Here is a 144,179-nt window from a genome sequence, read left to right as displayed (position 1 = left end):
CATCTTCAAAGGTTTTTACACTTTTGTATTTTTTTGCGCAGCTCACATGGAAACTACTATCACACTTCATACATTTAATATCGTTGATTTCTTTTGATCTGCACTTTTTACAGTGGAGAGCACTCGGAACCACGTCCATACTGGCTGACTGTAGACTGTGACATGTGATTCTGTCATGCTACCCTCAATTGTCCCAACTGATGTGGCTCAGCACAAAATGCTAGGTTGAATCATCCTTACTACATTCTTGGATGAAGAACGGACTATTTATCTTGGTAAATGTTTGATAGGACAATTTGTGACAGCAGAGATGGCTTTTTAACCTCTTAGGACAACACATTTTGGTATTAATTGAAGCATTTAAGATATTGCAAAAATATAGATAAAATGTTTACGATTACTAAGGGCCATGAATCTCAATTCACCGAATTTTGCAGATAAGACATTTCTTGTTAGCAGTAGGAATAGCGAAACGCGTCACATCATATTACAAGTTGTTATATTATAAATATTACTGGAGTTTTTTTCCCCAACACCAAATCGTTATTTTTAACACCTCGACACGTGTTTTGATCACCAAGTGATCATCTTCAAAGAGGAAGATTAAAACTGAAGTTTCAATTCACGTGTCGAGGTGTTAAAAATAACGATTTGGTGTTGGGGGAAAAACTCCAGTAATATTCATTACTACACCAAAGGTTCCAAACAGTGCACCATTTGTTATATTATATATATTTTAAAAACAAGTATTTTTTCATTCAATTACCAATAATTTTGGATATCTATCAAGCATCGATTAAAGTTAAACCAATCAAGATGTGCACCGGAAATGAAGTGGGGAGAGAAAGTGACCTAAGGATATTCTTGAAGGATGAGATTAGTTGTTATCTGAAACCGACTATGAATACCAATTTTCATCTATTATTACATTTCTCTTTGAGTTGTCAGCATGATACTGATATTGCACTTACCCGTTTATTAATTAATTTTCATATCGGATAACAAAAGAGCAAAATCATTTTTTCACATTTTCATAACCATTTTTTTTTCAATATTTGGGTCCTACTGGCCTTTTGATATAATATGTCACAACTTCCGAAAGTCATTCTGAAAAATTGATTGTCTGTTTAAAATCACTAACAAATGAACTGAAAATATCGGTTCTGAAAACGAATCTATTTCAACAAATAAATTTCCTCATTCGAACGCTTGTGACAACAAGGCTTTCAATGAAATTGGATGGTTGAATGGCACAATAAACTCTCTGAACCTACGTCCTATGCTGATCTCCCGTTTGAGTCGATTCCTAAGAAATTCATTTATACACAATTTTCCTTTCGGCCTAGAATTTTGCCTGAAATCTTCTAGAAATATTTTTGAAATAAGTCGTTTTCAGGATGATTTGGAAGATTGTTATTTGAGTACCTATTTGATTATGTTTGCTCTATTCATATCCGAGGATCGTAGAATCAGTTGCGAACTGTGACAGTCGATCTATTTCAAAATTTTTAGAGCAACGGAAATGGAATTTCATCATGACAGAGTTTCAAATACTTTTCAAAAATACGACATTGATTAATTTCCAAAACGCTATCACGTTCCATTCACTAACCGATCATATGCAAATATAGTTTGATATACTGCCAACCTGTTCAAAAATTATGGTTAAAAAGGTTGTCAACAAAGTAAATAGGAAATTATCGAAGGCTTATTAGATTTTTTATGATATGGCAGTTTATATTAAGTTCTCAATATATCCTATAGATGGCGTCTTTGTGAGCTGGGATGTCATCGACTTCACTACTTCTGACCTTGCCAATTGAATCAAGCAACTCATTTGTGGTTTAGCCTAGCACTACTGACCTATCGAGACAGCGCTGTCTGGTGTTAAATTATGAATGCGTTGTGTTTGGGCTCTGGATTTCAACTAGTTATTACGCAGTAAAAGTCGCAGTGCAGAGGTCGAATCTCGTCGGCAGTCGAAGTCGAAGCTTGACCACTTCGAAGCAACTGACCAAGTCGAAGCAACTGACCACTTCCCAGAGCCTCGTTCATCTTTGATATTCGAACATTGACTTCTCTGTCGTAGTCTGTCGTAGTCAATTTAGACATTCGAAGCTACATAAATTCCCACCAAGCTGAAAATCAGTAAGATTGTTTAAAATATGATTAAAAACAGAATCTGAAAGTTCCCCATCTTTCCCCTCTATGGAAAAAATTATATTCAAGGTCAAAGGTCAAAAAATTGAGTTTTTCACGATTTTCAGCAAAACGATAAGTTTTATCATAAAAATACTTTCAACAAAAATTGTAGAACATGAAATCATCTACAAAAAATGTATCAATACTTATTTTCCTCCGAGCCACCGTTTTTGAGATATAACGATTCAAAAAGTTGTAAAAGTTGTAATCGTCATAATATGCACACGTTTTCACGCCACCTATGAGTTAGTGTACTTAGCGCGTTTTTTCAACGTGGTTTTTCCAGTAGGCCCATTCCACGGGTCAGTTGTGATTCTGTTTCATTTGAAACTATTGCAAAATAATGGATATTAGCGAAGATTGAAAAGATGAAAGCAATTCAAGTTAAAGAAAGTAGTGAAATTCAATTGTCCGAGTCGATACTTTCAAATTCTTCTTCTTGTTCCTCTTCTTCTTGATGTTTCTGTTCTTCTTGTTCTTCTTCTTGTTCTGGTTCATCTTGTTCTTCTTCAGCTTCATCCTGAGTACAGGTAAACTGCGTTGATAACGATGTATCGCATGTCGCCTCGTTGGAATCAAACGGATCCTCCACTGTTGGTGATTCAATATTAGAGCACGACCGGCCATGACAACGTGTACATGCCAGAGAACAAAACACTCCGGCTTTTTTGCAACCACATTTAGCACTGCACCCCTTTTTGCAGTTGCAAAAAGTTGTGATCAGCAGTTTTTCCGGCGCAGGTGGAAGTAAAGTTTGGACTGGTTCTAATGAATTGTTGACCAACTTCTAACCCCAGTCTGTAGGGCCTTGTTAATAAACAAGCCACACTTGAACTTGGTAATTTACCCGAAAAAGATGTTGATGAGTAGCATGAGGTTGGAGGAAGACAGAGTAATTGTACTTGTTTTTAACTTTTGGTATTTTTAACGAAACATGCATATCTATACTTATCTAATCAGGTAGTTTTTTTAGGAGCTCCGTACATAGAAAGGATAAAGCGAATGCCATTAGTGATAATTTCTTGTCGAGTTGAATTACTATTTTTGAAAACTTCAGCACATTGAACTAAATTTTGTTTTTCAAACATTTTGAAAACTGTTATTTTACCCCAGATGTCATTTCACCTGATATTCTTATAGTTATAACTTATGTTTGTTTTATCTTATAAGTGTAAGTCACAATGACCGATAGGAAACTAATTTAACATATATTACAACTACAGAGATGTATATACATGGCGTACTAATGCATATCATGACGATTACGAATTTAACAACAATTTGAATCGTTAAGTATATCTCAAAAACGGTGTCTCGTAGGAAAAAAGTATTGATACAATTTTTGTAGATAATTTTATGATCCACAATTATTGTCTGAAGTATTTTTCTGATAGAAGGTATCGTTTTGCTAAAAATCGCGAAAAACTCATTTTTTGACCTTTGACTTTGAATAAATTTTTTCCATACAGGAAAAAGATGGGGAATTTCCAAATTTTATTTTCAATCATATTTTAAATAATCTTACTGATTTTTAGCTTGGAGGGAATTTAGGTAGCTTTACTCTTATTTTTTGATCTAATTTGACCGAACTAGTCGGTCACATAGATGGCATACTTGTGAAAGAAGATATACAGGGTGTTCCTGGACTTCCTCTTTTCCTCTCGGGAATGTATAGATGGGGTCAAAATATCACCAGTATTTCATATAACTTTTTTTCCTAAAATCCTTCGTTACCAAGTAACGGGCCCTCGAAGTTACAAAATGAAAAATGTTTTTCTTTGATAACTTTTCAAGTGAATATTCAAAATCATCCAAATTTTCGTAATTGACTAAACAAATGAATTCCTTCGATGAGCTTTCATGCAGGAGTCAGTTGTTTTGCTACAAAGTCAGGAACGGACTACCCCCGATGGTCCACACCCCAAAACTTTGAAATGACAGATATTTTTCAATATTTTTCAACAAATTAAGGTTACTTGGACAATTTTATGAACAAAAGTACTCGTGTGGTAAGTCGATCGGAGCAACGAGTCTTGATAAAAATGTAGTTTCACTCGACGACATCAAACCCGCTCGTCCACCATTATTTGAAATGAATAATTATCAAAGCAGAAATAATACTGATAACGTTAATTCAACAACATTTATCCTGAGATGTCTACCATTATTCGAAAATATTAGTTTTTAAGGAAAATGGAAATGATAGATAAAATGTTCATAACGAATTTTTATAATGCAAACACGTTTAACTAACGAAACTCAAGAGCCTCAAGAGCAAACAGAAATGAAAAATCCGCTACAGAAACTGCTCGATATGACCACCTTCTCTCTCTATACATTTTCTTAGTCTGCGAAGACACCCTCTCTGTACTTGAAATAGCATTCCAGGGTCGTTTCGTATGGCTTCACAATGTAATGTTATTCTATTCAACAATGCATCTCTTGTGTGAATAGGTGTAGCGTAAACAAGGCTTTTTAGATGCCCCCACAGAAAGAAATCCAATGAATTTAAATCCGGAGACCGCGATGGCCATGAATATGGCCCACCTCTACCAATCCTATTGTGGAAAATATGGTTCAGATGGTCACGCACAATCAAACTAAAATGAGGAGGAGCGCCATCATGCATAAACCACATATCTCTTCGGGTTTGCAATGGAACATGTTCCAAAAGTCCATTCAAATCGTTCTGAATGAACTCCAAATAACGTTCTCCATTCAGTCGGTCCTGTAGAACGAATGGTCCTATAAGATGGTTTCCTATGATACCAGCCCAAACATTCACGTTGAATTTCCGTTGGTGTTTGGTTTGCAATATCCCATGGGGATTTTCTTCGGCCCATATATGGAGATTATGAGAGTTGATAACTCCATCTCTACTGAAACCTGCTTCATCAGTGAATAAAACTCGATCAATAAAAGTCATATCCTCTCTTTGCCTATACAGTCGTGCTGGAAAATCTTGAGGTGTCATGACATGTACCTTCTGGATGTGAAATGGGTGGAGCAGTTGTTCCCTAATTATTCTATGAATAGTGGACTTGGATGTATGGAACTGTTCTGATAGATTTCTGATGCTCATTGAAGGATCATCAGCGACGGCTTCCAAAATATTTTCCTCCAATACAACGGTACGTACAGTCCTAGGAGCGCCCTCACCACCTCGTTTTGGCAAAACTGTACCTACAATAATATCGAAATAAAACAACGTGCTCAAATTAATTATCAATTATCACATACCTGTCTCCCTCAAGCTGCGATCGACACGCTCGAATGTTTCTCTTGACGGTACCGTTCGATTGGGAAAATGCTCGGAATACAGACGACGAGCTTCTGCAGCATTACAAAATGCTCGTCCATAAAATACATGCATATCTGCATATTCATTGAATGTAAACTGTTCGGCCATATCAAAAAAATTCAAAATATCCTATAGAATATTGACAATACAATGATAGTCATATGACAACGCACCACTCAACAAAACAAAATCGCATTCCAGTTTCTCATTTTTTATCAAAACTTTCTAAAAGGTTTTTTTGTCAACATCTGTGAAAGAAATGGAACATAATTATTCCCTGGATATTTTTCACCTGATCATGTGCAGCCGTTTTTGTAGTTCATTCGTTTGCTTTTTATTAGTATTAGTATTTTTTCCGATGTGCGTTTTTTCAGCTAAATTTAGATTCGTGTTAAAGAATTTCTCCCATAAAATTATAATTATCAGTGAAACTCCTCAACAGTTTAGCTGTGAAGAAGAATTTGAAACATTCGAATGTTGAGTTTCATGAGATTCAGATAACTGATCAACACGAAACGTGATTATTCCACACGTATTATGTACATACAAAATATGGAATGAATTCGATATTTCATAGTAGAGTAGCTTGTTAGTTTAAAAACACCACGAATCTACAGAACTTGATATTTCTTTTGAAAAAATATCTGCTATCACAATTGTGACTTAAACTTCCATATAGGTACTGTACTTTTTGTTTACGACTTCATTTTAGCATACTTTGTATTATTCCTGTTATAAATGTTGTTGAATTAACGTTATCATTATTATTTCTGCTTTGATAATTATTCATTTCAAATAATGGTGGACGAGCGGGTTTGATGTCGTCGAGTAGAACTACATTTTTATCAAGACTCGTTGCTCGGATCGACTTTCCACACGAGTACTTTTATTCATAAAATTGTTCAAGTAACCTTATTTTGTTGAAAAATATTGAAAAATATCTGTCATTTCAAAGTTTTGGGGTGTGGACCATCGGGGGTAGTCCGTTCCTGACTTTGTAGCAAAACAACTGACTCCTGCATGAGAGCTCATCGACGGAATTCATTTGTTTAGTCAATTACCAAAATTTGGATGATTTTGAATATTCACTTGAAAACTTATCAAAGAAAAACATTTTTCATTTTGTAACTTCGAGGGCCCGTAACTTGGTTACGAAGACTTTTAGGAAAAAAAGTTATATGAAGTACTGGTGATATTTTGACCCCATCTATACATTCCCGAGAGGAAAAGAGGAAGTCCAGGGACACCCTGTATTCGACCTCACTCACTCAGACTTGTCCTTGAGGGACAGTTGATTCCAGCATGGCATTTGTGGTTCAGCCTAGTACCATCGGTTAAGCCTATGACGGTCGAAACAGCACTCTCTGGGGTTGAATCATAAATGCATCGTGTTTGCGCTCTGGTTTTCAATCAAACTATATAACAAGCAATTCGGGAGTTTTATGAAAGAAAATTGGCCAAAAGCTGAACTATTCAACCGTCTCTATTTTCAATGAGAAGTTAGTACAAAAAGTCTGCTCCATTCGGGAAATATTAACATGACATAGATTATCATTATCGAATAATAATTTGACCTAGTACTTCTTTCACATACAAGGTAATTCGAAACTCTAAAACATAATTTTTCGATTTCCTCAAATGGAACACTATATTTTCTCTTGAAGAATACTTTGTGTCAACATTGGTTATCAACATTGGTTATTTTATTAACATTGAACTCCTCCAGCAACTACAAATATTTCTGGGTGATGTAAATTCGACTCAAACTATTAGATCTACAAGGGACCAACTCCACTGGGAATGAGAGAAAGATATATTCACGTGATAGAAATGTTCTCGTTGAAAACTGTTATCAGTGTCTCACATGCATTCTGAAAATAATGTCGCCAAATACCAAAAATATTTATACTGTTGAACAAATGAAAAAATCATAAAAATATTGAATACGCTCATGGAAAATATTTTACATAGTACTGAAAAATTTCCGGCTCGGGTTAGTTCATTTCTTATAAAAATATAACGGCTGTGAATAAACAGCTCCATTCAAAAACAAAAATGATTTTCAATCTCAATATCCTACGATATCTTTATCGAATCACTATTCAATAGTTAAGAAGCTTCATTAAAAGATGGTTGAATGAATCAATTTCTTAACATTATTTTCAATATAGTTTCAGGGTTGTAGTATATAGGTTAGGTTAGGTAAGGTCTGAAGTGAGTGGGTCTATTCGACTCTCCACCGCAACCCGCAAGGGTTTATTGTGGCTCACACCTGTTCACACTCGGCCAAATAAACTCAGTTTCTTAACGAAGCCGATTTAGTATGTATGGTGAGTGGTCTTTCAGGTCAAATGGTAAGAGTACGGATCTGTCGAACTCTACGAACCTAATTCGGTCCCCAGCGGGGCAAGCACAAAGTATATGATCTGCTATTTTATCATTTTCCAAACAGAGTCTGTCTGTCTGTCTTCCGACAGTCCAAGTCGCTGCATATGATGATTCAAATGACAGTGACCAGTAAGAAGGCCTGTTAGAAATTGAAGTTCATCCCTACTGTAGTCCAATAACTGTTTGGTATCGAGCTTCGAAGGGTGGATAAACGCCTTGGAGTGAGCCAATCCTGGAAGATTCTGCCAGAAGTCCATAAATCTTCTTGCCATGCAGGTGTTTAATGTTTGTTTGGCAAAGCCCAAAGTTATGCCAATGACAGGTTCTGGTCCGATGAAGCCGCTTGCAGCACCCCACCAGAGAGTCAGCAGCTTCATTACCTTCCAGGCCAGTATAGCCAAGAATCCAGACCAGAGATAATCTGTTAAGTCTTCCTATCGAGGAGAGTCGTTTTTGACAATTTGCTACCAATTTAGACGTTGCTCGGTAGGAGCCAAGAGCTTCCAACGCTAATTGACTATCTGATAATATTTTTATTGACTTGTGTGTGAGGTTGGATTTATCCAAATTCTCCGCACACAATTCAATAGCGTAAATTCCCACTTGAAATACAGTCGCATAAGTTCCTAGGCAGGTAGATATCTCTGTCCTCGATCTGCGAGTAAAAAGACCTGCACCAGAACCGGTGTTTTTGATCCATCTGTGAACCAACAACTATCTGCTCTTAACATTTCCTTCTCCTGGAGGATCCAGTCTTCTCTACTCGGGAATAGTACTTTATAAGGCCGTTTCTTAGTTGACAGTTAGAAGCATGAAGTCGGAGGTCATTTCCAGGATGCTGTGACTTCCAGTGTCAACCAACAGTATGTTGCACTCTGACTGATACCTTACTACCAAGTCGTCGTCTTGATTTCTTTCAGGTTGGAGCCTGACTCCCTTACCCTTTCAACTGATGTTTGTCAGAGGAGCAAACGGGTCATGACTGATGGTGGGATGGCGATATGAATGTCCTCAGACATCAGTGCCGCCCTTCACAAACGGGCGGGGGGCGGGGGTGAGATGGATGAAGATATTGTTCATCTTTTAACGGGGGACATGAGGGCCTTACGCGATAGAGTGTCTGGGCCTTCAATATCGGGAGGGGCCGTCTACAGTATCCATAGAATAGAATGGAATGGAATGGAATGGAATGGAATGGAATGGAGTGGAGTGGAGTGGAGTGGAATGGAGTGGAATGGAATGGAGTGGAGTGGAGTGGAGTGGAGTGGAGTGGAGTGGAGTGGAGTGGAGTGGAGTGGAGTGGAGTGGAGTGGAGTGGAGTGGAGTGGAGTGGAGTGGAGTGGAGTGGAGTGGAGTGGAGTGGAGTGGAGTGGAATGGAATGGAGTGGAGTGGAGTGGAGTGAAGTGGAGTGGAGGGGAGTGGAGTGGAGTGGAGCGGAGCGGAGCGGAGCGGAGCGGAGTAGAGTGGAGTGGAGTGGAGTGGAGTGGAGTGGAGTGGAGTGGAGTGGAGTGGGGTGGGGTGGAGTGGAGTGGAGTGGAGTGGAGTGGAGTGGAATGGAATGGAATGGAATGGAAAGGAATGGAATGGAATGGAATAGAATAGAATAGAATAGTATAGAATAGTTCATTAACTACGTTACATTTTCATGTTTGTAGTAAGTCAAGTGTATAGGCTTTCTTAAATAAACACATAAAACAAGTAAGTAAATTGTAAAAATATAAAAATATTGTGCAACACAGAGGTTACCTACGTACATATATAACCAAATAAATAATCACCTATGATAATAGAGAAATTTAAAAACTACCACAGTAGAATCGATACCGGTGAGTATGTTTCACCTCGAGTAAATATGGCTGACGTGAACTGTCCTTAAATAATCGTAGTATTCTGATACTGACTAAAAACATTGGCTGAGTAGCACTTCCTTGATGGCTCTTTTGAATTTGGTGATACTAAGCTCTTTGAAGTTATTAGTTAGCTTCCCTAACTAACGGAGCTTCCCTAAATAACGGTAGATTGACTTAATTTTGTTTTATTTGATCTTTGGATAGAAAGGTACTCATAGTCAAATCATAAAACTGGATACCTGGCGTAGAATACATATATCCAAAACAAGTACTTACTCTTTTCGACCCAAGTTTCACCCACAAAATTGACTTTAAGAGATGAAAAGTACTGATAAGGTACATTATTCATAGGAAAGGAAAGAGGAAGAGGGATAGGAGAAAGCGTTCGAATGACCTATAAATAGTCATCGCTCGGAGGAATAGTCCAGTCATCACCCGAAGACGTTTGTAAGTACTAACATTCGAAACATCGTGAAGTAACTTGGTTTAAAATACTTCAATTTTTGTTTTTTTTTTCAATTCATTTTTTAATTTTGCTCATTTTTGAAGTGAAAACTTCTTATAGGAGAGTAAACCGCTTCGTTACCTAACGCGTTACAGCGCCAGTATTTTTGACTTCCCATTCTCTCACGCATACATCAGTGGAAGGCAGGATCCTCGTCTCTTGTCGAACAGACTCTCAGTGTTCAGTTTGCGATCATATATCGTTGACAATTTTATTAAACTCTAACCAGCAAGCACGTAATATTTTTTTGTTATGTGAAATGTGATTCAGAAATAGAATGTTGTGTATGTACATTTTACACAATTACATGATACATATTAGTATCATTATTTAATCCTACAAAAATAACGATTGGCTTATGGTAGCTACAATATATGTACAAACATAAAATAATCAATAAAATATTTTTTTGATAATAACCTTTCCTTACATAATTATATCAAGGTACTAGATTTGATTCATAACCTGAAAAACACGTATTCATGTGGGCATGATGGGATATCTAATAATATTATCAAGAAATGTAGTCATTTACTAAGTTTTCCCCTGGCTTATTTGATAAATTTGTCAGTAGAAAAAAGGATTTTCCCAAACAAACTCAAGTCTGGGCTTATAAACTCAGTATATAAAAAAGGTGACTCGCACTCCACTGAAAACTATAGAAGAATAAGTCTTTTATCAAGCTTTAGCAAGATTCATGAGTTGAATATAAGAGAAAACTGTTTTCATTTTCAACTTTGAATAAGCTGCTATCTTCAAGTCAGCATGGTTTTACAAATGGCAGAAGTACTGAAACTGCTTTATATAATTTTCAAGAAAATGTAATAACAGCCTTGGATGGAAAAGCCCAGATTTGTGGTCTATTCATTGACTTTTCTCGGGCTTTTGATTGTGTTAATCATGACCTCATATTAATTGAGCTTGAGCGATATGGCAAAAGGGGTGTAGCCTTGAATTTGATGAAATCATACTCAACTGATCGATCCCAGAGTGTAATTAACAACACAACTCAGATCCAATCTCTCATTGTCAAACAGGGAGTTCCCCAAGGCTCAATTCTTGAACCTTTGTAATTTTTATCTATGCTAATGATCTCATCAATTTTCTTCTTGACATCTCTAAAGTCCAAGTGATATCATATGCTGATGATACAAATCTACTCATAACTGGTGAAGATACTACTGAACTTGTGATAACATCAGAAATAATATACAATAAAGTAATGGAGTGGTCTGAAATGAATCTTCTAACGGTAAATGTATCTAAAACCTCTTTAATGAAATTTACTTTGAAGGGAGCTATGGAACAGTTTCACATTTTCAAGGCAATTACATGAAAGTATATGCTAGTGAAACGACTAAGTCGCTTGAACTTATAATCGACTGTAAATTGTGCTGGGAACCACATGTCGATATACTTTGAAAAAATTTAAGGAAAATTTGTTGTGCGTTAAAGTTCTTATCAAATCATTATCACGAAAACATACTATTAATCGTTTATTATGCAAACATCAACTGTCATCTGCGATATGGCATTCTTGACTGGCGTACATGTACCTCTTGGTCACGTGTTTTCGCTCTACAAAAATTTGCTGTGAGAATTGTTGCAGGACCGAATTGAAGGCAGTCATGTAGAGAGGCTTTTAAACGACTAAATATCTTAACTGTGACAGACTTGTATCTGTATAAACTGTGAATATATGTATACAAACATAAAAAAAATCAATAGAACAAATCAATAATATTACACTAGATCCAAAAATCTTCTGATGCCTGTTTTGCACAGAACTAACCTACGCCAAAAAAGTCATTCATATTTGGGATGCAAAGTATTTATTCACCTCGATATTTCTATCCCACCACCAGACTTAAAGCATTACTTATCGAAAAAAACTGCTACAGTATTAGTGAATTTATGACAATACTATACATAGAGGTGTTTTTTTTTGACAATCAAATGTTATATTTGTGCTTTTTCTAATAGGTTCTTGTTGTTTCTTTTTTAATTGAGGCGGTAGGTTCTATGAATTTTTTATATTTCTATATAATTGTATATCTTACTTCTTTTATATTAATAACTCATGACTGTGTTCATATTATTAAAATTTTTTTCTATATCAATTATGACGTTTTTGTCAGTTACTGCTTGGATGTATTCATACATTTATGCTTTTCAACTGAAAAATAAAGATTTATTATTATTGTCATTATTATTAATATACATGAAATTTTAGTGATAACTTGAGCTTTCCTCAAGTTAAATAATTTCAATATTAGAAAGTTCAACTTAGATTAATTTAAGTTATCACATCTGTCAGGCATCCCGGGACGCACAAGTTTTTTTATTTATATTCTTTCGATTTTTCAGTCCTATCTCACTCTGTGGTCATTTTCATTTCGTATTTTGATTACTTTAGTTGTTTTATTGTATTTTCATTTCACACATTTATTGTTGAACATAATTGATATTTCAGATATTCATGATTAGGTACATATGTTCCGCTATATAAACTGTGAAACACTCAAGAAATACGTTTTTTATTGATCAACGTAACGTAACCTTCAACTTAAATTTATATTGAAATCTCCTTCACACTCTTTGTGTCTGCCACGTGCACTAACTACTAAACAGAAAAGAAACTGATTTTTCATTCATTTCGTACCCCCCACTCACTTGAATATAGCGTAGTCCAAGTATATACTGGATTTTATTCATATCGCGAGGACTAGGTGCTACGTGATATCAAAGAGACATTAAATGTGATTGTACGAGTATTTCCATACGCGATAAACATCAAATCACACGAGAGAATAAATTCTCATGAAGGATTTTAACAAGAGAGGATTTCTTAAAGTTGAAACCAGTTGTATTGTTCTAGTTTATATCCCTAGTGGGTCTAGTGATTCAGTTTTCCTTCTGGAGATGTATTCATCTTGAATAATATTTTTTAGAGAATGATACTGATTTCAGTTTATGTCAAAAAAATGGGCTTTATGTGCATTTGATAAAAGTAATTCCTGAATGCATCCTGAAAAATTGCTACAAGTTTTTTTAATTTTTACTTCTCCATAAAATGATAAATAAATATGCAGAGCGACCTATCCTCGACTTTCGGAGTCACCTTATCAGTAGATTCCAATAATGTATCTATCACAAGTTGCTTGCAATTTATCGAAGGTACAAGTTAATTGCGAATTGATGAATGAATAAACGTATCCCTTGTATGAAATGAAATTACAAATTGTATTTAAATTTACTTCAATCACTAGATGTTATGAAAAAATACAACGGATGAAAAGTTGCAACTGAGTTGGCTTTGTTGTACTCAGTGGATCACTTTGAAGGTTGAATTCGATTTTTTGGTTCATGTTTTCCATAGGTGAAACGACATATTTGACAAACAATTCAGTGGATTCTAGCAACTTCATATTACTGGAAAAAAAGTCAAACCAAAACAAGTACTGTCAAATATTACAAGAAAAGCACCTTTTCTCATTCAGTTTATATTTTCATTCATCACCTGAAAGAATTTTCTGTGCATGTTCTACAAATCTTTGTTAATATTTTTTATCGATTTATCACTCTTTTCCTTTTCCTGGTAAAATTTTCACTTTCTATCTAGTGATAAAAAAGCCTGGAGGTTTTTTTCAAGAAATAATACTGCCTAAATATTTCTATTTCAGGTTAACGAAACGGCAGAATATCTTTTACGGGGACCTGAAGTTGTAATCTTTTGCAACGATTGAGTTAATCGTCTTTCAACATTATTCAACAAAATACCGATGAGAAGTGAAAATTGAGCTGTTTCTACTTGGAATTTTGAGGTTCAACTTTAGAATGAAATATTTTCTGTCAGTGAAACATTCTTTCATGTTACGTTTTGTAGCGTTTCTATGTACGATATTTATTCCAATCCCATTACGAATGGAGAATAAACCAAAATGGAAAATAGTAATTTCCGTCATTTTCAATGTTTTTGTACCTAAAAGTACTTGTTACGGGTGGAATTTTTTGAACAGTTCTCATCTGGCAGAAACTCCTACCCATCTTGGTGAATAGTATTTTCGATGTATTCAGTTCCTTTTCTTTTTCCAAAAGTCGTTCACTTTTTAAATAATGATGGAGAAGTAGAAAGCAAAACATTGTTATTTTCAAAAACTAATTTCCTGAAGTGAAATGTCATCTTTGTAACAAAGATGACAGAACATTAAAATATGTCTTGAAGGCCAGCAACTAAAAATTCATGCGGAAATTAAGAAAATCAAATGAACTGACATTTGCAGTATTATTCATATTCTACTTAAATTATTGAAAGCCTGTTCAAAATCATCCCAACAAAATTTCCCAATGTACAGTAATGAACGTATTCAAAGATGATAAGTACCAGATGTAACCAGGAACTTTCTAAAAAAAAATTATCGGCAGTTGATTTTACTAATCAGACGAATCAAAGGTATCTCAATGGTTCCAGAAGTTCTATCTTGTGTGCGGTACAGCTTCAATAAGTTGTGTTATCTTCAGAAGAATACACACTCTCGGTAATTGAACTTGTTTTATTGATGCACTGTAACAATAGCCAATAGCTGCTGTATAACCAACCAACTCGTGAAAATGCACTCTATCCAAGGTTTGTCTTTTCAAAACTATAAGGCCTAATGGCACACTAAAGGAGGTTTTTGAAAATGTATATATCCAATTCGAATAGTAATACTAGTGGTAGAAAATCGAGAAGGGATTCGGTAGTCTGTCAGGTTCAGCAAAGGAACGACTTACCGCTTTCTCAAAAGCAGGATATCATATTCTTGAGCAGCAATAACATAATTTGCATCAGGAAAGAGAAAAACAGAAAGTTATTATGGCTACGGTAGATAACTTTACAGAAATTGTCGACTTCACAGCTGCATATTCTGTCTTGGATAGCTACAGATTACCTGTGAGGATCACTCTCCTGGCTTTGAGTATATACTCTGTAGCGATAGGAAGGCGTCTATCTGTTATGCTTCGCAAGAGACACACATTTGTTGCTCACTCACCTGTCGAAAGTAGTCGCAGACTGACCACCGATCAGGTTTTCACTAAATTTCCTACCTCGCTGAGGACCGCATCAGGTTTCAGCGTTTGACAGAATCCCACTCTTGCCGGCTCACCTAATGAAGTGATCGGCTTTGTAAAGAAGCCTGATTTTTTGGTGGAGTTTCATAAGGTGTGAGGCACAATGACCTCTCACGGGTTGCATTTGATGGTCTAATAGACCCACTCACTTTGAATCTAACTACCTACCTGCCTTCAGATATTTGCCATTTGTTTCTGGATATAATTTGAGTTGTCTATAAATTGCTTGTCTCCAATGTTCCACGGTTTCACATTTGCATGAAATATGACCGACTGTGTCTGTACCTCCATTATTGTTGAATCTGAGTATGTATCCATGCATGAAATATGACCGGCTGTGTCTCTATCTCCATTATTATTGAATCTGAATATTATCCATATACAATTATAAATCATAGTATGATTTATTGTTTTTATCAATTTACAATTCCATCATTCACCAGAGTAAATCGGTGATTATTGTTGTAGTGCAACTGAAATGCAAAGTCGTTTTCTCCGTCGACTTCATTTCATATTTCTGTTTTTTTATCATGCAGTGGAAAACCATACCGACTTGAGTTCTGTAAGCGAAATAATAATTTTATGAAATTTTACATGCTTCTTGGTAGTTTCAAGTTCCTAGAAGCCCATTATTTAAGAAATAAAAAAAACCTAAATGAATATAAAATGTACTTGAATGCATTTCAACGAGAATTGAAAAGTTAAGTGGAGAAAACATTTTGCGTGATAGGAGTCTTTTTTATAAAAGCTTTCATAATTTCCACGCTGACCTCTATGATATGGGTATGAAAGAGCGGAACGCGGCCTTATTCCCAATTCAATATGACGGACACGCAAAATGGGGATTCATAATTTTTATAGCTATGGATATCAAATGAAAGTTTTTGATAACTATAATAGGATGAGCAGAGTGACTCAATACTGGAAGAAAAAACCCAATGTAATAGTGCTGCTTCAGTAGATATTAATAGATTGAGATGTATAAAGTAAAAGTCATAAAATTGAATTATAGTCAAAAAGTTATGAATAAACATATCTAGCAAATAAACTGAGAAAATTAAATTGAAAATTGAAATAAATTTCAAATTTTATACCATCTGAACATAGATTTGTGGCCATCAATTTGGTATTGATAGAAATACTATCTAACCAAACATAACATTTTTCTAGGAATACTTACTGAATCAGGAAGCCGTTTGTGATCCAGTGGCGTGTCATTGGGTTATCCAGAAATGGAAACCTGTAGCTGTTGTAACAAAGCGGTGCAACCTCATTTGTTACTGAAATGTTGTGTTTGTCACAAATTTTTTTATCACACGTGCGCTAATATCACTTCATCAGAAACTAGACTGAATAATTCTAAAAAATCGGTAACTTGGACATGCCAAAAATGCGACCAGATTGGTAATGATATCAACTCATTGAAGGCGGCTATAGTTGCTCTTCAAGATGAGATTAAAAACATCAAGCCCGTTGATAATACAACACTTAATAATACTCAGTTCGAGGAAGTCATCCAAAAGGTTTTTGAAAGACAAAACCGACAACGCAATTTGATTATTTTTGGCATGGAAGAAGAATCATCGGCTGTCTCCAAAGAAGAACGAGTCTCCTCTGAAAAAAGTGAGGTATCAAAATTACTATCGTACCTTTCTCCTGGGGGAAAAAAGTGAGGTATCAAAATCACTATCATACCTTCCTCCTGGGACCGACTTACCTATCACATATATGCATAGGCTGGGTAAATTTGATAAGGACCGGACTTCCCCTCGTCCAGTGAAAAACACTTTAACTAATAGCAAGGATGTTCTAGAATTGATTATGAAGGCACCAAACCTAAAAAATTCGACATTCAAGCACATTTTACTTTTTTCGACAAAACACCCAAACAGCAACAATTCTATAAACAGCTCAAACAAGAAGTGGAACAAAGAAAAAATAACGGTGAAACTAATATCAGAATCAAACACTTCAACGGCTCTCCAAAAATAGTGAATTTTTAAGCACTACACCCAGTTACAACTTCAAATGTTATTACCAAAACGTGCGAGGGCTAAACACGAAAACTAATGACTTCTTCAACGCAGTGAGTTCTAGAGAATTAGATGTTATATGTTTGAGTGAAACTTGGCTTTCCAGTAATGTTTTTGATGCAAAGCTTTTCCCAAGCAACTACAATATCCCAAGATGTGACAGAAATTTCAGCCAAACAATCCTCGCTCTTCAAAATCATTTGAAATTCAAACCCATAGACTTGACGTGTTTGATCTCCGCAACACCTTTTATAGATATAGTTGGTTGCAAATTGCTTATTAATTCGAATTTGATTTGATTTGTTATTTATATTCCACCATCTGTGTCTATTGAAGGGTTCGGAGAGTTTTTCAATAATTTCATGTTGCTCGACTACCTCCATGATAATGATGTTTTGCTTATTGGAGATTTCAAAGTTCCTTTTTTGAACACAAATGCGAGTGATAGTAAAGGAAAAATTCTGAAAAATTTCATGGAAATTGCTGAGCTACTACAATATGATAATATAAATAATACCAAAAACCGTACTTTAGATCTTGTTCTATCAACAATCACTTGTGATATAAATAGGGATTTAGAACCTCTGGTAAAAGAAGATTGTCATCACCCTTCTTTGTTGTTTGAAAATTTTTCAAAAACCAATGACATCTCAAAGAATTATAACTTCAGAAAAGCAAATTTTTCTCTGATGCATCAACTCATTTCTTATATAAACTGGTCTCATATCTTAGAACAAACAAATGTTAATAACGCATGCTACTATCTAAACAGTAGGCTCTATGATGTTTTCGATGTAACCATTCCCCTGAAAATTAATCGAACCTGTAGATACCCGCCCTGGTTCACACCAAATATAATTGAAAATATTCATAAGAAAGAACGGGCCCACAAAAACCTGAAAAAATATAAAACATATTTTTATCAGCAGCAATTTATCACGTTGAGAAGTAAAGTAAAAGAATAAATAAACAATGCTTATAAAAACTTCCTTAATGAAAGTGAACGCAAAATTAACGAAGACCCAAGTGCATTTTGGAATTTCATGCAGAACAAAAAAGGTAACTCGAAAATTCCCGGAGTTATGAAGGATGAAACTAAAACTTACACCAAACCGCAGGAAATTATGGATGCATTTGCAAACTTGTTTAAAAGTGTTTATATTATATCTGATGTCTCTTCATGTAACATGTCTCTTCATGATAGCTGCACAAATAATTTACCAACAATAATTATCAATCAGGTTAATGAAGTAGTTCAGTTTTCTCGCAGAAGTAGCTGCGAGAAAACTGAAAAATAAACTAATTGTTGATCCTGATCAAATACCAAGTTTCGTAGTTAAAGATTGTATTTACTTACACTTTACTGAGTCCCCTACTTCATATATAAAATCTTTGTTTGGAAACTTGTGAGTTCCCTGACCTTTGGAAAAAAGTTCGAGTATGCCCAATTTTTAAAAAGGGTGATATTACATCAATAAAAAACTATAGAGGCATTTCAATATTGAGCAATTTCTCCAAATTATTTGAAATATTATTATACTCTAATATTTACAATCCAATACGAAATATCATATCATGATGATCAGCATGGGTTTGTAGAAAACAAGTCGTACATAACCAATCTTGCATGTCTTTCACAATGTGTCTCTGAAGCCTTGGATAGGAAACTGCAGGTTGACGTCATTTATACAGACATGCAAAAAGCTTTTGATCAGATGGATTTCTTTATTCTTCTCAAGCGTCTCTCAGAATTTGGTTTTTCAGCAAAATTAGTGAAACTCATGTCAAACTATCTACTCGATAGAAAACAGTATGTAGAGTATCAAAACTTCGATTCTGCTTTATATACTCCCAGTTCCGGGGTGCCCCAAAGCTCGAATTTAGGACCTCTTTTGTTCTTGATTTTCATTAATGATTTATCTGAAATAATAAATAATTCAAAACTGCTCTACGATGATGACCTTGAAATATTCAAGGCAATAAAAATTATTGAGACTGCTTAGACTCACAGAATGAATTAGATCTGATATATGATTGATGTTCCAATAATCGTTTGAAACTTAACATTGCTAAATGTCATGTATTGTCTTTTTCCAGAAAAGAAAGTATAATACAATTTACTCACAAAATTAATAACAATACCATGTCGAGTTGATGAAATGAAAGACCTTTGCACTAATTTTGATCAGAAATTCACTTTTGTTTCACATATAGACCAAGCTGTTTCGTCCGCTAGTCGGATGGTGGGCTGCATAATGAGGAACACCAGAGAATTTAGATCTCTAAATGGGGCGATGATCTGGTATCCCATTTATAATTCTCACATAGAGCAAATTGAAGCTGTCCAAAGAAAATTCTTGAAATTCTTGTCTTTTCGCACTACAGGTATTTACTTCCAAAGGGGAATTGACTATTCCATCGTTTTGAACCAATTAAATATTATATCACTGAATACACGTAGACTTCTCATTACGGTCACATTTCTATATAATTTAATGAATAATAACATCTCCTGTACTCCGCTCCTACAAAAAATTAATTTGTATGTACCACGCCTCAACTCAATATACGAGAAAACATTTCATTGTCAGAGTAGTAGAACAAATGTGAATCTCAAAGCACCAGTAAATTCAATGTGTTATAATTTCAATTTGGTATGTAACATGTGTGACTTTAATAGATATTCTTTGAACTTTATCAAGGACTGTATCTTACATAGAACCTTTCAATTATAGTTTTTTATATAACTTTCATTTGTTTTATGTCAACCTTGTGAAGGCTAATTCATTTATAATATGTCAATTGAATCTAATTATATCATTTCATTTATATTATTAATGTAATTTGTAATTTGCCAATTTAATATGTAATATGTGAATTTACTTGAATTGAATGTTATTTTTTTTACTATATTTTCTTTAAAATTTCCTGTAATTGGGTGTACACCTGTTGGAAATAAAGTGATATCGATCTATCTATCTAAAATGAATTATATCCAGTAGCACTTTGTATCCATATCATTGATTATAATTTATTATTTTGTTGGTAATCGTTTTAAAGTTTTATCCGGATAACAACTTCAATCATAAATAATTTAAACGAAAATTCTTATTCAAGTTCTACTTACACCCTACTTTGAAGTCTATTCTGTACCAGGGGTTTCTTTCATTTTAAGGATAGATGTCATGTCTTCTCGGGTGGATAAGCAATATTCCACTGACGAATAGGTTTTTTTCTACGAGGGTGATCTGAAATGTTTCCGACCTCAACATGAAGATTGCAGTACTCGTAAATAAAAGCCAGTTAATTTCGTAGTTCATCTGTTGGCAGTTACTCTCCAAAGTTTCAGCTATTTTGGATGCGTAGTTGTTTGAGTGAGTTGACGTGAAAGTTTTTATGAAAGTGGGCAACATCGAGTATACAGCTGTCATTGAAATTGTGTTTTTGGACGGCAATATGCCTACGCTTATAGAAACTTTATGGACTGGAAAATGGAAACCAAAGTAAATTTTTGTTGGTTTATTCTGAAGAGTTGACAAGAAGATCAAAATCATCAACATTATGGTCTCAGTTCTTAATGCTGAGGAGTACCTTAATTATCAAAAACTATGTTGATATATCAAAATACGTAACACTACGTGCATTTTTAAAACGCAAATCTGAAAAATATGCGCCAAAACAGTCAAAAACAATAACTTCTGAAGAAATTCAACAATTTTTAGAAGATTCACCTGATGAAAAGTATTTGCTGATAAAGGAATGAATTGAAAATTTTTGAATTGCTACCAAAAAATGAATGTTTGGTTTTGATTTCAGGCTGCTTCAGCAGGGGCAGCAACGGCATGCCCCTTAACAGGGGCATGCCGTTGTGATGAACTTCGAAAATTAAAAAATGATGACATGGAAGATCTTAATTCGGCCCTTTCAATAAAAACTCCCGATACTTAAACCAAGGTTTCAAGGTTCCTAGAAAATTTCACAGTCACAGGAGAATTCTACCAAATTCACAAAAAATATGTGAAGCTTCGACCATGTACTAATGAAACACTTTTTTTTTGATTATAAAAATAGCAAATGTACGAAACAGGCTGTGGGGATAAATAAATTTGGCATCATGGCGAAAGAAATAGCAAAATTTTTGCAATAACCGAACCCTGAATTATATACTGGCCACTGTTTCCGAAGGTCATCTGCGACTATTTTAGTTAATGCAGGGGCAGATCTTTCAACATTGAAACGCCATGGGGGTTGGAAATCCAGTAAATCGTGAGGTGTAGTTTTTGAAAATCCAGCGATGTTGCTGAATCTTATATCGACAACTCCATAGCTAACAAAATGAACATTTCAAAAAATATTGTAGAAACCATTCAGCCTCCAGCGCCATTAGAACCTGAACACAACAATGATGTGGAAGCTCAGTACGTTTCCCCATCAACTTCAACTTCGACCGCAGCTAATATTCAATTACCGAAAACATGTTGAAACAAAATGACCTACCAGGAATTACTTTACAAAATTGTTCAAATATAACTGTTGATTATTATTTTAAATAAAATATAAAATGACTTAATGACATACAAGTATTATTATATATGTATTTTGTTTTTTAATACCGTAGTAAAAGTACAGTGTACAAAGCGTGAGAAATATGTCGTTTTTCTCACTGGTTGAACAATATACTAGTCTTTCATAGTACTTTTAAAGAAAATTGATAGTCTATTTTTAATTTCAGCATTGATGAATGCACAGCAAAGCTTTATTTTGCGTATCATCATTCATTATTGAGTTATTCCAAAAAAATACAATTTTGTGAGATTACAAAAACGTTATTTTCACTTCAAAATCTTTTTTTGTGACCGATCATCATCAGATTACAAGTATGAAAATGAAGTAGATTGTGGAATAATGGTAATCAGGAGGCGATCTTCACATGTGGCTACGGAAATAAGGATCATTACTCTCTCAGTTTTTGATGAATGTATCGTTTTTCGGTTACTTCTGGCATTTACTGAATGAAAACCAACTTTCTGCACGCTATAACTGCACGTTCGTATTCAGTCTACAAATACTGTTAGTCCACAGTTTTTCGTTATTCATTCGCTACATTTTCGCAAAAAAATATGTTTTTGATAAAATACTTACTTTTTGAGTATTTATCGAAAAACTGTGTGGAAACGAGGGTTTTTTGGTTAAAAGATAGACACTTTCACTCGAGAATGATTTGAGACGTGTTAACTCCAATGTAGAGGGTAAGTGAACATCGGTGCTATTTGGCTGAATTATATTGAAAAAAGTCATTAACTGCACTGAAAAGTTTATCACACGAATTTTTAACATGTAGATACACAAGTTGAATGAATTTAACCATGCAGAATCTGATTCTATACAGCGTGACATGTTTTTAGCAGAACTTTAGATTGAATACAAGTGAAATATCAACAAAATCATTGAAATAATCAGTTGTAGTTTATTCGTAGGATAAATGATTCTTTATCGTGAGCTGAACTTATCTTATTCAAATCAATGAAGGCTTATTATCCATATAATATTAATTAGGGAGTTCAGAGCAGATTATATTTGGAACTGAGGACCAATTATTATAAAAATTGTAACTGATGAACAGAATACTTGCTTTTGATGTATTTCAACTCGATTCGTAGAATTTTATTTCATTTCTGTGCTACGTAGAATAGCTATTTATGATATGAGTGTTAAAAGTAAGGCTTTATTTTGTGAGTGAAAAATTTTACGAAACGAGCGTAGCGAGTCGAGCAATTTCACGAACAAAATGAAACTGACTTATAACACAAATATCAAACAAAGTTTTTTGTACAACTGTCCTGTTTTCATAACAAAATAGATAAATTTGATATTTCTATGAAAACACATTTTGACATCCCTTGTCAGTTAACTATTTTCATGTTATCGCATTCTCTTATACCTTTGAACACGTCTAGAGGTTTATTAATGAGGCGCCATATAAAAAATATTTGACGGTAGAAGTTGCTACTATTTTCGAAATATATATGGAGCGTGCCGGCGTGAAGAGCCATGCTATTTATTAATAGAAGACATTAAATAAATGGATGAATCATTGATTGTTCAAATTCCAAATACAAAAACGAAAATAGGTCGTTTTTTTGCATTGTTGGAAAAAACTTCGACTATTTTAATAAATACGTTCCATTACGCCCTTCTGTTATAAATCATCAACGTTTTTTTCTGAAATACTCAAATTATAAATGCAGTGTTTTTCCCAGTTGGTATGAATACGTTTGTCATGAAAAATCTATAGCTGAAAGAATGATTCCAACAGCTAGCTCCAGAGTTACAGCATCCTCCTCTTTACTTCAAGAATTAAATGTTAACGCCCATGAAATTGTCAACTCAGATAGTTCAAATATATTACTCTTCAACTCTTCAACATCGCAATGTATTGATATCAGCAGTTATTTTAATTGTACTTTTCATAATAATATCCATAAATAATAATAATAATAATAATGTAATTAATGTATATAATACATCTATAATAGAATTTAATTGTATCTATACCTATTTTTAATGATAAAACTTACTTGAAAATTTAATAATTGTGTTTTGTTTATTGCTACTTGGTCAAAAAAAATCGTGTCAAAATTACTTTTAACGTTAGTGTTAAAAATATTTTTGAAACGCTAATTTCTGAACAGCATCTTTCAACACTCTTGAGAACCATTAAAAATATCACTTTTGATGACAATTGTACAAAAAAAGAATTTTCAATACCAAGAGTTCAATGAAACAATATGAGTATATGGGTGGTGTCATTTTTACTTTGTGTATTGAAGTTTTTATCAAAACTGATGTAAGTTAGTGAACTGATATGTACTTCTCATTCAAACTTTCCAGTCAAAATATTTGCTTCGAAAATATTTTCAGTCTAAAAATAATTTATCACAATTGCAATTTAAAATCGTTTATTATTACTATTATTGTAATCAACCTAATTTTTTTTTCAGATTCCTACTGATATTTTTCAAAATGGATATAATATATATTCGTCGCTATTTTGAGAGCAAAGCCGTCATTTGAGATGCCATTGATCAATAACGACTACAGCTACAATATCACTGCTTTCAGAATTATTCTTCAAGCAATTTTACCATCAAATTTCTCACTCAACGTGTCAAACGAAGAACTTCAATGCTTGATTGAGCAAAAAAGAAAAAGGTTTGTATATAGTTATGGGTCATTTTTGCATATTACTTGTAAGAGATAAATATATTAACAACCTTCGAGTAAAGCGTAAGAAATCACAAAATTCATCTACCTCTATATGTACCTATTGGAAGAAATGGTGCAAAGGGTCTATTCTTTGGGGAAAAGTGGTTGAAACTGTCTTGTTGCATCTAGGATTTACAAAGAGAAGTTTACCGAAAGAAGACAACCAGATTGATGGAAATTTCAGGCTCTAATAACAAGATTTGAAAGAGCTGGTGATGTCAATCACGATAAGTTCGAACGTGTCTGCGCTGTAACAAAAGAAGAGAATACATTTCAAATTGCTCTTCATCTTTTTGAAAATCCCCATGTGAGTACCCGAGACCTGAGCAGGGAAGTAGGATTTTCTTAAACCAGCGAGTCTCGAATGATACGAGCAATCAAATTTCATCCTTACCACATGCAATTGATGCATGAGTTAAGAGATTTTGAAAAATGTGTTCAATTTGGGGCTTAGAAAAGATCAACCAGGAAAATGATATTATTCGATTTCGGCATAACATGCATTATTATGCAACGGAAAACTCCAATTTTGTTCGTTGTCTGAACCATTAACAGCGTTGGTCACTGAATGTTCGGGGTGGAATTCTCGGTAAAAGAGTTATCGGTCCGTATTTTTTGGATGGGCATCTCACTGGAAAAAAATATGTAAGAGTTCTTCAACATGAGTTTTCGAATTTATTGGACGGAGTTCCATATGGAACGAGACTTAGAATGTAGCTACAACAAGATTGTGCACCATCACATGTTAAAACTGTGTTACGATCATTTCAATCAAAAATGGATAGGTAGGGGTTGGCATGTGGCGTGGCCAACCAGATCACCTGATGTGACCAAAATGGATTTTTTATGGGGGTATATCAAATGTATTGTCTACCAAACTCCTCCAACATCTATAGAAGACATGAAACGAAGAATCACTACAGCTTTCAGGGAAATCCTTGAGAATATGCTGGAACGCGTAGAGAATTAGTTTTGGACGTTTAGGCGTTATTCATATTGAACAAATTTTGAATAAGTGAACGTAAATAAATGATTATTTTGTGGTTACAATAATTAGGAAAACTAGGTATAATTAGTAAAATATTTGTTTTTCGTATAGTATACCTCTGATAAAAAATGTAGTGAAATGTTGAAGTTCCTATAAATTTCTTTAGACCATTGTACTGTTTTCCAGAATAATTACCTTTTTTCCCATTCAATCGTCTTTATATCTGTTACGGTTTAGTAGAATATAGCAATGTTACCACACGATTGAAGAAACGGCCTATATATTAGGATGTATCATCAGCAGACATTTTCTTCTTTCTTGACAAATTTCGGTTGAATAAGGGATTGATATGATTAAAAAAATTACTGGACCAAGAATAGATCTTTGAGGAATATCACGTATAATAGTTTTGCCAATACTCAAATGATGCCTTTTATCTCAGTAAAATTTTGCGATTAACGGTCTCTTTCAAATCTACGGTAATACATGTAGTATAACATACATTCGTTTTCTATTGCATTATAGAATGGAGATAACTTCTGATTAGAGAAAACATTTTTTTTAAACTTCCGCTTACAGTATGAACATTGATTCTCGTTTCTTCTTCAGTATCAAAATGATCGCCCCTCCTGACAACTACACATCGGACTGTGGAGGAGAAGCCCTAATGGATTTGGTGAAGAACTACTCTGACAACTATCACTTTTACTGTTCAGTGTTAGTGTGTGTATTCGGAAGTGTTGCTAACGTCCTGAACATTGTGGTCCTCACGCGGAAGGACATGGCTTCCGCCCCGATAAATAGAATTCTTACCGCTCTAGCCATCGCTGACATGCTGCTAATGATTGAATACATTCCGTTTGCATACTACTATCACTTGGAGTTATTCAAGAATAGGGATTTTCCCTACTACGGGGCTGTGTTTATGCTATTCCACAATCACTTCGTGCAGATTCTTCATTCCATATCAATATGTCTCACGCTGACTCTGGCGATTTGGAGGTTCATGGCCATCGGGTGAGTTTTACCAATACATTTTTAGTATACTCATGACGGAAGCTGATTCTTGATGAGAGACGCATTTCAGAATGTATAGCAATTTGAAACCCGAAAAAGTAACTGATTCATTTGAAATATCATCAAGTTTTTCTGTGACCTAAAGTACTTTCCTGGGGACTACAGATATCGAATAATAGATTTTCATGCTGATTTTCAACTAGAGGTGTTATTAAATGAGTTGGATACAATTTGAAAATTTTGTGAAATAAATGAAACATGAGGAACAATGAGTAGGTACTTCATTTTAGGTCAATAGCCAGCGAGCAAGTTTGAACAATACATTTTTCTCAGTATAGCATGATACAAAGCGATTTTTGAATGGAGCTAGTTGGACCGATTTCATAATGTAGAAATTCCAGAAAAGAATAAATGAATAGCGATTAGCGATTATAGTCTATCCATTCCCAATTGGAACGGCAATAAGAGCACTACGAGGGGTGTTCATAATCACTGCCCGGCAAATGGAAAATGTATATACTATTAGTGCTTTAATGTTCAAAGCATCCCTAGTACAGTCATGAATATTTCTTGCCTGTGGCCCCTAGTCGCCCAGATAGTCAGTAAACGTGCTATCAAATGTAGTTGAGGAATAAAAGCTCGGCTAGCTGGACTGGCTGAATACTAATTTTTTGTCCGTTTCACAATATTTCTTCATCAGTGCTGTGTGCTCGTGGGGCTAGGTGAGGTAGTAAGTGGTTTTGCAAACCAATTTTTGAAATCTTTTTCTAGAGATCAATTACCCTAACACCAAACTGATATTTTTGCACTCGACGCGCGTTTCGCTAACAAGGTAAGCATCTTCAGGAGAAGCAAATTGATGCTGAATCTAAAGACAAGGGTGTTATATATTATAATCATGTGAGGTAAGCTGAAAAGTACCAAACCTTCAGTATTTAGAAAACATTAGAATACGGGTTTGGAGAACTGTCGGTTTACTGTCAAATAGGAATGAAGTTGTAATGTCAGATAATTCTTTGTAATGAAGTTTGATCTAAAAGTAGTTGGTCTGTATCCGAAAATACATAACATAATTGGCGACGAGGATAAACTGGTCAATAGTCTGAAGCTGAGTCAAGTTGAACTATAAAAATGTCTTTGGTGGGATCAATTGAACCTTTCAAACCTGGAGAGTCGGAAATATCTAGCTATATCGAGAGAATGGAGCAGTTATTTTTGTGTAATAATATGGAAGAAGAGAAGAAAGTACCTCTATTTCTCACTTTGGTTGGTGGAGAGGCTTACAGTGTTATCAAAGATCAAATTTCACCAGAATTACCCAGTTCTAGGACATATGTGCAGCTCAAAAATGTCCTCTTAGCACATTATTGCCCAAAAAAGCTGATTATTGCTGAACGGTACCAGTTCTATATATGTACTCAAGAGTCTTCTGAAGATATGAATGCGTTCATAATCAAATTGAAAAAATTATCTAAACATTGTCAGTTTGGACAATTCTTAGATGATGCGCTTCGGGATAAGTTAGTCTGCGGCCTCAAATCAGAAAACGTCAAGAAAAAATTATTATCTGAGGAAAATTTGACATTCAGTAAAGCCTGTCAGATAGCTCAAAGTATGGAACTCGCTGAAAACAAAGCCAAAATCATGGGAATTGATTTGGTGAATAAAGTTGAAACTCAAAGTCATTTTAGGTCAAGATTCAAACAGTCAACTTCAAGTCTAGTCAGTAGTGGTTCATCGCAGTCAATGAATATGAAGTGTAAACGATGTTTGCGATTACATATGAATAATTCAAAATATCCTGCAACGCAATGGAAATGTTTTTCTTGTAATACCATAGGATATACGTCAAAATCCCCCATGTGCAAGAATCGTGTCCATTTTGTAGAAGAATTCGAGGGTGATTTTGAAGATCAAAACCTGGCAAAGCAAGAAAACTCAGATAACGCAGAGGAAGAAGTATTTTATTCCATAATCAAAGGCATTGAAGAAGTTCATCAGTCGAGTTCAATTGAAGGAAAAATTATTGAATTTGAATTAGATACAGGTTCTGATAGTTCTATTGTTTCTATGAATTTGTTCAAAAAGTTTTTTCCTACAGTTGAATTAGTTAAAGACAATGTGAATCTTAAAACATTATTTGGTCAAGTGAATGATTTGGTTTTTAAAGCTACCGTTGATGTCAAATGTATGAAAAATGGGTGCAGTAAGAGTCTAGAATTGAAAGTGATTGATTTTGAGTCTGGTGTTTCGTTGTTAGGAAGATCATGGTTGAATGTTCTGATGCCTAACTGGCGACAAAAGTTTGAATGTTATGATACAATGATGGTAAATAATAATGTCTGTAGCAATGAAGTGGAAGATTTTATAAAGGTATTGAAGAATGAGTATGAGAATGTGTTCAATCAAAATGAATGTTTAAAAGGATTCATAGCGAATGTAAAGGTGAGAGATAACGTGACGCCAAAATTCTGTAAACCATACAGAATACCGTATGCCCTGAAAGATAGAGTACGAGAGGAAATTGAAAATTTAGTCAAAGAAGGAATTTTACAACCAGTTGAAATGTCTGAATGGGCCAGTCCGATAGTGGTGGTTCCTAAACCTAATGGCAAAATCAGGATTTGTGGAGATTTTAAATCTACCATCAATCCAGTCATCGAAAACCAGTATTATCCTTTACCCACAGCTGAAGAAATATTTGCTTCATTGTCTGGGGGAAAATTGTTCTCAGTTGTGGATTTGAAAAATGCATATTTCCAAATTGAGGTTAGCGATGAAAGCAAAAGTTTGTTAACGATAAATACTCCTTCTGGTTTATTCTCATATACACGACTTGCATTTGGTGTTAAATCTGCACCGCATATATTTCAATCGGTAATAGAACAAATTCTGAAGAATATATCTGGGGTGCATTGTTATTTAGATGATTGTCTTATAACCGCAGAAAATCATCAGGAAATGGAGAATAGATTAAAACTTGTGTTCGATAGGTTCAAAAAATATAATGTTCGTATCAATTTAGATAAAAGTAATTTCTTTCTGAAAAAGGTTACATTTTTAGGTCACATGATTTCAGAAAAGGGAATTGAACCTACTGATCAAACAATTAAAGCTATTTTGGAAGCTCCTTAACCAGAAAATGTTCAACAGTTACAATCATATTTAGGGTTGTTGCATTATTATTCAAATTTTATACCAAAGTTATCAGAGAATTTATTACCTCTTTATAAACTACTGCAGAAAGGCGTTTCATGGTATTGGAATCGGGAAACTAATACATGTTTCGAGACCAGTAAAAAATTCTTATTGGGCTCGAACATTTTAATGGCTTTCAATCTTATATATCCAATTACATTGACTTGTGATGCGTCCCCATATGGAATAGGCTCTATATTAGCTCATGTACTACCTGATGGGAGTGAAAGACCAGTAATGTATGTTTCTGCTACACTTTCGTCGGCAGAGAAAAATTATAGTCAGTTAGAAAAAGAAGCACTTAGTATAATCCATGGTGTAAAAAAGTTTCATAATTATTTATATGGTAGAAAATTCACATTAATCAATGATCATAAACCTTTACAGTATTTACTCTCACCTTCCAAACCATTACCCCCTTTGGCTGCTGCCAGAGTACAACGCTGGGCAGTTATACTTTCGGGGTATGATTATGAAATCAAACATAAGGAAGGTGAAAAATTGCCGCATGTAGATGCACTTTCTAGGCTCCCACTCAAATCTGAGAGTAGTGGAGAGACTATAAAATATTTTTCAATAGTAAAAGAGTTGCCAATATCATTCAGAGATATTGCTAAAGAAACTCTGAAAGACAATACAGTCAGATCAGTTAAAGATTTCATTTTATATGGTTGGCCAATATCAAATAAAAATACAGATTTATTACCTTATTTCAGAATACGAGAATACCTCAATTTAGATCAAGTATGTATCACCTACAATAATAGAGTTTTAATACCAAAACATTTACAACAAAGAGTTTTGTATTTACTCCATGATCAACACCCTGGAGTTGTTAAAATGAAAATGTTAGCTCGACAATATGTTTATTGGAACAACTTGAACAGAGATATTGAAGATTTAGTAAAACAGTGTGAATGTTGTCAATTGAATGCAACAAATGTTCCTGAAGCTCCCCTTACTTCTTGGTCATGGTGTACATGTAAATGGCAAAGATTACATTTGGATTTGGCAAAAAAGAATGACATTAATTTTCTTATTCTCATAGATGCACACAGTAAATGGATAGATGCTTGGATACTCAGATCTACTAATGCATCAAATATAATATCATGTTTAAGGCAATCTTTTGCTGTTTTCGGTCTACCCGATGAAATTTATACAGACAATGGACCTCCATTCAGCTCGGAAGATTTTATTTTATTCTGTACATCTAATGGAGTCAAAGTTTTGAAATCTTCTCCTTTGCATCCATCTTCAAATGGTATAACTGAAAGATGTATTCAGACTTTCAAGAATAATTTTTTGAAACAACTCTATGATGATAAAACTAATTGTCTGACAAATCAAGAAAAAGTTGACAATTTTCTTTTCTTCTATAGGAATATTTCACACAGTGTTACTCATTTATCACCTGCTGGATTGATGCTTAAACAAAAACCCAAAACAAAATTATCTTTACTAAAACCGAATTTGAATGAATACATTAAAGATAAACAGACATATATCATAGAGAAAAGAAATAAAAATATTCAACCCAATAGATTTAAAGAATTCCAAGAGGATGATGAAGTTTATGTTAAAAATGTACGTGGAGAGAGGGATAATTGGTCTAAGGGGATAGTGAAAGTGAGAGTAAGTCCGGTGACGTATATTGTGCTTGTGGGAGATAAACCAAGATATGTTCATATAGATCATCTTCGTAAGGTTTCAACATTATCTGATGATTTTTCATCTATTAAAAACAACTCTTCATGTGATGTTGATTCAGAAGATAAATTGCTTTCAGAGGGGAGAAGCAAAACTTCCAATTCAGAGAATGAAAATGAGCTGAATGGAGATGAATCTTGTGAGATTGACATACAATGCCCAGATCAGAATGAGAGAGTTTTGGTGAAAAAGAGTCATGACTCTGACAATAATGCAGAAAATAGCTTATCTGAAAACCCAACCACTACATTACGTAGATCACTGAGAACTATAAAAAAACCTGACAGATACATGTTTTAATTTTATTTGAGGGGGAAGATAATGTTATATATTATAATCATGTAAGGTAAGCTGAAAAGTACCAAACCTTCAGTATTTAGAAAACATTAGAATACGGGTTTGGAGAACTGTCGGTTTACTGTCAAATAGGAATGAAGTTGTAATGTCAGATAATTCTTTGTAATAAAGTTTGATCTAAAAGTAGTTGGTCTGTATCCGAAAATACAAAACAAAGGGTTAGCTATTCATTTACCTAAAGTTTTTTTGTCCGATGTGGACTTTGTTAAATGATAATTATCCTAATTGATATTTTGGTAATTAACTAGTGGAATCACTACCTGCAAATCAATTTATCAACAATAGATTAAAAAGCGGACAAATTAATTTGCAGGTAGTGGTTTCACTAGTTAATTACCGAAAAATCAATTAGGATAATCATCGTTTAACAAACAAAGTCCACATCGGACCAAAAAACTTTAGGTAAGTATATAAACAGCTAACCCTTGTCTTTGGATTCAGTATCAATTTGCTTCTCCTGAAGATGATAACCTTGTGGTTTGGTGTTATTGATCTCTAGAAAAAGTTTTCGACTTCTACACCAAAGGTTCCAATCTCATCGTTTAAACCGATTTTTGAGAAAATCTTAGTGTTTTTGGGTACTTACATCAATATGGCTTTCTGGAGATCTTTTGAAACAAATGATAACATTATTGTGAGGAATCTGTGTCAATCGACAGGGATCCGGAATTTGAAAATAAGGATTAACATGTTCAAGTTTAGCGAGTAATTTTATACAGTGCTAGTCAAAAGTCCCCTCCCCCCCTCGTATCTTTTGAGCGGGTATACTTATAATAATGAAATTTGGAGTGTAAAAATAAACGGATGTAGGCTTCTTAACTGGTCATAACAGAAGACGCAATAGTCATAAATGACGTCATAAGGCCACTGTGACCAAAAATTTTAAATGGGACCCTATGGCAAGTGACAGCTCATTTGAAAGGTATTGAAAATACCTATTCAGTCATACCAATTTTGTTTGGATTTCGGCTGATTTTGATCGATAAATTGAAGAAATACGAAAATTATAGTTTCGCATTTAATTAATAAAGATTTAAGGACCAGTTCTTATAATAAGTGTTCAAAATGTGCTCCATCTACTTCCTGGCAGTAATGCATCCTATTGCTAAACTCTTGTCGTACTCGTCCCAGTGTGTCAGCGGAAATTGCCCTACATTCTTCAACAATTCGTTGTTTCAGAATGGCAATACTGTCAGGTGCTGTAGCGTAAACCTTAGATTCCAAGTACCCCCATAGAAAAAAATCTAATGGTGTAAGGTCCGGTGACCGAGCTGGCCATTCGATCGAACCCCGTCGTCCAATCCATTTACCACGATATTCTTCATCTAGGTAACGTCTTACTGCACCGTAATAGTGTGCAGGAGCACCATCTTCTAGAATTTCAAGAATTAACGCCTCAATATCAGTTTGTAACATCTCCAGATACAATTCACCGGTTAAGTTAGCATTGAGAAAAAGAGGCCCAACTATGTGGTTTCCCAAAATACCTGCCCAAACATTTACTTTTTCTGGAAATTGAGTATGTTTTTCACGAAAGATGTGAGGATTTGTGTCACTCCAGTACCTCACATTTTGAGTGTTAACATTTCCATTGAGAAAGAAAGTACTTTCGTCACTAAAACAAATTGTCTGTATGTAGCCTGGTTGTTGGTTCATTTTATCGGACATAGTTTCACAGAATTCTAGTCTTCGGTCGGGGTCATCATCTGAAAGTTGGTGCACCATTTTTAATTTGTATGGATGAAATTTGTTTTTAGCCAACACCCTATGTACTGTCCTTTGACTGACTTCACAGATAGACGCAACTTGGGCTGTAGAAGAAGTAGGGTTCACTACCATTTCTCCAAGTATGTCAATTTTTTTGTCATCACTAATTGTTGGTCGACCAGATCGTTTGGCATCTTGAACACTACCTGATGCTTCAAACTTCCGAAGAAGCTCCCTCAAATAAACCCTCGATATAGGGCGATCGGGGTACCTCTCATTAAACAGTCGTTCCGCTGCATGGAAATTGTTTCTACATTCACCAATTATTAAGATAGCTGCTACTTTGTCGGCTACAGTACGTACCATTTTGCCTATGTAAACACTTAAACGTCTCGTTAAACAATAGCTTAGGTAAATTTTCAAGGTATAAACACTTTTGACAAGTAGATAATTCAAACACGTCAACCTTTTTGACAATGAACCAGAGGCGTACTTTAAAATCTTTATTAATTAAATGCGAAACAATAATTTTCGTATTTCTTCAATTTATCAATCAAAATCAGCCGAAACCCAAACAAAATTAGTATGACTGAATAGGTATTTTCAATACCTTTCAAACGAGCTGTCACTTGCCATAGGGTCCCATTTAAAATTTTTGGTCACAGTGGCCTTGTGACGTCATTCATGACTATTGCGTCACCTGTTATGACCAGTTAAGAAGCCTACATCCGTTTATTTCCACCCTCCAAATTTCATTATTATAAGTATACCCGTTCCAAAGATACGAGGGGGGGAGGGGACTTTTGACTAGCACTGTATATTCATGAATGCTTGAAGAACGAAAACTGTCACACTTCACAGAATGCTATTGTGAATGTATTATGTGAGTTAACGAAACTATGTCGTTCGACAGTTCTTCAATTCATTAAAATAGGGGATGTCATTGACCATGCAATGAAACGAAAACAAAGGAATAAAAAATTCGCAAACGTTGATGGTGCTACAAAAGATGTGATCCGGCGAAAAATTTATGGTATATACCAAAAAAATGAAGTACCAACTTTGGAAATGATTTGGTATAAATTACTCGACTATCCCGATTACAATTACAAATCTTTAGAAACTCTACGAGGTGTCTCATTGTCTTGTGGTTTCAAATCAAAAAAATTGAACATTCGGAGGGTCATAATGGAATCGACACGCATTGTTCAACTCCGACAAGAATATTTGAGGCGAATGAAAATCTACCAAGAATCCAGCAGACATATAATCTACCTCGACGAAACTTGGTTTGACACCCATGATGTTGTCAAATATGGCTGGGTAGACAAAACCAAGTATGTGCTTTGAACACACCTTCTTCAAGGGGAAAACGTGTTTTGCATGCCAGGAATGAAAGTGGTTTCGTACCTAACGCTTTGCTTCTGTCTGTCAAAAATATAAAAAAACTTGTCTGCTGATTACCACGAAGATATGACTGCGGCTTCATTCGAAACCTGGTTCAGTGAGCAGCTTCTCCCAAATATTCCTTCAACCTCGGTTATTGCCATGGATAATGCTTCGTATCATTATCGATTATTGACTACAATACCAAACAATAAAACAAAACAAGGAGATATTGTTGATTTCATGCTAAATCATGACATGTAAATACCCGCAAAGATTCTAACGAAAATGGTTTTACTGGCGACCATAAAACAATGTAATTTCAAAAAAGAGTAAATTATTGATTCGATATGTGAAACACGGGGTCATATTCTCTTACGTTTGCCTCCATACTATTGTGTGTTCAATCCAATTGAAATGGTTTGGGCCACAATGGAAGAAAGCTTGCGGAAATGTAATCAGTCACCGACTTTGAATGCTGTGGTGATTGACAATATAAGGCGAGTGGTGAATGAAGTAGGTAATATTGATGTGTGAAAGAACTGTGTGACCCACGTTATAAAAGAAGAGAACAAATATTTGAATTAAAGGGGTTATATTTTCAGGATTGATTAATTTTTGGGAAAGATGGAGTAGTAGAAAGCCAAAAACTTTCTTTCCCAAAAAAAACAAATATTATGTGCAAAGTTCCATAAATCCGATCGTTATTCAACCCGATGATGATTCCACCTCATCCGAATATAGCGAAGAAGAATTTTGATTTTTCTAGTAATTTTCTTGGCCTCTATCATTTTGTAAATATATGTTTGACGAGAATTCGGTGTGATTATTTGTGTTTTCATTGTATTTTAGAGTTTTCGACTCGAAAATCAACTACCTTAAACTTCGAAGTTTTCAATAATCACCCATGGTGGAAAAATTCAGTTGAGATAAAATTTTCATGAAGTGATCAACTACTATGGTTGTAAGAATGAGTAACTGAAACACTACCACTGAAAAATATTATGCCGACGCCTATGTCGAGGCGGGAATTTCTTCTCTGTGCTGTTCCAATTGGTATTTGAAATACTATACCAAGTTTTTCTGTGACCCCAAATACTTTCCTGGGGTTTCAGATATCGAATGATTGACTTTTATGCTGGTTTCAAACTAGAGGGAGGTGTTTTTGAAAGAGTTGGATAAAATTTAAAAATTTTGTGACATAAATGAAACATGAGGAAAAATAAGTACTTCATTTTAGGTTATTAGCCATCGGGCAAGTTTCAACAATACATTTTTCTCAGTTTATTCAGAAAGTAGAAATTCCGTAAAAGAATAAATGAATAGCGATTTTTTCATTTGAAATATCGTCAAGTTTTTGTGATTCTAAGTATTCAGGCTAAGGGGCTTATTTCAGTACAAAGCTAGTTTTGAAGTAGTTGAAAGAATTATCAAAATATTTGGGTGGAATCAAAACGTATTATGAAATTAATAAAACATAGGGAAAAACTATTATGAATAATTAAATATATATCTCTTTGAAGATTTCTCGACGAAAGAAAAACTGTTTGATTTCCTGAAATGAAACAACAGTTACCTATTCAAAAATCAATTCGAGACTTAAACCACTTTCATCTATATAGGGTTTAAGTCAGAGCAATCAAGCAAGTACCCCACATAGCAATAGATAATCCAGGAATATTTCATGAATATGCATTCGAGGATATTGTATTATGCTATGAATACGCCATGGATAAATATAATTTCTGAAGAATATTCCCTGGAAGTGCTTCTGGCGAACCTTTGATACATTCTAAGAATATTCTTGAAATATCTTGAAATATTCTCAGGATATGTAAGGTATATTCATAATTTATTTTTCATTAAAACAACGAGAAAAATAAAATAAAAACAACAATAAGAATTAATTGGCCCTTCGGGGCGACTTCATTGATTCCAGTGGCGCATTTGCTTTTTCAGCTGCAGGAAAACCCGGAAAAACCTGCAGGTATATTCTATTAAGAATATTCCAGGAATAGAACCCGAGGAATATTCATGAAATATTCGGGATATATATTCTTCAAATATATTTTATGAATAATCTAGAAATATTTGGAATATTCCAAGAATTTAAATCAATATGGGAATGATCAAAATGGTACTTATTTATCATATATATATATATATATATATATATATATATATATATATATATATATATATATATATATATATATATATATATATATATATATATTTATATATATATATATATATATATATATATAAATCGGTTTAATTCGTGAGGTTGCAGTCAATAGCTGGGCTGTTACAAAGAAAACTCTTTGTTATATGTCAAGCTTTCGGTATATTTCACATATATTTTTTTACAAGATATATAATCTTATTATTGTAGGTGTCCTGACGAAGGTGTGAAATATACCGAAAGCTTGACATATAACAAAGAGTTTTCTTTGTAACAGCCCAGCTATTGACTGCAACCTCACGAATTAAACCGATTTATAGTTAATCTAGTCACTAATTATTCTGTTATATATATATATATATATATATATATATATATATATATATATATATATATATATATATATATATATATATATATATATATCTCGAAGCGAGGCGAAGCAGTAACTCGTCTTGATAATGCCATCTGAGATGATGGCGAAACGTCGACTATCGAATAGTACACAACGGATGAACACCATCTTGCATTTTGATGCAAGATCAACACAAGTAATGAGACACATAACATTCATAAACAAATATATTCCAAATACAATACACAGTGAAATATTCAACTAGAAACACTACCAATATTACAAATAAAAAATCTAATTCAAGATATTTATTCACTAAATAAAATATTCCTGAATATTTTCATGTTACAAATATTAGAAATGTATTTAAGTTTGGATGATCTACTCTCAAAAAAATGTATACTGAAATAACAATTCTGTGAATTCAACAGCACTAGTTGAAAAGTAATAAATATATCATTTAATTGAAAAAGAAAAAATGTATAACGTGAAGAAATGAGTGAGATATAGATTTCTCACTTCAAAAACTAAACCCAGAAATGAACTTTTTCAAATGAGGGGTATGATGGGGTCTTCGATGAATTTCACTTACTTGAAGTTATCCAAACTTTGCTCACCAGAAAAGTTTGCCTGATTTTTGTCCAACAATGCATCAGTCACTCTTTCATTATTGATACCCGGAACGCATTATCACTATTTGAAAGTGGCAAAACAAAATTGGAATAAAAATCAAATAGATATTTTTCTCATAGGTTCCTTATGAACATTTACAACTTTTTATGACCTGGAGAATAACTTGCATTCCCGTTGTTGAAAAGTACTCATTACGTTTTCAGGTTCTTGGCCAGGTACCACTCCTTTTCCTTTTGGGCATATTGATAGGTACTATCTTGAAAAAGAATGATAAAAATTATGAAAACAAATGATACAAAAGAATGTGTAATTCACTTACTTTTCTCTACTGAAGATACACTACTGAAATCAGTCTCGTTTAAACATGTACTTAGTCAAACCAACAAATCCCCCACACCAACTCTCCTGGGGCCTAAAATGAGGTATTGTAGGTTAAGCACCATGACTTTATCATCGATACTATTGTCTTTTACTTATTTTTCTCAGAGACTGAATATGTAACTCTACTGTTCGAAGATGCAAAAGCAAAAGTTGCTGAGGTGTGTACAGTTTTCTGGTTTGGAACAGTGTTCCGCAGAAAGCGGAATTGTCTGACCTGACATTATTATATCCCATTCGGAGACATTTATCTTCATGGAGAAAATCGATGCCTGGGTTTTTGTGGCTTTGAATCACTCCAATTCGAAATTACTTTTGGATCCTCATTAAGATGTTCATTCTCCTGCTGCCGGTGAAGATGTGCCTCCGTAGCCAATGTCCTGGAATCCAAATGGAATGACGAGACAAGTGTGCTGTCTTCAGCAAAGCAATATATTGGATTCTTGGTTTTTTCCAATAAGTCGTTGATATACAATAAAACGAGGGTTGGAGACAATATGATCCCTGGGGAACACCAGCGTTGATGACGAAAGTATTCAAGAGATATCCACGACAACCACATGCAGGGAATATTCTTTCAGGAAGCTGAAGAGACATACACAAAAATGATCCGACAAGTCATAGCATCGAAGTTTGGCTAGCAAACCCTCATGCCACACACGGTCAAAGGCCTTAGAAAATTCAAACGCAACAGTTATCGACTCTTCATGTTTCTCGATTGCGTTATTCCAAATATGGGTGACATACGATATAAGGTCGCCTGTTAATGATCGCTCAAGATGTTGAAGCCTTCCAAATATTCAAGGATATGCTGGTTTACGGCTTTCTCCATGATTTTTGATACCACTGAAAGCAAAGCGACTGGTCTATAGTTATTTGAAAGAGTTTTCTTGCCCTTTTTGGATATAGGTTGATCGCGAGCAATCTTCCAACAAGGAGGAAAAACCCCTTTCTTGCAAGACAGGTTGAAATGTCTGGAAAATACTGCACTTTTCAAGTATGATGACGGGCACTTCATCAGGACCAGACGCCGTGTTGATATTAACCTGTTTCAAAATTTGCCTGACTAGACGCTGTCGAAAAGTAATTTCCGGCATTGTGGATACTAAGGTGTGAATAGTAGTAAATCGACTGTGGAGTGGGATGCAAATTGTTCATCTACTAGATTTGCTTTTTCTATGGCTGTTGTTGCAATGGAACCATCCGCTTGTGTTAGTGGTGGAATTGTGGATTCTGTAAAGTTCTAATTAACAGCTTCAGCTACCGACCAGAAGGACCTAGACCCGTTGGGATTGGCAAGCAATTTATCATTGAAATTATATGACATTACCTACTTGCCACCTCATTGACAAAAGTTTTTTTAAATACTTGAAACTCCGAACTACCAAGATGGAAAGTAATCAAAGTTTCTAGAAATCCCAAACACTCCTGACTTCTATTACCATCACCCGGAATCTTAATTTCTCCTCAAACACCGAATGAATGATAATCCCACAATATCTGCACGATAGTCTAGATATATGAAAACATGTTGAACTTCTGTTTGAAAATTGTTGAGGACATATTATTAAAAAACACCCCTTGTATGTAGTTATTATAACCCCCCTTCAGGCTGATTTGATCTTTCCACTATATGAGTTTCAAAGATCGTTAAATTTTTCTTCTTTTCTCTAATATTCACTTTCGAAGTGATACAATATAATCTTTTGAATGAATTTTAATTATTCTTTGGAATCTTTTCAGAACACACAAATTTGTTCAGTTGGAAAAACTTTTGAAAACCTCTGGAACGAAACTTGGAGTTTAGCATCTTCTGCAATTCTATAATTAATCTTCCTTGTTAATTGAAAAGTCAGTTTACCCAAGGTACGCCCTTAGAAAGTTTTCCCGATGTTTCTGTTTGAGAACGAAAACGCTTGGAGTTTGTCCCCGGGGACACTCTTGTTAAGTTGGGGACAATCTCTTTATTGAATTGAAAGATGAGAAAACATTTCAAGTCGTTACGAAAGAAATCTCGAATAGTGAAAAATCCTTTCGAGTCTCTTCATTCACTCAGGAAATGAGATGAAGGAAAAAACTAAATTATCGTGTATAAACTGGAATGACTTCATCCAACCTGGATATTGAGTAGTCACGTATTGAAAAGGTATTACAAAAAATGTGAAAATATCACATCGCAATTTTTTCAATGTTCGAAACGAAATGAATTTCTTCATTATTTCCCTGATTTTTTTATTCGCAAGGAATTGAAGTATATTCTCGATATTTTGCTTCGCGTTGGAGATACCGAAATGAGTTAATTGAAAAAGTTATTTAGAAATCGATTTTGACCCTATACAGTGTAATTTAAATTCAACCTCCACCATTACTATCTCCTAAATTGCAGGAGAAGCTTAAGCTGGAGCAAATTTTTTGTGCCCAACAAAACACTGTTCTGAAACTTCAGTTCGAAAAAGTACTTTCGTCGTTCCAAATAATGTTTTTCACGAAGTTTATAGGGTCTGCCCTATTTGCGAACCAGCTACAAAATTCCATCCTTCTCTTAGGATCACCTGGATATAATTTTTGTGAAATATGTATCATATAACATTACAAACCACTTTTTTTGAATTCCCTCCAAACGCTCGTCTGTGGCACATCCATTTCTGACGAGACTTGGTGCGTTGATTTGAAAGGATCTGCATTTATCTAAAAAAAATGACAAGAATATTTATACTTCTTCGAATATGGAAAGAACAATTATTTCACCTCGGCTAATAAGTTAGTTCTAGTATCTTGTTCCATTCTGTTTCCATACTTCGTTCTTGGTTTTTGAAACGCACCGTACTCAGCCAAGTGTTTGTCCAAAATTCCGAATAATGTTCTATCCGACTGTTGTCTTTCCGGATATAATTCAAAATAAATTTTGCTGTTTTCATACTATTCCTATCAAATTTATAATGAAGTTTGTTTTTTTTCATTTGAGAATGAGGATATTTCGACTGAAGTATTTGTGCAAACTTATGATGTTTGATGAGTTCTCACAACTAGTGTTTATTAACAAATTTTTTTTGTCAGAGTCATGGCCATCTCAGATGAAGTTGTTTTTTTTTCAATACATGTGCTTTCAGACGAACAAATTATACATCAATGGAATCAGAATGAGAAGCACTATTTTTCTGTTTGAAAACAATATGGCACAAAATTCAAATTTTGAATTTTTTTGAAATTATCATATTCAAGAACGATTTTCAATCACTAGAAGATGGCAAAAGAGACTTTGTCGAAACGTTGTGGAAATAATCCCTATGAGGATGAAAAACACAGAACACAGGGCAAAACTTTGCATATAATGAAGATTTTCTTAATGTTCATCATTGGCGTCACTGTAAACATGCTCTGTCATTTTTTTTATCAAAATCATGATAAATCACTGTCCTATGATTGCCCTCTATCTTTTCATGAATAGATTCTTAACTTTACAACTCAACCAATAACCAAAGAATTCAGGCGAGATTTTTATTTTCATCAATAATTTTGATAAATTTTATAAACTATATGGTTTTTGCGCGCGGTTGACTGGATGACAATATGGCTAATATACCAGTAACGTCGAATTTATTATTTTTTAGTGAGTGGCATAATTGCATAATTAATTTATTTTATTAGGGTTCATAAGCATTCGAAAACCATTTGAAAATACAGCTCGTTCAATTCTATTAAGAATTAAATTTAGATATAACTTAGAGAATATATTATCAAGGCAAATATTATTGTCCATTTTTATGCTTGATTATTGGATTCGAGCGATCCTATTATTGTATATTTATTTGTTTGCTGGCTTCATTCTTAAAAAAAATGAATGAATAATTACAGGAAAATGGAGTACCCATATCATAATTTATTGGTTTATTATGCATTGAAAATGTATGTCATATTGGATCCATTTTGCTTTTTTTTGCAACATTGAGTTTCAACTTTTTCTTAGCTGAAAGCTCACGTAGGAACAGTTCGTTTTTTCATCGAGTTTACTTTGTGTAAGTTTTGAAAGTGTTTTAGAGATATATATGAATATTAATGTGGTGCATTCTTGCGCTGATTTTAATTGTGCGGAAAGACACAAGAAAACAGAAAACGCATTGGTTTATAAGTGAGTTATTTCATATTATGGGTTTAAGTTCCCAAAGGATAAAATGATGAGAAAAAAAATTGGTGAAAGTATTGAAAAGAAAGAACTACAATCCTTCTACTCTTCCAAAACTTTATAGAAATCATTTAAAAAGTGACTACAAATGGAAGGGGAACGAAAACATTGAATTTGAGAAGAGAGTGTTTCATTTCAACTTCTAGAATTCAACATAGAAAGTAATATCTGGAGTTAATCCTGTTACTGAAAGTATGAAACAAAATTAATTGAATTTTATCATATGATTAATGGTATTAATACCTCAGAAGCTTTTGTTGGATCAGTTCGAGTACAATCAATTATGTCTATACTTGACCTTATATAACGCTTGAATTTAGTAGCTATATTAGAAAAAGGTACGTATGTAGGAATCGTTTTTTTTATAATAAATTGCAGTTGTACAGATTGAGGATTGTAGAATAAATTGAATATTTGAAATGATTCTTTGATCCAGTTTACTATATTTTTTTATTTTCATAACTGTATATTATTAAATAGTGCATAAAATCATAGTTTAGGTAAATATTTTGTGATTTATCGACTTTTTGTACTGATTTTAGATATAGAACTCATTTGCAAATATGATTTTTTGTGTACATTTTATTCCATGTGGAGAATTTTTCATTAATTGAAACGTTAACGGGTTCATATACACTTCCATACAATTGAATTGATAATTATAGGGTTCGTAAATTTTACGATTTGTCAATGTTGATTATTTCTATTGTTCCTATTGGTCAATCGAACAAGAAGCGGGAATAGGGTCGTGACGTCACCACCCCACCACATTCGATTTTTAATAATTAATTACGGGAAAACTACGATACTTAGAGGGATGAAACAAAGTGCACTGTTTTTCAATTTAAAATTTCTATCAAGGGAACTATAAACCAAAAATCTTGAAACAAGCCCATTGAATATAACACAAATATGGTAATCTATTTGAAATGTAAAATATATGACTTGAATCTTTATCACACCATCAGTCCACCATTTCGTAACTGGGTCGTGAGTGTTATATCAAGTTTCGTCCAAATAGAAAATTTTCCGTTGTTCTTGGCTATATTCAGTTTATTTTCCTCGAAATCATACTTGAGATGTAGATTCTTATTTACATTGAAACATATTTTCTGTGTTTCAATATTCAAATGCATCCGAATCTTATTCACTGGTATCTCTTTTTCGCATTGTTCACCATCGCTATTGGAATCACTACACTTCAAATCTAATTTTATGTTTTTTCAGCCAGTCGTAAAACTCGGATATTAAAAATTATCCAATACGAACCGCCAAATCTACAGTCAACGTGGACTAGTTCGCTGCCGGTTCATTTCTATGTATTGGTTTTTTGGCCTTTGAGAGTGCCGCCCACTGTCACAAGATCCCTTTTTTGGAACTTCTGTCCAAGGGCACTGGAAATTATGATACAGAATTCATTCGATTCGGAATGACCTCTAGCAAATTTTTTGAAAAATTTCGAGAGGGGTTCGAAAAAATTGCAAAAGTTATAAACAATTCAGTAAAAGAAATGGGGTTTGGTTTTTGCACATATCTCGAAAAATATCAAAAATTTCCAAAATTTGAAAAAAGGTCCTTAAAGAGAAGGAAATTCGAAAAATAAAAACTATCTTAACTCATTAAATATTTTTTAAGGAACGGATTTGTTTTTTAAAATCATTTTATTCATCACCAATAAAAATCCCTCCCAAAAAAATTCAAATATCTCATAAACAATACATTTGTTTATAACAATATTATATATTTAGAGCTAAAAATTATGAAAAATCATTTTTATGTAACTTCAAATGATAAGAGTATGAATGAATTTGAATATTGAGGAAAACAAATTTTTTAATTGTTTTAATTGAACTCTTCAATTTTTAACGTCTTTGATTATGAATAACAAAGTGGAAAATCTAAATTTTTTTATTTTTCCAACGGGAATCTTTTTTGAAGGCTTTCAAGAAAAGCTCCAAGAAGTGAACACAAATTTTAGGTTTTTGGTTTAAAATTATCAGGGTTTTTATGTAAATTACAAACTTTTAAAAATTAGTTTATTTACTGAATTACATCCAATAAAATAAATATGGGAAAACATTTTTCCATAGATTTTCGTTAATTCAGATATCTAGAAGGTATGCGGATTTTTTTTGATAATGATATTCAATGGGTTAAAATAATTTTGATTGTTTAATGATCCTCTTCTTTAAGGATAATTTTTCAAATTTCGAACATCTTTAATATTTACCGAGATATTTCCAAAAAACCAAACCCTCCTTTTATTGATAAATTGTTCATAACTTCTGCAATTTTTTCGAGCCACTCTTGAAATTTTTAAAAAGTTGCTAGAGGTCATTCAGAATTTTTGATGCCCTTAGACATAAGTTAAAAAAAACCAGATCTTGTGACCCAGACTATGATGTGTTTCATCAATTTCAGGACTAGTCAGCTGGAATTAATTTTTATCCATATATGAATGACTATGAAATATTGTCGTTATCTATTTTAGTCTATTAAAAATTGGTTCAAGAAAGCCTACACTCACACAGCTAGACATGTACTCACTCAGTTTTTAATAATAGTAGTACTTAGTGGTAAATAGATTTGGTGAATTTCTACCGTTGAAAAGAACAATACACTTGGTTAATGACACTGTGAAGTTTCGAGAATATGAATTAATGTGCTCACATATTCCTGCCTCCATTATATTCGATTTGAATCTCTTGAACGTGACAACGATATATTACCTTCTAGATTCTGTAAAATCAATTTCGACTGTCACATATTTTCCTGAATGACGTATAGAGATGGGAAACTACCGAACGCCATTTGGTTCGCACGAAATATATAGTTATCAACTCCATGATGACATGTTCATGAAAATAGACGTGGGATATTGGAAACTTCAACAGAGGTCTGGAGCTATATTGTTGACTTTCGAGAAATGTGAACCAGCAATGTTTCTGGGTTCATTGAAAATGACAGATCCGACTCCAGAAATGTTGAGGAGAAATCAGAACAGTCGTTTCTACCTCTTCCTGTTATTTTCAGTTGTCTCATGATAATGAAAACTTGGTTAGCCACAGATGAGACTAGAGACAGTGGTCTTATAATGATAATAATAATAATAATAATAATAATAATATATATATATATATATATATATATATATATATATATATATATATATATATATATATATATATATATATATATATATATATATATATAATATAATAATATCAATCTACGACGTATCCATCACACCATCACACTTTGAGCCAAGGCGTGCTGCTGACCACCAAACAGCACTGCCTTGATAGGATACGAATGCTAGTGGCTGCTAAGAAGTCACTAGTGAGGCGAGCGAGAAGTATCGCGGAAAACCTTAGGTTCCGCGAGAAACCTTCTCGCTTATTCCAAGAGCCTCCACGTGTTGTGGATAATCCGCCGACCGCTGATCAGGTGGAATCCTTCTGGAAGGATATCTATGAACACCCGCAGCCACTCAACTTAGACACTCCAGCCCTAGCGCAGTTCGAAGCTTTCAACAGAGAGCTTTGACAGCCTGAGCCCAATGAACTGCGCAACCCGATAACCCCGGATGACGTTCGAAGGGCCCTCGTTGGTTCTAAGAACTTTGCTGCTCCAGGCCCAGATGGGCTGAACACTTATTGGTGGAAAAAACTACCAAGTACCCACCACCATCTGGCCAGAGTTTTCAACTCATGGCTCGATGGAGAGCAGCCGATTCCGAATTGGTTTGTCGAGGGGCGGACCGTTCTTATCCCCAAAAGCGGAGATTTGTCGATTCCTAAGAATTACAGACCGATAACATGCTTGAATTCGTGTTATAAGTTGTTTACAAGCATCTTATACACACGAATACTCACCGCAGTTGACCGAGTGTTCGAACGGATATATGAGCAGAGAGGGTCGAAGAGAGGAGTCGCTGGATGTAAAGAGAACCTGCTCATCGATAGATGTGTAACGCAGGCCTCGATACAATATAAGCGTAACCTCTCTATGGCCTGGATCGATTACCGTAAGGCATTTGATACAATTTCGCATGAGCTCATCTTGCATTTGCTCAGATGCCTTGCGGTACCCGACAACATAGTGAGATGCATTGAACAACTGACACCACTTTGGCGAACTCGCTTCACCATAACATCTGGTCAAGCAAGAGTTCAAACAGGGTGGGTCACTTTCAGAAGGGGTGTATTTCAGGGTGATTCCCTCAGCCCCCTTCTATTCTGCATCTCACTATTGCCATTATCCGTTGCGCTCAGAAAGACTCGAGGATATAACTGTGGCACCCCCGGAAACCGGAGGCACAAGGTCACCCATCTGTTTTATATGGATGATCTTAAACTTTATACCTCTGGAGAGAAGGATCTCTATCAGTCCTTGAGGGTGGTGGAAGAGTACACGCATGCTATCGGTATGAAATTCGGGATAGACAAATGTGCAATGGTTCATCTCAAAAGAGGACGATGCGGGGACTACGGAGAGGATGTGCAGCTCGTAGATGGAAGCATCCTACACCATCTGGATGCCGGAGAGACGTATACTTACCTCGGGGTGGAACAACGCCACTCACAAGAGGTAACTGCAGTGAAAAACTCTCTCCGCGGCAAGTATCAGCACAAACTTCGACAGATCTGGTCATCGGAACTGTCGGGGAAGAACAAAGTAGCTGCAACAAATATGCTTGCCGTTCCAATCTTACTCTACTCCTTTGGAGTAGTGAAGTGGACTCGGGAGGAGCTGTATCAACTCGACGTAAGGACCCGAAAAATGATGCATCTCTATAGGAGTTTGCATCCCAAATCGTCCGTTCCACGGTTGTACTTCCCCCGACAACAGGGAGGTCGTGGACTTTTGAGTTTGGAGTGTCTACATGACAGAATGGTACTGGATACAGCCTGTAAAGTCGTCAGGAGTTTGGATCCCCTTCTCTGCATGGTCCGTGACCATGAGAGAGCAGGAATTGGAGCATTTCTCCTTAGGGCAGCTGCTCGAGCAGCTGATGAACTCGGTATAGTTTTCGACTCTGAACGAGGTGACTACAACTCTGTCACCGAGTTGGAACCCGTTCAGCAAAAAGCTCAGATAAAAGCCGCAGAGATCACCTTACTTCTGCGGAGACACAGGGATAAGCCGATGCATGGGGTCTTCTTCAATAACATTGAAGACCTTGGCTTATCAAAGCGCCTGACGTTCGCTTTTCTCAGGTCGAGTGGGCTGAAGTCGGAAACTGAGGGGTTCATCATGGGTTGCCAGGATGGTGTCTTCAACACCTTAGTGTACCGCAGTCGCGTGATGGGTATAGAGGTGCAGGGCCTGCCGCGAGGCGCCCGAGACCCTAATGCACTTGCTATCAGCATGTCCAGCATATGCGGTCTCGGCCTATATCCATCGACATAACGCGGCCCTAAGAGTGCTATATTACCATCTACGGCACTCTTACGGTATTGACGAGACACCGGTGTTGCCCTACGCTCCGGGGGATATTGAATCCGTTGTGGGGAACGAGAAGTTCCGAATTTATTGGAACTATTCGTTCCCCACCCTCAGGCTCATACAAGCTAATAAGCCTGATGTAGTCCTTCTCGACCACCAGATCAAAACGATATTTGTCGTGGAGTTTTCAGCTCCGGGCGACACGAATATCGTCAGAAAAGAGGAGGAAAAACGGATAAAATATCGAGATTTTCTCTTCGAACTCCGCAGACTCTATCCAGATCACTCTGTCAAGATGGTCGTTCTGATTATTGGAGTCCTTGGTGGAATGATGTCTTCTCTACTCTCGAATCTCAAAATCATACCGGCTTGCCGCACTAAGGCAGAAATCTTAGCCGCACAGATGCAGAAGGCTGTCATTCTTGGCTCACTGCGTTTGCTCAGGGCACATGATTCTCGGACCCAATGATCACTTACCCCACGGTGTGGGGAGTGGTCATTGGTTGATTATGCTGGCGCGCCCTCCCGAATGTATCGGGGCTTCGGGGGATAGGGCCTGACCAGCGCACACTACGGTGAAAAAAAAAAAAAAAATAATAATAATAATAATAACGGTTGTACTTCCCCCGACAACAGGGAGGCCGTGGACTTTTGAGTTTGGAATGTCTACATGACAGAATGGTACTGGATACAGCCTGTAAAGTCGTCAGGAGTTCGGATCTGCTCGAGCAGCTGATGAACTCGGTATAGTTTTCGACTCTGAACGAGGTGACTACAACTCTGTCACCGAGTTGGAACCCGTTCAGCAAAAAGCTCAGATAAAAGCCGCAGAGATCACCTTACTTCTGCGGAGACACAGGGATAAGCCGATGCATGGGGTCTTCTTCAATAACATTGAAGACCTTGGCTTATCAAAGCGCCTGACGTTCGCTTTTCTCAGGTCGAGTGGGCTGAAGTCGGAAACTGAGGGGTTCATCATGGGTTGCCAGGATGGTGTCTTCAACACCTTAGTCTACCGCAGTCGCGTGATGGGTATAGAGGTTCCTGACACAAGGTGCAGGGCCTGCCGCGAGGCGCCCGAGACCCTAATGCACTTGCTATCAGCATGTCCAGCATATGCGGTCTCGGCCTATATCCATCGACATAACGCGGCCCTAAGAGTGATATATTACCATCTACGGCACTCTTACGGTATTGACGAGACACCGGTGTTGCCCTACGCTCCGGGGGATATTGAATCCGTTGTGGGGAACGAGAAGTGCCGAATTTATTGGAACTATTCGTTCCCCACCCTCAGGCTCATACAAGCTAATAAGCCTGATGTAGTCCTTCTCGACCACCAGACCAAAACGATATTTGTCGTGGAGTTTTCAGCTCCTGGCGAGACGAATATCGTCAGAAAAGAGGAGGAAAAACGGATAAAATATCGAGATTTTCTCTTCGAACTCCGCAGACTCTATCCAGATCACTCTGTCAAGATGGTCGTTCTGATTATTGGAGTCCTTGGTGGAATGATGTCTTCTCTACTCTCGAATCTCAAAATCATACCGGCTTGCCGCACTAAGGCAGAAATCTTAGCCGCACAGATGCAGAAGGCTGTCATTCTTGGCTCACTGCGTTTGCTCAGGGCACATGATTCTCGGACCCAATGATCACTTACCCCACGGTGTGGGGAGTGGTTATTGGTTGATTATGCTGGCGCGCCCTCCCGAATGTATCGGGGCTTCGGGGGATAGGGCCTGACCAGCGCACACTACGGTAAAAAAAAAAAAATTATAATAATAATACAATAATAATATGAATTTTTTAGTAAAAGGATCAGTCAATATCAATTTGAACAATCTGAACAAATTGAGGAAACCCACAAAAGACACCCTGTGCGTGGGTATTACTGTTTTATTCACAATATTCACATTATAAATCAGAACAGTGGAAGTAAAATGGATTTGACAATTCAGGTAATAAAGATGTAAAGATGTGGAATCTGAAATGTTAGAAATGTCTAAATATAATCATGTAAGAATGTAAAAACGTAATATTTAAAAATGAAAATGCAAAAAATGTAAAAATATCAAAATGATAAATGTAAAAATGAAAATGAAAACATCTAAAAATAATATTAATGATGAAAAGAATCGCACACAAATATTTGCCAAATAAATGTTCCACTTTGCTAGTTGTTCTTACATGGAAAATATGGAAAATATGTTTTCATTAGGTACATGAATAACAGTCACCTTGAAATATTAACAAATTCTGATCATATATACCATATTTTTCAGCCTATTTTGATATTTTTCCAATTAATGAGAGAATATGTATCCCAAATGAATTCACATCGAATATATTTTGTGATAAGGTCCGATTTATACTTATTCGATTGATGACCTATTCATTTTGTGGAAATTTATATTGAATATAGGATAGAGAAAACAACTTTTGTCTAATTTCCACTAACATTTCATTGGTAGGAGCGGTTTCGGTTTATTACTCAACTGACGTAGTTTGACAAACGAATCTTTGAATATACATTGACAAAGTCACTGTCACGTAGGTTAAATAAACCTAAAATAACATAAATGCTAGATGAATCATCAATGAGAGACCAAAACAATAATTCATTCAACTTCCATAACATATCAAAATTACTGAGTATTGATCCAAAAACACTACTCGTGGATTGCTCCAAATACCAATGGATTCTAAATTAGTTGTCAAAATTCACAAACTCAAAAGGGAAGAGCTACATAGTTCACACCACTCTTCTCAGCAATCTATGGTATTGATGAGATAAAAAAATAATCAAGTCGTTGGGCGTAGCGTGAACTGAGTGAATATGTGAATACTACGCCCATTGGTTTGATTATTTTCTTGTCTGATCCATACCGTTGATTGCTGAGGAGAGTGGTGTGGAGAGACTGCTACCTAGGACCTTCCGAGTTATTTTTTTTTAGTTTTTAGTTCATCAACTACATCATTATTATCTTTTTTTTTTTAGCAAAACTGTTCAACATATATTTAATGGGGACTGGATATTCTTATGCCGCACCTGGTTGAAATATTCAGAGCCTCTCTAGCTCTGAGGTATATTCCCAGTAAGTGGAGAGAAGTACGAGTGGTATTTATACCTAAATCAGGTAGAATGGACTACACCTCACATCGTACATGAGAAATGAAGTACTAGTTCAGAATCCACTTCATCCAAATCATCATGCATATACTCCAGGAAGGTCTACTGATTCGGCCCTCCACCATGTGGTTGGCAGAATCCAGAGATCATTGAACAGCAAAGAATCCACCCTGGGCATATTCATAGATATCGAGGGAGCGTTTGATAAAACAAACTTTCCAACAATTACCCAGCAACGTTACTCCAGGAATGTACCCCTGGCAGTAGTAGAATGAATACTCAAGATGCTTTCTAGTAGAGCAATAAGTATCAATGTAGAAGAGGATTGGTCACGAGGGGATGTCCACAGGGAGGGGTCTTATCTCCCCTTCTCTGGGACATAGTTATGGATACCCTGATTAATCACCTCAACAATAATGGATTCTACACAATTGCATATGCAGATGACATAGTTATCTTGCAGACCGGCAAATTTGTGGAGACACTGTGCGATAGATAGAGCGCAGGTTGGGCTCAAATTAATAGAAACATGGTGTAAGAAACACTCACTGTCGATCAATCCCAAGAAGACTGAAATGGTACTTTTCACCAGGAAAATGAGTTTATCGAGCTTAAAACCTCCCGAAATCTTCAAAAGCAAACTAAACTTCTCTGGAGAGGTGAAATACCTTGGTACTATCCTCGACAGGAAGCTACCATGGAACTCTCAATCGCAGAGTAGAGCAAAAAGAACATATGTGGCTTATGAGCAATGTCGGAGGACAGTAGGACGCGCATGTGGTAACCCGTGTGGTCACCTGGATCTACACTGCAATAATAAGACCTATGTTAACCTACAGAGCCATTGCATGGGAACTGAAAGTTCTATAAGCAACGGCCATCCAAAAAGTATATCAAATGAACCTTAATGAACCCTACAAAATAGAAATAAAACAGAACACTGAGTCAGATGCTAAAAATGAAATACGCATATATACAAACGGCTCAGAAACTAAAGAAGGCTCAGGATGTGGAGTGTGCTCCAGATCACTAAGCCTAAGGATTGAGTGAGGAATGGGATCCAGCGTGGTCCACACAGAACTGGCTGGTATCTCAATCGCCACAAAAGAAATAACCAGGAAAGAAATTTCTGGCAAAAACATACAAATCTGCACTGATAGCAGTCAAGCCCTATTAGCCTTGAACAGACAACGTGTTACCTCAGAGCTAGTACTAGAGTGCCACCAAGATTTAGCCAAAGCCTCGGTAGATGATAACATTATCCTGAGCTGGGTTAAAGGGCACGACAAGAGTAAAGGGTGGGCCTATTCTCACCCTCCCTATTCTACAGATACAGAACCGTCCAACATGAAAAAAAATTATCACTCAATTTTTGGAGAATTTGTATGTGTATTTTTATATCACTTCTTAAATGAATCTGGCAACAAAATCTCTCCAATAGGAGTCTTATGGCTAATGCTTGTTGAGACCTCAAACTTTGATAGGCCAGTATCTGAACAGCTATATAATTGGAGAGTACATTTTTTGAATCAGTTGGCAAGATGGCCCAAAAAAATTTGAAAAACCTCGATGCTTCATTCCAAAAGTTATGAAAAAAATTGATTCAAATTCATAAAATGGTCTATTCCCAGCATTTTTTCTATACTGTTCATCAACCTTCCGATTTTTTGTTAGTTCTAGGACGTACTGTATTCCAATCAGAGAAGTCCACGTGAAACATTCAGTTGTTTCGATTTTTTGCCAGCACCTCACGACAATTCAAAAATTGCACCGCGATTGAAAAAACTAAGCTAATTATTTCGAGTCGCTTCCTCGTCATCTCCAGGGGAATGCACCCCGCGTCTGTGAGCTTCAGCATTTAAATAATTCTTTATTCATGAAATTATAACTGAGAAGCGGGTCATTAGTGAGGGTATGGTGAAAAATCCCGATGAAATTTCCATTTTCCGTTCAGTCTCAAGTGTTTTCGGTGTACTTTCATCAAATTTGTTGCTGACAGGCAATTTTTTGCCACGTGGATTTAACATGAGTATCATGTGGTGAAAATGAATGGAAAGCAATTCGGCATAAAATGCAAATTTATAAAGGAACAGAATTCAATCGATCTTCGTAATTCCTCTTCCACTCTTCTAAGGAATTTCATTTCAAGAGCTTAGATTCTTCTCTTTTGCTGCATGATTCACAGCCGTATGTTAACACTGGTCGGTATATAGATTTAAATACTTTCAGTTTAGTTTTGCGTGTAATGAAGTTTCAGTATTTTCTCAATCCCGTTGTTGATATCTGCATCTAATATAACTCCAAGATATTTGTACGACGTTACTTGCTCTATTCTTGATCTTTTTATTTTCATTCGCATCCCTTTTCTATTTTCGCCTATTGTCATTACCTGTGTTTTGTTTTTATTAATCGTCATTCTGTAATTCTTCAATACTTCATTCCATATATCATCCTGTCTGCTATGATCACAATATCGTCTACAAATGCTCCTTTAGATATTTCTACTCTTTGCAGTTTTATGTATCCCACATCTAGTTTTTACTCATCGCTGTACATTTACTGATTACCTTGTCCATGAACATTATAAAAAGTATTGGACTCCTTTTCTTGATCCTTCATGTGTTGTAAAGGTTTCTGATTTTTTGTTGTTGTTGTTTGAACTGCGTTCAAATTACTCTTATATATGTTCTGTGTCATTCTTATTGATTTGTTTTCTATATTTCTTCCTGGATGCCGCTCATTGAAAATAAAAGCAACATCTCGATGTGGCATATTCTCACCACATAAAAGAACGATTCTCAATTTGTCTTGTGTGGATAACATGGTACAAAAAACTCATTTGTGAATTGAATATGTACGAAAATCTGTACACAAAACAACTTGATTTATCAAACGCAATAATTTAACATTAACCAAAACTAAAAATTTGTTTGAAAAGCCTACCAAGGCTAACTTTTTTTTCGATTTGATCAGTACCTACTATTTTCTTTTCGACATCAGTCTTTAACAATCACAAAACTTTAAATCATGATTAGTACAAATCGCTAAAACGAGGGTCTTTTGAATAGTTATGAAACTGTAGATCAAGATCACAGAAAAGTATAATGTTTTGAGTTACTTTGAACTTGAATTATTGGTCAGAAAAATTTTCAAACTGGATAAAAATCTATTAAAAATAGGAATACGAGTGTATAAGAATGAAGAGAAATACGGTTATTGGATTACTGACATAGGTATTAACGTCCATACATTGAGAATCCGAACCAGTTCAACAATGAAATGAAAAAACTAGATGAACTTTACAACAACAAAGACGAATTTCTGAAGGTGTATTCATTCCTTTTCCTGGTAACAGGCCAATGCGTGTATTTTCTGGGCAAGACATGACATTAAAGTCTCATATTCATTAAAATCATGAAATTTGAATCATATTTCGTTCGAATCGATAGAGCGAAAGACTCAAAAAATTTAAAAATATGGAAAAAAGTCGAAGTGACAGTGGAGAGTCTAAATTTTGAGCAAGGGTATACAATTGGAAACCAAGCAACATATTTATAGTAGAGCCCTATCAGGCTAGCATGGCGAATCCAGCAAAATTACAAAAAAAAATACATCAATTTGTAGCTAATTAGTTGCCAAAACAACGATTTTGTTGCCGATCCCTAGAAATCGCAAATAATGCTATCGTGATATGAAGGTAGCAACGTAACTAAATTATATACTTTCTATTTGATCTTTACAGAAGATTTAGTTGCTATTCAGTTGCTAAACCTTGGATATACCGAAAAATTTTTAAATATACCTATATATTTTTTGAAATTTTTTATGATCTTGCTATCATGAAACTGGTTTTTCCTGGAATTGAAGATGTTCTAAATTTGTTGCTCACCGAGAGTGAACTCAAATACACCTTGAGTATCAGCAACAAAATAGTTGAAACCGATCGGTCGATTTCAATTTTTTTTTCATTTTCCCCATTCTTGCTACCTTGAAACTGCTTTTCTTTGGAATGGAAAGTGTTTCAAATTTGTTGCTCATCAGGAGAGTACTCAAATACACCTCGAGTATCAGCAACAAAATATTTGAAACCGATCGGCCGATTTATTTTTTTTTTTTCATTTTCCATGTTCTTGCCATCTTGAAACTAGTTTTCCTTAGAATAAAAAATGTTTGAAATTTGTCGCTCACCAGGAGTATACTCGAATACACCTTGAGTATCAGCAACAAAATAGTTGAAACCGATCGGCCGATTTTTATTTTTTTTTTTTTTCATTTTCCTCATTCTTGCTACCTTGAAACTTCTTTTCTTTGGAATAAAAAGTGTTTGAAATTTGTTGCTCATGAGGAGGGTACTCAAATACACCTTGAGTATCAGCAACAAAATAGCTGAAACCGATCGGCCGATTTTTATTTTTTTTTTAATTTTCTCCTTTCTTGCTATCTTGAAACTGGTTTTCTTAAAAAAAAAAGTGTTTCAAATTTGTTGCTCACCAAGATACTCAAATACACCTATAGTCCGTTCATAATTTGTTGATAGCTCACTGCAACTTTGACCCTCATTAGAGAACTGAAATACAGAGAGGACAGCTAATATGATATAATAACAAAAACCAAACTAAAACTGGCAGTTTAAGATGTTTTCGACTAACCCACCTTGTATCTGAAGAAATACAATACAGCTATAAAACTTTCAATCCGATTATGTAGGTATTTTGAGTGGAAATGAGTGACCAGTGTCGTAGAGTATATGATTAAAACATTAGTTACTTTAAATAAATAAATATATTAATATTCTTAAACTGTAGGTACTGTAAACTGTATTTTTATTTTAAAAAAATTTCTTTATTTTATTCAAAAATAATAAGTTACTTGCAATTTGTAAAAGATACATTTATTTAATTAATAACTATTTTTAAATGATATAAACTACGATTACTTACAAAATTATTCAAATTCAAAATAAACAGGATCATCTTCGGAATCCGAGTCGTCTTGCAGGTTAATAATTAGCGGTTGTGTCTCTACAGTCGCATCAATTATATTGTCAAGATCCCACATTTTTTGTTCTTCTTCTATTGCATGTCTTACTGCATCTCGCCAATTTTGTTCTGTAATATGTTGTAAAGACTCATATAACAATTCACGTACAGCTTGTATTTTATATGACGTATTTTTTCTAGCCACATAGCTTTTCATTTGTGCCCAAATGAGTTCAATTGGATTTAATTCGCAGTGGTAGGGTGGAAGTCTAAGGAGTGTGATGTTTCGTCTTTCCGCCATTTTGTCAACTACGTATTTCTTGAACTTAGATTTGTGTTGCCGGGCAATTTTTAAAAGTTCTGCTTTAACCATTCCATCTTCGTAAGGCAGGGACTTATTCCGCAGCCAGTCAATGATATCCTGTTTCTTCCACGCAGTCGTTGGAAGTCTTTCAACTAGTCGTGAATGATAAGGTGCATTATCTAATACTATAATTGAGTTTGGTGGTATATGTTCAATCATCTGCTCAAAATACTCTTCGAAAACATCAGCTGTCATCTCCTCGTGATAGTCTTTTGTGCTTTTGGATTCAAATTCCAACAAACCATGCTTAGCAAATCCTTTTTCACTGCCAATGTGAGAAACTATTAATCTACTGCCTTTACCAGAGGGTGGGGAAATACCAGTAGACCAACCTTCCATAACGGCTTGCCTGGAGCTTGATATATTTTTATCTGTCCAAATTTTTGTGAGAGTATGACCTGCGTTTACCCACGTTTCGTCCTGATAGTAAATTGGCCTTCCTTCAGCCCGAAATTTTCGTATAGATCTTAGATACTTTCTTCTCCAACATATTATCTCTTCCCGGTCAATCAAAAGTGATTTTCGGTCTGATTTCTCCCACCGGAAATTTAATTCTTTTAAAACTTGCCACAATGGTTCGTCCGACATGAGGCAAATCCGGGTCGTCTCTAACTTCTTGTAAAATTTTGTTTAAGTTGGGTATTTCTTTTTTGTAAAAAAATTCGTGAATTTTCCTTCGAATACCATTTTTGGCAAATTCATCAATTTCAATAGGTTTTCTCCCCCTCTTTAAGTATTCGTTTGTATTTGGGTTAGCTATACCTTTTTTTTTCTTTCTGATAGGAACCTATATATTGTTGACTCCCCTACGCCCGTCATGTTGGCACAACTCTTGATTATGTTCTGAACAGTGTTTGTGGGATTCTGAGAAACCAGAGCATCGTGAACGTTCAAAACAATAGTCTTCTCTCTTGGTGAATAGACAGACTTACTGACTGTACGCAACAGTACCGGTGTAAAACTTGATGATGTTGATGATGATGACGAAGCCATCGCAAGCAATCAAACAAAACAAGCAGGAACGAAAGGTACGTATATGTTTGTAGGAATATGAAAAAAAGTTACTCACGCACTGCACAAAATTCGCAAAATAAATATTAGAGACGTTAATTACTGCCGTAGACGCCGAAACACCAACGAGCCGTAAATTAAATGCGATTAAAAAATGTACTAAACCAAAAATTATTTTCGTTCGTAACAACTTCACCCTTTCAAGGCAAGTTTCGAATATAAACTGAAGCTTTATATTTAATGAATAAATACCTCAGGAACCTCCGCCTATGATTTTACGAGTTTTACGACCGTTTTATGACTTGGGCCCTCATTTTGTGCTATCGACAAATTATGAGCGGACTATAGAGTATCAGCAACAAAATAGTTGAAACTGATCGGTCGATTTTTAAATTTATTTTTCATTTTCCTCATAATTGCTATCATGAAACTGGTTTTCCCTGGAATTGAAGATGTTCTAAATTTGTCGCTCACCAGAAGAATACTTGAATACACCTGGACAATCAGCAGCAAAATAGTTGAAACCGATTGGCTGATTTTTAAAATATTCGAAGTAAAACTTCTTTGGGCGTGACCAGGGATTAACTCTGATTTTTTTTCTGATGTGAGTTACGCTATTCAGTTCGTCGTCTGTTTAGATAAGTTCGGCTATTCAAAAATAGTTAACCGTATTAGTCGTGAGTATTTGTAATGTACTCCGTGTCTCTTGACTCATAGGTGAATTAGGGGCAAAGATCATAATCAATCAAAGGATTATTTACTTTCTATTCCATCAAACGTACGTAAGTTATTCAGGAGTTAACGGTTTCAATGGAACAATGATTCATCTGTTTTTTCTTTTGTAATGCATCAATTAGTAAAACATTTTTTATGAATTTTCTGATGTCAGCGACATTTTTCCATTTTTAATAACAAGCGTATATTGACAAGTGCTAATTCAACCTTCAATTCAATATTTTTAATTTTGATATTACTTTGCTACCAGACTGTTACAGTTTTATATAGTATATTATTTCATTTTTGATTTTTAAATGATAGCAAACAGTCGAAAAATTGTCAGGATAGCAAGAACGTGAAAAATAAACAAAAAATTGTACTCAAGGTGTATTTGAGTACTCTTCTGGGCTGATCAAGGCCAACTATTTTGTTGCTGATTCTCGGAGTGTATTTGAATATACTCCTGGTATGCAACAAATTTGAAACAGTTTTTATTCTGAGGAAAACCAGTTTCAAGATAGCAAGAACGGGGAAAATTAAAAAAAACTAAAATCGGCCGATCGGTTTCAACTATTTTGTTGCTGATACTCAAGGTGTATTTGAGTATACTCCTGGTGAATAACAAATTTGAAACAATTTTTATTCTGAGAAAAATCAGTTCCAAGGTAAAAGAATGAGGAAAATGAAAAAAAAAATTAAAAATCGGCCGATCGGTTTCAACTATTTTGTGTCTGATACTCATGGTGTATTTAAGTTTACTCTTGGTAAGCAACAAACATCTGTAATTCCAGAAAAAACCAATTTCAAGATAGCAAGATCATAAAAAATTTAAAAAAATATTTAAAATTTTTTCGCTATATCCAAGGTTCAGCAATTGAATAGCAACTAAATCTTCTGTGAAGATCAAAGGGAAAGTATATAATGTATAATTTATTGAGTTACCTTGCTACCTTTATATCACGATAGCAATATTTGCGATTTCTAGGGATCGCCACGAGCAACAAAATCTTTGTTTTGGCAACTAATTAGCAACTAATTAGCTAACAATTGATGTATGTTTTTTGCAATTTCGCTGGATTCGCCATGCTAGCCTGATAGGGCTTCATAGTAGCACATGAGAAAAGGAAAGAGATTGTTTTTTACTCATTTTTAAAGCACAAACTAACTGCGGAGTCACATTTTATTTATATCTATCAATAAAAAATCAATGCAGTCAAGCTTCTGAAAAATAATTCCATGAAAATCGAAAGCTAAATAGATAAGTACTATTCTGATCATTTCCATATAAATTTCAATTTAAGAGCCACCGGTAGACAGCTGTTTCAGCCTATTCGGCATCGTCAGTACCAGACAGGCGGTACATGTTTATAAGCCACATTAGCGCGTTGTAACCAAGTGCAAAGGTTGGCAACACCTGGTAACCAAAAGTTGGAAATATCACATTATGTGTAAGGAGTTGTCAACATGAGGCAATCGCACATTTGGGGTTTCAATTGGAAGACCTATCATTCTCTTTTTTTTTCCATTTATTCTATTCGTGGGCAAATTTTGTGAATACAACAGATTACCGACCAATTAGACTCTTCAGTAATTTAAATTACGCACTAACTTTTCAAAATGAACTTTTCAGTTTGTCTTCAATTACACTCCAGAGCACTCTATTCATTGAGCTTTGTTTATTTTTCAGATCATGGACGGTTGATTACTAATAAAAATAACAATAAACTTCGACTCCTTCACAGAAAATAACTTTCAAAGTTATTTGTTTGTTGAAATAAAATATTCATTACCGAGCGATACTTACTCAGAAGTACATAAATAGCGTTATCGCTGAACTGTAATTTTAATTGTAATTAATTTCGATACGAGAGCATCAAAGTTACCTGATAGTTGGAGTTTTCCTCTTGGATAAGCTGCTCTGGGTTTTCTCAGGAGCTCCTTGGAATGTTTTCCAGCTAACTTACCTGTTGATGCAAATACTCGTTGACACAACATTCACAAAAGGGATAAATAATGGTATATTGTGGAATTGGCCGCGGTGGTAGTGCGCCCGACTCACGATCGAAAGACAGTTTGGTGAAGAAAGTGCAGTTTACATTATTGGACATTAAACCATCAACACGCATACGTAGAGTGAGGCCCGAAGAAAATATTGCGGCTATATCCGCCAGTGTTCGTAATGCCCGTGAAATGTCGATTCGCCGCCGTTCGCAGCAATTGGGCCTCTGTAACTCCACTACGTGGAGAATTTTGCGAAAGGATTTTGATGTGAAACCTTATAAGATACAGCTGGTGCAAGAATTGAAGCCACATGACCTCCCACAACGTACAACATTGGATGAATGGGCGCTGGCAAAGTTGGAGGAAGTTCCACATTTTCATCAAAAAATTGTGTTCAGCGACGAGGCTCATTTCTGGTTGAAAAGATACGTTAACAAGCAAAATTGCCGCATCCGGAGTAAAAACCAGCTACAAGCGTTGCGAGAGCTACCGATGCATCCCGAAAAAGTCACTGTTTGGTGGTATTATGGGTCGGTGGCATCATCGAGCCGTACTTCTTCAAAGACGACAACGGCCGAAACGTTACTGTGAATGGCGAGCGCTACCGTGTGATGATTGATGGCTTTTTGTTGCCCAAAATGAAAGAATTGGACATGCCTGATATGTGGTTTCAACAAAATGGTGCCACATGCCACACGGTACACGAAACAATAGCCCAATTAAGAGCCGCCTTCGGTGAACAGTTTATTTCACTTTTGGGGCCCGTCAATTGACCGCCTAGATCGTGTGATTTAACGCCTTTGGATTATTTCTTGTGGAGTCATGTTGGGGCTCATGTCTACAGGGATAAACCAGCAACGACTGACGTTCTGGAAAAGAATATTGAAGCATTTATACGTGAAATACCGGTCGATATGTTAGAGAGAGTGTGCCAAAATTGAACCTTGCGCATGTGCCTTTAAAAGCGGAGCCGCGGACAACATTTGCATGAAATCAAAACAAAACAAAAACAAAAGCAATGATATTCACCACGAAATATAAATGCAGTTCTCTAGATATCAACGATATAATCCTCAATATCAATAACGAAAAAATTGAAGTCAGTCAAATACCTTGGTTTTCAACTGGATAATTTTTCAAATTTTTACAATCACTTTGAATATATGCATAAGAAAATATCGAAAAAACTATATTTTTTCAGTAGAATAGCACGAAATTTGTCAATGCAGTCCAAAGTAACAGTTTACAATACTATTATTCAACTACACTTTGATTATTGTGCGTCATTATTATTTTTATTTAACCTCAATGAATTAAATATGCTATAAAAACTACAAAATCGAGGGATGATAGTAATCTTGAAAACAAATCGGACTCCCATAAAAAGTATGCTTGATTGTTTGAATTGGTTATCAGTTGAAAGTAGACTCTACAATTCTACAATAACTCTAGTATACAAAATTGTAAATGGAATGGCACCAGAATATTTTAAAGATTACATCAAATTCAATAAAAACATTCATAATTGTAATACAAGAAATTCCAATAATATACATATAAACAGACCAGCATTCGATAGTACCATGAACTCGTTATTTTTCAAGAGTTTTCACGAGTTCAATGAATTACCGCAAGAAATAGAAAATATCTATTTTAAAAGATTTCGAAAGAGCACTTAAAGAATTTTAAAAAAGTAATACAATACAAATTGTGTAGTTATGTGGACTTATTTGGGACATTATTGATTGTTTACTGGGGTATTTGTATCTGTAATGAAACCAAATATCACTGTTTTATTACTAATTTAATGTAATATATGTACCTATATTTCATCATCTATTCAAATGTTACTTAACATATGATACTGAAATGTTTATATGTGATGTTCATTGCCTAGATACATGCTAGTTTGAATCTCAAATGGTTCAAATTTAAAATTTTTTACATACATTTTTTTTATATTTCATTCTGCTAGTGTTATTATTACACTCATAGATATGGATATTAGGTTTTCTATTTCAAATAAAGATATATGATATATATAAGAAGCATAAAAGGCAGGATTGTCATGTGAGTCTGCAGAAGAAACACTGAAAGTGTAATAATTTCACTGCCCCCATACAATGCAAATGCTTGATGAACAGAATGAGGATGATTATGATAGAATAATACAATTTGTGAAATAACGTCTATTCTAGTCAAGGCTACCACTAATCTACTGCTAAAAATCTGTTTTAGCAATCAATGCATATTCATTTTTCTGAAGGGAAATATAAATCAACAGAATAATTTTTCGAAGTGGCGAACATTTGAAAATATTTCAAAATATTTCATATAACGGTACAAAAATCTATTGGCTTTATTTTTTTTGATAAAACTAAACAGGCAGTTTGTTTCTGAACATGCTTGAAGAGATTATTGAATCTCCAATAACTGAATAGCTAGAAACTCAGATAATTCAGTAATTCAGGATCGAAGCAATAGTGAATAAATGAGAGAATACCAGATAGATGCATTGGATGAAAAATTTGCGTTTCTGAATAGATGGATTGAATCCGAGACTGAGGGATTCGGAAATAAATGGATTGGATCCGAAATTAACGGATTTAGACATGAATTTATATCCGATAAAAGACATACTGTTGACATAAATGGTCATTGAGGGCAAATTATAACAGCATGCTGGTCTGTTTCTGGCCATAGTTTACAGAAATGTTGGAAATAAATCCGAAGACATATTTCATTCCATTAAGGACACAGTAAAATACATTTGAAATGAGTAGATACAATGTGGTGAGAAGTTTACTTCATATACACACAGCGAAGGGCAGCTCTTCGTCTGGTGGCATTGGGCATGGGTTCAAATCTGAACTAAATATCGGTTGATTGCTAAATGAAAAAATGTTAGGCGCCACTAGAATTTGATTTTATGAAACCCAGAAAACGAAAATATTAAGAATGACAGAACCTTATGGAATGAAAGTCAAAATCCCCAACAATAATTAATTACTTCGATAATTCTTATTTATGGATTAGACTGATGAGAATATACAATGATTTATGTACAAAATCCTAGGACAAATATGTTCATATTTGTCATAAATGATAATAATAGAATTTAATACCTTTTAGAGAGCTTCAGAATCAGCTCTGCCTTAACCGGTGTATTGATAGTGGTGATGAACGTCTATAGTGGATGTGTCAAACAAAGAATGCATTCATGGATGTACTTCCAGCTGAAGTAGAGACTAGAGCCAAACGCATCAGTTGCTATTGGTGGAATCAAATCTGCTTTCTGAACACTTCAATACAACTATACATCGGACTTGGGTTACCATATCTGCGGAGTTTGGGATACTGCTATGGTTTGAGAGTACTGGTACAGGTCAGTTACAACATGAAGCTGTTGTACAAGGTCTCGTGGCACTCATGTTGGACTTCTCGACATCAGACTCGAAAAGAGAACATACCAGAACATACCAGAAAACATACCAATATGGCAAAAGAAAAGTTTGCAAGATTAAAATACTGAAACTACATACCTGTCGTTTTTAAAGGTAAACTTACCTCTAACAGAAGCAAACTAGTTTTGTTAAGATTCATAAAACTCTTGTTATAAACGAATCAAGTTATTTGAAGGGATACAGTTTTGATTTCAAACAAACAATATGTGTTGGGATCAAGTTGATATTGCACTCCATTTGAAACAGTTTATTTTTCTCTTAAATTTTGAGATGATATTATATTTCCTTGATTCTAGATAGTTTATCTCCGCAATAATATAAACAAATGAAAGGCCAAGAAATTTAATCTCTTCGTTAAAAAAATTGTGATTCTCTTGTGGAACATGGCGCTGTTAGCAAGAAGTAATAGTTCCACCAATAGAGAAAAAAAATTCAAATCAATCTATGATCTTCTTTGAAAGAAATACTTTTCACTGTGTATGATATTTCGTTCACAACTAATGGCATGTTTTGTAAAATGGAAGATGAGGATTGCTGAACTGCGATGAAAAATATTGTTGACGAAGCTCAGGACATCACTTGCAACCTTGATAGTCTGGAACATCGAAGAAAGGTTGGAGATTTGTCTCTCTTCTATAGTTGATATTGCACTCCATTTGAAACAGTTTATTTTCTTCTTAATGAAGGTGGTAAATTTTGAGATGATACTATATTTCTTTGATTCTAGATAGTTTATCTCCGCAATATTATAATCGAATGAAAGGCCAAGAAATTTAATTTCTTCGTTAAAAAAATTGTGATTCTCTTGTGAAACATGGCGCTGTTGGCATGAAGTAATAGTTTCTCCAATAGAGATAAAAATTTCAAATCAATCTATGATCTTCTTTGAAAGAAATACTTTCCACTGTGTATTATATTTCGTTCACAACAAATGGCAGGTTTTCTAAAATGGAAGATGAGGATTGCTGAACTGCGATGAAAAATATTATTGACGAAGCTCAGGACATCACTTGCAACCTTGATAGTCTGGAATATCGAAGAAAGGTTGGAGATTTGTCTCTCTTCTATAGATACTTCCACGGGAAGTGTTCAAGTTTAAAAATCTGTTTAAAATCTGTTTTTCCGTTAATCAGCTGTCGCTCCCATATGAACGACAACTCTCAAAAGTTGAGAAACTTGTGCGAGCTAAGGACTAACGAGGTCTTACCTTTTAACGTGTGATTCCCAACACAGTGACTTGGCACATTTGATTCCACCAAGAGTGGTAGTCAGTGCTTTTCAGATAAAAGTATCCACCTTTTATAACTTTTGTAATACTGGTATTTAGGAAAAATCCAAAAACACGTCAATTTATGTTGGAAGGGGCAAGCATTATGGCTTATTTAAACTTACTGGAAAAGCCACCCCCTCACCTCTAGCATCATCCCTTTTTTTTTAATTACTTCTCATATTTTTTATGTAAAATTTGGATACTCCTCTTTGAGCTGATTTCAAAAATGTATAATACTTGTAGGTTAAAGTGGTTAGTTTATGAGATAAACAATTTTTCTTTTAATAGCACAAATTTTACTTATTTTTTACTTTCACCTTATTTGCCTGTAATAAAATGGGTTGTACAACAGTTCAAACTCTTTAATCTTTTTAACTGTGCTATTTATTATGAAGTTACAATAAGTGTTCAAAATGAGTACCATTCACTTCCATACAATGGTATAATCTATTTTGAAATGCCTCTCTGACATTGCTTAATACGGCTGGATTTAATTGTCGACATTCATTTTCTATCCTCTCTCGTAAATCATCCAGAGATTCTGGTTGGGTAGCATAAACTTTTGTTTTTAAATACCCCCAGAAAAAGAAGTCTAGGGGTGTTGAATCCGGTGACCTAGGTGGCCACTCCATCATCTGCCCTCTTCTACCTATCCAACGAGCGGGGAATGTTTCGTTTAAAAATTGTCGGACAGGCATAGCATAGTGTGGGAGAGCTCCGTCTTGTTGAAATACCAGTAAATCTTCGGAAAGGTTATCATCATTTTCTATTATTGTTGTAATACGTGGGTCAAACCCTTCCCTGAGTAACTCAAGATATGATTCACCATTTAAATTTCCGTTGATGAAGAAAGGTCCGACAATGTGGTCACCTAGGATACCACACCAAACGTTCAACTTTTGGGGATGTTGTGTATGGAATTCACGCATAATATGTGGATCACTTTCAGCCCAATATCTACAATTATGCCTATTTACTAAGCCATTTAATGAAAATGAGCATTTATCAGAAAAGCAAATATTGTTTAACAATTGTGGATTGTTATTGATAAATTGCGTCATTGATTCGCAAAGTACACTATCAATAGTGACTACAAATTCTAGTTGACAATGTCAAACTTTAATAAAAAGTAGAGTTTTTGTTGTTTGGATTTTTGAAGTAGAATAAATAGCACAGTTGAACAGATTTAAGAGTTTGAACTGTTGTACAACCCATTTTAGTACAGGCAAATGAGGTGAAAGTAAAAAATAAGTAAAATTTGTGCTATTAAAAGAAAAATTGTTTATCTCATAAACTAACCACTTTAACCTACAAGTATTATACATTTTTGAAATCAGCTCAAAGAGGAGTATCCAAATCTTATTACATAAAAAATATGAGAAGTAATTTAAAAAAAAGGGATGATGCTAGAGGTGAGGGGGTGGCTTTTCCAGTAAGTTTAAATGAGCCATAATGCTTGCCCCTTCCAACATAAATTGACGTGTTTTTGGATTTCTCCTAAATATCAGTATTACAAAAGTTATTAAAGGTGGATCGACAAGAAGAACCTATGAAAGGCAGAAACAATTTTAATGTAATATTTTTCTCACAACCAATTCAAATTTTAATATAGCGATGACAAGTTTTACTTTGAAAGCAGTATTGTAAGTTAGCAGAGGCGGAGTCAATGGTGTAAACATAATGTAATAGAAACTGGTGATTTGAATTAGCCAAATGTGTTCCTTGATGCTTTTTATGATATTTGTTTCTGTTTAAAATTTGTTTTTCCATTAACCAGCTGTCGCACCCCTACGAACGAAAACCCTCAGAAGTCGAAATTTGTGCGAGTCAAGGATTAACGAGGTCTTACCTTCTAACGTGTGATTCCACAATTTGAAAAATGAATGAATATAAAATCTCTATAATAATCTCTACAATAAAGGTAAAACTGAACATTCCGCCCAAAATGTTACTGCGTCATATACACCGTCAGTAAATTGTCTTATTAATAAAGTTGTCTGTAAATAAAATGAATGATTGAATTTGTCCTTATAATCGATATTTTTGAAATAGGAAAGTTATTTATTTTCATTCTCGAAACCTATAAATTATACGTGAAAAATGCCTCGATTGGAAATATGAACATTTACGTTCCGAAACGTTTGCAATTTGTAGAAGGCTGTGTATATGATAGAAATTTCAATAACTTTTTTCATTTATGAATACAAAGTTCCATATACTGACTAATTGAACCCAAAAAAACTCTTGCAACTTAGAGCGCTAAACGGCACGATTCTACATGAATAAATGCCGGTAAAAGTCCGCTGAAAAACATGCGGAGTTGGGTGCAGAAGTTTAATCTATGCGGAAGCTCAGTACTCGCGGAAGTTGTAGAGGGGTTCAGTTACACCCCGACTGTAAAGTAACATGATGCAAGTGAGTCGGAATAAAGCGCTACAAAGATCTGGAGAATTGAATAATCTTTTACATTATGAATTTCCATATCATTTATGAACAACACTCCTAAATCAAATTTCAATTCATTTACTGCACGGATGAAAACATGAATTGAAAATGAGAATATATGAGGAAAAATAGAAGCAACAAACACGTTAATTGATGCTGTTCCTATCTGGCACTCAATGAAAGACGATAAAACGTGGAAAATTATTCATGAATGCACTCAGCAGGCCATTCAAGGGCTGACAAGCGATTCAACCTGGTCTCACGTCGCATCTATTGTTTAATGACAGCAAGCGATGAATAATGCACGACGAGCAAACTCCGCATGATGCTCTTTTTGTTGAGGGAGTATTCATGGAAATTATGTATCCCAAAGTTATAATGTTCGTGCAGATGAAGTTCGCAGAAAGTCACTGCGGAAAGCATAAATCAATCGCGTTTTATATGGAAATTTCATCATGTACGAGAAAAATATTCGCATGAAGTTTTAGGGAAGCTCTGCAAGGCGACACTTTTTTATTCTCTGTTTCTTCGATTAATTATGTCTTCAATACCGCAATTTCGAATTTGAATTCATCGTAGGTCACGGTGGAAATAATAATTTCGACTCGCACTCATTCCAATTTTCAGGTCGTGAATCCATTTTTTAGCTCGTGAAATTGATAATACAAAAGTAAATATTGTAGTCTATTCGTTAAACTAATTTATCTGAGAGATGACTATTTATGAGTCATTCGAGTACTTCCACTTACACCCGCTTTCCTTTTTCCACTTCACCGGTTTAGTGGGAGATGACTGTTTGGCGGGAGTTGGCCATTTTTCGCTTGATTATGGGTTTCCATCATATGTTGCCTATTTCTACGCTAGCTTGGCTGAATACATTTCGGCCTGGCCACGGGGATCGGCGGTGCAAACGTCGAAGCGGCAGGCGAGGTGACCATTCGCGCGACTCCGTTTGCAGGCCACGGGCAGTCACGTTCGCTGCCGCGGAATGACTTTATCGAAATTATCTCAATATTGCTTGGAAAGTAATAGTTTTTTGGTTCAACACCTAATATTTGTAAGAGATTGTGTAGTACATGATTTGAATAAGAATCGGGGTATAGATGGAGAATTCCACAAAAAGTACGAGAAATACAGATAATATCCAGAAAAATTATTTGAGTATACCAGGATGAGTATTGAAACCTTCGATTATATTCCCATGAATATTTAACCAGAATTGGAAAAAAAATTGAATGCAAATAGAATTTTAAGTGCCGCTGAAAAATTGTTTTTGACATTAAGGTATGTACTTACCTATCTATACCTGTCCATCTATATTAATTTACATTACGTATTCATCTATATACCTATGTTTAGAGGTAATATTTAATTAGCCGATCATATTTTGGAGAATTACCTATAGTATCCATCAGTATGAACAACTTTTCTCAAGAAAGTGACGGTCGCAAACGGATTCTTTTATAACTAAATTTATTTGGAACTATCTGCCCAAAATATTATCAGCTAATTAAATGCTAACTTGTATATTAATATTCCATGGAATAAAAACACTTTCAGATAATTATGTTATTTATTGCAAAAATCTAAATTGAATGACAGTAATTTTTCGTACAACTGAAACAAAAAACAACTTTTAACTTGTAATTGACGGTAGAATGAATAATGAATTCCTAACTTTTTAATCAGTCTTTCATATAGATGGTCTAGCTAGTATTTCAGCAATAAAAGTTTCGGTGTTCATTTTTTGCGGTGAAAACAACTAAACTCGTTGTTTGATCAATGCACTATTCGCTGCGACTGCGGCTCGACTCCGTGGCTCGCGCCGTACTGATTCATGTATTTGTTTTACTCGCGCCGCAAGTCGCCCACGCGGTTCGCTTGGTACATTTCGCCGGTCGCTACGCCAGTCGCCATTGCGCGTGGCTTCATAAGTACATTGCCATGCGTTTGTTTCAGTCGCTAGACGCTTCGCCGTTCTCAACGCGCGAAAATTCACATCGGCGAGTGTCCCGTGGCCAGGCTGTTATTGGACAGCACGTATGTGGCTTCTTTGAATTTCCTCCTAAACCAATGTTCCTTCATGTGTATGATCTCAGTTTGGGACTACTCGATGTTATGTTGATGGGTCCAAACATACTCTGCTATTGCTGATTTCCCTCTCGCTATATGTGTTTCTTGTGCTCGGCAATTCGAACATTCAATGGCCTCCTAGTTTTACCGATATAGAATTTTCAGCACTCACAAGGTATCCGGTAAATTCAATTCTTGGAATCGCGACAGCTTGCGTGACTTTAAAAGCACAAGTTAATGGATCATAAGAGCTGAAACTTCGTCGTCAACGTTTGCCTGGTCATAAATCATATGAAGTGGAAATAAATACAAATGTCTCTGAATATTTCTTTCACTGAAGTATTTGAAATCTCTACTGACGATAATTTTTGATTTTTTGAGCTCAACTGTTGCAATTTACAGTAGACATATTTATGATCAGATATACCACCGCTATCAAGCACACCTATTTTAATTACGTATTTTTCGTTTGTTATGATCAAATCAAGAAGACTCGTAGTTACTGTCGTTGGATGCTCCACAATTGATTTATTTCAAGATATAATGGAATTTTGCAACGTTTTTATTTTCAAAATCGAGTAGATTTATATCGAAATCACCCACGCAAACAACTTCATCCACAATGCCGGAAATTTCTTTCCGACAGCATCTAGTCTGACGAATTTTGAAACAGCTAAATATTAACAAGGCGTCAGGCCCTGACGAAGTGCCGGTCATCGTACTTAAAAAGTGCGCAAATGAACTCGCACCAGTATTTTGCAGACTTTTCAACCTGTCTTACGAGAAAGGGGTTTCTCCTTCTTGTTGGAAGATTGCTCGCGTTCAGCCTATTTCCAAAAAGGGCAAGAAAAATCTTCCAAATAACTATAGACCAGTCGCTTTGCTATCAGTGATATCAAAATCATGGAGAATTTCGTAGTCCACCATATCCTCAAATATTTGAAAGGCTTCAACATCTTGATAATCAATATGACTTTCGGAAACAAAGATCAACAGGCGACCTTCTATATTATGTCACCCATATTTGGAATATCGCAATCGAGAAACATGGAGAATTATTAGCTGTTGCGTTTTATATTTCTGAGGCCTTTGACCGTGTGTGGCATGAGGGGTTGCTGGCCAAACTTCGATGCTATAGCTTGTTGGATCATTTTTGTGTATGGCTCTTCAGCTTCCTGGAAGAACTTTTCCTGCATCAACGCTTGTGTTCCCCTGGGATCCATATTGTCTCCAACCCTCTTTTTATTATATATCAATGACTTATTGGAAAAAAACAAGAATTCAATATATTGCTTTGCTGACGACAGTACATTTGTTTCGTCATTCCATTTGGATTCCAGGACATCGGCTGCGGAGGCACATCTTCACCGCCAGCAGAAGGTTGTAAATCTCAATGAGGAGCTAGAAGTGATTTCGGAATGGGGTAAGAAAGAATAACCAGGTTCAGTGCAATGCCACAAAAATTCTGGCATCGGTTTTCTCCAAGAAGATAAATGTCTCCGAACCGAATATAATAATGTCAGGTCAGACAATTCCGCTTTCTGCTTCGATAAGTTTTATGGAGCTCTGTCCCAAACATACCCTGAAGTTACTGAATTCCATCCAGAAAAGAGCCATCCACCTGATTGAAGACGATAACATCACGTGCAACCTTGATAGCTTGGAGCATCGAAGAAAAGTTAGAGATTTGTCTCTCTTGTATAGATACTTTCGTGGGAGGTGTTCAAGTGACCAAGAGCGGTACCCACATATCAGAAATACGCGACGGACTGTGGCTGCTCGTCTTTTCGAGGTTCAACTCAGTACACCTTGAACTTCACTGTTTAGGAACTCTTTCATCTGGAGAACTGTATTTATGTGGAATAAACTTCCTGAGGACGTTTTCCCAAATGGATTCAATCTCCAGCGATTCAAATCCAATGTGAATCGCTACTTTCGCACAGGCACCGCTCTGAGAGTGCTTTAAGGATTTTCCTGTGGTGCTTTGTCCTTAACAAAATAAACTAAGCTTGAAGTATTTCTAAATGCGTACAGAAAGGTTGAAACGTATTATTGTGGGGTCCTGTATCTATATGACACCAACTGCTAACTGATATTTTTCTAAATTGATTTTAAGCCACATCTGTTCGTGGTTAATACTTTCAAGAGTTATAATTTCACATTTTAAAAAATCTCTAGCATATACACAAACCTCCACCTCTGCAACATATCGATTATCAGTCAAGTCTGAATGATTTATAATCGTTGATTTCTGAATATTCATCATTTATACATGAAATGAGCCATATTCCACAAATGAGAAAAATATCAAAACCTCCACCTAGAATTATTTTTATTTCTTTCAATGAAGGTAGCAAATATCTTACATTCAAGAAAGCTATGTTTAAATTAGCCCTGTATGAAAACAAAAAGACTACAACTGTTTCCAGATAAGTAAAAGAAAACAATTTTTCTATCTATATGTTTATGAAAATTGATAAAAATAGCACAAACGGCAGTTCAATACAGACGTGACTCAATTGAACTAGTGCGACATATTTCAGTCTTTTCACAAACTACACCTAAACGATTTGATCTCCACAAACTTTATTGAAAAAAATATATATCACAACATGTTTCGCTAAACATTAGCTTTTTCGAGATTTTAACCTATTTTGGACAACCAACGGAAAAAGTGGCTTCATTTTTAAGGAATCGAGATATTAAAATTGCATATAGAACAAGTAACACGTTGGGAAAGCTAGTTAAAAATAATAAGGATAAAACATCCAAATTCGAGAAATCAGGAGTATATAAATTGAAGTGTGGAACGTGCCCTAAGGTATATATTGGTCAAACGGGCAGGACATTTAGGAATCAAATCCAGGAACATCATAAGAGCTATGTAAATAAGAAAACAAATTCAACATATTCAAATCATCTTCTGGAAGAAAATCACATCTTCAATGAAGAGTTCAAAATTTTGCACATTGAAAATAAAGGTTTGAAACTGAATCATTTGGAAGCAATGGAAATTAATAAACTTAAAAATTCAAACATTCTAATGAATGACCAACTAGATTTGAATAGATCACCATTATTGAACTTGTTTTCTGAAAAACCGAGAAAGAATTATTATTGATGTAGATGTGAGGCAATATGCTTTAATCATAATTGAGCAGGTATGAGATGTAGATGTTCAGGTAATTTCTTACAGGTAGTCTCAATTATGGTTACCTGTAGTATATAAATATGAATGTAAGGATAATTTGATGTATTAATCACTTGAAAAAGCTAATGTTCAGCGGAACAGGTTGTGATATATTTTTTCAATAAAGTTTGTGTAGATCAAATAGTTTAGGTGTAGTTTGTGAAATTACTATGGATCTTCATCAAGTAACGGCCGAATTATTCAGAAAAATATTTCGGTCTATTGGGATTTTATACAAAACGAAATAGGTTGATATTTGAACAAATTCAATTGAATGAAGTTCTATGTATCAATGCATAATAAGTATGAAGATAAAAAAAAAATTACATGTGGATAACTGCATACCCAAAAGAAAGAAAAATCAAGAGATATTCAGATATTTTGTACCCATTGTTCATGTGACTACAACTAATAATGATAATGATGATATGTTTATTCTCATTTCATCAGTTCGGACTTCCATTGTCTAATATGATATAAATTGATTTGAAATCCCTGAAAGGATGTGTAAAAATTCAAAAAGATTATTGGAAAATAACAATTTCATTAGGCAAAAAACTGAAATTACAATGAAATAACATACAAGCCAAATGGTCAGCTCCCGTTAAAACCAATGAAGCGAATAAAGGGAAGAGGGGATAAGTGAAACCACTCGAATGACCTATAAATAGTCAGAACTCGTAGGAATAAGTCCAGTTATCACCCGAAGACGGTACAAATAATCGAAACGTCGTGAAATAACTTGGTTTGGAATCTTTTAATTTTTAATTTTCATTTCTTGTTAATAATTTTTAATTTTTCAGCTCGTGTTAACAGTTTTTGATTTTTTTGGTTGTTGCTTGTATGTTATTTCATTGTAATTTCAGTTATTTGCTTAATACAATTGTTATTTTTTAGCTATCCTTTTTATTTTTTACAGATTCTTTCAGAGATTTCAAATCAATTTATATCGTATTAGACAATGGAAGTCCGAACTGATGAAATGCACCACGAAACATTGCCAACCACCTTCAAACATGTGTTTATTCTCAATAAGTTTACACTCGCGAATAGAGGAAATACAAATATTTAGATTTCAGAAAGTATAAAAAAGATTCAGATTACAAAAAGAAAATGAAAAACATTCATAACATCGAATTTTAATAGTCTTTTAAATAAACTGTTTGCTGTCATGATGTATATCGCACAGGTCGGACACTTTATTAAACAACTCACACATTTCAAATATCATAGATTTTTTCAATAAATTTGTTTTAAGATTCCTATTGTAGAAAGTAACCATATGCGTGGATCTAGGTACAAGAAACTGAATTAGTCTCAACAAGTCACTACAACGAATTTCGTTATTCGAGAGTTCAACTGACAACATAAAGGCAGTGCATTTTCTTCTATCTGCCTAGTCTTCTGAGTTGAATATGTTTAATAAAATATTCCGGTCTTTCCCCCTATGATCCATTGCATTTGAAAAACATAAATTTCAAGCACTTACGCTGAACAGATTCTAATCGTTGAACGGAACTTTGATATAATGGATACCAAGTTGAAGATGCATAATCTACCTTACTTCCTATGGAAGTAACATACAATAATCTGAGCGAAATGTTATTTGAAAAGTTTCCCCAGTTTCTGGAGAAATATCCCAATAGCTTCAACAGTGACAATACAATATGAGTTATATGAGTATCGATCAAACACAACCCCTAAATCTTTGAATATGTCACCGTTTTCGAGAGCCATATTATTTATAGTATCTATATATAAATACATATTTAGGAGTGATTAATTTTTTGGGAAAGAAAGTTTTTGGCTTTCTACTACTCCATCTGATACAAAAAAAGGGATGAGAGAATCTTCCAAAGAAAGGAAGGAAGTAATCAATTTGAAACTCTATACATGAATGTGTAGATCATGCAAAGAAGTAACTTTCAGTCACAAACTGAAATAAAGTCCTCCTGAAACAGCCACTTTCATATAAACATTGAATTACACAAAAGAAAATAATTCTTTCGAAACAAATACTTCTATATGAACACTGAATTATACAGAAGATACTCTTCTCTACTCAGTTTGTATTTCAAACATTTGTTGTGGAATAAAAATCAGATATCATTCACATGAATTCTACTTTGAATGAATGGTAATAAATTGTACTCACATAGAACACTGTCACCCTCACTGGTATACACCGATGTTTCGCCTTAAGACACTTGCCCTGAGGCTCTTCAGTACCAAATTGGATAACATTATAGAAAATACACACACTTCATTCATGAATTACGATTTTGAATGTCACGGAATAAGCTTGATCTGTTTATGTCATCGATGACATCGTAATGATATTCATTCACCTATTTGATTCAATCCCAGCCAAGAGGAATCTTATTTGAATTGAAGGGGTTATATTTTTAGGAGTGATTAATTTTTTGGGAAAGAAAGTTTTTGGCTTTCTACTACTCCATCTGATACAAAAAAGGGATGAGAGAATCTTCCGAAGAAAGGAAGGAAGTAATCAATTTGAAACTGTATACATGAATATGTAGATCATGCAAAGAAGTAACAATTTGAAACTGTATACATGAATATGTAGATCATGCAAAGAAGTAACTTTCAGTCACAAACTGAAAGAAAGTGACAGTGTTCTATGTGAGTACAATTTATTACCATTCATTCAAAGTAGAACTCATGTGAATGATATATGATTCTTATTCCACAACAAATGTTTGAAATACAAACTGAGTAGAGAAAAGTATCTTCTGTATAATTCAGTGTTCATATAGAAGTATTTGTTTCGAAAGAATTTTTTTCTTTCGTGTAATTCAATGTTTATATGAAAGTAGCTGTTTCAGGAGGACTTTCTCATCCATGTATAGAGTTACTTATTTTCAACTTGATTACTTCCTTCCTTTCTTTGGAAGATTCTCTCATCCATTTTTTTGTATCAGATGGTTCTGAATTTTTAAATGGAACACCCTGTATATTGTAACATTTTTGGATTTCTGAGCCAATTCTGGATCAGAAACTGACATTTCCGGAAGTTTTTCAGCCTACTTGATTTTTTCAGAGTCACTTTTAAAATTGCATCTAGGTGGCCATGATCGGACGTAAACTAATCTATGGACCTCAGGTGATATCAGAAAATTGCAATAGCGGAGTTTTAGTGACTAGTGTGTTGAATATGAATGAGACAAGTTTACAAAATAACATTTTCGTGTCTTACTATTATTTTTCAAATGGCGACCATTTTTTGACAAGCAATTTCCGAAAAAAGGATTTTTTGACGAATCTAACGTTACTAATTTATTTGCGATTGGATCAACAAATTTAACAAATTTAACTAAGTTCTTGAAAATTCCACTATAGTAAATTTTCAAAGTGCATCCCTCCTTGTTCAAGACACATTTCAGCTCGTTCAATTGTTTCTCTCAACACGTTTTGTAACATTTGAGGCGATATACTTAAATGCCTGTTGAATCCTTTCTTCTAAGATTTCGAGAGTGGCTGGGGCTGTTGCATAGTAGACCCTTTCTTTTACATATCCCCAAATGAAGAAATCTAACACAGTCAGATCCGGTGAGCGGGCAGGCCACCGTACTGGACCGTTGGTTGCAATAACTCTATTATTAAAATGCTCTATTAAAAAATCAAGTACGTCTCTGCTATTATGGGGTGGTTCTCCATCTTGCTGAAAGTAAATTTGCCGTAAAACTTCTAAAGGCATATCATTAAGATGATCAAAATGATCCTCGATTTCATTTTGAAGAAAACCCAAGTATCTAACCCCTGTTAACTGACCTTGAAACAATATTGGACCAGTTATTCTGTTTCCAACGATACCAGCCCAGACATTGACGCCAAACCTTTCTTGAAAATTGCCCTCTCTCGTTGCATGTTGATTTTGTTGGGCCCAGTACCGACAATTCTGCTTATTAAACATGCCATTATTTGTAAACCGTGATTCGTCGGAAAATAGAATGAAGTTGATAAAATTTGGGTTAACTCTATGATTTTGAAGCAACCAATCACAAAATACTACTCTTCTATTGCCGTCGTCAGCATACAAATGTTGATGTAACTGATATTTAAATGCTCGATATCCGTGCTTTTTCAGTATTTTTCTTGCTGATTCGTGACTTATCTGCATTTCTCTACTAATTTCTCTTAAAGAAACCGTTTTATCAACTTCTACCATAGCAAGAACGTTAATCTCAGTCTCCTCATTTATGACAAACCTCTGTTCTGCGTCTCGATTTCCCTCTTGCCTAAAACGACTCTCAACATAGGGAAAATACTGATGAGATTAAAAGATTATAAAAGATTATTCCTTGAAATGACTTACATTTCGCAATCACGAAATTGTCTGAATAAAAAAACAGACTAACAACATCTAAGTGAAATATATTCCTATTTACTTTTCATTGACAAAAATTGGAATTCCTTCAAAGACAACTCATTTGACATTACTTAAATTCATTTATCAACCTATCAACAAAAATTATATAACAAAACTCTTTCTCCTGGAAGCAACTGTAACTCTTTGATTAATTGCACCAGCGGCAAATGCCAAGTCTACTTCTTCTTAAAAATTTTAATAAATTGACAAGTGATGTGTTTTTAACCTAAGATCACCACGTTCATTCTCAAATAATTTTTTTTTTATGATTACTCCTCATTTAACGTTTATATATTGTATCTTTCACTTAATTCATATGTCTTGTAATTGTACAGTTGTTACTTGTTTTTATCATGATCACAACGTTCATATTTTAATTTTAACTCAACTCAATTGCGACCAACCTCACTAACATTGTAAGTATTCATCTATTAACTTGAGTTCTGTATTAATTCAAAATCTATCATCTTAGCTCCCTGATGATGACAATAACCATTGTTGAAATATTGGAAATATAATGTTATGGAGTGCACTATGGAGTACAATATTGAATTCTACAAAAATGATTCGAAGCTTTATATCTTCTATCAATTATCTGCGAGCGCTTTCGACAGTTGGTAGTACTGTCATCTTCTGGCACTCCTCAAACTGAACTGGTCATCCTGTTGTCTGTCTCTTTATACGGTCAGAGCGTCTTAACTCAGGTATTTCAGGTACTTTAGGTAAATTTAATATATTGAATGTGAGATCTTGTTGTGTTTTGATTTGTACTTGTTCCTCGATAAGTGATTTATGACTGTTAAATTTATGTTATTTGTTTTAGCAAATACGATTTGATAGTTCGTTTAAACTTATTCACACTCATCGTTTTGATTTGATGAGGCAGTGCATTGTAGAGACGAAAATCTAAAGAATTGTTTTGTGAAATAGAAAGCTTATATCTAGGAAGTCTGATATTGTCAGAGTTTCTAGCGTTATGATGGTGAATGTCAGCATGTGTAGTGGTGTTGAACGATGTTTTGTGTATTTCAAGGAGTGAATTGTAAATGTATAGGGACGAAAGAGTTGTGATTCTGAGTTTGATGAATAAAGATCTACACGAATTTCTATACCCTAAATATCTAATATTCTTATTGCCTTTTTTTGTTGAATGAAAATAACATTAGCAGCCGAGGATTTTCCCCACAGTGAAATGGCGTAACCCATATGAGACTGAAACAGTGAGAAATAAACTTTTCTCAAAGTTTCGTAGTTTGAAATATGCCTGAGCTGTCGCAGAAGAAATAATATGCTCGACAGTTTATGTTTTAATTGATCGATATGAGCATTCCAATTCAGTTTAGAGTCTAAAATAACACCAAGTAGCTTCACATTCTGGTCTTGTTGTTCACAATGACGGGTCGTTACGAGTAGCCTCTGAGACTTATCATCATTGAGTTTCAGATTGCGGGTATATATAGGTGTAGAGACAGACACAATTGATTCACATCATGAATGGATATACCATTAAAAAAAAAGAAAACCACCTGTTGAAGAGTTAAAATTGATATTTGACATCACAGATCATATATTTGTTGATGGGGAACATATACTGAGCATGAACCCCGCATGAGGTTACCTATTTCTTTGATATGGATTATCTTAAGCTTTGTGCTTCTGGAGAAAATGATTTTCATCAGTCCTTTCATGATGGTATTTTCAATTTCATTCAGAGGTTAGTATTCGAAATAAAAACAGTTTTGGCAGTGAGTTTTCATAGGTAATTAAACATTATATTCCTGTTTGATATTATTGGCTAATTTTTTCCACACTGAAATTCATCTGCTATATCTTTTAATTTTCATTTCATTTAATTGCCCCAGTGCGTGTTTTGCTTCCCTCACAAGTTATTCCAATAACAAATTTCCATTACTGTTTTGTAGAATTTGATGTTGATAATGAAAAGATTAAATTTTCCTCGAATTTTGTTTGTGTGGGAGGCAATCTTAATAGAGTGAAAATTTCAAATATGGTTCTGACAACACAATACAGACAAGCCGTTTGATCTATTCTTGAACCTCCTTGAACGAATTATTACTTGATATTTGATTTCGTTCATACAAAAACGGTTGGAGTATGGAACAAATGAAAATGGTTGGTCGCCTTTGGTTTTTTGTTCGTTATATGAACTCAGAATTATTTCACTTGAACAAGTAATTCAATAACTGGTATTGAAAAGATCAAATTGAACCGTATTATTATCCAAACTGATTGAGAGTTGGAATCGGGACAATATCATCAACTTATAATATGAGAATCAAACTCAATTTTTTTCCTAGTTTTTGACTTTTTTCGAGCTAGGAATATTATGTCAAAATTTGTAGACTATAGATAAAATTTCATGAGGGAACTCGAGACTGCAACAAAAATATCCAAAAGTTGTCAGTAAACAAGACGGGATGTCACATTCAGTTCAATATTCACATATAAAAAAACGTGTTTCAACAAAAAAAAAGAAATGAATATTTTCGAGAAAAACTCTGCCAATGTTTCTTTTTAGTACAATATTCCACATTCCTGAAAAAAAACTTTCCCAAAAAATTAATCACTCCTAAAAAAAATATACAGGGTGTAACTGAATAAGTGTTAAACATTTAAGGAGGTGATTTTTCATCGAAAAAAAGATAGGATCTTTTATGTAAAGACACTTCATTGGAGCATCTCTTGTTAAGATACAGCCCCTCAAACGGGGTACATAAAATTTGTATAACAATTTTTTTCACAAGCACTGAAAAAGTTACAATATTGAAATTAACCCTGACGTTTTGTACTACCAAAAAAACACTCAGTCAGTAATTTATTTGGTTTACCCCATGGTTGTGAGGGGTGGAAAACGCAACCCATCCAATGTTACTTTTTGTCTTATTATTTGTTTATCATTTAAAAATATATTTCCGATAACCTGTTTCTATCTAAACAAAAAATGTCTCTTGGGTTTTTTGCCCAAAATAAACCCAAAAGACTTTCTTTGTTTAGACTAAAACAGGCTATCGGAAATGAATTTCAAAATGGTAAACAAATAATATGACAAAAAGGTACATTGGAAATAAATTTTAGGGGTTCCGTTTTCCACCCCTTACAACCATGGGGTAAACCAAATAAATTTCTGGCTAAGTGTCTTTTTGGTAGTACAAAACGTCAGGTTAATTTCAATATTGTAACTTTTTTAATGCTTGTGAAAAAAATTGTTATACAAATTTTATGTACCCCCTTTAAGAGGCTGTATCTTAACAAGGGATGCTCCAATGAAGTTTCTTTATATAAAAGATCCTATCTTTTTTTCGATGAGGAATCACTTCCTTAAATGTTTCACACTTATTTAGTTACACCCTGTATATAACCCCTTCAATTCAAAAATATCAACATATGATTTTTCTGTTCAGTGACAGGACTTCGCTGAAATCAAGCGAATAATCATCTACAGACCGATTTTGGATCAATATAGACTGCGAACTCATGCTGAATGTTGAGGAAGTCATTGATACCTTTTGAAAATGTATGATATCCATAATTCTGACTGGATACTATCCTCAATACGTCAGTAATACTAGGTACAAACAATATTCCGAGTTTGGAATCATTTGCAAAAAATTGTACAGCTGTCTTGAATTTACATACTCATTATGACTTGAAATTTTCCTAACGAAACTTTGTGCAGAAAAGAGAAAAGGAAAATAGGGGAAATATTCCTATTGCAAAAGTGACGTCCGTATACAGAAATGTTACATGTTTGTACGGTTTCGTGGAATTGGATTTTTATACCAGTTACAGTATTGATTGTCTTGTCTTTAATCTTATCATGGTTGGTTTATGATATGGTGGACAACCATGTCGCTGGAATTGCAAAAGCTGCTTCTAAAAAGCTTGGAACACTGTTTCGAATCAGAAAACTTTTGATGCTCTATAAAGCTCAGGTCAGACCTTCTTTGGAGTATTGTTCTTATGTATGGAGCTCTACCCCTAAACATACCCTGAAGTTGCTGGATTCCATCCAGATAAGAGCCAAACGCCTTATTGGAGACGCGAACATCACGTGCAACCGTGATAGCCTGGACATTTGTCTCTCTTCTAGAGCGGTACATATCAGAAATACGCGATGGACTATAGCTGTTCATCGTTTTGAGGTTTAACTCAGTACATCTCGAACTTCACTGTTCAAGAACTATTTCATCTGAGAACGGCGTTTATGTGGAATAAAATTCCTGAGAACGTTTTTCCAAATGGATTCAATCCTCAGCGATTCAAATCCAATGTGAATCGCTACTTCTGCACAGGCACCGCTCTGAGAGCGCCCTAAGGATTTTCCTGTGGTGCTTGTTTTTTGTCCATAAAAAAATAAATCGTAGAAGAATGAATGACCTTGAACTCTGATTCTAAGGTGAAACACATAAATTCATAGACCATCAGATACCTTCAGCCGTTCAGGAATCCATTACTTCTGCATATAGATCTCATTTTTGCGACAATGATAAATCTGCCTATTTTTCTGACCTGTCTTTTTCAAAAGATAAATCCTGGATGTATTTGATATCTCAATTTCTAGAAGCTCCACAAGAACTTTCGTGAAATCAAATTATTGTTTCCACTTGTCGAACATTTCACGTACACCACCAACAAATGACGAATGAAGCTCAATCCCATTCACTACTCTGGGACTTTGAAAAATCATACATTTCTGCATGAAGAGAGATAGTAATTGTCAACTACCAACTTTTATCAGGAAGTAAAATCATGAAAAGAATTTTGGCTTGAATAAATTATACACACATATATACCAGTAGGAAACGGAAATCCCAATTCCTTTTTTTTGTGCAGGTGCCGGTTTTGTATCCGTTTTGGAGAACGAGAAGTGCCGGAACTATTCGTTTCCCACTCTCAGGCTCATAGAACCTAATAAGCCTGACAATTAAATGCCTTCAAACGGAAAGGAACCAAACGTCATTTTTAACTGAATTGAGTTATCAGTGCTATTCTGTAGAGAATTATAGAAATAATATAGTAATAAAAAAAATGTAGAAATTAATATGGTCATTTGAGCAAGAAAAAATACCAAATAAAAGTGAAATGCTGTTTTCAATATGCTGTAATAAACAGAAAGGAACCAAGCAAGAGAGTCAACACAGTACTTAAAAAAACTGAGAAGTCAAACAACTGTGATATATCAACGTGGGAAAAATGGTCATCATAATAAATGCAGTAACGAAAAAGTTGAGGAAGTCAAGGACCACATCAACATGATACAGAAATACAAATCCCATTATTGGCGTCCTACAACAGATTCACACATCATTTCAGCAAAGCATACTTCAACCGAATTATATGATTTGTTCAAAGAAGAAATTGATGATCATGTTTCAGAATCGAAATATAATAGCAGGGGAGCCCACGATTCAAAATGGGGATTTACTCGAGCGTCATTGAGACATATTAGTTTGCAAAGCTTAGATGATAAGAAGAAATTTTTTTATATAATATATACCTTTTCATCGGTGGGGGAAGCGGCTATAGATTTTTAAATATGTGAAAAAATACTCTAGCATGGACATACTCGAGCGCGTCAGATATTGATATCATCAATGTCGTACGTATTTTTGACAATGTTGGTATGGTAATCTGATCGTTCGCATGATGTGGGTGGATGTACGTAAGGGTTAAAAGTGAAAAGAAAAAAAAATCAATCGAGAGCGTCAGAATTTCTAAGTAAGTGTTAAGTGCAACAAAAAAAAAACTCTCATTCAATAATCTGACGATTTCGATCTGACGCAAACTCGCAGCCATTATTATGATGTGCAAAAAAAAATCGTCATTTTAAAATACTCAAGCACGTTAGATTGAGATATATATGTTTCATTTTTATGTTTTAGACGTGCTGTCTCATAATCTGACGATTATCTAGAGGGATTGGCTTAATCTGACAAAAACTATATTTTTTTTTATTTTTTTTAATTCATTGAAAATTATCGATCGAAAATCTCAGGAAATAGCATGCAAATAAATGAGTTTATGTTTTTTAAGTGGAATACTTGTATTTATAAGAAAATTATTTTAAAAAAATCAAATTTTTCATGATCAATTGATTAATCAATGAAGAAAAGAGAAATGAAATTTTCTGTGTTTTTTACCACTTTTATTTGTAACTAACGATACTGCAGTTTCGTCCTATAAGGATATTTTCAAACTTATACAATATACAATATATATTGTATAAGTTTGGAAACGTTTTTATATATTTCCAATGTAACTTTTTGTCTCATTATTTGTTTACCATTTAAAAATTTATTTCCGATAGCTTGTTTCATTCTAAACAAAAATGTCTCTTGGGTCGCAGCAAAAAATTATTTCAAGAGCAACTACAGAGATACATCGTGATAAATGCGAAAATACGAAACTAATATATCTAGTAGGTCTCTATTAGCGATAGTGACAATTAAATTGGTATGACGCTGTCAGTTTGTGAATTTCCGAAATTGAATTAATACTGATTGTATGTTGTTGTTCTGTTCTTAATTTTTTACTTCAATAATTCACTTGTTATTAAAATGTCATACACAAATGAGGAAATGGCTGATATGCATTACGTTTACGGTCTGTCGCAGGGAAATGGGTTAGAAGCTTCTAGAAGATATGCTGAAATGTATCCTCAACGGCAGCATCCTTCACATAGAATATTTGCTCGAATTCATCAACGATTGCGAGAATATGGTTCATTCGACAAAAGAACGCAGGATTGTGTTCGCCATCGAGAAGTACGAACACCACAGCTTGAGGAAGCAGTACTTAATTTAATTGAAGAACAACCTACTACTAATACTAGAAAGATTGCTTTCCAGCTGAATGTTGATCATATGACGGTATTTCGAATTTTGAAGGAACAACTCTTATACCCTTACCATCTGCAACGAGTACAGGCACTGTTACCGCGAGACTTTCTGAACCGTTTCGAATTTTGCAATTGAATGCTGGAAATGATTAGGAGAAATTGTGACTTTCTGAAGACGATAGAATTCACAGACGAAAGTAGTTTTTCTCGGGACAAGATTATTGATTTTCATAATTACCACATATGGGCTGATGAAAGCCCTCATGCTATTGTCTAAATTAACCATCAAGAACAGTTTTATCTCACCGTGTGGCTCGGAGTTATTGGGTATGATTTAATTGGGCCTCATTTTCTACCTCCCCGATTAAATGGTGAGGCATACGTTGAATTTTTAAGAGAAGTGCATCCAGTACTGCTGGAGGAAGTTCCTTTGGGCGTCAGAAGGGATATGTTTTTCATGCATAATGGGGCTCCCGCCCATTTTAGTCAAGTAGCACGTCAGCATTCAACTGAAACATATGCAAATCAATGGAACTGGCCCGCTCGATCCCCGGATCTCAATCCTCTCGATTTATTTATTTGGGGCCATTTACACCATTTGGTTTATCGTACTCCTGTTCGCGATGTAGAGGACTTAAGAAACCGCATCATCGATGCGTGCAGGGTAATCAGAGAGACTCGAGGAATATTTTAACGAATACGTTGCTCAATGCGCCGACGTCTAGACGCATGCGTAATGTCTGAAGGTAGACATATCTAACATTTACTATAATTTCTACATGTTGTGTGTTTTGTTATTGATACATTAGTTTTGTTTATTACTCTTTGATCGTTTAATGCAGGTACTAACTACAAAATAAAAATAAATGCAGTTGGCATATATGACGATGTATCTCTGTAGTTGTTCGTAAAATAATTTTTTGCTGCGAACTGGTTTATTTTGTGCAAAAAACCCAATAGACATTTTTTGTTGAAAATGAAACAGGCTATCGGAAATTAATTTTTTAATGGTAAACAAATAATGAGACAAAAAGTTACATTGGAAATAAATTTTAGGGGTTGCGTTTTCCACCCCTCACAACCATGGGGTAAACCAAATAAATTACTGGCTAAGTGTCTCGTTGGTAGTACAAAACGTCAGGTTAATTTCAATATTGTAACTTTTTCAGTGCTTGTTATACAAATTTTATGTACCCCCTTCAAGGGGCTGTATCTTAACAAGGGATGTTCCAATGAATTTTCTTCATATGAAAGATCTTATCTTTTCTTTTGATGAGGTATCACCTCCTTGAATGTTTTACACTTATTCAGTTACACCCTGTATATGGGGCTCATATTTGGTGGAGGTACTTAACCGGGTACAAGGTATCCCCCTGTATATTGATCTGCCACGCTTTAGTAAATCCTGAAATCCCCGCTTGGGCTCCCAAATATAACCAGATATTCTACACCCACTTTAATCTAAAAAGAAAAGCTCTTGAAAAGAACATTTGTTCGACCTGATTTCCTTGAAGCTCCATTGGATTGTACTACTAATAAAGAAATTGGAGAAAACCTAAGAAAGGAGCGCAAATAACACTTGAGGAAGAAAAGGAAGCATTTTTTTTATCTCCAAAAAACTTCGCCTTCACCAACAAATATCGTTTGAAATAAGCGTCGGATTATGATGTGCAACTGTAGACTTCATTCGAATAAAACTAATAAAGGTTATTTCTATGAATGGGTTGGAGGAACTGCCAGAAAAGGAGCCGCTTGATATTTCTTAGGCCTTTGACCGTGTGTGACATGAGGGTTTGCTGGCCAAACTTCGATGCTATGGCTTGGCGGATCATTTTTGTGTATGGCTCTTCAGCTTCCTGAAACAACGTTCCCTGCAAGTGGCCGTCGATGGATATCACTCGAATTCTTTCACCACCAACGCTGGTGTTCCCCAGGGATCCATATTGTCTCCAACCCTCTTTTCATTGTGAATCAACGACTTATTGGAAGAAACCAAGAATCTCATATATTACTTTGCTGACGACAGCACACTTTTCTCGGCATTCCATTTGGCCATCGGCAGCAAGAAGTTGCATATCTTAATGAGGATCTAAAAGTGATTTTGAATTAGGGTGGAAGAAACCAGGTTCAATTCAATGCCTCAAAAACCCAGGCATTGGTTTTCTCCAAGAAGATAAATGTCTTGGAACCAGATATAATAACGCCAGGTCAAACAACTCCGCTTTCTGCTTCGATTAGTTTGTTGGGGGTTGAAATCAACACCAATAATATGTCTTGGCACAATCATGTCGCTGGGATCACAAAAGCTGCTTCTCAAAAGCTTGGAACACTATTCCGAACCAGAAAACTGTACACACCTCAGCAACTTTTGATGCTTTATAAAGCACAGATCAGACCTTCTTTGAGATATTGTTCTCATGTATGGAGCTCTGCTTCCAAACATACCCTCTGAAGTTGCTGCAGTCTATGCAGAACAGAGCCATTCGCCTGATTGGAGACGCGAACATCACATATAACCTTGATAGCCTGGAACATCGAAGAATGATTGGAGATTTGTTTCCCTTCTATAGATACTTTAACGGGAATTTTTTCAAGTGACTTGGCACATTTGATTCCACCAATAGTGGTACATATCAGAAATAAGCGACGGACTGTGGCTGCTCATCATTTTGAGGTTCAACTCAGTACACCTCGAACTTCACTGTTTAAGAACTCTTCCATCTGGAGAACTGCGTTTATGTGGAATGAACTTTCTGAAAACTTGTTTCCAAATGGATTTAATCTCCAGTTATTCAAATCCAATGTGAATGGCTACTGTCTCACAGGCAACGCTCTGGGAGCGCCTCAAGGATTTTTCTGTAGTGCTTGTGTTTTGTCTTTAAAAAAAGGGTCGTGCTTAAAAAACCGCATCTTGAAAGACTGCACAGGTATTGATGAATTGATATTGTGATCTGATTGTTGTGGCCGCAATATCGAAATAGCATTAATGTTAAAACATGTATTAGCCAGCCATCCTACCCTCAGGAAAATAACTTTGAAATTTCTGATACCAAATCATTCGTTTTGTCTAATGACTCGGAATTTGGAATGTCATCTTCAAACCCAACAAAGGTTCACACAGACGGCGATTCTATCAACATAATGGGAATATCAAGAAGAAATGTAGTTGAGAAAAATGACAACTGATGGTTCCATTAGCACTGAAAGTTAAGAGTTCAACATAACAAATCGTAAAACTTATGTTAAATCTAACATAGCAGATCCTACATGGCAGAAAATTAACATTTTCGAGAAGGCTTCGAAAGGTAGACCATGTTCTTCTGACGCGTTTTTTTCTTGTGACTTGAGTGTCCTATGGTTAAGGAATTTCTTGCAAATTGTCAACCTACACATAAAGCGCCATCGCCGAGAACGCGACCGGAACGCGGGCTGACTCGTGAGGGCAGACGTCGTTGACGGTTGTTAGTTAGTTTTGCTAATTTCTTCATAGGTAACATAATTCGATTCTCGAAGCCATTCATTACTTAGTGCAGTTGGCATATTTTTCAGTTACTGTATTTTCAAAGTAAAAATATAAATTGCTAGCTGTTGCCCGCTCTTATATTAACTTACAGCCAAAGCTACTGAAACTAGAATCTTGAAATATGCAGGTAGGTCCTTTGTTTAGCGTAAATAAGCATCAAGAGATGGAATCAGGAATTTCCACCTCCAAGGGGAAAAAGTAGAGGTTCAAAGATTGTATTGAATTTCGTCAGTTTTGAAGTTGGAAACCCAAAGTTTTGGAATAATAAAAAAATATTGTTACTATTTGTATAAAATGGTATTTCACGGAACTCAATGTGTCAAACCAAGTTCAACGCGAGCGAAGTCGTGGGCAACAACTAGTGATCCATAAATTTGGCCGTGCTAGAACTCGAAGGTCTCTGAATATTTCAGTTTACTGTTCAAAGGCATTTTCAAAGACACCAAATGATTCAAGGTTCACAACACAGAATAACTTCCCCACTTACTGTACGAACACAATGTTTGTTACTAGAGTTCCTCGATGTTAATGAACTCTCGCACCACTCCGCCGGCTGATCTACTGCCCATCTGATATTTAGAACCATAGATAGATTTGTCGAACTGTACTTGATATGACACAGGTGAGAAAATCATTAGAAGTACCGATGTAATATCTAGCGAAAGCTATATATGGTAATATACATTCTAACTTCGGGAAGAGAGAATTTCTTCAATTCGGAATTTTTTAAACACCGGATGTGTCTCTCAAACAATCTAAAATTATGGTCAGACTGAGAGTGTTTATATAAACACTATTCATCGGCGTGTTTTGAAAAGATGCACAGCCAGATATATTTGTCACGTAGCTGAAAACGGCTCGGGATGTGAATATGGCATATCAATATCTCAGCATTGAAATCGTGAGTTTTATCATTTCAGCGAAATAGGTTTTCTGGTGACCTCCGTCGCACGTGGGCGACTGTTGGAAAGAACGTTTTGAGGAACGGAGAAGGGACGAAGCACCCGTTATTCCTTCCCGGCGTTATGAAAGGCAGAAAATAGATAGAAGGTTCGGGGAAGTCTTGCGAGAGCCACGAATGGTGTCGGACTCGAGAGCCCGTGAAGGCGGGTTCTGGGGTGCCATCCCTCAGCCTTCCAAGGTGAGGTTAGGGGCCTGAATAGGAAAGTTATTTCATTTCTGAGCGCGGGGTATGAAATTCAAGGAAAATCAGTAACGAAATTGTAAGCCGGTATTGGCTACAAGAAAGTACAAAATAAAAGTGTTGGTGTTGAAGACACACTGGGTCAACGGAACCTATAATTGACCATGAACCACCAAAGAGGCGTGAAGTAAGTGTTCGTTTTTTTTTATATACTATACTTGATATTAAGAGAGAGTTCAATTACTATTTTGTATTTTGTATCAGCCAAGTGGAATTTCACGAGAATTTCTCGGTTGAGTAATCATAATTCCACTGTTTTAGATGATTTTTTTTATTTTTTGTACACCGCTGGTATGGAAACAAAGTTGAGTCTATTTCCACAAGATCATAATGGGATAAAAATGAATCTGTATTTCAGACATACATGAATCAACTACCATGTGACAAAATTAAACTTCACAAAACATAATTACTGCTACATCTTCTAGTCACAAACAACGTTATCCAGATCAGTAACTTATAGCCTGGGTTCGCAAACAATTCTGTCTACCAATTCAGCTACCATCAACCCAACATGGCTCGATCAACATTCATGAATATTGATCAACATCCACCGAAGATAATCGCAGGTGCCGTTTCCACGAATTATCAATTCATAGACGAACATAAATTAGACAGTCAATTATTATTACACTCAAAACAGCTCACTCTGGTCGGTGAGAAAATAGATGAGCTGGAAAACTGGTTCATAATCAAGATAATAAAAAGTCATCCCTGAAGTAATTGATATATAGAGCATGAATACAATTGTTTTCATATACAACTATTTCATTTATAAAGATTATTTTAGTCAATCAATGAATTGGTCGATAGAATTGTATGCAAACCCAGGCCATATATTTAAACCAATTCTACCAAATTTCCATTACAATATACTGATCAAAACGACGTTTTGTACGACTAGAAGATGTAGCAATAATTCTGTTTCCTAGATATATATTTTGTTATTTATCTATTTTAAAAACTTTGTCTCTGCTACAAACCTGAATAACAAATAATGAATTATGACCACAACATTCAATGAAGGGGATGAGAAGTCATAATTATTATAATCATTTTCCGCCAAATTTCTTCAGAGACATTTCAAAAGCTCCCCACAGTGGCAAAATTTTGCACAAAATACTAAAGTTGTTTTTGTACGAATATGTAGATAATATGAAATATATAAAACATTGCGCAAAAGAAAGTTATTCAGTATTTTGTAGGGCGTTGAATGAATGTCTGACGGGTTCACGCGTTCTCACACTGGCAAATATTTTTCACAAAATATTCAACCGTCATTGTGATGGGAAAGAATTTATTTTCTCTCTCTCTCCTTCATTGATTTTTTTTCAATACGAATAGGTATGTTGAAGTACTCATTACCTATAGGGACGTATCTACTCTTATACCATAAATTATTTCAATATTTCGATAAAATTTACTATCATATTCGAAGCTACATAATTTGTACGCATGATTTTTTCGTCAAATCTGACTGGTCTTCTGACAGATCGATAAATACATTATTGCATTTATTTTGACTTATTCATGGCCCTCTTTTTAATACGCAATAAAATTGCATTTTTTCATCAGTCTTCAAGGAAAACTACAAGTGTGCTATATGGCTGAATTCAGAATTCAATGCAGAATTCAAAAACCAATTGAAAATACTGGCTCACAATTTAAAAACCGGATGACGCATACGGATACGTAAATAAAAGGACCCATTGACACCAAAATTATCTGCTTTCACGAAATATGGATATTCTATTTCATAATTTAGATATTTGCCCGCGGAGTTTTATATGGAGCACCCTATATATATATATATATATATATATATATATATATATATATATATATATATATATATATATATATATATATATATATATATATATATATTACAATGTAGGTTTTCACGGATGGTAGAATATGATGTGTTGTTCTTCCGGGTGTTCATCCGTTGGGTACTATTCGATAGTCGACGTTTCGCCATCATCTCAGATGGCATTATCAAGACGAGTTACTGCTTCGCTTCGAGAGGTGTAACTGATGTTAGGTTCTTCTTGTGGTGTTTTTATATGGTTTCGCTTGCGTAAGTTGTATGGATTTGTTACCTGTTTTCCTACCTGACGGTTGTTGATGGCTTTTGGTAGTTCTCCTACCTGTTTTTCTACCTGAGGGTTGTGAATGGCTTCTGGCGGTTCTCCTACCTGCGATGGTTCATTATCAATTTGTGGTTGTCTTTGGTGGTTGTTTTTAATTATTGATTTCCAAATCCTTGGAAAGTAATTTATTTGGTTTACCCCATGGTTGTAAGGGGTGGAAAACGCAACCTATAAAATTTATTTCCAATGTAACATTCTGTCTTATTATTTGTTAACCATTTGAAAATTCATTAACGATAGCCTGTTTCATTCCAAACAAAAAATGTTTCCTGGGTTTTTTGCCCAAAATAAACCAGTTCGCAGCAAAAAATTATTTCACGAACAACCACAGAGATACATCGTCATAAATGCGAACTGGATTTATTATTTTGTAGTTAGTACCTGCATTAAACTTATAAAGGGTAATAAACAAAACTAATTTATCAATAACAAAACACAAAACATGTAGAAATCATAGTAAATGTTCAATATGTCTACCTTACGCATGCGTTTAGACGTCGGCGCATTGAGCCACGTATTCGCTCAAATATTCCTGGAGTATCTCTGATTACCCTGCACGCATCGAGGATGCGGTTTCTTAAGTCCTCTACATCGCGAACAGGAGTACGATAAACCAAATGCTGTAAATGGCCCCAAATAGAGAAATCGAGAGAATTGAGATCCGGGGATCGAGCGGGCCAGTTCTGTGGTCCTCCTCGACCTATCCACTGATTTGCATTTGTTTCAATTGAATGCTGACGTGCTACTTGACTAAAATGGGTGGGAGCCCCATCATGCATAAAAAACATATCCCTTCTGATGCCCAAAGGAACTTCTTTCGGCAGTACTGGATGCACTTCTCTTAAAAATTGAACGTATGCCTCACCATTCAATCGAGGAGGTAGAAAATAAGGCCCAATTGAATCATCCCCAATAACTCCAAGCCACACGTTGAGAGAAAACTGTTCTTGATGGTTAGTTTCGACAATAGCGTGAGGGTTTTCATCAGCCCATATGATAATTAATCTTGTCCCGAGAAAAACTACATTCGTCTGTGAATTCTATCGTCTTCAGAAAGTCACAATTTCTTCTAATCATTTCCAGCATCCAATTGCAGAATTCAAGACGGTTCGGAAAGTTTCGCGTTTTTTTGTCGAATGAACCATATTCTCGTAATCGTTGATGAAGTCGAGCAAATATTCTATGAGAAGGATGCTGCCGTTGAGGATACATTTCAGCATATCTTCTAGAAGCTTCTAACCCATTCCCCTGCGACAGACCGTAAACGTAATGCATATCAGCCATTTCCTCATTTTTGTATGCCATTTTAATAACAAGTGAATTATTAAAGTAACAAATTAAGAACAGAACAATAACACACAATCAGTATTAATTCAATTTTGAAAATTCACAAACTGACAGCGTCATACCAATTCAATTGTCACCATCGCTAATAGCGACCTACTAGATAGATTAGTTTCGTATTTTCGCATTTATGACGATGTATCTCTGTAGTTGCTAGTACAATAAGTTTTTGCTGCGAACTGGTTTATTTTGGGCAAAAAATCCAAGAGACATTTTTTGTTTAGAATGAAACAGGCTATCGGAAATGAATTTTCAAATGAAAAACAAATGATAAGACAAAAAGTTACATTGGAAATGAATTTTAGGGGTTACGTTTACCACCCCTTACAACCATGGGGTAAATCAAATAAATTACTGGCTAAGTGTCTTTTTGATAGTATAAAACGTCAGGTCGATTTCAATATTTTAACTTCTTCAGTGCTTGTGAAAAAAATTGTTATACAAATTTTATGTACCCCCTTTAAGGGGCTGTATTTTAACAAGGGATGTTCCAATGAAATTTTTTTATATGAAATATCCTATCTTTTTTTCGATGAGGAATCACCTCCTCAAATGTTTTACACTTATTCAGTTACACCCTGTATAGAATGAACTTTCTCGTTTAATTCTGTTTCATAAAATTGCATTGATACACGTTTTTTCATTTTTTCACTGGGAAATAAAGTATCATTTTTATTATTAGCTGTAGAAAATGTGCCTCTTTCCTTAGAAGAAATTTCATTTATCAATACCCTCTTAGTAGTAGGTGAATATACAAAGTTTCCTAGAGCAATTATCTAACATATATACGATGCGTAGGATCGCGAATTTTTTTTTTCAGTTCGATTTACTCTAGACATGGTGTCTTCTGTAATAGTATGGCACAAATACAATATTTAATTCATTTGATTCATTGTAAAACCCCTCTCAGATCGGCTTCATACAGAATTAAAGATTCTTTCAAAGATAAGCTTTGAGGTACTTTTCATTTATTCACACTTTCAATCTCTTTTTCTCTTTGTTACAGGTACCCCGAGAAAAACCACATTCTCTGTACAGACAGACGATGCACTTTCGCCATCTGGACCTGCTACATCCTTCCCATATTTCTCTGCATCCCGAACTACTATATTTTCGAAATAACCTCCACAGACATTGATGAGTACGGACAAATATTCACGTTGTATCACATCAGTCTCACCAGTAATGTCAACTCGGACAAAACCCTCCTCAAAGTGAACTTCTGGTTTTTCGCAGTCATCCTCAAGCTATTGCCTTGTGCTATTCTTACCATAATCAGCTGCTGGCTGATACGCACGTTATTCGTAGCCAAAAAACGAAAGCAAGTGCTGCGAGGTTATGACTCGTTTCCTCTGACGGAGAACGGCAAAGAGCCGAAACGCAAAGGAACGAAGTCCGAAAGAAGGGCAGACAGAACGACAAAGATGCTGATAGCGGTGCTGTTGCTATTTCTCGTAACCGAATTCCCGCAAGGATTATTCGCCTTCTTCATTGGGTTGAAGGGAAAGGATCTGTTTCTGACGTGCTACCAACACTATGGGGAAGTTATGGATATGATGGCTCTCGTCAACGGTTCAATCAACTTCATACTGTACTGCTGTATGAACAGGATGTTTAGGTCGACGTTTGGACAGTTGTTTAAGCCGAAGATATTGAATAAGTGGGCTGGAACTCCCACTGATATTCGTGCAACGTACGTATTAATGAAAAGTTTGTCAAAATCATCATTAATAAATGATAACACATGGGCTGAAAAGTCCCAGGCCTAAAAAAAACGCGTTATATCTTTTCTCAAAATTGGCTTCATTGATCAACGTAATCTCCATCAAGAGCCACACAATCAATCCAGCATCGCTCTAACATTTCCACTTTTGTAAAACGATTTATTTTTTGCCTCTAAAGGCAAAAAATAAATCTGCGAACGGCCAGTAGTCACTGGGAGCCAAATCTAGCGAATACTGTGGATGTGGGAGCAATTTGAAGTTCAATTCATGTAGTTTGCCATTATTTTGATTGACTTGTAAGACGGTGCGTCATCTTGATGGAACAAAATTTTTTTCTTTGCCACATTCGGTCGTTTCTTTGCAATTATTGCCTTATATTTAAACATGTCCAAATACCGCTTGGAACAATCGAGACGTTTTTGGTCAACAGTGAGCTCGCGCGGCATCCACTTTGAACATAGCTTTCTCATATTCAAATGCTCATGCAATAAAAAACCAACACTTTCTTTTGATATCTATACAATGTCAGCTAACTCACGCAATTTCACTTTTCGATCTTTCAAAACGATTTTGTGTATTTTTTCATTTTCTGGTGTTACTGCCTCATTTGGACATCCACTGCGTTCTGCATCATCGGTGTCTCTAATAATAATAATATCAATAATGCCATCAGCATATCCAGCATATGCGGTCTCGGCCTATATCCATCGATATAACGCGGCCCTGAGAGTGATATATTACCATCTACGGCACTTTTACGGTATTGACTAGACCTCGGTGTTGCCCTACGCTCCGGGGATATTGAATCTGTTGTGGGGAAAGAGAAGTGCCGAATTTATTGAAACTATTCGTTTCCCACCCTCAGGTTTATACAAGCTAATAAGCCTGATGTAGTCCTTCTGGACCACCAGAGCAAGACGATATTTGTCATGGAGTTTTCAGCTCCTGGCGAGACGAATATCGTCCGAAAAGAGGAGGAAAAAGGGATAAAATATCGAGATTTTCTCTTCGAACTCCACAGACTCTATCCAGACCACTCTGTCAAGATGGTTGTTCTGATTATTGGAGTCCTTGGTGGAATGATGCCCTCTCTACTCTTAAATCTTAAAATCATACCAGCTTGCCGCATTAAAGGAGAAATTTTAGCCACACAGATCCAGAAGGCTGTCATTCTTGACGCACTGCTAGTGTCCGACCGAAACTGATTTTTACGACCAAAACCAAAAATGAATTTCTGCAACGGTCTCAGTTACAGCCAAAACCGAAACTACCTTACAAGGATTATGTTTTGAATGAAAAATAAAGAAATGGTTATTTTAATCAGTTAGTCTTAGTTTTTTTATCTTCAAATCACAACGTTATGCAGTGTTCGACATTTTTACTTATTGATAATCAACATAAAAAACCCTTATTTGAGAAAAAATATTGATGGCACCTCAAAAATACTCAAAATAGGTGGGGTTTTTATTTGAGTAGGTGTAGATCCTTCTTTTGAATATTATTAATGGTTTTTCAAAAATATTAAAGATAAAATTACTTATTTGAGTTGTTACTTAATATCACTTTTATGAAATTTAACGAGCCGAACATGACCGATCACAGCGCGAGTACTCCCGAATGCAGTTTCGGTTTCGGTCGTAGTTTCGGCAGGTTTGCCGCCGAAACCGAAACTAAACCGAAACCCGTTTTTTGCCGAAACTCGACCGAAACCGAACTTTCGGTCGGACACTACTCACTGCGCTTGCTCAGGGCACATGATTCTTGGACCAAATGATCACTTACTCCACAGTGTTGGAAGTGCTCATTGGTAGATAATGCTGGCGCGCCCTCTCGAATGTATCGGGGCTTCGGGGGATAGGGCCTGACCAGCGCACAGTACGGTGAAAAAAAAATTTATAATATAGTACAGGGTATGCTTCACATTGCGTCAGACATATTGTAAAAACATCTTTATATAAGATGAAGTAAACAGTAATCCAGATATTCCTGAATTGAATATGGTTCCAAGTCTATAAGGAAATCTTTGACATATTTTTTAAACTTCTTACGGCTCTCACAGGATTTGATATTATTGGTAATTCATTGAAAAACTTGACTGATGCATATTACGGATGCTTTTCTGTTAGTGTTAGTCTATGAATAGGGAAACATATATTTGCATTCCACAAAAGTTAAGTGTTGTGTATTACATATATTTATATATTGGGACACCCGTGATATCATTAGTGTAAATTATTATCCAGTTGTCAAATAGATGTCAATTAAAAAGATCACAAAGAGAAGTCACATATTCATTATAAAGTGGAATTAATACATACATCAAATCAAATACTACTCATTCACAACATTAAGTATGATTCGAATCTGCTCTCAAGAACTTATCTTTATGTTTGAATAAATACATTACATATTCATAAATGCACAATGCATGTATTGTTATTATATGATTATCTTTGAATTTCCCACGACAAGATTGGCGGTAGGTACTTCAATTTGAACATAGTTCTTATCACCCTTTTTTGAATTCCAAATATATTCGAGATGCCACTACAAGATTCTCAGAATAATTTACCAGATTTTGTGGAAGACTCAAAATTTGCCGCATACATGATTTTTAATTATTTTTTGTTAATATAAGTACTAATAATCCTTACACTGTAGCTGATTTGATTCAATTTTTTTTCTGAATTTATAAAGTGGATATGCCAGTGAAGATGCTCATTGATGTGTGTACCTAAAAATTTTGTTGAGGTTTCTACTTTCATTTGATTATTTGCTAAATGAACAGTTGTTGGTGACTCAATTATTTGTTGAAGGGTTCCAAATAGATTTACCTTGGTTTTGTCGGTGTTATGAATGAGGCCATTTTTAGAAAACCAGTGGTGTGTTTTTTCGACTAAATGGGATGATTCAGTAATTGAATTTCGATAGTTGCAGCTAAGAACCAGTAAATTTGTGTAATCGGCATAATTAGTCATAGTTTCTCCCTCGTTATTTAAAATATCTAAAATGTCGTTTATGAAAATTACAAACACTTCCCTGTGGAATGCCTATAGTATTTTCCATGATATCAGACTCAAATATCTGTTCAGATTGATCGATTTATGAACGTCGTTTGAACAATTATTTCACGGCAAATAGTATCGACAAAAGTGAACGGAAACGTGCCATTCTTTTAAGTTTATTGAATGAAGAGGCGTATCATCTACTATTCCAGAAGAACCGGAAACAAAATCTTACGAAGATATTGTGAAATCCATGGACAATTATTTTCAACCGGTAGTGTCTGTTTTTGTGTAGGTCGCGAAAAAAAATTTCAAAGCACAAAAACCAGCTGCAAGACTGCGAGCATAAGTGGAAAATTGCAAATTTCCTGGAACTGAGGAAATTAATAAGGCTTCAGTAAATCGTTTAATCATCGGTTATGACTCTGATCGAGTGAAGGATAGGCTATATGAAGAAAAAGAAACAGTGACTTTGCTGAAATAATAGTAGTTGCGTCTTCTAAAAGTACGGTTGCACAAAATTACAACAGGACTGTCAAGATAGAAACGGAAATCTACTACACGAATAACAAGTCCAGATCTGAGCACAAGAGACCTCTTCCATTCCGAGCGTCATCCTCAAGGAAAAGCAACTGTGGAGACAACAGTCCAGCAGGTACGAGCGGTGGCTATTCAGGATCAGGAAGCGGCGGCTCAAAGAGGGGAATCCGTACGGATCCACCATCACATTTGCTCCGATAAGATAAGTGTTCTTATATAAATTGTAACTGCCATATATGTGATAAAAAAGGGCCTCTCGTTCCTATGTGTCCAAATAAAAGAAATGCAAATTAATTTAAAGAATTGAATAAAAATAGAAATAACTTTTTAGAATCGAAAGACTATTCTCCGTACAGAGTGGAAGAAAAAATAAACCCTGTTTTCATAATAAGTTTTATAGATATTAAATCGTACACTTTTATTTTGGATACTGGAGCAATTTATATGGTAATTTATCGCACATTTTATGAACTAAATTTTGATGAAAAAGATTTGAAAACAACTGATAAGGTTTTCTGTTAGTAAAAAGGAGACAATATTGCACCATAGGGTTATTTTGCTTTCAAGGTCATTTATCAAAATAAACAATTTTATTTAGATATATAGGTATGTCATTGAAAACGGTCGCTCACCGTTACTAGGGCGCGATGTTTTCAATCTTTGCAATCTGGGCATTTCCGAATTATATTCCGCGGACGTACCTGATGATTTACAATTTCTGATTGGTAAATACAATTCTCTTTTTCTCCTAGACTGAGTACTTTTGAAAAGGGACTCATGTAAATAAAATTAAAATCACATTCTGTTACTCCAAAATTTTTCAGAGCACGTCTTTTACCTTTTGCCATTAAGGGAGAGATGGAAAAATAATTCCAGTGGTTAAATGATCTTGGAGTAATCCGACAGGTTCAGTATTCTGAGTGGGCATCTCAGTCCCAGTTTTGAAGAAAGATGGTACCGTTAAGATATGTGGAGATTTTAAGGTTACTGTGTATCTTTTTATCGAAATCGACCCATTTCCTTTTCCAAAAATCGAAGACCTCTTTGTCAAACTACAGGTAGAGTTCATTTTACGAAGCTCAACCTTTCAAATGCGTATCAGCAAATTTGTTCAGATAAACCATCAAAAAAATTAGTAGTGATATCTACCCATAAGAGTTCATTCCAACGTAATAGGGCACCGTTTGGTATTGCAAATATACCATGAAAATTCCAAAGAATATTGGAATCACTTTTACAAGGTTTAGATGGTGTTGTTTGCCTTCTGGATGACCTCTTAATCACAGGTAAAAATCTCAATGAACATATCAGAAGGTTGAAAGCTGAATTAGCTAGATTGGAAAATACAGGATTGAAATTGTTGTTGGAAAAGTACAAATTTTTCAGGAGTAAAATATCTTATTTGGGCTACGACATAGATAAAGTTGGTCTGCATACTGTGTCAAAAATTTTAGCCATAAAACACGCCACAGTTTCTCATAATATTACTTCATTGAAATATTTTTGGGATTAATTAACTATTATGGGAAATTTGTTCCAAATCTTTCCTCTGTTTTGCATCCGCTGTATAACCTGCTCAAGTTGAATTCGAAATGGGAATTGTCTGATGAAAGCAAATTTGCATTTGAAAAGGTTGAACAGTTGTTGATGTCAGCACAAGAATTGGTGCATTATGATGGAAATTTACCATTACGTTTGATAACGGATGCTTCAGATAAAGGCCTGGGGGCTGTAATCACATATATAATGCCTGACGGTTGTGAGAAGCCTATTGCTTTTGCCTCGAGAACTTTGTCCGAGGCTGAAAAAATAATTGTCGAATGAAAAAAGAAGGTTTGGCAGTTATTTTTGGTCTTTGCAGATTCAATAATTTTTTATACTTGAGAAAGTTCACTCTAGTCATCGATAATGAACCTCTGATGTATATTCTCCATCCAAAAAAACATATTCCACAGTTTTCTGCAAACCGACTTCGCAGATGGGCCTTGATTTCATGTAACTACTACTACAATATTGAGTATGTAAAATCAGATCACAATCACGTCGATTTTCCATCTGATGAACCTTTACCTTTAGGCGAAAACAGTTTAGATAAGGTAGATTTGAATTTCATCAGTTATTTTTCTGACAATGGTGATTTTCCTTTTGATTTTCTTCAGGTTAAAGATGCAACAGAAAGAGATGAAACATTAGTAAAAATTATAAAGTATTTGAAATCACGTTGGCCCAATGATTCATACAAATTGAAACTAAAAAAATTAAAATCATTTTATACAATAAGGAATGAATTAATTATTGATCGAATCGGTTTGAAAAACAATGAATCTCGTTCGACGCTCGATGTCAAAATCTGACTTCACAATGGACCGCCTTGGAAAACCTCGTTTATCATTGATATTCGTAAATTAGTCATCTGTCGATCCTGGTGATGACAGCTGCATAAGTCTATATGTCATCGCTTTCTCTCACTCAGGCGTGAGTCCAGCAATGCATTCGAGGAACAATAGCGCCTGATGTTGGATGACGAATGCTTTGTTTTTGCTATTCATCAATTGTAATTTGTTTACATGAATATAAAAATCAGTTAGCCATAATAAGTAATAAATCCTAGGGTCATTGTTTAGTGAGACGAAGTGACAATAATTATTCTTCACAAAAGATGTCCATGCACATCTTTTTCCAAAGTCATGAGCTAGCAGAGAAATGGAAAATTATACTTCAAACCGACAATTCAATCAGCCTGTAGTGCATACTTCAATAGATAATTGCCCTGTTATATTTTCTTGTTGCCAATTCACTTATAAGGTGAATGCTAAGAGTGATACGACTTTAAAATGTTATACAACCTAGGCAGAAAAGTATTGGGCATAACACATAGATGGAGCTGGTCTTATTGCATTCATCGCTTTTTCAGTTTATACTAACCTTCAAAAGGAAGATGTTTGAATTCCATGATATTCTACTCATAAGTTTGTGAGTTATTGTGCTAAGAGTGACATTTTTGTTATTTTCAAAACAATGGATCAAAAACCATTTAAGGTTTTAATTTCACAATGCTTTCTGACGGAAAAAAACCGTTCAAGCGAATTAATGGCCTGGAAAGTATTATAAGGACTCTGTTTTATCAGAAACAACAATAACACGTTGGTTTGCTGACATCAAACGTGGTCGTAGAGGCATCGATGATGCAGATCGCAGTGGACGTCCAAATGCGGCATTAACACAAGAAAATGTTTAAAACAATCCACAAAATCATTCTGAAAGTTGCGTGAGTTACTTGATATCAAACTATAAGAAAAATCTGTTCAAAGTGGGTACCGCGCGTGCTCACTGCAAAAAGAGATAACAATTGACTAGAAATACTATGGTCCCAATATTTTTTTGATATAATTGTGGTAAATTAGAATACCACCTGCAACTGGTTAGCTATGTATAAAAACTGAATGTTATTTTGTTTTATTATTTTTTCTTATGTTGGACAGGTTTTTGGGGTTCGAGGTCGATTCTCGAGACATCCAATGAAATGTAACTGAAGTGTATGCGTCTTATTTAAAACATTAAAGATTATTATACAAAAACTCTACAATTGGCGACGAGGAAAACATTTTCGAGGGGAGTGGTTTCTAAATCAAAATGTCACACAGCAAAATAAATGAGTTCCAAATTGGATCGAGCTGGAAAACATACGTGGCTCGCTTAAAACAGTATTTCATAGCAAACGGTATTACCGACGAACTAAAGGTACCTACCTTAATCACGGTCGTTGGGGATACTACCTACGAATTAATGGTGGATTTGTGTAGCCCCGATGCCCCAGAAGACAAATCTTACGAAACCCTTGTTGAAATTGTGAAAAACCATCTGGAGCCGGATCCTTCCGTCATCGCAGAAAGACACAAATTTCGGTTGAAACGACAAAACGGGGAGGAAACAGTGGCAGAGTATATGGCGGCTCTAAAAAATCTGGCTAAAACGTGTGATTTCGAAGACTCCCTAGAAGAAAATCTACGAGATCAGTTTGTTTCCGGGTTATACAATAATACTATTAAACAACGGTTATTTTCTGAAAAGTTTCTGGATTATGCTCGAGCTTATGAAATCGCACGGAACATGGAAGCTACTGAAAAACAAGTATCCAGTGTGGTAGGACCCTCTGAGATAATAAAATAAACCAGATGCCACAGAAAATATTTTCTAGACCAAGCATCATTTCGGAAGAATTTCATAGAGGTAATCAACGGCCATCATCATCTTCGAAGACTACAAGGGAAAAAAAGCAGAAAATAACCCGTGAATGTGAGGGTTTGCGGTAGGCAAAATCATCATACAAGTGAGTGTTTTTATAGAAATTACAGTTGTGAAATATGTACAAGAAAAGGACATCTCAAAAATGTATGTAGGCAATATCAAAGAAATGAAAACCGAAATAATTATTTCATTAAAGATAAAATTGAACAAGAATCGAAATGCGAGGATTCAGTAATTTTCAATGACTCTGATACATCTGTCAATTTGTATACCGTATTTGCTAATAACAAATATAGTCCGATAAAAGTAAAAATTAAAATTGAAAATATATCATTAGATATGGAAGTTGATACTGGTTCAACGGTTTCTTTGATTTCTGAAAGCTTTTATTTGCAACATTTCAAACATATACCTATTTCGGAGGCAAAAATCAAATTGTCTCCTTATATAGGTAATCAGATAGAAACTTTAGGATATATTGTTGTTAAGGTTACCTTCGGAAGAATCTCTCTGCCTCTGAATCTTTAAATAATTCCGAGGGGAGGCCCACCTCTCATCGGTCGAAAATGGCTCTCTGAACTAAATATCAATATTATCAATAATGTTGCCTGTAATAATATATCTGCAGATAAAGAGGGTGTTCAAATGAAAAATCTCATTTCAGAATATTCATCTATTTTTGGCACCAAATTAGGAAAATTAAAAAATTTCAAAGCTACTTTACATTTGAAACCTCAATCTGTTCCAGTGTTTTGTAGGGCTAGATCTTTGCCTATGAATTTGAAATTGAAAGTTGAAGAGGAACTAGATAAGTTAGTCGAGGAGGGCATTTTAACTCCGGTGGATTACAGTAACTGGGCAAGTCCGATGGTTTCGGTTGTAAAAAAAAACGGTGGAATCCGCATATGCGGCGACTTCAAGATATCAGTAAATCCAAATTTACACATAAATAAATATCCTCTCCCAAGAATTGAACAAATTTTCGCAAACTCACCAGGCGGAGTTCTTTTTAGTAAAATAGATTTTTCTCAAGCATTTTTACAAATAGAACTAGACGAAGACTCCAGAAAAATTGTTACTATGAATACAACAAACGGCATTTTCTGTTACAATCGTTTACCGTATGGTATAGCATCTAGTCCAAGTATTTTTCAAAAACTAATGGATACAATTTTTGGTAATATGGAAGGAGTAAGTGTTTTTATGGATGACGTACTTGTCACAGGTTCAAATACAGAACAACATATTACTCGGTTACGGGCTGTTTTTCAAACAATCAGGTCTCACAATAAATTTAGATGAATGCAAATTTTTACAGAACGAAATAAATTATTTAGGGCACCGAATCGATTCTACCGGACTGCATCCTACCAAAGAGAAAATTGAAGCAATTTCTAAAATGAAAATTCCTTCTAATAAAACGGAATTAAAATCCTTTCTTGGACTTGTAAATTTTTACGCAAAATTCATTTCAAATATGAGTACAAAATTACAACCCTTGTACAATTTATTGCAAAATAATATCGTTTGGAAGTGGGACAGAAATTGTCAATATGCTTTCGATTTAATTAAAAAAGAATTAGCATCTTCAAAAGTATTAGCACATTATAATCCAAAGATGAAAATTGCATTGTTTTGTGATGCCAGTTCTACAGGTAGAACTGGCAGGTTCTACGGTAGTTGTTTATTCCATATTTTTCCAAATGGCGAATTTAGACCCATTGCACATGCATCACGTACTTTAAATAAATCGGAAAGAAACTACAGCCAAATTGACAAAGAAGCATTGAGTATAATATTTGGAGTAAAAAAATTCCGCGATTATTTATATTTACAACATTTCTTTTTATATACAGATCATAAACCTTTACTAGCTATCTTTGGAGAAAAAAAAGGTATTCCTCAAATAGCCGCAAGCCGTCTGCAGCGATGGTCTATCATTCTTGCTGCTTATCAATATGAAATAAACTACATATCCTCTGAAAAAAAATTGTAACGCGGATGCACTCTCTCGTTTGTCACTTCCTGATGAAGGAAATGACAAACCCGATTTTGGTCATTTATTTTATTTCGAAAATTCAACCTTTCCCTTGGATTATAAACAAATAGCTAAAGAAACTCAACGTGACAGTATTTTGAATATGATTTACAAATTTTGTAGTACAGAGTGGCCTGAAAATGCAGAAAAATTGTCGGAGAAATTAAAACCCTATTTTTATAGACGCAATGAATTGCATTTGGAACACGGTTGCATTTTATGGGGTTTGAGAATTATTGTACCCGAGAAATTTCGAAACTCAATTCTGAAGGAAATTCACTCGAGTCATTTGGGAATCAACAAAAGTAAATCTCTTGCTATATCGTATTTTTATTGGCCTCACATTGATAAGGAAATTGAAGAAATGCGTAAAAAGTGTCACATTTGTTCTCAATTTCAACAAAACCCAAATAAAACTTTACTGCAGCCTTGGCCACAAACACAAAAACCATGGTCTCGTATCCACTTAGATTTTTTGGGTCCGGTGTATGATAAGAAATATTTTCTTGTTACTGATTCACATACAAAATGGCTTGAAGTATTTCAAATGAAAAGCACTAATGCAAAATCAGTCATAAGAAAGTTAAGGTTGTTATTTTCTCATTTTGGACTTCCAGATGTTTTAGTTTCCGATAATTGCCCTCCTTTTTTTTCCGCGGAATTTGAAACGTTTTTACAAATGAATGGTGCCAAACACTTATTTTCTCCGCCTTATCATGCTCAAAGCAACAGTTGTGCCGAAATTTGCGTGGAAACGGTAAAGAACGCCATTAAGAAAGCTAAAACGGAAGTAAAAGATATTCAGGAATCTTTAGAAAAATTTCTTTTCGATTATCCAGTTGCTGAACATAGTTCGACGAAAGTTAGTCCGTCAAAAATGATGTTTGGCAGAAATATTAAAACCCGTTTAGATATCATTCGCCCTTCTCAAAAACTTATTAATGATTTGAAAGTTCAGAGCCAGATAGATAATTTCGGAGGTAAACAAAGAAATTTTGAATTAGGTGAAAAAGTTGTAGTGAGAGACTTTTCAAACAAGGAACCTACTTGGATTCCAGGAGAGATTTCCAGAAAATCAGGAAATGTTACTTTTGATATCGATTTAGAGAAAGGGAAAATTGTACGAAGGCATTGAAAGAATATCAACTAATGCATTTGAGTGACTTCGACAAAAATACATACCATTTGATGAAAGTATAATAAAAAACTTTTGTTCTCAGTATATTCAAATAAAGCTTATTTCACGAAATATGTAGTCGAAAAGATGGCACAGAAACGATATATCATCATTCCCCTTATCAATGTGAACTTGATCCCAGTGAACTCGTTTGAGCTCAAGTGAGGTGTTGCAAAAAGAAACACATTCAAAATGAAAGATGAGGAAGGAGTCTTTGAGAAATGTCGATTCCGCAGAATGGCAAAAATGTATGGAATTGTAGAAGCTTCAATCATGAAATTCGACAAAGATTCATCGGAATAATCTGATGATAACTATTGAAATCTAGCACGGATCTGATATGATGCTGATTAATATCTATATTGATTTTCATATGTATACAGATTGTCTAAATGATATAAATAATAATAATAATAGGGCGCCCCGCCTCGGGCGAGGCGCACGAGACCCTAATGCACTTGCTATCAGCATGTCCAGCATATGCCCGGTCTTGCCCTATGCTCCTGGCGATATTGAATCCGTTATGGAGAACATGAAGTGCCAAATTTATTGAAACTATTCGTTCCCCACTCTCAGGCTCATACAAGGTAATAAGCCTGATATAGTCCTTCTCGACCACCAGAGCAAGACGATATTTGTCGTGGAGTTATCAGCTTCTGGCGAGACGAATATCGTCCGAAAAGAGGAGGAAAAATGGATAAAATATCGAGATTTTCTCTTCGAGTTCCGCAGACTCCATCCAGATCACTGTCAAGATGGTTGTTCTGATTAGTGGAGTCCTTGGTGGAATGATGCCCTCTCTACTATCGAATATTAAAATCACACAGGCCTGCCGCACTAAGGCAGAAATCTAAGACGGACAGATGCAGAAGACTGTCATTCTTGGTTCACTGCGCTTGCTCAGGACACATGATTCTCGGACCCAATGATCACTTACCCCACGGTGTGGAAACTGGTCGTTGGTTGATAATGCTGGCGCGCCCTCCCGAATGTATCGGGACTTCGGGGGATGGAGCCTGACCAACGCATACTTCAGTTGAATAATTAATAATTATAATAATAATAATGACAATAATAGATATACTTCATTGTCTGAAGTCATACAACCTCATTGATAGAATTAGGCCCCTGAAACCACGAGAACTGGCTTGTTTGGATGTGGAGGTTCATAGTGTTCTAACAGAAGAGACTGACATATGGCAAATCAACACCGCCGTGTATAGCGTCGTCCAATTGCTTTCCCAATCGGAAGGACGAAATCTCAGCCTTGCGATTCGTAAAGTTGAATGGCGTGTACACAATATGGAGGCTAAGATCACGTCGGCGAGACAACACGCGTCTCGTATCCAATGTGCGATGGATTACAGGGCGGCCAACAGGCCTTTCACGCCCGCAGTGCGACGAATAGCCGCCATACTACGACGTAAACATCACACTTTAAGTCAAGGCGTGCTGCTGACCACCAAACAGCACTGCCTTGATAGGATATGAATGCTATTGGCTGCAAAGAAGTCACTAGAGAGGCGAGCGTGAAGTATCGAGGAAAACCTTAGGTTCCGTGAGGAACATTCTCGCTTATTCTAAGAGCCTCAACGTGTTGTGAATAATCCGCCGACCGCTGATCAGGTGGAATCCTTCTTGAGAATATATATGAACACCCGCAGCCACTCAATTTAGACACTCCAGCCCTAGCGCAGTTCGAAGCTTTCAACAGAGAGCTTCGACAGCCTGAGCTCAATGAACTGCGCAACCCGAAAACCCTGGATGACGTTCAAAGAGCCCTTGTGAAGAGCCCTTGTGAAGAACTTTGCTACTCCAGGCCCAGATGGGCTGAACACATATTAGTGGAAGAAACTAACCAGCACCCACCGCTATCTGGCCAGAGTTTTCAACTCATGGCTGGACGGAGAGCAGCTGATTCGGGATTGGTTTGTTGAAGGGCGGACTGTTTCATTCCCAGAAGCGGAGATTTGTCGTATCCTAAGAATAACAGACCGATAACATGCTTGAATTCATGTTATAAGTTGTTTATAAGCATCTTATACACACGAATACTCGCCGCAGTTGAACGAGTTGTCGAACGTATATATGAGCAGAGAGGGTCGAAGAGAGCAGTCGCTGGATATAAAGGGAACCTGCTTATCGATAGATGTGTAACGCAGGGCTCGATACAATATAAGCGTAACCTCTCTTTGGCCTGGATCGATTACCGTAAGGCATTTGATACAATATCGCATGAGCTCATCTTGCATTTGCTTAGATGCCATGTGGTACCCGACAAAATAATGACATACATTGAACAACTAATACCACTCTGGCGAACTCGCTTCACCATAACATCTGGTCAAGCCAGAATTCAAACAGAATGGGCCACTTTCAGAAGGGGTGTGTTTCAGGACGACTACTATTCTGCATCTCACTATTGCCATTATCCGTTGCGCTCAGAAACACAAGAGGGTATAACTGTGGCACCCCCAGAAACCGGAGGCACAAGGTCACCCATCTGTTTTATATGAATGATCTTGAAGTTTATGCATCAGGAGACAAGGATCTCCATCAGTCTTTTAGGGTGGCGGTAGAGTACACGCATGCTATCGGAATGAAATTCGGGATAGACAACTGGTAGATGGTGTATGGTAGATGGAAGCATCCTACCCCGTTTGGATGCCGGAGAGACGTATATACTTATCTCAAGGTGGAACAACGATACTCACAAAAGGTAACAGCACAGCGGCAAGTATCAGCACAAACTTCGACAGATCTGGTCATCGGAACTGTCGGTGAAGAACAAAGTTGCTGCAAGATATTGCTTGCCGTTCCAATCTTACTCTACTCGTTTGGAATAGTGAAGTGGACTCGGAAGGAGCTGTATCAACTGATTTGCATCAATTATATTATGTCAGTTCGAAAATTCTAACAGGCGCTCTTTCACTATTTTTCTGACAATTTTGTTGATGGTTGGGAAACACATACCCAATATCCGGAAAAATTACGTTTGGGCAGGAATATTAGGAACTATATTTGAATATGCTGGAAACTACTGTTGACCCTTTCATCACTGAAATCGTCGAAGCGAATCCTAATGGATTCGATATGGATATTGTATTCCAACAAGATGGAGCACCACCACATCATTCCAGAGAAGTAAGAAACTATTTGGATACTACTTTTCCCGGTCGTTGGATTGGCCGTCGAAGTCCTACAGAATGGCCACTTTTTATAGATCTATTTATGTGCGAAACTGAACCTGCTTCAATATTGGGTTAATGGCAGGGAATAATAAATATTTGTAGAGATATTGACGTTACTGTGTTCAAAAATGTTCGGCGTGAAATATCGGATAGGCTGTTCATATGTCAAGAAGTTTAAGGATTTCGAGCATCTTCTGAACTGACCTCAAGCTTAATACCTCATATTATGTAGTTAAATGTCAATGTATTCAAGCAATTATTAAAAGTTCTGCCATTTTGTAGTAGTTGAAGATATTGACATTATATTCTAGGGTCCCAGATGGCGCCCAGTCGCCATCTTGAAAGTTTCATCTGTCAATTTCACTTCAAAATAAAGTATTCATGCATTAATTTTATAATCCCAAATTTTAATTTTTTGAGTTGACCCGTTCAAAAAATAAAAGGGGTGGGGACATTAAAGAAATGCACTGTATGCTGCAGCTAACTGCCTCATGATCAGATAATCCTGAAGGAGTGAGTGAGCAAGGTACCTACTATTCGATCTTCAAAATTACTACAAACATAATCCATGCGGGTAGAGGTGTATTTGAATACACGTGTCTGATTCAACGTGTATAGTCAAGTTGAATGTAGACAGTAAGTTTATTATGTCTTTGGTAGCTGGTGAATCATGATCATTGAAATTAACATCGAAATCTCTTGCTAATATTATGGAACAATTCACAGGTTTGTCCCATAATAATAGTTCCAGCTTATTCAAAAAGAACTTAAATTACTTTTCTTACAATGACACAAAGAGAATTCAAAACTTTTCTCTTCAAACAAATCTTTCAACTTTTCAATATGGGTGGGGAAAAATTTATGTAAAACAGTATTTTTTATTAGAATGGTAGTTCCGCCATGAGCAGAGTTACTTCTGGAGGACCTGGGTAGCACAGAGTATTTCGGGATGCGAATAGGTTCCTCTTTCTTACACCAATGTTTTGGTAGTAGAACAAGATCAGGGAAATTCAAGCTTTCCGAAAAGGCGAAAAGGTCATTGGTCTTGTTACGGAGTTGTATATTCAATGAAATTAGTGTGATGAAATTATTTTTCATTTCTTGACAATCACTTTTTTGGAGTGTCATTTATCATCAGTATCTCGTGGTTTGTGCAAAAAAAATCAATGTCCGCTATCAAAAATCTCAAATTTGATTTTTTTTTAACTGTGTAATATTTTCTGTGCAATTGCAGAATACTCAACATTTTACCTGTATTGCTTTTTTTCTTTGGTATTGCTTCTGTTATCCAAAAATGATATATCGCCTTCTGCATAGTGATTGAGGTTCTTAGCATATTCATTAAGTTTGCAGTTAAATCTATATATGCGATCACTGTTTTGGATAATCTTGCCGTAGAGTACAGAGGTGGATATTATGTTTGAAGGTGGTTGACAGTGTTTCGTGGTGTATTTCGGGGTGGATATTAAGTTGGTATTAGTGCAATTTTTCAATTTATTTTTCCCTGAAAGATGGATATTTATTGCCCTCATCTGAACCAGTCAATACAATTGAGTAATCATTGAAAGTAACATTTTTTGTTGAGTGATCAACATCTTCAATAACGTTACAGCTTGTCGCACAGCACATCACGACCCGTCTCGTCAAAATACCGATAGGATTGAAACACTGAAAATGAATGGACAACCGCCCACTAGCCCGGCACGGCACAGCCAAGAGCGTACACCGCCGGAAAGGATTTCAGCTCTCCGATCCTTTCCGGCAAATAACGATACGTGCTGTGATGGACTGGCCAAGTGAGCGCGTCGCCGGCTAGTGCTTGCCAGCATCAACTTGTCCAAACGTGCCTGGGAAGTTTCTGTCTCTCTGTTTTGCTATTCCATCAGTTGACAGCACGGTACCTATAAAAATGAACTGGGAAAATTGAGTTGCTTGTTAAGGCAGGCTCTAGAATATCCAGAAGTTCTAAAAATGTACTAGAAATCATTCAGAAATACTGGAAAAATGTCTTCTCGTCTTCTTTCAAGTCGTTGAAAAGATGATGAAACTTTCCCAAATTTGCACTCTTTTGAAGAATGGGATAGACCCACATAATTCTTTTTTGTGACTATTTTCTTCATCAGAACTGCTGTTACCGCTCGATGTCAACTGAAATTCGCTTGAAATCGAACAAACATCACCTTCAGTATGCTGGTTGTAGCTGGACAAGTGGGCGATGCTACTTTTCATTTGATGTAATTTATTATCCGGATCAAGTGTACATATCAATGTCAACATATTTTTTGCAGAGTATCATCTTTCAACTTATCTGTCTGTTTAAAATCTGTTTTTCCGTTAACCAGCTGTCGCACCCCTACGAACGACAACCTTCAGAAGTCGAAACTTGTGCGAGCTAAGGATTAACGAGGTCTTACCTTTTAACGTGTGATTCCTAACACGGGTTGGACGGTAGCAAGTGAAGATCGATCGTTCAGACTAGGGCTTGAACCACCGACCAACACGGCAGTCAATTCGAGTGAGTGAACAAAGCACCCACGCCGAACCGCTTGGCTACCGACTGTCACCAAGGCTTTTATATATTCTTCATTTCGGACTAATTCCAGCAGCAGATCTTCGTACTTAGATCTTGAATAATAAAGATTTTTTCAAAACCATATATAATGCATTTTGTTCTTCAAGTTAAGCATCAAATTCTTGTTCAGATTCAGCAATATATTCTGGGCTGGTTATTCAGCGAGTCTTTATCATTCAGAGTATTACTTTCTTCTCTTTTGGTCATTTCAACTGTGGTTTGTGTGCAGGCTGTCCGTCTGCTAACTACGTCAGATATTTGTGTACCCACGGAGATGCTGTTGAATGCATTTGTTTGGACAGAAGTTGTTGTGACAGGTGTTTTTTTTATGGAATAAATATAATCTTCAAGTTGTTTCATTTTTGATTTAGCTTCTGAGATGATAGTCTCCTGCTTGTCAATTACCTCGTTCAGCTCGCTCTCTACTCTTCAGGCTTCCTGAATCATTGTGTTCTTCTCAATAGTCTGTTTGTCTATGAACCTGCTCATTGTTTAGGTTTCCTCTGTCAGATGATCAGTAGTTCGCTCTAATTCCCCTCTGTAGTTTCTCCCGGTTTTCCACAACAGTTAACACTGTGCTGTTCTATAAATTTGAATTTATGTTTTTGTTTCAAAACGCAAGATTTATGAAACACTCTCAATCATTTATCGAAGATTAGATACGTCGGTATTGGTTTTGAACTACAGCTTCCAAAATTTGCCATTTCCGATAAAAATGAAAAAGTTTGACCAAACCCCCTGGAATTTGACTAATTCAGCTGGAGTATGATCAGGAACAGCTTTTAATGGTTTCTTTACAATGGATTGGAACGATCAAGCTAATTGGAATAAGCGACACAAACCCCTGGTATCTTGAAAAATCGTTGTGAAAGTAGGAACGTTTTATTATATTGTCTTTTATCGGTACTGTTTTCTAGCCGAATGATTCAATGTGAAGCAAATTACTAGATTTGCGAACACTTTACACAATAGATCATCTCATATGCACAATTAGGCAGAAAATATATTCAATATGAATCAAATCCAAAAGAAAACTTTCAATTTGAACTGACGCTATACGAATAATTGTCGGATCACAAGATTAAACGGCATGAGTCGTTACTCACGATATTCGATATGTATTTTGTAAAAACGGTTATATATTTTCTATCACTTATTTCAAATTATAGTTAAAATCCGTTTCAACTCGGCAATTCACGTGATCCAGGATTCTGAGTTTGTATAGTGGGCAAATTTGAAATTTCTGAGTATCTACCAAATTCAAGTCAACGAAATGTCATCCATGTCTAATACGGCAGTTTCTCTTTCATTCAAAGAGTTAGATGGTCGTTCAAACAACTTCGATTGGAAGTATAGCATGGACATACATTCAATCAATTGCGAGTTATGGGAATATGTCGATGGCAGCTTAGATACTTCAAGCAGGAGGGAAAGTGAGAAGAAAGCCGATGGAAAAAACAATAAAAGGGCTCTGAGAACAATCGTTTCTGATGTAAAAACCCACATTCACACAGAAATACGAGACCTCAAAACAGGAAAGGAAGTCTGGGAACGTCTGATGAATATTTATGAGTTCGAAGGATTTTCCAGAGTGACCAGTCTTACAGGAGAATTAGAAGTCATTCGTTACTCTGAATGTTAAGGAATACATTGATATATATATACCATGGATGGAATCGGCCGACACTTGATGAACATCTATAACGCATTCAAAAAACACATTATTGTGAGATTTCCACTGAACAGTTTTACTAAAACGCAACACGTGTTTCGCCATACAATGGCTTATTCGAGCGAGTAAAGACACGTCCGAAGAAGCCATTGTATGACGAAACACATGTTGCGTTTTTGTGAAATTGTTTAGTGAAAATCTCATCTCACAATGAATGTTTTTTGAAGAAAGAAATTGGATCCAAAGTCGGAAGAGCAGATTATCGTAGACTATTGCGATAATTCGAAAGTATATCGTTTGATGGATATAGCAACTCGGAGTTGATCATAAATGAGATAATCCAATTATCAAATCGTTCTGTCTTCTTAGAATTTCCTGGAAGCCAACAAATTTCATTAAACAAAATTTTTCACAATTTCACAATCACTCCAGTTCGACAGAAAAACTCCTTGGGCAAATTACCGCCGACAATTCGAAGCTGCGGCCAGAGCGAATGGATGGAATGCAGGAGAAAAGACAGTAGCATTAACACTGGCGTTGCGTTGAAGCAACGAATATTTTGCAAACCATCACGGCCCAAAAACAGAAAGACTATGACCAACTTATTATTCACAGCTGAAAAACCGCTGCCAGAAATCAGGAGAATCTCTACAGGAATTCGAAGCCGACATTGCTCGATTGGTTCGTCTGGCATATCCTGCTATACCAAAAAATGTAATGGAGCGGTTAGCAGTTCAGGAATTCTTGGACGGACTTCGCGGCCAAGAAACGAGACAGGCCTTGGCACTAGCTCATCCCAAACATCTCATGGATGCACTGGTAAGTGCCCTGGAGTTTGAGGCTGCAAACAACCCTGCAAGAGCCAGAGCAAAGTTCGAACTATCGAGGAAGATTGACACGTGCCTGTGATATTGAGGCAACCATTAGAAAGGTGATGAAAGAAGTGTTACCTGACAAAAACAATTAAGATGCTGGAACTGTGGGAAAGTTAGGCATGTGCGTAGCAAATATCCAGCATTCAAAGAATCAACACCAAATCAGAAAAACTAGAGGGAGTCCATGAGAAGGGACAATCGTCGGTCTGTACCCAGCACAATAAGAGTTGAAGAAGTTGACTGACATTTCCTCCAAGGACATACCACCAACTCACCGATAAAAATTGAGGGAGTTAGTCAAGAAGTATCAGGGAATCTTCGATATTGGAGAGAGAAAAGGCGGCAGAAAGAATGTGGTTCAGCATGAAATCGACACTGGGAATGCCCGACCAATCCGGCAATCAGCTAGAAGACTTCCTCTTGCCAAGAAAGAAGAGGCAGACAAGATAGTCAGCAATATGGGAAAAGAAGGAGTCATTGAACCTTTTGACAGCTTCTAGTTTTCCCCAGTCGTATTAGTAAAGAAGAAGCATGGCTCGACGAGGTTCTGCGGGTTCTGCGTGGATTATCGCCAACTAAATAAAGTGACTAAGAAAGACAGCTACCCTCTTCCAAGAACTGACGACACCCTAGACACTTTAGCCTACTCCACAATGTTCTCGACTTTGGATGTAGAGAGTGGATATTGACCCCAGAAGATCGAGAAAAGACAGCTTTTACCATCGGCTCAGGATTGTGGCAGTTCACGGTTATGCCATTCGGGCTTTGTAATGCTCCAGCGACCTTCGAGAGATTGATGAGGACGGTTCTCAAGGGGCTCTCATTAAAGTCGTGTCTTATGTATCTCGACTAAATAATCGTGGTCGGAAAATCGTTCGACGATAACTTGAAAAATCTGCAGGAGGTATTCATGCGTCTGAGAAGTTCTGGACAGATCCAGTTCCAGTGGTCCCAGAAATGCCAAGATTCGTTCAAGAAGTTGAAAAGAGCATCAACGCTCCTGTTTTGAGCCATCCTCTACCGTACGGAAAATTCATTTTAGATGCGGACGCCAGCAACGTGGGACTTGGAGCAGTCTTTTCTCATATCCAGAATGGACAGGAGAAAGTTATCGGCTACTTCAGCAAAACTCTCAGTAAACCAGAGCGCAATTATTGTGACCCCAGGCTAGGGTTGTTGGCCGTTGTCAAAGGTGTACAGCATTTCTACAAATATGTGTATGGAAGAACAAAAATCCCGAGGGCCAAGTAGCGAGCTGGATCGAAAGACTTCAAGAATTTGACTTCAAAATAGAACATCGAGCTGGGACAAGCCATAAAAACGCAGATGCCTCGATGACTGCTCACATTGCCGACGAGCAGAAGAGAAGAAAGCAGATATTTATAGAACTACAGCTGTAAACGATAACTGTGAGGATAGTAAGATCAAGGAAGATCAAGAGATAAACCCAGATCTTGAGTTGGTCATCGGATGAAGGAAAATTAATCGAAGACCATCGTGGCAGGAGATAGCAGTCTATTCGCCAGCGACTAAGTCCTATTGGGCCCAATGGAACTCCCTTACTTTGGAAAATGGGGTTCTGTCTGAAGACGGTAGAGAAGAAAGGCACCAGACAGTGATACCCAGGAACAGACGACGGGAAGTGCTCGAAGAAATCCATGATGGAGTCATTGGAGGACATCTTGGAGTAACGAAGACTCTCCAAAAAGTAAGACAACGGTTTTACTGGGTTGATTGTCAAGCCGACGACAAGGACTGGTGCAGAAAGTGTGCTGTATGTGCTGCCAGTAACGGACCTTGGATACGAGCGAAAGCTCCAATGCGCCAGTATAACGTTTGTAGTCCCTTTGAGAGAATCACCAACAACATCGACGGCCCGATTCCAGAGTCCGACCATGGGAACAAATACATCCTGCCTATGCCCTGCCCAACCAGGAAGTCTTTACCGTCGCTGACGTCCTGGTAAAGGAATGGATATGTCGGTTCGGTGTCCCATTGGAGCTGCATTCGGACCAGAGCTGAAATTTCGAGTCCAAGGCGAATGCTGAAGGATTCGAAACCGGTGACCTAGTTTTGCTATACAATCCTGAGCGACGCCGTGGTTTGTCACCAAAGTTGCGAAACTCGTGGGAAGGTCCGTACAAAATCATGAAAAAGATAAATGACCTCGTCTACCGAATCCATAAGCCATCTCGAGGAAAGCCTAGGGTCGTTCCTTTCAATAGATTGCTGGTGCAGACTTTCCAGTAAACCTTAAAAAGAAAAAAAATGTGTAGAAAATTGGTTTGTTGTATCTCAAAGATATAAGGCAGCGTTTTCGATTCAAACGGGTGACATCGCCGCCCCGACTTCACAAAGATTACATCATCATATTCCCACGAAGTTTCATAAAACATCAATGAATCAAATATACGAACTATTCACTTCAACTACTACGTCCACTGATAAAAACCCTTTGAAAATCCTTTCGGTAGTTTTTGAGTTCATCGCAATGAAAGAGACCGAAGCGGATTTGTTTTATGATCTGTAGTAAATAACTCTACTATCATATTTGTTATGGATATATTTCACAAATATTTATTCAATCATATTAATTGCAATCATTGATTTTTCATTCAATTGTGCGAACATATTTATGAACCAACAACAATTTTTTGCTAATTAAATTAGGTTCATACAAATCAAAATAAATTTCCAATTAATGGACTACTGAAATACATTGTTCGAAAATTCAACTATCAATTAGGAATTATATGCATATTGTTATGCATATTGATTCCTAGAAACAGAATTTTTGTTTCAATTACGATGCAAATTTGATTTGTAGAAGAGATTATATTTGAATTTACAGAGAACCCATAAAAAACTCAGATACATGTTATCAACTGGATTTTGAAGACTTATTTTTTTTTATTTTAACAACGTTGACTCTCAAGTGTCTATCACTACTTGGAAAAAAATATCATTTACCTGGTTTTTGTCAAAATAAATTTGGCAGCTGCTGTCACCAGATGCGGATTTTCCCCACATAAAATTTTTTGATGTTAGGCAATTCCAAAAAGGCTGTAGGGTTCGTGCTAATTGCACGAAGGTCGGTCTTCTTGAAATCTGATTATATGTTATACCTACTTATAGTTCTCTCACTGTATGGTTCCAGAAGGATGCTGAATATGCTCGAACTGAATTTCAATCTCAATTAAAATACTTTTCACTAACTATTGCCTTCTCGATAGATTGGCAGAGAAGTCTCCAATGTTTGTTTTCTCAACTTCATCTTACTCTACGAGGATGGTATTTTTCTCAGTCCAAGATAAAATGAAAGTGCGAGGTTTCAAATATTGAGTATAATGAGTAAGACAACGACTCCATGAACTAAATAGAAAAAACGAGTAAAATCTTATGAAAAAAATATTCAAATCTATGAAATGGAAGAAAATAGAATAAAGAAATGCAACCAATTTTACTATGCTATTTACTTTTGATTCAACCTCTTAAACAACTACACTACAAACGCACCAACTCAATACAAAATACTTTTCGTTTTACTTTTACTTCAAGGAGAGTTGTGTATACCCTTAAATTTGCTTTCTTTTTTTTTAATTGTAATCTGACCTCTAGCTGAACAAGCCACGCAGGTAGCTGTAGCTGCCTCCGTGACATCCGGGTCCAGGAAATTATACAAATATGAAAGTTATTGAGTGCCTTGATATAGATACAGACAATAATGATCGGACATAACACTGTGAGTTTGATACTTTTCAATAAGCCTGATTTCATTCACTACTACCACTACTACATTACTAAAAGTCGATTTTTGTATTCAATTCAACTACTAATTTTCTAGGGTTACTGGAGGTGAACTATTTGATAGAATTGTTAAAAATGGAGCTTGTACTGAGAAAGATGCTGCCCGTTTGATACGACAGGTCTTGGAAGTGGCAAACCATAGACACGTGTTTCGAGATTATGGTCCATTATCAGTATGGTGCAGCGAAGTATAAGGATCGGCAACGCTTGGTTACCAAAAGAAAGAAATTCGAATGCACGGAGCTACCAGCAGGAGCCAGCTGCAGATTTGTGGTTTCAGTTAATAGATCTTGTGTTCACAAGAAAAGTATCAAAATCACCGCCGTGGTGATTCAATAAACCCTACTGAATACAAATAATGAAACAAAACACAGAGTCATCCTACAAATGCAACACGCATATATACAGAGAGCTGGCTCAAAAACCAAAGAATGCTCAGGATGTGGAGTTTACTCCAGATCACTTAGTCTAAGGCTTGAGTGGGGAATGGGTAAAAATATCAGCGGTGTTCAAACAGAACAGGCTGGTATCTCAGTCGCCACAAAACAATAACCAGGAAAAGAATTTCTGGCAAAAACATAACAATCTGCACTGATAGCAGACAAGCCCTATTAGCCTTGAACAGACAACGTGTTACCCCATGGCTAGTACTAGAGTACTAGAGTACTACTACAAGATTTAGCCAAAGCCTTGGTAGATAATAAAATTATCTTGAGGTGGGTTAAAGGGCACGACAGGAGTAAAAGTAATCGCATTGCCAAAGAAGCTGCTGGACTAAGAATTTTTGGACCCAATGACACCTGATGACTTTGATAATTGCAGAACCAACCAAACATTACACCCATGCTCAATCCCTAAAGAGATGGGATGGAATCAAAGGATACAGTCTTGCCAGGATCACCCTGGGCGACCCTGGGAAGCTGGCGCTGACGAAATATCTGGCGATGACCAGGAAAAACCTACGCTTAACAGTAGGATTCCTGAATGGCCACTGTCAAGTAAGGAAACACCTCCATATTATGGGGCTAGTGGACACACCTCTATGCAGGATGTGTGAACAGGAAGATGAAACTATCAGTCATTTCTTATGCGAGTGTCCGGAGTTATCGTCAATAAGAAGTGTGTGTTCGACGAGTCTTGGCCTACACCTGCCGATATAAAGGAGATGTCTCCTAGTGACCTGTCCACCTTTCTGGAAAGGACATGATGGATGATGACCTAGGAGGACAACTCCTCGGGAGGATTTAGAATGGGTCACGTGTGGCCTTAGTGCTGTGTGCCTGCACTCACCCTCCCTACTCTACAGATAGAGAGATGGCATCACATAATTTGTTCAGTCAGTATTGTGATGCTTCAAGATGCTATTGTATAGCAAAACACGTGTCACGCTTTCATAAACTGTCGAGTAGAAATCTCATATTGAAGTGTTTGTTTGGAAACGATAACTGAAGATTTCATCATTTCTCCCACTTTGTTAAAATGAATATTATGAGATAGTAGAATGAAAAATATCATCATTCCTTGTATTCGGATAAAAATATTTTTCATTAGACGTTAACAGAATCTTCATCTTTTTGCTTTCATGATTCTTATTTATATTTTTCATGTCACAATCATTATCATAAAAATATGGATATTTCTGTTTTACTTGTGATGTACTATTGGGAACCTTTGGTCTAGTAACGAATATTACTGTAGTTTTCTCCCAACACCAAACCGTTATTTCAACACCTCGACACATGTTTCGATCACCAAGTGATCATCTTCAAAAGGAAAATTAATAGGGATTAATTAGGAGGAAATCACGTGTCGAGGTGTTAGCTGTTAGCTGTTTTACTAAATATTTATTTTTGTTTTTTGTACTATAAAACACTGATTTCTCGAACATCTCCATTATTCTCTTGAAAATGAATGAATCTCAATACCTTTCTCTTCCCATTGATTCTAATGATCTATTTCTCTATTTTTCAGAGCATTGCCGAATGGAACCAACACTACCACAACCCTTTGAGGGATGTGGCAATCCAGAAGAATCCACAAGACGTTCAAAACTTCTTTTTGGTCATCGGATTCAAGACACTTCTCCTGTACGAGAATTTGATCAAGACTTTCAAGACTTCGAAACACTTAATGTTCTGTGCTGTGAGAAAGGCGCGATACTGATATAAAGTTTTCTAATTTCAACGAACCTTTGACGTTACACAAGAATTTATCTTTATGTCTAGAACTGAATGATTATTCATATTCGACAAGTTGGTTGGAAGACCATATCAAAAGTTCTCAGTTTGGAGAAATAGAGAAACAGTTTTTGGAACCCCCAAAAAACTTTTTGATTTTCAAAGTTTGGAATACTGAAAATTCAGGTCGTGAAAAAATTTCCTTTGGCGATGACGATATTTAACGTCCTCAAGATAAACATTTCATAGGAGTTCATTATAACGAAGGTAAAGACAAAGACCTGAAAAAAAAATGTAAAGAATAAAACTTGTAAAATGTCATCAATCAATTATTCAATGAAAATAAGATACAAGAGATTCATTTTTCAATAGTTTCTTATATTGAGAAGAGGAAGGTGCAAATGTTTTTCCTAACTACTATATATTTTGGAAAAATACCAAATACTTTCCAGACATCTCTATTTCCTTCCCGACAGTTAACAACTACATCTTCCCTCATAATACTAAACTGACAACCGCTGGATGTCTTCCGGTATTTGGATTTCAGAAGTCTGCAACAGAAAATCTGTCTGGATGTTTTCAACTGATTCTTATGTAATTAGGCGTTCTGAAAACTGAAAAAAAAATATTGAAAAAATTCTAGAACGTAGGTTATATTGCAAAACACAAAATTGTATTATGAAAAAGGGGTTTTCTGGGCTATCTTGAAGTCATAAATATACAGGTACGATTTCATTTTTATTGCTGCTTTTAAATGTATACAGGCCATAACTATCATTAATTTCTGAATGATGAACGTTGGCGAAAATAAAGTCCTGCAGAAAACTTTGGTGCCTCCTCATAACATTTTCTACCACCGCTTCCCATGAAGCTGAGATTGATGAAGCAATTTGTAAAGCTTGAGTTGGAAATTGTTTCAAAAATACTAAATATCAGAGTTTCCAGGCCTCTCAAAGTTGAGAAAAGGTGTTTTCGTTGGATCAGATATCAGAAGGATTATAGCTGATCCATAATTCATCACAACCATGACGGATCTTCGATGAAAAGGGTGGATTGCCTTCAAACAGGTAATTTTCAGGCAATAAAAAACCTCATTACAAACAAATCGTCAAAAGAATGTTGAAAGCATTTCAAGCTTCAGGTTGCCTAATGAGTTTGAAAGTACATTTTCTTCATTCCCACCTTAACTACATTCCAGAAAATTCAGGAGAAGAGCAAGGTGGAATATTTCACCAAGATATTGAGGAGATAGAAAGATTCCAGGGAAGATAGAGCGTCTTAATGATGGCAGACTACTGTCGGACGCTTCAGGAGACCTTCCAAACATAGATACCTATATTATCATAAAACATGACATTCTATGACAAAATGACAGTCATTTTCGCATTCAACAAACCCAAAAAAATAAGAGTTGCACAAAAAAACAACACAGCTCTCAATATATTTTTACAGACTTGTGTTTTCTGAAGAATATCCAATCAAAAGACCATTTTGAGATGATTGTCTACTATTGATCACACATTCAGCCTCTGCTCTGTAAACAAAGTTGACAACGTTCCGACATCAGAAAGTTGTCCCTTCGTAGTCATACATCAAACTTTTTTTACAAAACCTATTGATAGTTCCATCCATGTGTGTACCTACAAGATAGAATGAAGTGCCACTCTTCTACCATCCTCAATATTTTTCTACTCAATTCCGGATTATTGAATTCATTATTGGATAAAAATCTGAAAGATGTGGAATGAGACGAAGATGAGGTTAACGTACAGTTTGAAACATCGAATTCGATAAAAATTATAGAACGAAATCATGGAAATCGCACAATTAAATACCTGTTGGAATATCAAAATGCGGTACTATTGCATATCCCTAAATGAATCAGTATTCATTATGTCATTTCAAAGATAACGCGAATGAGTTTCTCATTCAAATACTGACATGACCAAGAGATGGTTTTGTGTGTCATCAGAATATTGTTATATAATGTTGTTCAAGTCACGATATTTTGTCTTCAAATTCAAACATTTCTCACCGCCCAAAATAATTTTTCGCAAAAAAATTTCCGTCTCCACAGTTTTTGATGAGTTAAAATCAACTGTAGAAATCAACTCAAATTGATGTGTACTAACGTTTCCGTCGATACTGTTCGATTTGAATATTACTGGAGTTTAGTCCCAACACCAAACCGTTATTTTTAACACCTCGACATGTGTTTCGATCACCAAGTGATCATCTTCAAGAGAAAAATTAAACTTCCTCTTGAAGATGATCACTTGGTGATTGAAACACGTGTTGAGGTGTTGAAAATAACGGTTTGGTGTGAGGACTAAAGTCCAGTAATAATCATTACTACACCAAAGTTTCCAAACAGTGCATCACAACTTTTTAATTTTTTCAATGTATATCATGTCACAGTTTTTGCAAGATATACGTTGAATACTTGTGAGTTTTTCCCAACACCAACCGATGTTTTAACACCTCGACACGTGTTTTGATCAAAACACGTGTTAAACTAACGGTATGGTATTGGAAAAATTTCCAGTAATATACGTTAAATGACAATGTGTTATCCAACCGTTATGACACTGAAATATATTTCATCAGTAGAAACGCTACACAATGTGATATATTATGAATTTTGATATGAACTGTTACTTACATGGGACACTGTCATCCCTAATGGTCAGTGCCGTTTTTAGGTTTTTCGGGGCCCTGGGCCAGTCACCGTTGGAGGCCCCTCCCCCCTCCCCATAAAAAATGTTTTTTACAACAACACGTGTTACAAATATTTATACAACATTTTATTTATTACACAGGTTTTTTTCGGGCCTTTCGAATGGCGAACTCCTCGATTACATCTTTTAAATCTAAATCTCTAAGGACATCGTTCTCTATACTTATAAGCGACAACCATTTGAGTTTCTCCTGGCTCATGCTATTCCTAAGTTCGTTTTTGATCAATTTAAGTTTGGAGAATGATCGTTCACCACTGACGTTGGTGATCATTAAGCACAAGAAAATTCTTAACGCGATTTCTACATTAGGAAACGTAGCAGCAAGATTGTTACTCTTCAAAAGTTTGTACATGTCATAGATAGGTATGTGATCATCGAACATTTTTCCTGCATCAAATAATGCTTAAAGTGTTCACATTCCATCAGCAGTTCTTTTTCGTCGACGTCGTTTGTATAAAACTCGCTAAAAGTCTGACAATGATCTTGCAGCTCTTCAAATCGCAAAACGCTCAACCTGGAAAAGAATCCGAACAAATTGAGTAGTTGATCGTAAACCTTCGAACGATGTTGCAGTTGAGAGATAAAAGAGTCGATGATTGGAAGGTAGACCTCATTCCTGAATTTCTCGCGGCCCTGATACTGGGTATCTTCTGCAGCTCCATCGGAGAAAGTCAGTCGGGAGCTCCTTTGTCTCGAACGGGTTGTCTTATGCCTGTATTCGAAGTCCGGGAAGATTTTTTTTGCCGCAGCTTCGTAGGTCTCGAACATGTCGCGTTGATCCTCCACAAACGCAAGCAGGGATTTCATCAACTTGAGGGCAACGTGAGAGGAAGACTTTCACTCTATATACTCTTCGACGTCTCGTTGCACCTGATCAAATTGTTGCTCCACATCTCGGTCAGCAGAATAGAGTCCAACGTTTCCAGTTTCGCCAAAATGCCTCGAGCTTCGTTTCGCGTTTCCGGAGTTTCTCGTTCGTCATCCATGGTCCTCAGTGCGTCAATTTTTGCTGGGTAACACTTGTGCAATGCAGATACAGCATCCGCGCGCGCAGACCACTTGGTGTCCGAAAGTCGGACCACTGTACCTTCCCCGAGAGATTTCTTCAACACGTTCCAGCGATGTGTAGAACTGGCGAAGAAACTGTACTACTTTTGCAGCAACTGGAAGTAGCTTGTCGCCTCGATGACACACCCAGCGGCCTGCCCAATGACGAGGTTCTGGCTGTGCGCCAGACATGGGACGAACAGGGCGCAGGTGCAGTATTCCTTGAGCTTCGCTTGTAATCCATTATACTGCCCTGCCATGTTTGGAGCGTTGTCGTACGTCTGCCCACGACAGTCCTGTAAATCTATACCGTTTTCTTCAAGAAAAGATACAACGGTATCGGACAGGTACTCTGCTCCATGCCGTTCAATCGGAATGAAATCCAAGAATTGTTCTATTGGGGAGCAGTCCTTCATGTACCGCACCACGAAAGTGAGCTGATCGACGTGGCTGATGTCAGGGGTAGAGTCGACGCTTATCGAGTAGTACTTCGCTTTCTTCAATTCCGAAATGATTTGGCTCAGTACTTGATGTCCCATTATAGCTATGAACCCATGGCAAATGGGTGCTGACAAGTAGGAAATATGTTCTGTACCTTCATTCGCATGACTGTGCAAATGGTCGGCAAGAAATGGATCAAACTTGCTTAGCAGTTCCAGCACACCCAAATAATTTCCGTTATGTTGCGATCCGATGACTTCGTTGTCCCCGCGGAACGACAGACCTCTGGATGCTGAGAATTTCACGACCTCCACGATCCTTCTCAACACCTCTCTCCAGTAAGTCATTTCGTTGTTCAATTGAGTAGCCAAACCTTCATCAACAAGACCAACGCTCTTCTTCCGTGACACGTAAGTCAAGATGGCTTGCCTGTGTCCTGCACTGTTCTCGTGTTCCAAAATGCACGCCCCGGAATGTTTTCAATCGTCTCTGGATGAACTGAATGCGGTACATGCGGGTGAGAAGAGTCGACATGGAAAGCATAACAAAACTTTCTGTGATGGAGAGTACACAAGCCAGGATCTGTCAACTGTTTCGCCGTTTCGTAGTTTCTGAGAAAACACCGATGGGTTCAGGCATCGAAGTTTCATTTTTCCATCGTGTTCTGTATAACTTCTGGCAGATTCGGAGAAATCGCCATTTCTGTTCTGGAAAAATTCCGGGCCCTTACTGATCCATATAGCGCGATCATCCTCAGTGAACTGCAACCAGTTCGCTGGGTCGTTAGAAACGTGTTTTGGTGCCTGATGAGTTTCTAGCAGTCCTTCAGTTGGAGGTTGTTGCGACTCTTCACAGCTGGGGGGCCGAATTTCTGGAACAGCAGTATCTGTCGAAGTCGATGGAGTGTCATCTTTTTCAGCAACGGGTGGTGGTGACTGAGCTGTTGTTGACGACAAATATTGGGTCAGCTTGAGCAACTTTTCTTCCGCAGCTTTTCGTCTCTTTGCCGCGCCGCTCAGATAGGTCCGACCTGACATCTTTCTGCGCTGATTCAACCTGTTAAATTAAATGATAACTATATTATCGAAATTAAATTAATTTTTAACTTGAACTCATATTATATTTTTTTACTTACGTAATGAAAATCACGTAATTATATTCATCAATTCGCTGAAAGTCAGTTCGTCTTATGGTCTTATCCTGTAAACTCGAAATAAATAGATTAATGTCTGCATTATTATATACGTTTTAATCAGAATTGAATTCACGATCTCTGTAGAAAACTTATGCTGAACAACAGGCTTTTGTCGATTGAACTAAGTAACATCGAACTCAGAGTATTACCGACAGAGGGAAATCATTACCGACCGTTGATACATTCATTCTTATTTCGAAATATAAATAGCGGCAGATTTAAATTAACGTGCAAGAAATGTTTTGAACGCAAGCTTTTAGGTGGCCTCTTTTGGCGATATCGACTCTAACTTGTACAACAGTACGTAAACATGTTTTAATTGTTAAATCAAGTTATCATGGATGGTCAATAATTATATTCAACATTTTTTTCAATACATAGAACATTATTTTGAGATTATTTCACAAAAGTCTATTTTTCAGATATTTGTCAAAATAATGACTCCAAATTTGACAGAAATACGTTGAAAAATATAAATTAGTATTTTTTCCAGAAATTTCAGTCCACATACTGGATATACCAAAAGGGGGCCGACTCGATTCCAACCCGATTCCAAATCGTTTTTTCGTTCCGCGTTAGAATCGGGTCGGATATTTTAATCTGGAGATCCTCTTAAAACGTTATGCAATTGCCCCCCAAATACATTCATTTTTAAAAAGGTGCAGTTAATATTACCACCCCCTAGAGAGGGGAGGTCTAGGGGGTCGTGACTTTTCGTCATTTAAATCCTGTTAAAAACGTCCGTTCATGTTACTTTTAACATGTAGCTTGGTTTAATACTTACGCCAATTCTTAAAAAATTTTTGCGATTACCTAATCACTGTAATTATTAGAAAAAGTATTCAGATTATTTGTTGGTTTTAAATTGGTTTATTTTTTTCAGGGGCCCCCAAGAAAACTTCGAAAGAAATTATAACTTTTGTTAGAATTTCAATAATTTTTAATTTAATTTAATTTCGATAATTTATAATTTCAAAGATTCCAATGATGTTTTTCTGAGAAACATTTTGTCATTCACACGAACTTTTGGGGCCCCTCAGGACCTCGGGGCCCTGGGCCCGGGCCCAGGTGGCCCATGCCTCAATACGGCGCTGACTAATGGTGTATTCGGAGTTTCGAGACGACACTCACCACCTCATCAGCACCGTTTTAGATGACATTGCATGACGAAGCACTTTTCTTTACAACAGATGTGTCTCTTTCGACGACATAAAGTTGTAATATTATGAAAAAACTGAGTGCACCGTCTTATAATGTTATACAAAAAATTGCTGATGAGGTGAATAGAATACAAAGAAAGGGTGGGCCAATGAAAGCTAAACAAGGCTGTTTTTCCATAACTAATATTTCAAAAAAAAAATTTTCAATTTATCTACTTTCATTTTTGGGGAGATATACAGTCCATTTCTTTAATTCCCCCCCTTTCATTTTTTGAACGGGTCAAAAAATTAAAATTTCTGATAATGAAATTAATGCATGAATACTTTATTATGAAGTGAAATTGACAGATGAAACTTTCAATATGGCGACTGAGCGCCATCTGGGAAAAAAATTAAGAGGGGCATCTTCACATCTTCTTGAAGATACTGACAAATGCTTCACAACTCTAGAATATAATGTCAATATTTTCAATTACTACAAAATGACGGAAATTTTAATAATTGCCTGGATACATTGACATTCAACTACATAATATGAGGTAATAAGCTTGAGGTCAGTTCAGAAGATGCTCGAAATGGTTGCCTTGAACTTCAATATCGTCAATATCTCTACAAATATTTATTATTCTCTGCCGTATATCCAATATTGGAGCAGGCTCAGTTTGGTACTCATTTTGCTTCAAATAGCCCCATAAAAAAGTCAAAAGATGTCAAATCTGGCGAGAGGGCTGGCCGTTCTGTAGGACCTCGACGGCCAATCTAACCGGAAACAGTAGTATCCAAACAGTTTCTTACTTGTCTGGACTGATGTGATGGTGCTTCATCTTGTTGAAATACAATATCCATATCGAATTCATTAGAATTCATTAGATGAGAGGGTCAACAGTAGTTTCCAGCATATTCAAATACAGTTCCTCTGTTGAATTTTGATCAATAAATAGATCCTATAATATGATTTCCCAATATTCCTGCCCAAAGGTTATTTTTTTCTGGATATTTTCCTCACGGATAACGTGAGGGTTGGAGTCACACCAATAACGATAATTTTGTCTGTGAACATTGCCGTTTAAAAAAAATGTACATTCGTCACTAAAACAAATATTGTGGAGATGGATAGGATGTCATGACTTCGCAGAATTTTGTTCTTTAATCAGGGTCATCTTCAGTTACCAAATTGGTGTACCATTTTAATTTCGTTTGGATGATACCTATTCCCCTTCAAAAGTCTCCACTCAGTAGAAGGAGACACCTCACAAACATTCGCGACGAAATAATTAGACTGTTCAAGGTTTACTACCATCTCACCAATTATTTGCACTTGCTGTTCTTCCGGAATGGACGGATGACGGAATGGACGATATTAATGTGTTTGTCCTCAGGAAATTATTAAATGTTTCGCTATTTTGTAGTAGGTGAAGATATTGACTTCATATTCTAGGGTTGTGAAGCATTCTTCAGGAGCTTTGAAATGATATGTCAAAAGACTCTCCTTTCCATTAGATATATTTTTCCCAGTCGCCATCTTGAAAGTTTCATTTGTCAATTTCACTTCAAAATAAAATATTCATGCATTAATTTCATTATCCCACATTCCAATTTTTTTAGTTGACCCGTTCAAAAAATAAAAGGGGGGACATTAAAGAAATGTACTGTATATTTGGAATATTTTCAATCTGGTTGTTTGAAGGTGGTTGACAATGTTTCGTGGTGTATTTCATCAGTTCGGACTTCCATTGTCTGATATGATATAAATTGATTTGAAATACCTGGAAGAATCTGTAAAAAACTATAAAAAGATATTAGCTGAAAAAATTATATTGAGGAAAAGAAACCGAAATTACAATGAAATAAAATACAAGCAACAACCAAGAAATAGAAAAATTGAACTAAATAACTATTGAACTATTGAATAAAAAATATAGTTAGAAGAAGTTAAAATTCAAGTTACTTGGCTTGAAGTCTTTCAATTTATAATTTTTCATTTCTTGTTGATAGTTAAATTTTTTGATTTCTTGGTTGTTACTTGTATTTTTATTTCATTGTGATTTTTTTTTTTTTGCTAGATATAATTTTTTTAGCTGATCTCTTTTTAATTTTTCCACAGATTCTTTCAGGGAATTTGAATCAATTCATATCATATCAGACAATGGAAGTACGAACTAATGGAATTCAATCTTGTTATTCTGGTGATTGACAAAAGAGCTTGTTTTTGGATTTCTGCAACCTAGTTCGTTCTATAATTTTTTATAAATTAATTAGTCTCTTAATATCTGTCCCATACTTCAACAATGTCTCCTGTCGTTGTTGAAGTTTGGAATGGCTCTGGTATACTTGCTTCGTGCTAATCATATGGCATGTCCAAAGCCTCCATGATCCTTCAATAATCATACTCGTCACTTTTTGGATATTGATGCAATATTTGAAGTGCTTGATTGACATACCTTGAACTTCACATTCCAAAACCTCTTTCATTCGAAGAACGGCGTCTTCAAAAATAAGTTTCCTGAAACAGTATTTCTAGTTAAATCAATCGACAAGTCATATCATGTGGTGCTTGTGCATACTCCAGTGTTTAAACTTGGAAACATGTTTTTATTTGTATGCTCACCTGCTTGTTTGGCTCGTCAATCATTCATTTTCTGACCCGCTCCGAGTTTGACAACTCGTGTTCAACTCATTTCACACAGTCTCTATTAGTGTACACTCAATACCAAACCTCTTTGACAAAACCGCGAATTTTTCTGATTTCTTTTCAAATTCCATTCATCAACTCTTTCGTTCATTCCTTCACCAGCCCTCTATTTTTTTTTTCCGAATGCTGATAGTATTTAACAAGGAAAATATCTGTCTTTCGTTTCTGTTTCTTCTTCTTTTTGGATGCTTATTCTTCCTGGTCTTTTTGCATTACAATTTCAAGTTGCTGCAGTTTTCTTCGCAACCTTATCTAATCTTCTTTCTCTTTTCTGGTCTTTCCTCTTCCTTTTTCTTTCTCTCTGATACATTACTTTCCGTTCCTCTTTTTGTTTTTGGTTTCAATTTCAAAATCTCAACGATATCTATGGGAGACATCGGGTATTCACCATACACACTGAATCCACTTCAAACTTCTTTCTTCAATACCACTAATGTCTCTACCACTGTCGAAACTGTTACGTACTTGCGATACCAATATTCCCCCCACACCAGGGTTCTTAAAACATCATTTTTAATTATCTCCTCCACAACTGGTTTCCAAAATTCTTCGAAAATAGTTTTGATGGGAAGTTTTATGAGGATGCTGAATCAGAATATGGAATCCATTCTGATTCAAGTTGTCCCCTAATATGATTTGTGTAGAAAAAGCACCTTATTGCCCCCTGTTGAACATTACTCAAGAGCAAAAACCATATTTCTGCGTGGAATAAATTATGGTATATTGGTATTTCAATCAGTTAATGAAGTTTGATGGAAATATAATTTTCCAAAACTAAGATATGAAAGAGGTGCTGTTTCCAAACTGACCACTGACCATACTGTAATTGTACAGATATTCAATCATACTATATGTTAGAAATATCCCAAACTGGTTTCTATTCGAGTTGTTTGTCTAACTCGTATAACTTGTGATACACTGTTTTGGAACCTTTGGTGTAGTAATGAATATTGCTGGAGTTTTTTTCGACACCAAACCGTTGATTTTCCTCTTGAAGATGATCACTTGGTGATCAAAACACGTGTCGATGTGTTAAAATAACTGTTTTTTGGAAGAAACTCCAGTAGTAATCAACTCGTACAACATGAAAAAAAATTCAAATTATAACCAATTAAATCAAGATCTCAGAGTCTCTAGTCGCTACTTCATTTTAGCCAAGCTGATATTTTTGATAATGAATGGTGTGATATATAATTCAGAATGAATTGAAAAGAGTATATTTTCAGGAAGAAATAATTTTTGGGGTAGATGTACGCCACTGAGGGTGACAGTATCCGATGTAAGTGAAATTTCACCTCTTTGGTATACTCTATTGTGTAGCTATCCTTGAATGATATCTGAGTCAATTCCATAACTAATGTTTGGAATAGAAACTGAATAGGAAAACGTTTTTTATTTTGTGTCGGGAAAAAAATTTGACAGTTTACCTCTGATGACAGGTAACAAAATGTCGCTTTTTATGAAATTACTTTTATCCCCGGGAAAAAAGTGATTAGAATATTTTCTTATATAAAAGTTACATTTCCTTCATTTCAAAAGTACAATTAATAAATGTGCATTGCATGAATTATATGTTCCTTGAACTATTCGGTACAACAGTTGAATTTTCTTGTGCTGAAATTATATTTTTTTTTCTGCTATGGACACAACTGCCGTTGATGTACCTGGTCGCAAATCGGGTGTGGGTGTTATTTCAGCACTGCCAAACGTTCTAAACACTTCATTTGCTATTTCTGTCGTGGGTGCTACCGATTCATCAACATACCCTTCAGCGACCGTTGATGACTTCCAACCGCCATGTTTCTTTAGTGTCATCAAGTCTCCCCCAGATTCAACTAAAAGTGTAGCAGACGATCTTCGAAATCAATGACCTGTATATGAATTGGCATTTTCAAGTTGAAGAAAATTAGCCACTGCTTCAGGTACCTTATAAAACTAATTGCTACCCACAACCTGATTGATACATTTTCCATTGCGATATGCATAAAACTGGCGGCGATCCTTCGCTGCTGCTGGACGAAGGGCTATGTACATTCGATAAAATTTATTATATTCTTCAGTAACTACAAATCTCCTGTTTATATCATTCTTTGTTTGCTTGAGTTTCACAATAATTAACGTTCCCGAATATTCAAAATCATCTAATGTTTTCTGGCTGATTTCACAATTTCGACAAGCTCCTGCAATCCTAAATACAACAACAATCTTGGCCATTGAATAAACTTCATTGGGAGCATTATTGAAATGTGTACTCGTAAATATCGTAGCTTTCTTGGGCGTGTAACCTTTCCCATTTTGTTTCAGAAATGTAATTAGTTTGAAATGTCTACATTATTATTCGAGTGTAACATACTTTGGTAAATTTTCGTTATGTGGACACCCGGCGATTTTGAAAAAATTTTTGACTGTACTTACGTATTTTGATGCGTAGATTACGAATCCGAAAGAAAAAAGCGGCGCTCTCCCTTATTTAAAAAGTTACGGCCCTTCAAAGTTCAGAAAAGGGCAACTTTTCAGCCTTCTTTTTCACTAAATAAACTATTTAAAAACACAAGCATTTATTCAGTAGGTCACCTTTACACCTTATTCCTCCTTCTTTAACACTTTTCACTTCAATAATCAACATTTTTCTTATAAAAATGTTAAAAAATGTACGGAGCTGCTTTTTGGTTACATATCACTGTATTTTACGTTTTTAAGGTTGATGATATGGTTGGTACGACTGATGCAGTCCACATTCCTGAAGTAATTCAAATGTTTTTTACCTTCATTCTTTAGATCGTAAATTGGTTTTTGGTGGTGTATTACGAATTTGAAATAGTAGGCGACGGCAAATACCAACCGCTTTTTTCTGAAATGTCACTAGTAACTAACCTAAAAATAGAATAATGTCACCAGGAGAAGCATTCGTTTTTAAATTAAGTTTTTAATAAGAAAAATGTTGATTATTGAAGTGAAAAGTGTTAAAGAAGGAGGAATAAGGTGTAAAGGTGACCTACTGAATAAATGCTTGTGTTTTTAAATAGTTTATTCAGTGAAAAAGAAGGCTGAAAAGTTGCCCTTTTCTGAACTTTAAAGGGCCGTAACTTTTTAAATAAGGGAGAGCGCCGCTTTTTTCTTTCGGATTCGTAATCTACGCATCAAAATACGTAAGTACAGTCAAAAATTTTTTCAAAATCGCCGGGTGTCCACATAACGAAAATTTACCCATACTTTTAATCGTTGAATAATTCGACCACACTGTTGATGGCTTTTGTTGTTGTGCCAGTTCCGAAAAATAAGCCAATAACACCGTCTCCGAAAAAGAACGGAGACGCGGTTTCATAAAATTTCCGCGATTTAGCTGGCAATAAGTTTTGTGACGCTACATTCGCTGCTTCTACTAACTCGGGTGGAGTCAGGGAAAACTCGGAATTAGACATTTTTCAAAACAACTACTGACTCCTAATTTCACAATTTTCAAATCAAATCACAGAAATAAATTGACAGATATTTGATTTTCTATTGATTGGTTTCCTAACAACGCTATAAGTACAACAGCCTACCTGTTTAAAAATTCAAATTCCACATCGATAATTTTCTGATTTTAACATATTGTAATAATATATTTTTTTCAATATGAAATCGTCGTTTTTCCCGTCACATAAAAATAATGTGTATTATACACGGGAAAAAAGTATTAAATTTTAGCTCTCAGTTTTTTGTCTCAACACAACCTCGAGCTGAAATGTAATACTTTTTTCCCTTGTATAATAAATAACGATTTTTGTATTATTTAATGTTCACATAATAGTAGTTGTTTCTCAAGTATTATTTCTTTGGCGTCATTTAATGTTTGAATGGAAGTAGTTGTTTCGAGAGGGCGTTTTTCCAGTCTGTGTATGACACATCTTTGCAAAAAGTTTATTTCTGAATCAATTCTTTCATTCATTCCTTTGGAAGTTATGAAAAAAAACGTCTTTTCAAAAATATCAGAGAAATAGTTTTTGTTATGAGTGTGTCCTAGCATTATAACATTCTAATGCCAGATCAGTTATTATTAATAATAAAAAAAAATTATTAGCAGTCCCTTGGTGCAATATAAACCATGTACAAACAATATTAATATAATAAACGACATTATTATCAGATTGTGACACTGTCATTTTTGACACGAATAATATTGAGTTAATTTTATTTAGGTGACAATTTTCTTTTCGAAAACGTCTGGCATCGTCACATTCTAAGAACAATGACGTTCATTACTATCGATTATCTAACGTTGGACTTTAAAAATTGTTCACTTTACATGTAAAATGACTCCGCTTTTGAAACACATTATTACCAAAATGGATACTCAATTTGATAGGTCAACTCAGTGGTTCGTTGCAATTACAGTAAAATAAGTTTTCCTTTCAATTGAAGCATGGAGTTTATTGTTTTTTTACCGCTCCTAATTCACATCGTTCAATAGTTTTTTCGTTTTCACTTGCTCTCCCCTTAATATTTTTGTTTTGCTTCATCGAATCTTGGAAAGTCTTTATGGAAAAATGATTGAATAAGCGATGCCGATGTGGAGAATTGAGCATTCTTTCATTTCAAAGTTATTTTTATAATTCTCATGATTTTTCATTGTTGTAAAACGTCTCTCTTCAAGTGATAAGTATTCATGAAATTGGCTTCTCTATAAATTTCAGGTTATTGATTTCGATAGTTCCATACAAAATGTCAGATAGGCTTTTCTGGAAACAAGAATCATAAAGAACTTTCATTGAGGTCACAGGATGTGACCTCGATATCCTCAATATCCAATATCCATCTTTGCTGTGACTCACAACAAAGATGGATATCTCCATTAAAGGGCCTTGTGTTAATATTTGTTACGGGCTCCGCGCGGATTTTATCCGGAAGTGGTGCACCTAATATTCCTTATTGAACTCAGAAAAAATACCTTCCCTAGAATATTCTGGGGATAATTCCAATATATCCAAATATAGATATAGCATCGAGCTGACAGAATCTTCCCTTCATTGATATTACGTTAATAATTGTCAATGTTTATTACAGACTTCATGCAATTCGACTGTTCACTTCCATACATTTCATCAATGTTCTTGAGTTCATTTTTATTCAAAATGATTTGTCGATTTCATTTCAATTTTCTTATGATTCTTTTTCATATTTCTGAGTATTCAGTTTCATTTATTCAGAGAACTTTCATTATCCTTTCACATTTCCCTCGAGCATATGAAATTTCAGTATGTTTGAAGGTAGTTTGTTTCTGAAGGGAACTTATGTACAGGATTTATACATAATTATAAAGAGTTTTCACTGAAGTCACAAACTGACAGAAAAAGTCCTCGATACAGCTACTTTCATATAAACATTGAATTGAATGAAAGAAAAATACTTTCCTGCAGCTGAGAAAGCAAATGCGCCACTGAAATTAATGAAGTCGCCACGGAGCGCCAATTAATTTTTATAACGTATACTTTTGAAACAAATACAAAATATGTATGAATGCTGGGACAAGGCTTACAGAACGAATACTAGTTTAAGTGAATATAATAAAAACAATAAATATACAACATTAGTGTCAGATAGATCAAGAGTATGAGTTGACTTGCGGTTATTGCCAAAACTCTATATTGGCCAAACAGGAAGAACTGGAAGTTGCAGGAGGACATGAGTTCAATCATAAACTTAACGTGTCACTTTTAGAAAAAAAAAGTTTGAAAGTCAACCTTGTAGAATTTTCAGAAATAAATAGATTTAAAAATTCGGGTAATTTACTGAATGACCAAATAAAATTGAATAACTCCCCGTTACTGAATATTTTTTCAAATGTGGTACATAAGCTCAGGTCACCTCATTCATTACAAACTCAGGTACAAATTTAACAATAATCGGCTAGGTATAACTCATTTACTTGAAATTTAGGTATTTCAAATTATAAAAATAAATATAAAGTCTTAAATATGTAGATTTGATTAGTGAAGACACGCCTGAAGAAGCCATTGTATGGCGAAACACGTGTTGCATTTTTGTAGAATTGTTTGGTAAAAATCTCACATGTGAGAGTAACTGTTTCGAGGGTTTTTTCCCAGTTTGTGTCTGAAAGTTACTTCTTCGCATGATCTACACATATTTGAATAATGGAGTTAATCTCTAGAAATTAATTGCTCCTTTCTTTTCTTTGGAAATTTCCCACATTTTTTTGTATAAAGTTGGAGGAGAAGTAAAAAGCCAAAACCTTTCTTTCTCAAAAATTAATCTGTCCTAAAAATATACCCATTTCAATTTTCCACATTATTTTGTATAATGATGAACAATTATTTGAGAAGTCAAAAATATTTTTTTCTAAAAACTAAAAATATTTCCATTTCGAATGTAATTTTGATTAAATCAGTTAATTATGTGGAAAAACGTTTTCGACATCCCATTTACATTGAGGACGTAACTAATCCCAATTCTCTTAACTTTTGAACCAGGCAAGATATCAGAGTGGGACCAAATTTTTGTAAAAAGATTCATTTTCAATACTGTTCGACATCACTTCCCGCCGAGAGGGCGCTATCAACTTTTTTTCAAACGGAGATGGAGGTGTTGTGACCGTATGAAAGGTGTTTCAATGACCTTCACTTTCTTGAATTTCGATAACCTGTTGCGAAGTTATTGATGTTCAAAGATGGGACTAGGATTTTCGTAACACTACCAAATGTCAGATTTTTTTGAGATAAATGATCATTGAGCACGTACTAATATTTTCTAACAGATGAGCGTTATTTTCGAAGTCATGAAACGATTGGATTTCATTTCAACCTCGTTATTCATTTCACACATGAAAAATCATTTGAGCAAATGTTCTCCTTGAACCACCTGACAGAGAAACCGTTTATTTTGGAATGTTTGTGGTGTAACACTGCCTGTGAGTTCCAGTAGAGTCCCAAAGAAAAAATCGAGAGAAGTCAAATCCAGTGAACGACCAAGCCATTACGACGAATCGCGCCTCCCCATACACATGCCTGGGTATGTCTGATTCAACCATCACCTTCATTCAATTCATATAATATCTTCAGTTCATAAAGATGAAACGTATGTCTTCCGACGCATTTCTTGACGATGGTTGTAGTGTGCAGCTCATATTCATGAGCTGCAGGAGTTTATTCACTACAGATGGAACGATTTCTATCTGTTTTTCGTCCGAGATAAATTTCCATCCAGCTCCTCTAGCTCCAGCCACACTTTTCTTTATTTCCTGAGACTTTCATGAGATATTTCCGGCAGATTGGATGATCAGGAAATTTTCCATCGAACACCTTTTCTACCTCATGAGCCGGCTTCTGCTTGAATGAAGGTTCATTATGTCTTCTCTGAAGATCTGGTGCGAACCATTTCTGAAAATTCTAATGAAACTAGATGAAGTTAATTATGTCTTCTTCGAAGATCTGGTGCGAAACATTTCTGAAAATTCTAATGAAAATAGATGAAGCCAATCATCTGTATCGATACTAACAGCTGTCGAACTAACACATTACTCTCTGTTACTACAGTAACACTATGTGGATTCTCATCTACATAGTCGAAAACGAAAAACTCCTAAATCGAAATAAAAACAGAAATTCACCTTTCCATAAAATATTTTGATTCTGTTCTATTACAACCAAATCTCATCTGTATTTATGATTCATTTCCATGAACAATTGTTCTTTCTCATACATTACAAACTTTGTTCAATATTTATAGCTATTTCAATTCTTAAATTCGAATATACGAATTATTAGTTCTGCTGGTCTCCAATTCATACACCAATAACTCCGTAACCGGTTTTACAAATTCAAAACAGTAGCAGTTGTTGCATAAAGACTTGTAACACCTTTCGAGCGAAACGTCACTAAATCCACTATTGCCTTTTTTTGCCAAAAAGTTGGTTTCCGGGTTTTGCCGTGGTCTTCTTTGGTTACAATCTTCAAACGTTTCAGCTGCAGTTGCTGTAGTCATCTTCAGTGGCGTGGTCAAAGTACTCTTTTTGAAGATGACTGCCGCAGTTGCAGCTGAAACGGTTGGAGAACCAAAACATTGACGCCACCCGCCGGACCGTTGAACAATAAAAATGATTTTAACCCATTAAATATCATTATCAAGAAAAAAAACACTTGAATGAACGAAAATCCATGAAAAAAAATTTTTTCCGTGATTATTTCATTAGATATACAATAGTCAATCAACTAATTTTCACAAGTTTTGAATTTACATAAAAGTCCTGGTAATTTTTAAACTGAAAACCTTAAATTTTTTCCACTTTCTGGAGCTTTTCTTGGAAGCTTCCAAGGAAGATTTCCGTTGGAAAAATTGATAAATTTTGATTTTCCACTTTGTTATTAACAATCAAAGACGTCAAGAATAATTTTTGTTAATATTCAAATTTATTCGTATTCTTATCATTTGAAGATACATAAAAATGATTTTTCATAATAAACAAATGTATTGTTCATAAGATATTTGAAAATTTTTGGAGGGATTTTTATCAGTGATAAATATTATGGTTTTTAAAAACAAAATCGTTACTTGAAAATTTTTTTTCATTGCTTGAAAACGCATTTGTTGATTTTTTTTTTGCTACTAAATAGTAAGGACACACTAGATAGAAAGAAACTATTTTTTCTTCAAATCGTAATTTCTATTTTCTTTTGATATTCTCAATTTTTTTTTATTTATGTTTTCTTCATTTATTTATTAAACAATTTGTTTTAAATAATTCAATTTTCACGATATATTGTTTTTGAATACTACCAAAAAAACATTGAACAACCATGTGTCACTTTTTGTGTGAAAAAAATCCCCATTTGAAAAAAAATGTTTAATGTTTTTTTTACACAAAAAATATATGGTAAAAATTAATTTGTCCAAAACAAATTGTTTATTGAATACATATAGAAATTAATATAGATATCAAGAAGATAGAAATTATGATTTAGAAAAAAACGATCCTTAATAATAATGTGACTGTTTTTTCTTTCTCAAAATGTTTTCAAAGCTTTGTCAATAAGAACTCTTCTTTGGACATTGAACCATTATTATTATTATTCATATGTGGTAACAAAAAAATTGTTAATCAACAAATGCGTTTTTAAGCAATGAAAAACATGTTTGAAGAAACGATTTTGTTTTCAAAAATTATGATATTTATCACTAATTGGAATCACCGAAAAAAATTTCAAATATTTTATGAATTGTTTATAACAATTTATAAAATATTTAATTATGTTTATAACAATTTTTTAAATGAACAGAGCTAAAAATTATGAAAAATCTTTTCATGTTACTTTTAATGAAAATAATACGAATAGAGTTAAATATTGAATAGAAAATTCATTATTTTCATTGAATTTTTCACTTTTCAACGTCATTTTCCAACAGGAATCTTGTTTGATGGCTTTCAAGAAAGGCTCCTAGAAGTGAGAAAAATTTGAGGTTATATGTAAATTTGAAAATTGTGAAAATTAGTGAATTAATTGAAGTACATCTGATAAAATAATCACGGAAAAAATATTTTTCCATGGATTTTTGTTTATTCAAGTGTCTAAAAGGTATGTGAATTTGTTTCTTCTCGATAATGATATTCAATGGGTTGAAATAATTTTTATTTTTCAAAGGACAGTATCGGTCAGCGCGTGCGGGACGCGCATCGCCCACTTTTAACGTTATTTTTGCCTCAAAATTAAAATTATAAATATTGGTGATAGAGTTCCGGTAGGTGGGACTTTTCTAGAAAATTTCCTTTCCTTTGAGAATTTTGTTTCAAATTTCGGATAGCTCCAATATTTTTTCGAGATATTTGCGAAAAACCAAACTCCCCTTTTTTTACTGAATTATTTATAACTTTTGCAATTTTTTCGATCCCCATTTGAAACTTTTCAAAAAGTTACGAGAGGTCATTCCGAATCGAATGAGCCCTGGATCATAATTTTCGGTGACCTTGGACAGAAGTTCCAAAAAATGATATTGTGACCCAAACTAAAAGTTGAACTTCTGGCGTAGAATGAATCCAAAATAAACACTTTTTACAATTACCAGAAATTCGGTAGTTTTGCATTTCTGGTGACTGGAAAAGTGATTGTTTTGGATATCTTTATATAATTGTAAAAATTGGCATGTTTCACAAAAATCGACATTCGAGTTCATCAATAAATTATTTGTATATCAACGGAATACCGAATTGGGTTGAGTATGTGTCACAAATACAAAAATTCATTGAAAGTAGTATTCTAATGAATGTATTTAATGAATGTTTTTTTCTATTACTTGAGAATCACTTGACTCCATTTTTCTAAATATTATTATTGTTTTCGAAAAGTATATTGAAATCTAGTCGTTTCAATTCAATACTTAGAATTATTGAAGAAAGAGTTTGTAAATTCATATACATCAGATTTCATAACAATAATTCATAACTGCAGTCACAATATAATCTCAAATTTCTGTTGCTCATACAGAATTATTGAGATTTTGAGTCAATTGATATATCCCCTTCCAAAATATGTTAAGAATGCATGTAAATAAAAATTGTAAAATGTTTATCGAACTTTCTAGAATAATAAGCTTTTTTGTGTTGTTCAAAGTCCAGAGATGTATATTTTTATCGTTAAATAAATGTGCCTATGATCATTTCTTGATGCTGATTAAAAAGAACTGTTCAATTGAATTTATAGAATCTAAACTGAATAAATTTGTATACATGTTGAAGTTTTATTCATTACTATGCCCATTTCTGTACTTCCCACTGTTTTTCTTGGGTAGGTATATAACCTTCCAAAATCTGAAAAATGAACGGTTGTCAAAAGAATTGAGCTATTCACAATTCAAGGCGAAAGTCTTGAAGTGAATTTCAGGTTTTGAAAACGTAAAAGATTGATTTTCGAAACATAGACGTTCAAAAAGAGCAATTGGCTTTTTCCAATTTGTAGGCAAGTTACTGACTAATTTGACTCTTCAGTGGTTTATATTACGCAGTAACTTTTACCTCCTTCACATTCCAGCAGATTCTGAAAAAAATAATGATAAAAAGTTCGGTATTTTTCGTGTGGTTGAAGTGATACTTCATTCAAGTGCTATCACCTATCCCCTCTCTCCGCTTCATCGGTTTTAGGGGAAGCTGACCGTTTGGCGAAAGTTGGTTGTGTTCCACTTGGTTATAGGTTTCCATATGCTAGCTTGGCTAAATGCGTTGTTGGACAACATATACGCGGCTTCTTTGAATATTCTCCTAAACCAATGTTCCTCCTTGATGTTATGTTGATGAGTCCAAACATGCTCTGCTATTTCTTGTGCTCGGCAATGCAAACTTTCACCGATGTATGATTTTCTGTACTCGCAGGGTATCCGGTAAATGCAATTCTTGGAATCGCAGTCCGCGTTTGGTGACCTAGTTTTCGTGAGGCTGCTACGGATAGTGTTCCCAGATCTGAAGCAGGTTCTGATGTTATACTTGGACCCAATCCTCATTATCCTTTCCGACAATCCTCTGATGTAGGGAAGTGCAAGTACTGGTTGTGGCGGCTTCTCTTCCTTGTGAGGCTCTTGCTGTCTCCTAGCCAACTTCTGTTCCACCATTACTTTGGAGTAACCATTCCGTTGAAGGTCATTTTTGATGATGCCTAGTTCCTTCTCGAGACCTTCCTTTCTATTACAGAGCCCGAAAGCACGGTCTACTAGGGTCTTGATGATTCCTCTCTCAGTCGATTGATGGTGGTTGGATTTCTGGTTCAGATACCTACTGTCCTGTGTGAGTGAGTTTTCGGCATACCGATGTTTTCCATTTAGTGTCGGTCATCTTCACCAATACGTCTAAGAATGGCAATTCGTGGTGGACTTCCTTATCCATTGTGAAAGTGATGGAAGGACTTACGTTGTTGATTTGCTTCAGGAAGGTGTCTAGTTCTGTGTTCGCATGGTTCCATATGATAAAGGTGTCGTCAACGTATCTCAATCAGACTCGGGGTTACTTGTGGGCTTCTTCAATGGCCAGAGTTTCAAACCTCTCCATATATATGTTGGCTATAACCAGCGAAAAGGGCGATCCCATTGGCAGTCCCTCATCTTGCGTAAAGAATTTGCCATTCAGTTGGAAATAGCAGTTTCGTACATAGCATCCTAGTAATTTACTGATTACCTATATCGGTAAGTTTGTTGTATCTTTCACGTCCCTATCTTCTGATAACTTCCTCTGTATGATTCGAAGTGCTTCTTCGACAGAAACGTTGGTGTAGAGGCTTTACACGATGTTGAAACTGATTAGTTGATCCTGATCCGTGACTTCAATTACCCTAGTAGTTCCATAAAATGCTTTGAATACTTCACAAAAGATGATGTTAGGTGAAGTTTCTTGGCTGGGAATCTTTTAATTTTTCAATTTCCATTTCCTTGTTAATAATTTTTAACTTTTATTTCTTGTTAATACTACAATTTTCAATTGTCGCTTGTATTTTATTTCATTCCAATTTAAGTTTTTTTGCTTGATATAATTATTTTTTTTTTCTATATTTTTTAAATCCTATAGATTCTTTCAGGGATTTCAAATCAATTTATATCATATAAGACAATGGAAGTCCGAGCTAATGAAATATATAGTTTTCCGATATAAGACCATTATATTTCAAACTCAAAAGTTTTCATGTCATTATTCTGCCTCAATGAGGTATCAAGCTATTTCAACTTAGTGACTTGTCTTTTTGTACTGACATGTATTATTTTTATAAATTTCACAACTTTTGAAACGGCCATCCTCACCAACAGTAAGTTTTGACCTTTTTGAAAATTTGTTTTATAAGAGTACACTTTCGTGCTGCTGATCAGCCACAGATACTTTCTAAGTTTCGTTCTCAACTAGTCGGCAAAGACTAGGAATTAGCCTTTGGTATACATAGCAAAAGCAACGAAAACTAATGTTCCTACCATCCAGTGATGATTGAAATGAAAACTATGTGTTTATTGGCCGCGTAATTGTGATTAGAAGCAAATTTATATCGCCTTTCAATATGGAGAACTACTTTGAAAAAAATGTTAAACAAATTTCGAGATTCTCACCGTCAAACATTATTCGTCTCAATGAAGAAAAAACTGAATAGATTAATTACAAGATCGGTTCGATTGCTACGATTTAAACAAAGGTAAACTATAACCGTCATCAACAGTTGGTAGAAGCTGCCTGTTCGATAACCAGAAGTAAAATGGAATAGAATGAAAAAAAAAATAGCCAGTAAATATCTGGAAAATCCAGCGAATTCTCTTTTATTTATGCACTCACAATTTCCAGGCGACAAAGTGAAAGTTTCCGAGGTGTCTCTGCCCTTGAAAAGATCCAAGTAGTTGATCTATTTACAGCATGACTGGGGTGAACTTGAGTGGTGCAAAAGTTTGATAAAGAGGTTACTCGAGAGAAGCAACGGACGAAATGAATTTGCCTTCATAAACAAGTGATAATCATTTTCCATTATTTTAAAACCAACGACAGCTGGTGGATATAGATTTTATTTTGAATTTTATCGAAAAATTATTAAGATGTTGGAGTTTTTCTTGTATCTTCGTTCGCTAGTTTTTGAAAAATTCTGTCAACACAGTTGATCACGGATCTGAAAGTTTAGAACTCCTATTCGGAGTTGTAGCTCATGAAATGTCGCAATTTAAAAAAAAATCAGCTATTTCAGAAACACACTTCTGAAAATACAAACTAGAAAAATGGCAACTTTATTATGCAATCGCCTGCTATGGACCTTTATTCACCCATTTCGTATGTTATCAGAATGATATCGTTGTCTTAGGGGCTGTCCATTGATCACGTGATTTTTTGTAGCATTTATCAACCCCCTCCCTCTTCCTTGCTGATACGTGATGAGGTTTAAGACTAACTCCCCTGCCATACCCATAATTACGTCTATTTTTTAGTATCTATCTTGAAATTATTCGAATATTATTTTGAAATATATCGAATATACAACTACATATATACATTTAAATGCACAAACAATTTTATTTCGAAATTATGGACCATAACAGAAATGTTTAGGTTGCAAGTTGTTTTTGAGTGACATGAAAGTAATATTAAACGAATAGTGTTATCATGCAAAAAACATATACAGTGCATTCCATTTAAAATGAGCCACCCTGAATAACTTTTGGTACAATGATTTTTAGGAAAAATAAAAAAAACACGTCAACCATAGTATATAGGGGGGCACATTTCGACATATTCACATTTGATGTTACTTCTCCTATCGCACCCACAGAGCATGTCACCAATTTTTTTTTAATTGATCACCCTATATTGTTTTGCATTATCAGATGCTCCATGATGAGCAGATTTCAACGAAGTCAAAAATATATTGTCTGAAGCTTATGTTTCGGAAGCTACAAATTATATGAGTTGAAAACAAGCCACCCTGAATAACTTTCAACACAATGATTTGCATGAAAAATAAAAACACAGGTCAACAATTATACAGGAGGCCACATTTTGGAATATTCGTTCTGGAGACAAATATGGAAGCAATAAATCAGAAAATGTTTTTTTTATTGATTCTTCAATCAAAATCTGATGACTGGACAATAAGAAGGAACAATTTTCTATAGTAAATGTTCAAAAACGTTTCCACCAACTTCCATACAATGGTACAAACGAACTTCCATTGCCGCCCTATCATGGTTGAAAATCCTGGGAGTTACTTCTCTGCAATGCCTCATGATATTCTCTCTCAAATCTTCTTATGTCGTTGATTTTACCTGATACACTTCAGACTTCAAATGACCTCATAGAAGTAAATCTACAGAAGTGAGATTCGGAGACCTTGGTGGTCATTCTGTAGGACCTCTCCTGCCAATTCAGCGACCAGGAAAATGATCATCCAAAAATTGTCGTACTGGAGCTGCTGAAAAACCATTTCGTTTTCAAATAAATATATATCCCCCTCAATTGCCCTATTGATGCACGGTATTATTCGAGTCTCCAACATATCCAAATATTTATCACTAGTCAAATTATCATCGATAAAAAAATCCTATGATGTGGTCACCTAAAATTCCTGCCCAAACATTCAGTTTTTGAGGTCATTCGGTATGAACTTGACGGTATAAATGAGGATTCGTATCACTCCAATATCGACAATTTTGCCGATTCGCCTCTCCATTCAAACTAAACGAACATTCATCCGAAAAACGACTTTTATACAAGAAATTCTGATGCAAGTTTATCCGTTCAGTTAGACTCGACTCGTCTCACAAAACTCGAAACGTCTATCGAAATAATCTTAGTTCAATTGAACTATTATAATCTTATATGGATAAGATTTGTACTTATGCAGGATCCTGAAAACATTTGTACGACTGATTCCTGATTTTAGAGATAACTTAGTGAGAGATTGCGAATTTTCCATTAGTCCAGCGTGCTCTGAAACTGCAGTACAAATAGTTTCATCGTTGACAACTCCTGAACTGTTATGCTCTTTATTGTTAACATATCCAGTTTCCATACATTTGTTCAATAATTCCGAAACGTATCTTCCTGGATGATTATCATTGAACAGCAG

General features: G+C 35.5%; 2 protein-coding genes across 2 annotated transcripts; one reads left to right on the top strand and one right to left on the bottom strand.

Annotated features, from left to right (window-relative positions):
* Positions 1 to 24,395: 24,395 nt before the first annotated feature.
* Positions 24,396 to 121,542, top strand: LOC111504571 (G-protein coupled receptor dmsr-1). The gene is made up of 4 exons (XM_023159160.2): positions 24,396 to 24,604; positions 26,256 to 26,663; positions 93,327 to 94,013; positions 119,141 to 121,542. Exons 1-4 carry the CDS (start codon positions 24,468 to 24,470, stop codon positions 119,178 to 119,180), a joined length of 1,272 nt encoding a protein of 423 aa, XP_023014928.1. The 5' UTR covers positions 24,396 to 24,467; the 3' UTR covers positions 119,181 to 121,542.
* Positions 121,543 to 123,232: 1,690 nt separating this feature from the next.
* LOC141487376 (zinc finger MYM-type protein 1-like) lies at positions 123,233 to 123,919 on the bottom strand. Its single transcript, XM_074186329.1, has one exon. It carries the CDS (start codon positions 123,917 to 123,919, stop codon positions 123,233 to 123,235), a length of 687 nt encoding a protein of 228 aa, XP_074042430.1.
* Between the last annotated feature and the right edge of the window lie 20,260 nt (positions 123,920 to 144,179).

The sequence above is a fragment of the Leptinotarsa decemlineata genome, unplaced genomic scaffold (assembly GCF_025532065.1).
Source record: "Leptinotarsa decemlineata unplaced genomic scaffold, Ldec_3_MD MMD2_tig00078422_RagTag_RagTag, whole genome shotgun sequence".
Classification (NCBI taxonomy): Eukaryota; Metazoa; Arthropoda; class Insecta; order Coleoptera; family Chrysomelidae; genus Leptinotarsa; species Leptinotarsa decemlineata.
Note: the sequence above shows the minus strand (reverse complement) of the source record. Positions and strands in the feature narration are given on the sequence as shown.

Excerpts from the sequence above, each read along its gene's own strand:
- LOC111504571 (XM_023159160.2), top strand. The coding sequence starts at position 24,468 with ATGCCATTGATCAATAACGACTACAGCTACAATATCACTGCTTTCAGA. Across the intron at positions 26,664-93,326 it reads TGGAGGTTCATGGCCATCGG|GTACCCCGAGAAAAACCACA; the intron begins GTGAGTTTTACC and ends TCTTTGTTACAG. Across the intron at positions 94,014-119,140 it reads CCCACTGATATTCGTGCAAC|AGCATTGCCGAATGGAACCA; the intron begins GTACGTATTAAT and ends TCTATTTTTCAG.
- LOC141487376 (XM_074186329.1), bottom strand. The coding sequence starts at position 123,919 with ATGACTTACTGGAGAGAGGTGTTGAGAAGGATCGTGGAGGTCGTGAAA.